This window comes from Aulonocara sp. 'chitande type north' Nkhata Bay, linkage group LG9 (assembly GCF_057382095.1).
Source record: "Aulonocara sp. 'chitande type north' Nkhata Bay isolate Kocher_YH1m ecotype deep benthic linkage group LG9, A_spYH_male_GT1.1, whole genome shotgun sequence".
Lineage (NCBI taxonomy): Eukaryota > Metazoa > Chordata > Actinopteri > Cichliformes > Cichlidae > Aulonocara > Aulonocara sp. 'chitande type north' Nkhata Bay.
Window position 1 is genome coordinate 30,441,497 of NC_141352.1, and position 114,871 is coordinate 30,556,367.

At 40.8% G+C, this 114,871-nt stretch overlaps 5 protein-coding genes and 1 pseudogene across 5 annotated transcripts; 2 read left to right on the forward strand and 4 right to left on the reverse strand.

Annotated features, from left to right (window-relative positions):
* Positions 1-3,534: 3,534 nt before the first annotated feature.
* On the reverse strand, positions 3,535-13,660 carry LOC147322400 (uncharacterized). Its single transcript, XM_086306886.1, has 4 exons — positions 13,422-13,660; positions 11,693-11,798; positions 6,841-7,437; positions 3,535-5,405 (listed from the first exon to the last, which is right to left on the reverse strand). Exons 2-4 carry the CDS (start codon positions 11,708-11,710, stop codon positions 4,827-4,829), a joined length of 1,194 nt encoding a protein of 397 aa, XP_086163012.1. The 5' UTR covers positions 11,711-11,798; positions 13,422-13,660; the 3' UTR covers positions 3,535-4,826.
* Positions 13,661-17,309: 3,649 nt separating this feature from the next.
* On the reverse strand, positions 17,310-30,287 carry LOC147322401 (uncharacterized). The gene is made up of 3 exons (XM_086305048.1): positions 30,278-30,287; positions 26,539-27,191; positions 17,310-19,562 (listed from the first exon to the last, which is right to left on the reverse strand). The coding sequence occupies exons 1-3, from the start codon at positions 30,285-30,287 to the stop codon at positions 18,984-18,986; spliced, it is 1,242 nt and encodes a 413-aa protein (XP_086161174.1). The 3' UTR covers positions 17,310-18,983.
* A 133-nt stretch (positions 30,288-30,420) lies between these two features.
* LOC147322402 (uncharacterized) lies at positions 30,421-31,106 on the forward strand (annotated as a pseudogene).
* Positions 31,107-39,617: 8,511 nt separating this feature from the next.
* On the reverse strand, positions 39,618-69,259 carry LOC147322403 (uncharacterized). The gene is made up of 4 exons (XM_086306887.1): positions 68,969-69,259; positions 63,843-63,948; positions 58,538-59,134; positions 39,618-42,721 (listed from the first exon to the last, which is right to left on the reverse strand). Exons 2-4 carry the CDS (start codon positions 63,858-63,860, stop codon positions 42,143-42,145), a joined length of 1,194 nt encoding a protein of 397 aa, XP_086163013.1. The 5' UTR covers positions 63,861-63,948; positions 68,969-69,259; the 3' UTR covers positions 39,618-42,142.
* Positions 61,426-62,887, forward strand: LOC147322404 (E3 SUMO-protein ligase ZBED1-like; the record flags this gene model as incomplete). The annotated part of the gene is made up of 2 exons (XM_086305241.1): positions 61,426-62,004; positions 62,229-62,887. Coding segments are annotated over 2 exons (1,017 nt in total), but the record flags the coding sequence as incomplete, so codon positions are not given.
* Positions 69,260-76,025: 6,766 nt separating the features above from the next.
* LOC147322405 (uncharacterized) lies at positions 76,026-113,783 on the reverse strand. The gene is made up of 6 exons (XM_086306920.1): positions 112,306-113,783; positions 110,760-110,865; positions 108,491-109,087; positions 93,931-94,527; positions 79,365-79,961; positions 76,026-78,508 (listed from the first exon to the last, which is right to left on the reverse strand). Exons 2-6 carry the CDS (start codon positions 110,775-110,777, stop codon positions 77,930-77,932), a joined length of 2,388 nt encoding a protein of 795 aa, XP_086163046.1. The 5' UTR covers positions 110,778-110,865; positions 112,306-113,783; the 3' UTR covers positions 76,026-77,929.
* Between the last annotated feature and the right edge of the window lie 1,088 nt (positions 113,784-114,871).

The following is a 114,871-nucleotide window of genomic DNA, read 5'->3' on the forward strand; positions in this document are numbered from 1 at the left end:
TGGACAAACTTGAAACCAGTATTAGATAAAAACCTCAACAAGCAGACGACCCCCTATGAGCAAACACTTTGTGAAGGTGGGAAGAAAAAGCAGAGAGAAGAGTCTGTTTCCCAAATCCAAACTGGAAGCTGGTTCAACAGGAGAGAGGTCTGATATCTGAAAGCTCTGCTCTCATTCTAGTTTTCAAAACTAATAACCAAAAGTACGACTGCAGTCTGAGAGCGACGTGCTCTGTTGCGATCATACGGTACTACAGTACAAGGTCTTTAAGAAATGATGGGGCCTGATTATTCAGGACTTTATATTCAATTCTAGATTTAACATGGAGCCAGTGAAGAGAAGCTAACAAGGTAGAAAGATGATTTGTCTGCTGTCAGGACTCTAACTCCAGCATTTTGGATTAACTGGAAGCTTTTTAGAACAACGTGATCATAAAGGAATTACAAAAGTCGAGTCGAGTCAAGTATGTGTGAACAAAACAAGATAAAAATGAACAAAATCTCACTTTAACGTGCACGTTTACTAATTCTGTACTATCTAGTTTTACATGAAACATCAACTTTATATTGACATTTTTACTTTACTCTTGAATTAGTATTTCATCTGTTATTGTTTTTTCCATGTAATTCTCAAAGCAGTAATAATATGTTGGGTTTAATGAGTATGGTTTACTTTAGATTTTTTTCATATATATTTTTGACCTTAAACTAAAAACATTTTCTATGACAGCTTTGAACGCTCACGTTGTTCCTGATAGATGGAAAACCTGCTTTAGATTTGTGTTTTGACGTCATCTGACTAACACAGCCTAATCTGCACTACACAATGCCTTTGAATGGGTGTTTTCATGTATCAGACTCTTGTTCACACTCACAAATTTATGACAAAGTACAGAACAAAACACAGTTAAAGAGATGGAGGAACTTTCTTCTGTTTTACATTGGGATTAAAGTTTCAGCCATTTCAGTTATTTGATATCTAATATGTCAGTTTTATCTGAGGTAGACGTCTCTGGCTGGACACAGACTTTGATGCTCAGCGTTTACGGTACAGAGCAGCTTTTCCTGCACAATATACAAAATACATCTCATGGCTATATTATGTTTGCTGCTTATGTTGATTATGAGGTTAATATCCAGCTGTTGCACTAAATGAAAAACACTTAAAATGAGCAGTGTTACAATTTATGAAACTGATCAAAGATTTTATTACTAAAACATGCAGGAGTGGTTTTTAACTTAAAGGAGCCATAATAAGTCATGATACATTCATACAATATGCATAAGAGGGCAGACCATGTTTCATTCATACATCCTTCTACCAGTAACCTAGTTCATCAGTTTGTAGCTTCACATAACAAAAGTAATTTTTGTTACAGGTTTTTCAATCACGTTTGTTTTTGTGTGAAGACGAACTACACGTACCAGACCTTTCTTATCTGCAAAGGTTGTTATGATTTTTCAAAATACCCAAGACCTTCGAGGTTTTTACATTGGGATCTAACCATGACAACATCTCCAGGCACAAAACAACTTTTTATCCATTTCTGTCATTCTTGTAGCAATGGTAAATATTCTCAAATCCACAGTTTCCTTAGAGGTCTGTAATGTACTGGATTTGTTCCCACCTTCTTTTCTGTCAAATAGTCCTGGAGGGAGAGCTGGTTTTCACTTCATGACAAGCAATAACTTTGTGATGTTGCATTAAACATGAGTCAGTATCTAAAAAGTAATCCCTTCAAGGTGCACGGCTCTGCTTGTCATGCAAGTGAGCACTACTACATACCGTTTTACAATACTACGCTGTACTGTTGGCTGGGTTTTCCTCCATACAGTTTACAGAATAAACATTTTGCTATGACCCTTTGCACAGCTGAAACTCCATTTGTTATCCAAAATCTGGGAAACATGCTCTTTGGCCAGTCCTCTTGAAGATCCTGTTTCATTTTTCTCTCAGTTTCAATGGAAACTTTTGAATCAGAATATTAATGTTAGCTGGCATGTTTAACTCCTCCAAACACTGCAGTTCCTTCGTAGCATTGCAACACTATGTATAGATGTAGACAATATATATCTCCTTGTCATGGTTCTGGGTCATTTGACGCAGCGTTTTGAGTTTGTTGTTTATTTGGTGTCTATCATGTATTAAGCAAGCGGTCCCCACCCTTTTTTGCACCATGGACCAGTTTAATATCAAAACATATTTTCCCAGACCAGCATTTAAGGTGTTGTAGATAAATACAAAAGAATAAAATGATATGACCAAGACAAAAACTGCGATATTTTGTATATATAATAATAAACCTGAATTCACTATGTAATTGTGTAACTTTATTAGCAGCCTCCTCCTTAAATGCGCCAACAACATTGAGAGTAACATCCTCCTCTCTGCCCGTTAATGCTCTCTGGTCGCTATGGTAACATGTAAATATTTAAAAATTATTCATAACACACGGGAGAAGTCGCAGGGAAACCGAGTTAATGATTAAAAACTCTGAAAACCATACATTTCATACTTGAGCCTAAACTCTCGCGACCTGGTACGAAACAAATGACGGACCGCTGGTCTAAGCTCACATCCATCATGGACAACACCTCCCACCTCTGCATGAGACGGTACAAGCACTGAGCAGCTCGTTCAGCAGTACTTTTACACCCACAGTGTAGGAAGGAGCGTTACTGCAGGTCATTCTTACCAGCAGCTGTCAGACTCTAACCAGGGGTGCACATAACTTTTTTAGTGAGCTACTCAGGTGAGTCCCAGGACGGTTTTTAGTACGCATTGAAAACGATCTTTTTCAGATATGCTACAGGTCACTGTTATCACTTGTAGCCAGTTACATTATAATGGCTGGCAGGTGGTCTTCATGCCTCCATGAAGACCATGTGGTATTATGAAACTTACCCAGTTTTACAAAGGGGATCCCATTTTCTTCACACAGCTTCTTCAGTGTAGCATTTTTTTTTTTTACAAATAAAACTGCATCAGCTTGACCACACAGCGATTAAACGTCTCACAGTAAGGATCCTTGTGATCAACTGAATTTAAGAAATCTCCCAGTTTGTGTGCTGTGCAGAGAATGTGCACAAGGGAGTCTCCAACTGTAGCAAGTTGCTGGAGTTTTGGCACAACGCCATTGAAGACACCCACGTTGATAGCAGCCTCGTTTGTGCATGCAGCGACCAACTTTGTTGTCCAGTAATCCAAGCCTGTGTCCTCAAGAAGTCTCACAAGTCCATCCCTGTGCGGTGCGGTCAGCACCCAGTTCAATCAGTCCAAGATAGTCAGAGGTAAACTCTCCTTTGCTGGACACAGACACAATGTAAATGATTTCCTGCTCGACGACCACAGATCCAGACTGCAATTTGGCTCCTAACTCCCCGCTGATGGTGTGATGCTCTGCACGATCTGTGCCCCCTTCACGTGAATGATATGCATGTCTGACATTTACTCTTAGCCGCTACAATAATAATATCCTCAGAATATAAATGTGGACATTTCTTCTCAGCTAGCTTGTGTTATGGTTCAAAAATATTGGAGATGGACACCAGAGGAAAAACCCACAATAACAACACTGGTCCGGTCGGGTTGAGTCAAACGATGATTTAATGATCACACACGTGGGAGATGGACACTGTATGCAGACAGTCTCAGATCTCATCTCAAAAAACACATTTCCATAGTTTTATGAAATCAGGGTATTAGAACGCCCCCTCATGCGTAGTGACAGGTGTAATACAATCAATGTTGACAATTTTATTTAACACAAAGAATAACATTGTCTCCTTCCCGAGGGCAGACGCTAACTGCCCCCCTTCTCCTGGAACCGTCTGTACCCTGCTGAGACACAACATGGCAACTACAAGGACTCTTTCATTTATTAAGACCATCAGTGTGTATTGCTCTAAATCAAGTATATAATATTAAATGAATATTGCTGGATCAGCTACTTCTACTTAAAACATATTAAAACATGACTAAGCACAAAATCACCAAGAATGACATCTTATAAGTGCTGTGTAAGCGCGTGCGGCCTTCCAAGCTCAAAGCCTTTGCCCTCCATAGATCAGCCAGACTCGCGCTGGCTGTAGCTTTTAACCTTTAATTACCTTGAGCACAACTCTAGAATGAGCAACAAACTGCAATGTGTATGGAATGATCATGGTTACATCTGCAATGGAAAATCATGTTATTATTCTGGTACCTGTAAGAAAGATCAAATTAAAGTTATCACCATCACTGTAATGCAAAGAATAATATAAGATCAAAAACTTCAATTTATGCTTACTGCAAAGCTGATTATATACTTCTAAGGAACTAATAATGACATATTAAAATATTAAATGATAATGAGAAAAACATCCCCTCCTTATTCTACACTTGTTTATTAGCAATGTCTTGCACCACATTTCAGTACACTCGTTGTTAGATTCAAGCCACGGCACTTTGAGCCAAATTTTCGAAAGGAGTTTTTTCTTCAGCTCTGGCTCTGGTTGGTGTTTCTTAGGTGGTGGCGAAACACCAAAGAAGCTGTAGGAACACGTGTCAGGCACGCAAAGGCGCTTGGTAACATAAGTGTCACTACACATTTGTAATTTTTGTCGCACATGTGCACCTGAGTAGGAGTTAGGTGTATCCCTGTCTATAACACAGTTTAACATGTTTATCTTACTCATCATCTGTTTAATTTTTCTCAGTACACTAGAAGAACATGTTCATTCACAGCTGCCTCATCACATTTTTACATCTGAACTCTGTGGAGCCTGATCTCAAGGGTTTTAAGTCTGACCCTGAAACCAGAAAAGGATCTTTCTGTCTCTTCAGATTCACTGTGATGGGAGTGATTTCAGCCCTGAGTGATCACGCTGATGTTTGCACAGAGCAGATAATGAGGTGAATGTTTGGGCACATTGGTAACAGTGAAACAGTTTATTAGTAACGTGGGATCGTTTGTGTTCGGAGTATGAACTGAGATTCCTGAAGCTCTTGTCACACTGGTCACAGCTGTAGTTTCCTTCCACGTGTGTACGTTCATGATAATTACGACTACCTGAATGTGAGAAGCTTTTGTCACAGTGTCTGCACTTGTATGGTTTCTCTCCTGTGTGGACTCGTTTGTGTCTTTTAAGATCACCTGCAGAGGTGAAGGATGACCCACACTGATCACAGAGGTGCTTTTTAACCCCACTGTGAATCAGTTCATCTCGTTTTAACTCAGTTGGTGTGGTGAAGCTTCTCCCACATTCTTTGCAGTATTTAATTTTTTCTCCAGAGTGTTTACGTTGATGTCTTTTTAGGGTGTATTGGTGACTATACGTTTTTCCACAGAGGTCACAATGAAAGTCTTTCCCATCATCACGGCGATGACAGAGTTGAGAACTGGATCCATCTGTGTCGCTCTGCTTCTAAACAAAGACACAAACACAGTGTAAGTCAGTCCTTCACTATTTTTATCCTGAACGTCGCCTGAAATAAAGAGCATCTCTGCAGACGTCCAATTACATTTTACTGTTTCAGTTAACACACTCAGTTTACTGGGCTGCAATAACTACAATACTACCATCATAATACTACAGTAATACTTATTTCATGTTACAGTAACATCTGAGTTACACTAAAGTACTACTATGCTAATATTTGCAGGGTACCAACGCAGCGTTAAACTACTAATGTAACACTGCAGTAATACTCATTTAATACTGCATTAATAACACTGTAACTGTGCAGTTATAACACTCAGCTGCCTGGGACACAAGAAAAACACTACTACCCCCATGACACTGCAATTATAATATTAAATGCGTATTTTAACACTAATGTCTAAAATTACTAAAGTTATAAATAAGCAATGATACTACTGGTACTACAATACCATTACGTAATGATACAACTTTGTTAACCCAGGGCTTGCAAAATCGCTAGCCCGACGTCCCAGCAATATCTTTCCCGGAACAAACACCAATTGCAAATAACATACTAAGAATAAACCTGAAAATCAGTTTAAAACAGCGTACTATGTTGAAAAGAGTGAACTACCACTGGCAAAATTTAGCAGTCTTTGCAAACTTCAAAAAGCAAATGGCATCGATCTTGGTTCCACTTGCCTCTTACCCGTGACTTCAGTGGAAATTTCAAATTCAGGATCTGACACAGACTGATTCGTGTTCTACACAGTTCTTACAAGTTCATAGAAATTTCTGTTCAATTAGAACCAAGTATTTGAGTTGATGATTGTAATTTTTATACAATGTTGTAAAATGTGCTTCAACAATCGATTAATGTTTTGTTTCCGTTACAATATTATACTTTAATGTATAATATTGTAACGGAAACAAAACAGGAAACAAAACATCAATCAAAAAATTGCTCTCTTTTTTATTTGGGCTACTTAAATTTATTTTGGGCTACCAAAAACTGAAGAGTCCCTGCCCAAAGGGCTACCAGGGATTTTGAAATTTTGCAAGCCCTGTAACCATGAGAGAAGATTACTGAATGTTTTGGTTTTGAGCTTATTTTCATTTGTGTTTTATTTTATTACATGTACTCCTGACAGAGGAATATGCCTCTGTAAACAAAAGGCCATTTATGGTGAAATAATAACAATATCATGATATACCAGGAAACTGCCTGAACATTAAATAACACCATCATATCAATTTTCAGGACTTTTAGTTTTTAATGATCGTGTAAACAAAAATCATAACTGACATGAAAATCTGAATAATCACTCAGAGCTGCTTTTCCATGCAGTAGAATTGCTAACATGCTAACACAGTTTAATGAGCAGAGTTGTTCCAAACAGTCAGGCTAAAATGACAAGATAACAATATAAATACATACCTCACAGTAACTGCACTTGTAGAGTCTCATTCTGGTGTGGATCTGTTGGTGCTGCCTAAGGTAACGTGGCGCTTTAAAAGTCTTCTCACACAGGTCACATTTATAAGGTCTCTCCTCAGAGTGGCTAAACATGTGTTGTCGTAACTGTGTGCCTGTTATAAACTGTTTATCACACTGATCACAGCAGTACACAACATGTCTGGTGTGAATGCGTAGGTGTTTATTTCGGCTCGCTATGTGGCGAAAAGTTTTTCCACAAATGTCACAGCTGTATGCCTTAATTCCAGAGTGGCTAACTAGATGCCTCTGTAAGCTGCTACTTTGAGTAAAAGCTCTTCCACACTGATCACAGCTGTACGCTTTAACTCCACTGTGGATGACTTGGTGTATTTTTAGGGAACGCTCCCTGGAAAAAGACTTTCCGCACAAGCCACAGCTGAATGGTCTCTCTCCAGTGTGGATGACCTGATGCTGTTTTAGTTCATACTTCCAAGTAAAATCCTTCCCACACTCGTCACAGGTGTGTTTTTTCTCTCTCTTTCTTGGTTGAGGTTTGTCGGCCTCCTGAGAGCGCTGACTTCTCGCTCCATGTTGGTCCTGCAGTGACAGAGATACAAACAGAGGCAGTGAGTGAAATGCAGTCGTGGAACAAACTCAACCTTCAAACTCCCTCCATTAACACTAGTTTTAAACCTGAAGGTGGAGTGTGGCACCAAACACCTTAAAGGTCTCTTATCCCCACCTGCTGGTAGTTCTAACACATTACATCCAACCTGCTGTTAAAAATAATTCATGACTGTTCAAACCAATGACTGCATAAAAGATGGACGACGCGACACCGCCTCCTACCATTGTGCAAAAATGAAGCCAAAATATCCCGCTTGTGGAGGCTGCCATCTTGCAAATTTGGAGCCAGAGTCTGTAGTGACTTGAGGTGGAGCGACTGTGTAACACTCCCGCCCACACACCCGCTGGACGTGACCACAAACACGCCCCTCTACACTTTTTACGTAGCACCTGTGGTTCGAGCTTTTTGCTGGTTTACCGCGACTGATGACTCGTTTAATTAAGGTAAATACAACCATGTCACTGTTATAAAAAAAAGACACACAGCTTATCATCTTATAGTTCTAAAATCGCTCTGTTGTTAATTCGTTTGCTAGATTAGCCGCTAGCATACGCACTGTGTTGGAGGCTTGTTGCTAGCTAGTTAGCGATGCTATTCAATTCAATTCAATTTTATTTATATAGCGCCAAATCACAACAAAAGTCGCCTCAATGCGCTTCATAGATACAGAGAAAAACCCAACAATCATATGACCCCCTATGAGCAAGCACTTTGGCGACAGTGGGAAGGAAAAACTCCCTTTTAACAGGAAGAAACCTCCGGCAGAACCAGGCTCAGGGAGGGGCGGCCATCTGCTGCGACCGGTTGGGGTGAGAGAAGGAAGACAGGATAAAGACATGCTGTGGAAGAGAGACAGAGATTAATAACAGATATGATTCAATGCAGAGAGGTCTATTAATACATAGTGAGTGAGAAAGGTGACTGGAAAGGAAAAACTCAATGCATCATGGGAATCCCCCGGCAGCCTATGTCTATTGCAGCATAACTAAGGGAGGATTCAGGGTCACCTGGTCCAGCCCTAACTATATGCTTTAGCAAAAAGGAAAGTTTGAAGCCTAATCTTAAAAGTAGAGATAGTGTCTGTCTCCCGAATCCAAACTGGAAGCTGGTTCCACAGAAGAGGGGCCTGAAAACTGAAGGCTCTCCCTCCCATTCTACTTTTAAATACTCTAGGAACAACAAGTAGGCCTGCAGACCGCTCTAATAGGGTGATATGGTACTACAAGGTCATTGAGATAAGATGGGGCCTGATTATTTAAGACCTTGTATGTGAGAAGCAGGATTTTGAATTCAATTCTGGATTTAACAGGAAGCCAATAAAGGGAAGCCAAAACAGGAGAAATATGCTCTGTCTTTCTAGTCCCTGTCAGGACTCTTGCTGCAGCATTTTGGATTAGCTGAAGGCTTTTCAGTGAGTTTTTTGGACATCCTGATAATAATGAATTGCAGTCGTCCAGCCTGGAAGTAATAAATGCATGAACTAGTTTTTCAGCGTCACTCTGAGACAGGATATTTCTAATTTTAGAGATGTTGCGCAAATGGAAGAAAGCAGTCTTACATATTTGTTTAATATGTCACGTATGTGAGAATGCTGTTTGTAGATTACAGCTCAGCATTCAATACCATCGTTCCCTCGAAGCTGGACAGGAAACTACAGGATCTAGGACTGAGCAGCTCCCTCTGCAGCTGGATCCTTAGCTTCCTGTCTGACAGACGCCAGGTGGTCAGACTGGGCAGCATCACCTCATCCCCCATCACACTGAACACTGGTGCTCCACAGGGGTGTGTACTGAGCCCTCTCCTGTACTCACTCTACACCTACGACTGCACAGCCACTAACAGCTCCAACATCATTGTGAAGTTTGCGGACGACACTACAGTGGTGGGTCTTATCACCAACGGTGATGAGACGGCTTACAGGGAGGAGGTCAGCGCCCTGACCCACTGGTGTCAAGACAACCATCTCACCCTCAACGTCGCAAAGACAAAGGAGTTGATAGTGGACTTCCGGAGGTGCAGAGAAGTACACACCCCCATCACCATCAACGGCGCTGCTGTGGAGAGAGTGAGCAGCTTCCGGTTCCTTGGCGTACACCTGGCTGAGGATCTTACGTGGTCAGTACACACAAACAAAACAGTGAAGAAGGCGCAGCAGCGCCTCTTCTTTCTCAGGAGACTGAAAAGATTCGGCATGAGCCCCCGCATCCTCAGGACCTTCTATCGCTGTGCCATTGAGAACATCCTCACTGGATGCATCACCACCTGGTATGGCAACAGCACCGCCTACAACTGCAAAGCTCTCCAGCGAGTAGTGCGGTGCTCTGAACGGATAATTGGAGGTGAGCTTCCCTCCCTCCAAGACATCTACAGGAAGCGGTGCCTGAGGAAAGCGGGGAGGATCATCAAGGACTCCAGTCACCCCAGCCATAAACTGTTCAGACTACTTCCATCAGGAAGGAGGTTCTGCAGCATCCGGTCCCGTACCAGCAGACTGAGAGACAGCTTCTTCCATCAGGCCATCAGACTGCTGAACACGTCATAGACACCTCAGCTTCACTACTGGAACTTCAACATTATGCACTCCACACTGTATATAAATGCCACTTGTTTTGCACATATTCAACTCTGTATATTTTATATATTTTATTATTATTATTATTTTATTTTATTTTTTTACTATTTAATTTGTAAAAATGTGTATACACACACACACACACACACACACACACACACACACACACACACACACACACACACACAGGAAAATATTTAGTATACACATCCAGAAATGCATACACTATTATATATTGTACATATATTTATTAGTTTCAGGTTGGCCATTCTTGTATTTTGCTCGTTTGTGTTGTTGTGTTTGCACATCTCTGTTGCTTGTGGGGCTCGCACACAAGAATTTCACTCGCATGTGCTGTGACAGTGTGCCTGCACATGTGATGTGACAATAAAAAGTGATTTGATTTGATTTGAATATGTGCGTTGAAGGACATGTCCTGGTCAGTCTATTAGATAGATATGATACAAACCACTGCAGTGCAGTACCTGTAATACCTACAGCATGTTCTAATCGCTCTAATAGGATATTATGGTCGACAGTATCGAACGCTGCACTAAGGTCTAGCAGGACAAGCACAGAGATGCTACACAGAGATGCTACACACCTGTTACTCTAATAGTCTGTGTTTTTGAAGGATTCAGCACTCCTTGTGTTTTTTTTATCCATTTTTAGACAGCGATGAGATCATCTGCACACCCCACAGAGGCCCAGAGTTACTGTTAATATCAAAAATATAATGTTGTCCTTTGAGATTTTAACATAAGACTGTGAGTGTAATGGATCTAAAACGGTTTAAATCTCTAGTCTACAGCCTGGTAACATGGAAACTTTAAAAACAGCAGCAGAACGTTTCAGTAGTGTAGTCTAATGTGTTCTTTTCATTTAATAATAAAGTCCATATTATGTATAACAGCTACATTCACCCTGGACAGAAACTAGTGAGGGAAACCATTAGGACTAAGCTGGGTTTCCTGGGTCCAGAGGTTTGGAGAAACTTTTTCCCTTTTTTTCATCACAGCTGTCCTGTGCCAGAAGTTCTGTTGACCCACTGAAAGAGGCATCATTTAAGAAACACCAGGAACACTGAAGCTCATCGCACTGATCAAGCAGGACTCATGATCTTCACCAGCAGCTCCCTCACAGGGAAATCTTCAGAGCTCCTCCGTAGGCCCGTCCCAGAAGATGGATAAACCCAGCATTTCATGAACACTGTGATGGAGACCTTTGGTTTGTGTAATGTTATAAATATTCGGATACTCCCCAGAAGCTCCGGACTTTTACATAAAGATATTATATTCAGTCCTGTAGAAAGTTATGACTGGTGCACAGTGACTGTGGTGCTCATGTCAGAGTTAGATAAGACTCAATGTTAATTCAGTTGTACATTGTTGTACATTTGTACACAGTGCATAATAAACTGGAAATGTAAAGCTTACATGTAAGTCCTCATGTGTGGAAATCAGATATTGGGTCTGTACATGTGACATTATGTTTTTTCATAAACTGAAAGATGCTGCAAAATAATATGAGGCAGAATATTTAGTGAAGTGATTGTATATATAATAATATACAACACAGTCATATAACAGGTTGGGAGGATGAGAGTTTTAGACGTGACTGATTATTTGGTGAAACTGTGATATTTTCCTCACCTTCTGTGTTGAGCTCATTGTTTCCTCTGTAGTGACTCAGCTGAGTCCAGATGGCTGAAAATGTTCCTCTGCTGCTCCGTCAGACTCTTCTCCTCCTGCTGATCAGCTGGGACACAAAACAGATCTTTGTTAGGCTCCACACTGCACTGAAGAGTCAAAGTGTCTCATATGTTCATCTGACAACACAAAGTACAAATTTCACTCTGATTGCTTGTAGAAATCTTGTGAGACGTGTTGTGCTGCAAAGTGAGGAAACTCTCTCACTCACTTATACTTCAGGAGGAACTTTGTGACATTGGCTCTAATATTCTAAGCAGCCCTTTACTATGACAGGGCCAGAAAGTCCTATTTGAAGGTTTGGGAGAAGGACCATGTTAAAGGTGGATTGGGGTTTATACACTTTGTTATGATACAGGTAAGGCTGTAAGAGCCTGAGAAGGTGTCCTGAATGAACCTCTAAAACCAGTTTTCAGCTAACGACTCTGCTTCACTCTGGAAAACAGCAACTACAAGTTTAAAGACTCCATCAACAATTCACACCCAGCAACAGCCTGAACAGCTCCTCCTGTGGTTTCCACAAACAGGGACAGACCTGTTACTCCCCCACCCCACACTTTCCACACCTTCAGCCCCCCAGTCCCACCACCTCCACCATTCCCCAAACTTTGATTCTGTTCATCTTGACGTAGCTTTTGCAGTAGGAAAAACGTTTCGGCCCTCATCTACGTGACTTCTTCAGTTTCAGCTGACTGCAGCTTTCCCCAATCTTCAACAGTGCATTTGCATAATGACTGAAACTAGAACCACTGAAGGAACAATGGGCTGGGAGGTCAGTTATTGAGCATTAATATGCAAATCCTCGTGATCATTGATCAACAACGTCTGATCGCTTGCAGCGACTCCCCAACTCTTTGTGAATGGTACTCATGGCCATTGATCAGCAGTCTTTGATTAATGAGCTTTGATCAGTGGTTTCAGTGCTTTCCTTCCTGCTTTGACTGCAGCTGTGTTTGACACAGGAAGACATTTTTACATTCTTCACGATTATACTTTATTCTTTTTGGGGGAAGTGCAGCTTTAAACCTTCACATGATTCAAGTCAACCCAACAAATCAATCTGAACGATCACAGGTGGGACAAACTTCTGTAGATAAAATAAAACCCACATTCAATCCACAACGTGATTAAAAACATGATTTCTCCAAATCACCAAGAGCTGCACATTAACCACCACAATATATTTTATTCTCTGTGCTTTCAAATATGAACACTGTTTACTTTCATCTCTGTTTCATTAGGTTTTGTTAACATCTTCCTGTGCATCACTTTACAGCAGCCACACTCATTAAAATGAGACTTTGTAGGAGTTCACTTCCTCTCATGTGTTCATCCACAGCAGCTGGACAATAAAGTTTATTGTGACCCTGATACTGCAGCAGATCGCTCTCATCCATTTCCTGTTATCACTTCAAATAGAAATGAGGCTGTAGAGGTTTGGTGCAGGCAGAAAAACAGCTGCAGGGACAATGAAAAGACTTTTCTGCTCCAACTTCTCCCAGCATGCTGAGCTAATGATTAGTTGGTGTTTTTCTCCAAACACTCTCTCGCTCTTCCCTCAACGTGTTCACAATAAACTGTGAACAGACACCGAGGAGAGCAGCAGAAGACCTCATTCAGGAGCTAAACTCAACATGAACTGAACTCACAGTAAAGTTAGCTCGGTGCTTACCTTTAGATGAGCCCACAAACCGAGAGAAACTCCGCGATGAAGCTGCAACTCTTTCCAAACACAGGAAACAGATCAGGGAGCAGAGACCCACGTGGTTCACGCTGATCTCAGCTACGATCCAGGAGACAAGGGTGGGCAGATCGATGCAGATATCGATCCAAACGTTGGTACTACTTTATTCTCTTTGAATGGAAAAGCAGCTCTCTGTGCAAACACCTCCTCTTGTGGAGCATTCTTACTTTGTTCCGCCCCTTCTTCTTCTTCTTCTTCTTAGAAATTGTATTTGTGGTTGTCAAACAACAAAATGATGAATTACCGCCACCAGCTGGTGTGGAGTGTGGAGTGTGAACTGGAACGTCGACCAGCAACAATTTACTCTCTTTTAAAAACTGGAATAAGGCCTGATAACTTTCACTTCTTGAGTCCTTTTGCAGTAAATCAATAAGATTCAGTTTCATTTTTATGTTACTGATGTTTTGAATCAGTTACCTTCTCACCGTGTAATATAACATGTTCTACAGTTTTCTCTTTTTTGAATGATTTGAATGGAGGTTATAATCCACCATCACTGAACTAAAATGAAACTCTTAATAGGAGGTAATTTTTTCTTAACGGTTATTGTCATGGTCCTGGGTCCTTAGACCCAGAGTTTTGTGTTTAATATTGGTATCATCTTGTGTTTTGGGTTAATTCTTGTTTTCTTGTTCTTGGGGTTTTTGTGTTTAGTGTTTTCTATACCTACCCATGTCCTCCCCCAGTTTGTGTTTTTGAATTTTTATACATATATACATACATATATATATATATACACATACATACATACATACATACATACATATATATATATATATATATATATATATATATATATATATATATATATATATATATATATATATATATATGTATGTATATATATATATATATGTATGTATATATATATATATATGTATATATATATATATATATATACATACATATATGTATGTATATATATATATATATACATACATATATATATATATATATATATATATACATACATATATATATATATATATATATATATATATATATAAACAGACCTGACCCTGGCTTCCAAAACCCATGACTTTGTGCCTGTGACTTTTGCGACTTTCTGAGTTCTGTATATAGTGTGTACATTAGTTTTCATTGTAAATAGCACTGGAACAGAAGGGGTGAGCTGCCTTATTGTTTTCCCTTGCACTGTTTTCTCCTGTGGTCTCTATGGTCAACTGACTTAGTGAATCAAATGCCTCAAAAGACCCGATTCACTTTGGTGAGTGACTCATTAAAACTCGATTCAGTAAAAAGAATCAAATTTACCATCACTATTGCTCACTTGCTTTGCTCGACTGAGCGGACTTCCTGTTCAATAAAGGCGTTTCGAAAGTGCATTACTTGGAGCAACCACAGAGGATGTTGTAAACACATAACAAATAACAACTGACTGAGAATGATATTTTAGTGATACACTTTACAACTTTTAGTGATAACAGAACATTTTCAATAATTAATTAATTACATGTGTCATAAATATTTATGTAATTAATTATTGCCACATTTAATTAATTATTTAAGGGTGTATTTAATTAATTCGTTATGGCAGTCCTGGCGTTCCATAAGATTCAAGAATTACAGGATTTCTGTAAAATAAATCATGTTTACATGAAATAAACAGAAAGGAGTTGTGACAACAAAATCTCAGCAAACTATCTACTGGAGTGGTTGGTCACTGAAAGTGATCCACTTACATTTTGTTAATTTGGTGGAGGTTTGTTTGTTTTGTTCCTGTGAAGAAACGTGTGGTGGACAAGGCCACTGTTTGCTGATATTTCTTAAGGGGTGTCACCAACTTGTAAACAGGTAACTGAACAATACATATGAAGCCATATGGGAGGAATATTCCTGCTGCGGTCAGTTGTTCAGTGTAGGGGATGTCCTGTTTTCATTTATAGATTGCCAAGCTGCTGCTTTGCCTGGATGGATTTCTGGCTGCAGGGCCGAGGTCCGATACACACGTGTTTATTTTTATTTGTTATAGGCTGGTTTAAGTCAACAGTGAAGAGCTGAAGATTTTTGTGACGGCTGCGGCTGCCAATGTTGTTTTGTTTATATGTTTTATTCCACTGTATAAGGAGGCAGCAACGCATGTATTGATTGTATTTTAGAGTGATTTACTTTTTACATTGTTGCAGACATTCAAGGCGCTGCGCAGAAACAAAAAATTTTCTTGCAGTTTTTGCATTCAACGCAGCGAGTTTTAGTGGAGACGACACTAAAGATTTTCCGTTTTATTTTGTGTTTCCCAGTTGGGGTAAAGTGTGTATTGGAGTCCCCCCCCCAACGTGTAATAAATGTTGATTAGTTTTTAACAGGTTCCCTGTCGCGCCGATCCTGTCTCCCACTTACAATCAGAGATAGGCAGTAACGCGTAATCTGATTACTTTTTTCAAGTAACGAGTACAGTAAGGGATTACTATTGCAAAAATGGTAATTAGATTACTGTTACTTTAACGTAGGAACGCTGCGTTACTGCGTTACTAAAGCCGTGATTTTTTGCGAGAATGTCTCATGACAGTGACGTAAGCAAGTGCGACGTTCGTGACAACAGCGACGTTCGTGACAACAGCTGTGTGGAGATCAACAATGGATCATATATCGAGTGCGGGAGAGAGTATGAGCGTGCAGCGTTTAAAGCGTGGAAGTACTGACCTTACTTTGAGTTTGATTCCATAAAAAGTGACAAAAACATTTGTGTCCGTTGTGCATGGGAAGAAAACTTCTTTTTACAGCGGAAAACCCTCCCCTGAACTTCCAAGCAAGCACCGAGTGTGCTACCACGTTATTGGAAATTCACAGATTCTTTCACTGACCACTGCGGCACACCTGCACCAGGGTAAACCTCCGCCTACCTCACTCCTGCTTTACAGGTGAAAATAGAGCAACAGGACCGCTGAGTCTTTGACTTTATTTATTTTCTGCTTTCGTTTTACTTGCATCTATTTGAAAGAGTGAGTGTAAACACAAAAAATATTTTATTTTATGTGCTGGAATGTGCAGAAAATAGGTTTAAATGTTAAACTAATTTCTTCCAGTCAGAGAATGTTGCATATAATTAAATTTTTGCTTGATGCATAAAGTTAAAAGATTAAAACTAATAAAACAAGTTTAAAAAATAAACGTTTCCATTTCATTACATTTTGTATGATGGATTATGTAGAAAAAGTAGATTTAGGCTGAAAGATCTATCGCTTTATCACCTCTTCAGATTGTAAATTGTGTTTTTTAAAAGTAACTAAATAATTAATAGCTTTTGAATATAAGTAATCAGTAAAGTAACGGGATTACTTTTTGGGGGAAGTAATCAGTAATTAGTTACTGATTACTTTTTTCAAGTAACTTGACCAACACTGCTTACAATCATACAGTTTTAACCGTATTTCACGGCGGGGAGCACCGGTGTGTTTGTTAGAGCAGACCCAAAAGCAGACACTGGACGAAGGAGCTGGTTTGCAAACCAGCAGGAAAACATGAAAAGATGCAGGCATGACACGAACTTGACATTAACCAGGCAGACCAGAAACATGACAGATTAGACACAATCAACAACATGGTGAACTTTAATACAGGGGAAGATGACACAAAGGAGACCTACTAAACAATGACCAGTAACTACAGCTAAGGAACCTAGGATCTAATGCCAAAAGGACAAAAGAAAACAGAGCGCTGTGTCAACGGATCCAGGACTTAATAAAATCAAGTTTTTAAATTGTTTTAGGTGCTACTGTTACGTGTTTGATTCTATTTTGATTTAACATGGAACCCTTGTTAACTGAATGTGCCTACGGCTCCACCCTATTTCAATAGGTACCTCCCACAGGTTGCACTTATTCCGCCAACGATGTGGAGATCGAGCTGTTTTAGATTCAGCAAAATCAAGGCACTCAAAAAGATCCTCTGGAAAAGATTAAAATTCTTGGAACAGAGTTTAATACACAGAATTATATCAACAGGAAGAAAATACAGTTTTTCTTGCCTTCTGGCAGCTGAGGCGAGAAAAAAACAATCCCAGGTTGCAAAAACTTCATTAATATAATTGTAGATAATATTTGACCTAAATATGCGGGTCTTGTGATTTTAAACATGTAGGTTAGATGCTTATCACAGTGATTCCATTATGTAACCACTCCAGTGTATGTATAGTGTATACATGTCAGTATAAGTCAAGTGTATACAGGTATATATGTCATACAGTTGCAGTGGCCTCATTGTTCTGACAAAGAAAACTAACCTATCGACTACACTACACAATGGAAACATGGTAACAAATAGGGATGGGAATCCTTTAAGTTTTATCCGATACCGGTGTCAAACTGGATATTTTGAAACCGTGCCGGTGCTCGAACCGGAGGTTAAAGAATGGAAAACACAAACTTTATACAAAAACCTGTTGTGTTTTTATTTTTAGCAGTCTTTTTCTGCAAAATGATAACCAAGTTAGCCTTTTCTGTTGATACAACATACCTCCTTTGGTTGGAACCGGGGCTACACTGGCAGGGCTAGAGACCAGGACTCCACTCTTCGGGTTCTTGGGGGATATTACTAACTCCGGGTCCGATAACAGGCACCACATCTGCAGTAGATGTGCTCGGTGTGAGGTCTTGTAGCAAGCTATCAAATACGGTGCTTTTTCTAGCTTTTACAAAAACGCTATGCATCACCAGGTGCTTCATCAGATGCTGTGAAGTACAGCCAGACCTTTGAGTGCTTCGCCTTGGGCATTTTTAATCTGTAGCTCTCTGTTCCAGGGTGTTTTGGTACCATTCTTTATTCATGGCTGTGTTTGGGGGCAAAATTATGAGTGAGCCCACTCGCTTTACTGTTGGCATGACGCAGGACTGATGGTAGCGCTCACCTTTTCTTCTCCGCTGAAGCCTTTTTCCCAGATGCCCCAAAACAATCGGAAAGATGCTTCATCTGAGAATATGACTTTGCCCCACTCCTCAGCAGTCCATTCACCGTGTTTACATGTTTTTTGTTAAATTAAATCATGTTAACATGAAATAAACAGAAAAGGAAAATTGTGACAACAAAATCTCTTTCTGACTTCTTTAGAAATATATATTTTTCCAGCTCCAGTCCGTAAAGTTAATCTCCAACAAGTAGGACAAAGGATCACCTGCAGCTAAGACGGGATCTACCCTCAACCTGAGCTCACCTGGTCCACCAGCCCTTCATCCAGCATCACCAACAGCAACACAACAGCCCATCAGATTGACCAGCAGCTTTACAGCATCAGCAGTTCTCTGATACTTCCAAACAGTGACATGGATCTATATTACATCTGTGCAGTCAGCACTGGCAGAAACAGGAAGAGAGCAACCTTCAGAAAAAGAAATATTAAATCCATCCATCCAGCTAGTGGAACATTTTCATCAGATCTTTACAGGAGATTACATCTGAACTCTGTGGAGCCTGATCTCAAGGGTTTTAAGTCTGACACTGAAACCAGTAGAGGATCTTTCTGTCTCTTCAGATTCACTGTGATGGGAGCGATTTCAGCCCTGTGTGATCACGCTGATGTTTGCACAGAGCAGACAATGAGGTGAATGTTTTGGCACATTGGTAACAGTGAAACAGTTTATTAGTAACGTGGGATCGTTTGTGTTTGGAGTATGAACTGAGATTCCTGAAGCTCTTGTCACACTGGTCACAGCTGTAGTTTCCTTCCATGTGTGTATGTTCATGATTGTTACGACTACCTGGATGTGAGAAGCTTTTGTCACAGTGTCTGCACTTGTATGGTTTCTCTCCTGTGTGGACTCGTTTGTGTGTTTTAAGCTCCAATGCAGAGATGAAAGATGACCCACACTGGTCACAGAGGTGCTTTTTAACCCCAATGTGAATCAGTTCATGTCGCTTTAAGTCAGCTATTGTGGGGAAGCTTCTCCCACATTCTTTGCAGTTTTTCAGGTTGTCTCCAGTGTGTTTACGCTGATGTCTTTTTAGGGTGTCTTGTCGACTGAAAGTTTTTCCACAAAGGTCACAACGAAAGTCTTTCCCACCACCACGGTGATGACAGGGTTGAGAACTGGATCCATCTGTGTCGCTCTGCTTCTAAACAAAGGCACAAAGACAGTGTAAGTCAGTCCTTCAACATTTTTATCCTGAACGTCGCCTGAAATAAAGAGCATCTCTGCAGACGTACAATTACATTTGGCTGTTTCAGTTAACACACTCAGTTTACTGGGCTGCAATAACTACAATACTACCAACATAATACTACAGTAATACTAAAATCATAACTGACATGAAAATCTGAATAATCACTCAGAGCTGCTTTTCCATGCAGTAGAATTGCTAACATGCTAACACAGTTTAATGAGCAGTGTAGGAGCCATTCTTGGGTTAATACCTTATGTGGTCACTAGAGGTCACCTTTTTCTGTTTTGATTATGTAATGTAAAGGTATTTAAGGTAGACGCACGTAATCGGCGTCAGGTGTGTCATTGAGAAGGCAAACAGTTTGTGACCGTTGCGCTGTTATGCTATGTCGATACGGAATAAAGACCAAAAAGGACAAGATACATACTGCTGGATTTATTGGACTGTGAACATTCATGCATACCAGTGACATCGCGTCACCCCCGTTAACGACCACCTCAGTGGCTTCAAGCGTAGGCTTAGCCTCTACATTAGAGTCACAAACTCCTTTTCTTTGGGGAAAAGTTTGTGCCAACTTCGCCGCGGTGTTTTGGAGACTCGGCGCAAGCAGGAAAATTAAAGTCTGAGTGATCGATCGCCGCGGAGAGCTGAATGCCGTTTGGAAAGGTTACCGTGGAGATTTCACGAGGAGCGGACAGCTGGACTAGCGGTCTGTCAGCTGACGACGTGGAATGCTTGGCGATTGTTCCGTGGATGTTGGAGAGGACTCAGAATTCTTCATCGGAATCAGTACGGCGCCCAACGCAAGGTATGAGTAGCGCTACTAATAAATGGCCATTTATAAAAGTGTGCACACTTATTTAAGAAGAAGTAATTCCAATGCATTGGTGGTCAACCCAAATAAAACTGATTTATAAACAAACTTTCGCATGTGCGCATAAACCCTCAATACTTGATAAATATTTGAGTTTTGGAACATTTGAACTATGGACACAAATAAAGCTGCTGACAGGCCCCCGGAGCCTGCTGCAGAATCAGCTGTGCAAAGTAGCAACGCCAGCAAGGCTGGGACACATCCAGAAAAGGAAAAACGAGTGGTGAAATTGACTGCTAAGGCACTTGCAGAGAGACTAGACAGACTGCAACGTGATAGAAAAGCTAAATTAAATAAAGCTAATAATTTAAAAGAGAGTATAAGGGTCTCAATGGAAAAAAATGAAACTTCTATGGTTAAAGCATCATTCAGTGATTTTGTTGGTTTGTGTAATGAAGCAAAAACAATTCATGGTTCATTGATGTGTTTGTTACCAGATGATGAAAAAGAAAAGCATGAAACATGGTTTAAAGCAAAAACAATGCATTATGATGAGTTCACTTATGAAGTGAAAGAATGGTTGTCAGGTTGCGAACATTTACATTTAAAGGGTGATCATGGTGTTGATGATGGTGTTAAGCCAGAGGACAGTGTTTCAAATGTTGTTGGTAAATCTTCAGTCACTAAAAGCTCATCTAGTGGTAAAGTGAGCACAACTTCTTCTGCCAAAATCAAAGCAAAAGCAGAAAAAGCAGCATTACTCGCTCGTATGGCAGTCCTAAAAGAGAAGCATGCTTTGGAGGAGCAAGAGCTAAAGCTAAGGAGGAAACGTGAACAGCTTGAGCTTGAAGCGTTGCTTTCTGCCTCTTCTGCAAAGTTAGCTGTTCTCCAAGCTGCTGAAGTTCAAAGTATATCTAACATATCATCCAATGCTATGAATTCATATTATGAAAAGGAAATCAAGAAAACAGCTGCTTCAGCCACAGTCAAGCCTAGTACACCAGTCAATGAAGATAAACCTGCAGTGCAAATAGTACAGACTGAAAGCAAAATATCTGCAATGATCCTGCCAGGAACGGAAATCGAAAGTGAGCCACAAGCTCAAACGGTCATCACAACACAATTTCACAATGTGGATCCTCCATCGCCCAGGTCAATTCCTACAGCGGCAGAAGGACGGTTGGAGGACATTTGTACCATTTTACAAAGACGTGTGTGTGTGTGTGTGTGTACACATTTTTACAAATTAAATAGTAAAAAAAAAAAATATATATATATATATATATATATATATATATATATATAAAATAATAATAATAAAATATACAGAGTTGAATATGTGCAGAACAAGTGGCATTTATATACAGTGTTGAGTGCATAATGTTGAAGTTCCAGTAGTGAAGCTGAGGTGTCTATGACGTGTTCAGCAGTCTGATGGCCTGATGGAAAAAGCTGTCTCTCAGTCTGCTGGTACGGGACCGGATGCTGCAGAACCTCCTTCCTGATGGAAGCAGTCTGAACAGTTTATGGCTGGGGTGACTGGAGTCCTTGATGATCCTCCCCGCTTTCCTCAGGCACCGCTTCCTGTAGATGTCTTGGAGGGAGGGAAGCTCACCTCCAATTATCCGTTCAGAGCACCGCACTACTCGCTGGAGAGCTTTGCAGTTGTAGGCGGTGCTGTTGCCATACCAGGTGGTGATGCATCCAGTGAGGATGCTCTCAATGGCACAGTGATAGAAGGTCCTGAGGATGCAGGGGCTCATGCCGAATCTTTTCAGTCTCCTGAGAAAGAAGAGGCGCTGCTGCGCCTTCTTCACTGTTTTGTTTGTGTGTACTGACCACGTAAGATCCTCAGCCAGATGTACTCCAAGGAACCGGAAGCTGCTCACTCTCTCCACAGCAGCGCCGTTGATGGTGATGGGGGTGTGTACTTCTCTGCACCTCCGGAAGTCCACTATTAACTCCTTTGTCTTTGCGACGTTGAGGGTGAAATGGTTGTCTTGACACCAGTGGGTCAGGGCGCTGACCTCCTCCCTGTAAGCCGTCTCATCACCGTTGGTGATAAGACCCACCACTGTAGTGTCGTCCGCAAACTTCACAATGATGTTGGAGCTGTTAGTGGCTGTGCAGTCGTAGGTGTAGAGTGAGTACAGGAGAGGGCAACTTGGACAGCGAGCACCCACCAACAGTTGTAAATAGGATATCTGTTTGTAAGCTGGAGGAGATGTTGAAAAGTCAATATAACTATGACTTTAATGAAAGGGTTACAGAGGAAAAGGGTTTGTCAAGGGAGGACCTTAAGTTCATGAAGATCATGGAAAAATCTGCAACAATGGAAGACGGACACTACTGTTTGAAGTTACCTTTTAAAAAGGACAACATAAAGAAGCCAAACAATTTCTCCATAGTTAAACAAAGATTGCAAAGTCTACAACGAAAACTTCTCAACAATGAACAGTTGCATAAAGAATATAAAAACTTTATGGACGAGATGATAAGTAATGGATATGCAGAGCAAATACCTTCACAGCATCTGTCTTGCGAAAATGGAAAGAAGTGGTACATCCCTCATCACGCAGTTTACCATCCCAGAAAACGATCTATAAGAATTGTATTTGACTGTGGGGCATCATTCCAGGGGACATCATTAAACAAGCAGCTCTTACAAGGTCCTAATCTCACAAGCACATTGCTTGGGGTTTTGCTTAGATTTCGACAGGATCCAGTCGCATTTATGGGTGACATAAAGGCAATGTTTTATCAAGTTAAAGTTGCCAAAGAGGACAGAGACTTTCTGCGTTTTTTAGGGTGGCCAGATGGAGATCTGAGCAAGGACATAAATGAGTTTCGCATGACTGTTCATCTGTTCGGTGCAGTATCTTCCCCGAGCTGCGCCAGTTTCGCTTTGAGAAAAACAGCTGAGGACAATCAAACTGAATTCCTAGACAAGGTATGTGAAACGCTGAAAGAGAACTTCTATGTGGACGACTGTTTAAAGAGTGTGGCCTCCACCTCAGATGCTGTTGATTTGGTCAAAGATCTTTCAGCACTCTGTCAAAGGGGAGGATTTACACTGACCAAGTGGGTCAGTAACAATCGCACCCTGTTGCAAAGTATCTCTGAGGAGCAAAGGGCTAAAGACTTGAAAGAATTAAATCTTGACAGAGACAAACTTCCGGTAGAAAGAGCTCTGGGCTTGCAGTGGTGTGTGGAAACTGATACATTCAACTTCAAAATGGATATCCCTCAAAAATCCTGTACTAGGCGTGGAATGTTATCAATATCAAGTTCCATTTACGATCCATTGGGATTTCTTGCACCAGTCCTGCTGCCTGCCAAAGGAATGCAGCAGGAGCTTTGCAAAAGGAAACTGGGATGGGATGAACCAATACCCCAAACCATGTTGCAAAGGTGGAAAGGTTGGCTCAGTGATTTGCAAAGGCTTTCCCATTTCAAGGTTAAAAGGTGTATACAACCAAGAGAGTTTGGACCTCTCTCACATGCACAGCTACACCATTTTTCAGATGCTGGTGAATCTGGATATGGAACCGTGTCATATCTGCGCATGCAAGATAATAGGAAATCCATCCACGTCGCATTCTTGATGGGCAAGGCAAGAGTAACACCTCTAAAACCTGTCACTATTCCACGTCTGAAACTAACAGCTGCTGTAGTTGCTGTCCGAGTGGATCTCATGTTAAGGGCTCAGTTGAGAGTGAAACTCGAGCAATCTATATTTTGGACAGATAGTACATCTGTACTCAAATATATAATGAATGAGGATAAACGATTCCTTACCTTTGTGGCAAACAGAGTCTCATTCATTACAACTGCAACTAAACAATCACAATGGAGATATGTAAGCTCAAAGGAAAATCCAGCAGATGATGCTACAAGAGGGCTCAAGGCTGGGAACGTTGTTCATAGCAGCCGCTGGTTCGAAGGACCAAGCTTTCTGCAGAAGCCAGAAAGTGATTGGCCAACCAATTTAATGGAATGCTCCTTAGAACCAGAGGACCCTGAAGTCAAAGGTGAGGCCACAGTAAATGTTACTCAGGTAAAAGACTTGCTTGATGCTACATGTCAATTGATGGTGTACTTCTCAGACTGGAGAAGACTCAAGGTTGCTGTTGCTTGGTTCCTTAGACTAAAGGCAATCCTTCGTTCAATGAGGGATAAGAAAAAAGGACCGCAACCTTACTCAGATAACCCAATTTGTAAAAGTACTACAAAGGAGAAAGTAAAGAAACCGCAGCTGTACAGACTATCTTCAAAGGATCTTCTGAAAGCTGAGCTTGCCATTATTAGATTTTGCCAGCAACAACGATTTGGAGAGGAGATTGCTACGTTGTCAAGTGGGGAAAGTTCTGTGAGCAGGCACAGCTCAATTTATAGATTAGATCCTTATCTTGACGATGAAGGCCTCTTAAGAGTTGGGGGACGACTGACAAAGGGCTCCTTACCAGAAGAAACGAAGCATCCCCTTGTTCTTGCAAAAGATCAACATGTAGCAAATCTCATCCTAAAGCACATTCATCAACAGCTTGGTCATAGCGGTCGTAACCACACCTTATCCACACTAAGGAGAAGATACTGGATCACAAAGGCCAACTCAGCTGTAAGGAAGGTTATCGCAGAATGTAATTTTTGCAGGAAATATCATGGAAAAGCCTTGGAGCAAAAGATGGCAGATTTACCCAAGGAAAGAATTTTGCCAGATAACCCACCATTCACCAATGTCGGAGTTGATTACTTCGGACCTATTGAAGTGAAAAGAGGACGAGGTACAGCTAAACGCTATGGAGTCATTTTCACCTGTTTAGCCAGCCGAGCAGTGCACTTGGAAGTGGCTAGCTCTCTAAACACAGATGCCTGCATTAATGCTTTGTGCCGTTTCGTGAGTCGAAGAGGTCAAGTCGCTCACATCCAATCGGACAATGGAACCAACTTTGTCGGAGCAGACAGAGAGTTAAGGGAGGCTCTTGAATCGCTGAAACATACCCAAATAGCGGATGCTTTGCAACACATTGGAATAAGATGGAGTTTTAATCCGCCTGGAGCATCACATCATGGTGGAATTTGGGAACGGATAATTCGTATGATCAGAAAGATTCTGAGATCCGTTCTTCAGCAACAACAGTTGGACGACGATGGATTAAATACGGTTCTATGTGAAATTGAAGCAATTTTAAATGACAGACCCATCACAAAGCTTTCTGATGATCCAAAAGACCTAGAGCCACTTACACCAAATCACATCCTCCTGATGAAAGGAAAACCATCTTTACCACCCGGACTATTTGACCCTCAGGATATGTATCTGAAGAGAAGATGGAAACAGGCTCAGTACATCTCAGATCTTTTTTGGAAACGATGGATACGCGAATACCTGCCTTTGTTACAGGAGAGACAAAAATGGAACCAAAAGAAGAAGAATCTAAAACCTGGAGATATAGTCATTATAATGGATTCTTCTGCACCACGTGGTTCCTGGCCACTTGGAAGAGTTCTGGAAGCCATTCGTGACAAAAAAGGACTTGTGCGATCTGCACGTTTAAAAACAAAGACTAATATTCTGGAAAGACCTGTAACTAAACTTTGCTTGTTACATGAGACTGTAATCTAAAAGTGTGTTACTTATGTTTATTTATGTGAATGTATAGGTCTAAAGTAGACTGTATTAGTGGCTCCTTATTTTCTTTGTGATTAGAATTGCCATGTCTGATAGCCATTTCAATTAGGGGCCGGGGTGTAGGCGCCATTCTTGGGTTAATACCTTATGTGGTCACTAGAGGTCACCTTTTTCTGTTTTGATTATGTAATGTAAAGGTATTTAAGGTAGACGCACGTAATCGGCGTCAGGTGTGTCATTGAGAAGGCAAACAGTTTGTGACCGTTGCGCTGTTATGCTATGTCGATACGGAATAAAGACCAAAAAGGACAAGATACATACTGCTGGATTTATTGGACTGTGAACATTCATGCATACCAGTGACATCGCGTCACCCCCGTTAACGACCACCTCAGTGGCTTCAAGCGTAGGCTTAGCCTCTACAAGCAGAGTTGTTCCAAACAGTCAGGCTAAAATGACAAGATAAAAATCTAAATACATACCTCACAGTAACTGCACTTGTAGAGTCCCTTTCTGGTGTGGATCTGTTGGTGTTGTCTCAGGTAACGTGGAGCTTTAAAAGTCTTCTCACACAGGTCACATTTATAAGGTCTCTCCACATTGTGGGTAAACATGTGTTGTTGTAACTGCCTGTTGGTTATAAACTGTTTGCCACACTGTTCACAGCTGTACACATAATGTCTGGTGTGAATGCGTAGGTGTGCATTTCGACTCTCTATGTGGCTGAAAGTTTTTCCACACTCGTCACAGCTGTATGCCTTAATTCCAGAGTGGGTAACTAGATGATTCTGTAAGCTCCTACTGTGAGTAAAAGCTCTGCCACACTGATCACAGCTGTACGCTTTAACTCCACTGTGGATGAGTTGGTGTGATTTTAGGGCACTCTTCCAGGTAAAAGACTTTCCACACTGATCACAGCTAAACGCTTTAACTCCAGTGTGGATGACCTGATGACGTTTTAGTGACTCCTTCACAGTAAACTTTTTCCCACACTCGTCACAGGTGTGTGTTTTCTCTCTCTTTCTTCTGTGAGGTTTGTCGGCCTCCTGAGAGCGCTGACTTCTCGCTCCATGTTGGTCCTGCAGTGACAGAGATACAAACAGAGGCAGTGAGTGAAATGCAGTCGTGGAACAAACTCAACCTTCAAACTCCCTCCATTAACACTAGTTTTAAACCTGAAGGTGGAGTGTGGCACCAAACACCTTAAAGGTCTCTTATCCCCACCTGCTGGTAGTTCTAACACATTACATCCAACCTGCTGTTAAAAATAATTCATGACTGTTCAAACTCTAAGATCATGCCCTCCTGCTAGGGCTGAGCCATATTACCGTATTTTCACAACCATAAGGCGCACTTAAAAGTCTTAGATTTACTTCAAAAAGTACGGCGCGCCCTATAGCGCAGTGCGCCCTGTGTGTTGTAATGAGGACGTAGTAGAGAACGCCATGAGAACGCTAAAGGGTGAAGTGCGTGCGTTGACTTTATCGCACATACCTGTATAAAAGAACAGGTATGTGCATTATGTGGAACATCGTTTTTTTTAACAACCCTGAAAATGGCAAAGAGACACGCTTACGAAGCACAGTTTAAACTGAAGGCCATCAGCTATGCGGAGGAACATGGAAATCGAGCAGCGGCGAGAGAATTTAAGATTAACGAATCGATGGTTCGCAAATGGAGGAAGCTAGAAAACAAGCTCTGGCAGGTCAAGAAAACGCAGCTGAGTTTCCGTGGACATAAGGCGAGGTGGCCCGAGTTGGAGGAAAGACTCGAGCGGTGGATCATCGAGCAAAGAACGAGCGGGAGAAGTGTTTCGACGGTCACCATTCGGCTAAAAGCAGTTTCACTAGCTGAAGAGATGAACATTGAACAAGGAGGTCCATCTTGGTGCTTTCGTTTTATGAAACGGTGCCATTTTTCCATCCGGACCAGGACTACGGTAGCGCAGCAACTTCCAGCGGATTATAAGGAAAAGCTGGCCATCTTTCGCTCTTACTGCAGCAAACACATCGGCGACAAAAACATCCAGCCCAGCCACATTACAAACATGGACCAGGTCCCGCTCACTTTTGACATCCTGGTGATTCACACTGTGGAGAAGAAGGGGACCAACACGGTGGCGATACGCACAACGGGGCACGAAAAGTCTTCTTTCACTGTTGTGCTTGGCTGCCATGCTAATGGACAGAAACTGCCGCCTATGGTGATTTTTAAGCAAAAGACTTTGCCTAAAGAGAAGTTTCCAGCAGGAATCATCATTAAGGCAAATGAAAAGGGCTGGATGGATGAGGAAATGATGAAAGAGTGGCTGAGGGAGGTGTATGTAAGGAGACCAGGTGGTTTTTTCCACGCATCACCATCGCTGTTGATCTGTGACTCTGTGTGCCCATCTCACAGCCGATGTGAAAAAACAAGTGAAACAAATGAACTGTGAGCTTGCTGTCATTCCGGGAGGCCTGACAAAGGAACTCCAACCGCTGGACATCGGTGTGAACCGCCCGTTCAAAGTAAGGCTGCGAGCGGCCTGGGAGCGATGGATGACCGGTGGAGACCACAGTTTCACTAAGAGTGGAAGGCAGCTCCGGGCGAGTTACGCCACAATTTGCCAATGGATTGTAGATGCTTGGGCTAACATGTCTGCTGGCACTGTTGTTCGAGCTTTCGCAAAAGCCGGCATCATTTCCGAGGAGCCGCATGGCACGGAAAGTGACTCTGACAGTGAAGAAAGTGAACCTGGCATGTTTGATGGAGATTTAGCGCAGCTGTTCAATTCAGACACAGAGGATGAGGACTTCGATGGGTTTGATTAATGATAAAAATGTGAGTACCAAACTTTGTTTTGCTCCTGCTTTATTTTTAAATACGCACACTTGTATGCTTGTGTGTTGTTGATGATGACGATTACCGGTAATAGAAATCTGAGTAAGGTACCGAACTCAGGTTTGCTCCCGCTTTATTTTTAAATACGCATACGGTACTTGTATGCGCCCTATAATCCAGTGCGCCTTATGTGTGTGTTAAATACAGTAATGGCACACATAACTGAGACTGCGCCTTTTAGTACAGTGCGTCTTATGGTCGTGAAAATACGGTATACCGTTCACGGTAATACCGGTATAATGTTAGGCAACGATAGGAAAATGAAACATCGCAATAGAATGGGAGTAAAACGCGCATGCGCAGTGCCTTTGTTTTCATACGCACATGGCCGATTGTTGAGTGAAACAGATGAACCAGAATTGGTTTGTAAAATGGTGCAACTTCCGTGATGTGGAACTGATTTGGTGTTTGTCCGTCAGATACACAACAAAGCACATTTTTTTGCAGAACATGCAAGCGGCCGTCGTATTTGTCGGACTAAGATGCTCTTAAATCTGGGAGTAATGTGGGTCCTAAACTCCATATGCTTCAAGTCAAACGAACACTGCAGCATCACTGAGAGTTAAAAACTGTCTTAATTCTTTCATCTTTAATAAAACGATCAGCATTGCTGCTTTACCAGGTGTAACTATAAAGTTTAACTTCCAGGTATCGATGAAAACAAAAGTTATTACATTTAACGGAGTTAGAAGTTAGCAGGAAGCTCGCTAGTTTCGCTAGTTACCTAAGCATGATACAGCATGTTCTGAAAAAATTCAAACGTACAGCTCTGCTATCACTTCCAACATAAATGAAGACAGGAAACTAAACAGCAGTGACGTTTGTAGGGTTACTGAAGTTGGGCTAGCTGGTATATAATGATGTGCTACGTGATCGCTAGCGACACAGCTATGTTAGCATAACATAAACAGTGAAGCTGGAGGACGAACACTAACACTTTTCCACTTATAAAAGTTAACGTGAAAGTTCCTCATGGTTAGAGACAAATGCAATCGCATGGCAGGATGCTGTAAACGGACCAAACTTCAGTCAGGAGAACTGAGATAATCCATCCACAATACAAGGTTAGTCATTAATATACTGCAACAACATGGGAATAGAGCAGCTGCCAGAGAATTCAACATTAATGAATCAGTGCTACAGAAGTTTCACGTTTGCTCCGGCAGTGATGGCTAGGTAGCCCACTGCTTTGTCTATGCTCGCTTGCAGATTCTGGATAGAAAGAAACAATGAAGGAAAGAAAGATAGAAGAAATGTAAGATAGGCTTCTACTGCACCACAGCTTCTGTTACCTTCAAGGACTCTGCATCACAGCTAACGAGGCTAGCAGCCAGGCCACACCAGGCTCCATCACCAGCTAACGAGGCTAGCTGCCAGGCCACGCCTGGTACCAACAAACAGCCAGTGAGGTAATTGCCAGGACAAGCCGGGCTTCGGCAACCCTCAAGGCTGCTTCGCAACCAGCGGGCCTTAACGCCGTTAAGATGCCGCCTAAGAGGGGCAATGTTAACGTTAATGAGGAGGAACTGGAGGACATAAAGAAATCCCTAAACTTTATGTCTGAAGAAATAACAACAATATCAAAACAACAAAAACTGATACTCAATTTAATGGATGATATTAAAGAACTAAGAAGGCAGAGCGAGGAAAAGGACAAGAAGATTGCTATGCTGGAAGGACGGGTGTCAGATCTGGAACAATATTCAAGAGTAAATGATGTGATAGTGACAGGACTGGAAACCAAGCATCAGACATATGCACAGGTAGCAGCATCAGAGAGAGGGGAGCCACCCGAGCAAGAGCTACGCTCTTTGGAAGAGCAGGTAATGGCCTTCTTTAAAAGCAAAGGTATCGAAATGGACAGTAAAAATATTGAGGGATGCCATCCTCTTCCGAGGAAAAACAAAAATCAAATACCTGCCATTATCATTCGTTTTGTTAATAGAAAACAGAAAAAAGAACTGCTCAAGCAAGGAAGAAAGCTAAAAAGGTACAAATGTTTATTTAAATGAACACCTAATCAAGAAAAATGCAGACATTGCAAGACAAGCAAGAATATTAAGAAACTTGGACGTCAGACTGTAAAATATTCATTAAGTTAAATGGAACACTAGAGCAGGCTAAGGTTCTAGTCATCAAAGAGATGACGGAACTAGAAAAATATAACTGAAAAATGCTAAGCAGTGCTAAATATGATGGGACCGTCCAAGTGCACAACCAACGCAGATGTCTGACAATTTTCAACTAACAACTCATATAGATATTGAAAATAAGACATTGATGTATGACAGCAACATAGATCCTGATTGTAATTTCTTTAACAATAAGACAAATGAATGCAATTATTATAAAAATGAGCAACTTAAAAAGGAATTCAAGGTAGAACAGGGTATAACAATGGTTCACTTTAATAGTCGAAGCTTATATGCAAACTTTCAATCCATCAAAGACTACATAACACAGTTTGAACAGCCATTCAATGTGATAGCCATATCGGAGACCTGGATAACTCCTGGAAAAGAAGAAGACTTTAAAATAAATGGATATGAATTCCTTCATGTAGACAGGATCAACAAGAAAGTAGGTGGGGTGGCACTTTACATTGATAAAAACCTAAAGTACGAAAGAATGGGAAGAATGACAACTGTTATTGATGGAGTGATGGAATGTTTATCAGTGGAAATAAGTATGGAAAAAAGGAAAAACCTAATTGTCAGTTGTATATATAGAACACCAGGATCTAAGATTGAGATATTTAAGGATAATATGGAGGACTTATTTACAAATATAAATCAGAAAAGAATGTTTATTTGTGGGGACTTTAATATTGACTTATTGAATCCAAATCATAATAAGAGTACAGAAGAATTTATTGATTCCATGTACAGCATGGGTTTATTTCCACTGATAACAAGACCGACCAGAATAACATCTCATTGTGCAACTCTATTAGATAATATATTTACAAATATAATAGAAGGAAATATAAAAAGTGGACTGTTAATCAATGATATAAGTGACCATTTACCAGTCTTTGCATCGTATAATTGCTATTATAAAGTGAACAACGATGGACATAAGATTATTTACAAAAGAATAAGAACAGAGGAGACATTAAATTGTCTTAGAAATGAACTTTTAAAGCAAGATTGTAATATTGTATATGAACAAACAGAAGTTAATAAAGCTTACGAAGGATTCTTAAGAACATTTAACACATTACTTGATAAAAACTGCCCAGTAATTGAAATCAATAGGAAACTCATCTATGCAGGAAGACCATGGATGACTAAAGGACTACAAAATGCCTGCAAAAAAAAAGAATACCCTATATCGAGAATTCATAAAAAAGAGAACAATAGAAACTGAAAGTAAGTATAAAACTTACAAAAATTAATTAACTAATATAATGAGATCCTGTAAAAGAGAGTATTACATTAAAAGGTTAGAACACAATAAAGATAACACAAGAGATATATGGAATGTATTAAACAGTATAATCAAAAATGAATCAAGGAATAATGATTACCCTGGGTACTTTATAGAAGGGACAAGAAGTATTAATAACATGGAGGAGATAGTAAATGGCTTTAATGAATTCTTCGTAAACATAGGGCCAAAACTGGCAGAAGAAATACAGGTTGATGGAATAGAAAGGGACACTGGTGAAAATATTGAAAGGAATAGTAGCTCAATGTTTTTAAGAGCAGTGGAAGAGAAAGAGATTTATGACATGGTTAGAGGACTTAAGAACAAAACCAGTACAGACTGGAATGATATTGATATGGTAACAGTAAAGACAGTTATTGATGGTATTGTAAAACCATTAAAATATATATTCAACTTGTCGTTTCAAAAAGGAGTTTTTCCACAAAAAATGAAAGTTGCTAAAGTTATTCCCATTTACAAAACCGGTGAAAGGCATCATTTTACAAACTATAGACCAGTGTCAATACTCTCCCAGTTCTCTAAGATACTGGAAAAACTCTTCATAAAAAGATTTGACAGTTTTGTGGAAAAATATGAATTAATGACAGATAGTCAGTATGGGTTCAGAAGCAACAGATCAACAGCTTTGGCACTGATAGATTTAATGGAAAAGATAACCGAATGTATGGATAATAAGAGGTATGCGCTCTGCGTTTTCTTAGATCTAAAGAAGGTGTTTGATACCGTACTGTTAATCATGAAATTCTATTTAAAAAACTGGAAAAGTACGGGTTTAGGGGAGTTGTTTTGGAATGGTTAAAAAGCTATGTAGGGAATAGGCAACAATATGTACAAATAAATGAATATAAATCCAATTTGATGGATATAGCTTGTGGAGTACCTCAAGGTTCAGTACTGGGTCCAAAAATGTTTATTATGTACTTAAATGATGTCTGCAGAGTATCGGAGATTTTAAAGTTTATAATATTTGCAGATGACACAAATATACTGTGTTCAGGTGTGGAATTGCCACAGGTTTTGGGGATGATCACACAGGAATTAACGATATTAAAGAAGTGGTTTGATATAAATAAATTATCATTAATCTAGATAAAACAAAATTTATGTTGTTTGGAAACGAAAAGAAAAACATCAAAGTAGAAATATGTGTTGACAATGTATATTTAGAAAGAGTAAATGAAATAAAATTTCTTGGGGTGATCATTGACCACAAGCTCTGTTGGAAGCCACACATTACTTATGTTCGGGGGAAATTGGCACGGGGCATTGCCGTCCTGGGGAAAGCAAAGCATATGTTGGATCAGAAAGCACTGCACATTTTATACTGTGCTTTACTACTGCCATATATGAGCTACTGTGTAGAGGTCTGGGGAAACACATACAAAAGTAACACACAAACAATAACTATAATACAGAAAAGGGCCATTAGATTAATGAATAATGTGGGGTACAGGGACCATACAAATGCACTCTTTGTCAAAATGCAAGCTATTAAATTCCAAGACTTGGTGAAGCTTAAAACAGCGCAAATAATGTATAAAGTAAGAAATAAATTGCTTCCAAAAGAAATCTGTAAATTGTTCATAGAAAGAGAAGGTGGGTATAACTTAAGAGGGAAATGGAATTTAAAAATTCAAAGTGCTAGAACAACTTTAAAAACAATGTCTATCTCAATTGCAGGAGTTAAATTATGGAACAGTCTAACAGAAGAAATAAAAGACAGTCAAAACATAAAACAGTTTAAAGTAAAATATAAAAACCTAATTTTAAATAAGTATAAGAATGAAGAAAACGGGGTTAACCCAGGACGGTAATGTTGCTGGTAATGGTGTTGTGGTTCTTTTTTGGGTTTTTTGGTTTTGGTTTGTTTGTTTTTCCATAACTTGTGTATCGGCAAATATACACATTCTGTATTTATCATATGAAAGAAACTATACTGTGGAGGGGCATGCTAATTTCTTGTTTTTGATTGATGTATGTTTTTTTTTTTTGCTTTATTTTTGTTGCATATGTTGTTTGTTTAATTTAAAACAAAAAAAACAATTAAATGAATGAGAGGTAAAACTTAAGGGGGTAGGGACAAATAAGTAAATAATTCTACCTACTCCTTTTTCAAACAAATAATGGAATAATAGTTTGTAATGATTGTGAAGGCACATGTTTGAAATAAAAATGAACTGAACTGAAGGAAGCAAGAAGAATGAGTTTAATAAAGTTTGATTTATCTGACTGCTTTGTTTCGCTTAATGTGCCTTATAATCCCGTGCACCTTATGGTCCGAAAAATACGTACTGCACACTGCAGTTTAATGTTGCAAAGCACCTCTTTTTAACTTCAGTGGATATTATACATGGTTATGCTCAGGATATGTCAGCCAATTTCTACTGGAAATGACTTTTGGTTAAACTTTCAGCAAGGAATAAGCATTTGCACTGTTACATTTTTATAAAGCTTTAATGTACATAAAAACCAGCTTCTTGTTTAAGTGAAAATAAATGGAAGGTTGTCTTTTTGCGCTAGTAATGTTGTGGAGTTGTATTTTGTCTCGCATCAATTATATCGTCAGTTATATCCTTATCGCAAATTTTCAAATATATATCGTGATAAATATTTTTGGCCATATCGCCCTGCTCTAACTCCTGCTGTACACAGTTATTAATGCTAGCATGCTAACACACTCAGAAAAGTAATAAATGTTTACCAAGTCTATACTTTTTTATGTTTCCTGTTTCCTATTATATATTTCTATCATTTTGTCATTTTTCAATATTAATAATTACAATGTAACATTTAAAAGTTGATTCAGTGAAGGAAAATATTTTACTTTTGCTCCCTACATGAGAAAATGATAAATGGTAAATGGCCTGTATTTATATAGCGCTTTACTAGTCCCTAAGGACCCCAAAGCGCTTTACATATCCAGTCATCCACCCATTCACACACACATTCACACACTGGTGATGGCAAGCTACATTGTAGCCACAGCCACCCTGGGGCGCACTGACAGAGGCGAGGCTGCCGGACACTGGCGCCACCGGGCCCTCTGACCACCACCAGTAGGCAACGGGTGAAGTGTCTTGCCCAAGGACACAACGACCGAGACTGTCCAAGCCGGGGCTCGAACTGGCAACCTTCCAATTACAAGGCGAACTCCCAACTCTTGAGCCACGATTGCCCTAAGAAAATTGTGGCTCAGAACAAGAAAATTGTATTTTGTACTCCTTACATTTGCAAAACAGATGTGTTACTTTTAAGGCATCTGAGGGGTTTATTTCATCACTGCAGGCATCAAACATCAAACCAACTTGAGAAACGGGAAAAGTAAGACATGAAAGACAATCCTGATCGTGTACTAATCACCAGGGTATGAAACATAAAAAGAGATGAAAGAGGCAAAACTGTGAGTCATAGTCAGGAGTTAAAGTGAGACGTTGTTCTTCTTTCTTTTTTGCACAGCACCTGAACAAACAGGTAATTTCAAATGCAGCGTTTCTATCAACAAACATCAGCAAACACACAAACTGTTTGTGTGCAGTTTGTCTCACAGTGTGTTGCTGGCTAAAGGTCCAGCTGCTGTACATCACAGGGAGAGAAAAGAAAGAGAGCTAACTTCACTCAGAGATGGAGAAAGATAAGACACACAGGACAGGAGAGGAAGAAGAGAGGTTAGATTTAAAGGGAAGGACTGCTCAGTGGGATTCGGTCAACTGGAGATTAAAGCTTACATGTAAGTCCTCATGTGTTGAAATCAGATATTGGGTCTGTACATGTGACATTATGTTTTTTCATAAACTGAAAGATGCTGCAAAACAATCTGAGGCAGATTATTTAGTGAAGTGATTGTATATATAATAATATACAACACAGTGATATAACCGGTTGGGAGGATGAGAGTTTTAGACGTGACTGATTATTTGGTGAAACTGTGATATTTTCCTCACCTCCTGTGTTGAGCTCATTGTTTCCTCTGTAGTGACTCAGCTGAGTCCAGATGGCTGAAAATGTTCCTCTGCTGCTCCGTCAGACTCTTCTCCTCCTGCTGATCAGCTGGGACACAAAACAGATCTTTGTTAGGCTCCACACTGCACTGAAGAGTCAAAGTGTCTCATATGTTCATCTGACAACACAAAGTACAAATTTCACTCTGATTGCTTGTAGAAATCTTGTGAGACGTGTTGTGCTGCAAAGTGAGGAAACTCTCTCACTCACTTATACTTCAGGAGGAACTTTGTGACATTGGCTCTAATATTCTAAGCAGCCCTTTACTATGACAGGGCCAGAAAGTCCTATTTGAAGGTTTGGGAGAAGGACCATGTTAAAGGTGGATTGGGGTTTATACACTTTGTTATGATACAGGTAAGGCTGTAAGAGCCTGAGAAGGTGTCCTGAATAAACCTCTAAAACCAGTTTTCAGCTAACGACTCTGCTTCAGTCTGGAAAACAGCAACTACAAGTTTAAAGACTCCATCAACAATTCACACCCAGCAACAGCCTGAACAGCTCCTCCTGTGGTTTCCACAAACAGGGACAGACATGTTACTCCCCCACCCCACAGTTTCCACACCTTCAGCTAGGGCTGCACGATTAATCGTTAGAAAATCGCGATCTCGATTCATACTTATGTGCGATCTAATTTCCAAACGACAAAGATTAAAAAAAAAAAAAAAGAAAGAAAAAAGGACGACGATTGTACCGCATTTTGATCCGGGACGTACTCTGCATGAAAACAAGCGCTCACTCTTCCTGCTCAACAAATGACAAGGGCGGAGCCTTATACCACGTGATACAGAAGCTGTGCCGTGTGATGCTAAAATTAGCAGGGACAAAACAACGGAGAGCACGTCAGGGATGACGAGAAAGTGACAGGAGAAAATCTGTCCCGGTCAACCACCCAAACATCAATAACGGGAACCTTATACAGCGCTTCCCTATACCCGTCAAACTCCCGCAGGCACAAAGAAATTACGGAGGCTATTACTTATCACCTGACCAAAGATATGGCTCCCATCAACACTGTGCAAAACGAGGGATTTAGGAAAATGATCAACACCCTAGACAAACGCTACACGGTGCCGTCCCGCAACCATTTTTCTATTGTTGCACTACCTGCTCTATACACGCAGTGTCGAGCAACGGTGGAGACGGAATTCCATTTGTTGTTTTTATGTTCAGTCTCAACTGTTACGAAGTTGATGTGCAGTTAATAAGCGCAATAAAAATTTATACTGGAAAAGAAAATCGTGAGAGAATCGTGATCTCAATTCTAAGTCAAAAAAAATCGTGATTCTCATTTTATGCAAAATCGTGCAGCCCTACCTTCAGCCCCCCAGTCCCACCACCTCCACCATTCCCCAAACTTTGATTATTTTCATCTAGACGTAGTTTTTTGTGGGAGAAACATTTCGTCACTCATCCAAGTGACTTCTTCAGTTTCAGCTGACTGCAGCTCTCCTCAATTTTCAACAGTGCATTTGCATAATGACTGAAACGAGCACCACTGAAGGAACAATGGGCTGGGAGGTCAGTTATTGAGCATTAATATGCAAATTCTCATGAACATTGATCAACAACCTCTGATCAAATGCTGTGATTGCAGCGACTCCCCAACTCTCTGAATGGTACTCATGGCCATTGATCAGCGGTCTTTGATTAATGAGCTTTGATCAGTGGTTTCAGTGCTTTCCTTCCTGCTTTGACTGCAGCTGTGTTTGACACAGGAAGACATTATTACATTCTTCACACTCTCCTGCACATTAACCACCACAATATATTTTATTCTCTGTGCTTTCAAATATGAACACTGTTTACTTTCATCTCTGTTTCATTAGTTTTTGTTAACATCTTCCTGTGCATCACTTTACAGCAGCCACACTCATTAAAATGAGCCTTTGTAGGAGTTCACTTCCTTTCATCTGTTCATCCACAGCAGCTGGACAATAAAGTTTATTGTGACCCTGATACTGCAGCAGATCGCTCTCATCCATTTCCTGTTATCACTTCAAATAGAAATGAGGCTGTAGAGGTTTGGTGCAGGCAGAAAAACAGCTGCAGGGACAATGAAAAGACTTTTCTGCTCCAACTTCTCCCAGCATGCTGAGCTAATGATTAGTTGGTGTTTTTCTCCAAACACTCTCTCACTCTTCTCTCAACGTGTTCACAATAAACTGTGAACAGACACCGAGGAGAGCAGCAGAAGACCTCATTCAGGAGCTAAACTCAACATGAACTGAACTCACAGTAAAGTTAGCTCGGTGCTTACCTTTAGATGAGCCCACAAACCGAGAGAAACTCCGCGATGAAGCTGCAACTCTTTCCAAACACAGGAAACAGATCAGGGAGCAGAGACCCACGTGGTTCACGCTGATCTCAGCTACGATCCAGGAGACAAGGGTGGGCAGATCGATGCAGATATCGATCCAAACGGTCGTTTAGTTTGTTTTATCATCTAAATTCACTCTTTTACTTGCTTTGGATGAAAAAATAGCTCCGTCTGTCATCCCGGAAGGCGCTTCGTCTTCTTTACATCGTTTATTGGCGGTTGTCAAACAACAAAATTGTGCTTTTCCGCCACCTACTGGTGTGGAGTTTGAACTGGCACGTCGACCCTCAAATGCACACAAACAATTTACTGTGTTATAAAAACTGGAATAAGGCCCGATAACCTTACAATAAGATCCAGTTTCAGTTTAATGTTTATGTTTTGGATCAGTCGCCCTCTCACAGTGTAATATTTCCTCTTCTCTTTGATCGCCCAAAGACGTGGTGCAGAATATGCCATGAAAATCATTTGTTTGAAGCCAGCTCACCTCCTGCAACCAGAATACGTGCTTCTTTTGCAGTTCAGACTACTTCTGACATTTCTGTGGAGGAACACCAAAGTAATTGCTGAACCCTCCGGGGTCCAAGTATAATTTGCCATTTTTGACTGCTTTTGATTTTTCCTCTATATTATTATTATTATTATTATTATTATTATTATTATAATAAAAACAGTTTATCTCGCCTTGTTTGGTATAATCTTTTCAGCACAACCTCAAATATCTGAAATTTGAGTTATTTTTTACATTTCGGCATACTATATTAGCACAAGTTATCTAAGTTCAAGCAAAAATTCAAACTCAGAGTAGAAAAAAGTTACATTTTTTCCTGTGAAACCCATAAAAATGTTTGAAGAATCATTTTCATAACTTGAAATGCAAATACAAAATTGTACATTTCTAAAAATTCTGCACATGTTTTGGAAACAACAGTTATCTGGTACTATTCGCTTAAAAATGCAGCCAATCCCTCAGGTGTTTTTATATAACAATTTAAATGTATTTACAGAACAAATAGGTGTTCTGCATCAAATAAGAAGGCACACAAATTATTTGTGCCAGTCCAAAAAAATAGTTTGTGTTCAGTATAAGACAGAAGAAACACCACAGGCCTAAACCCTGCAGGTCTGACAGCAGGAGGTGGATCAGTCTAGTTTTTCATGTGGGAACAGCGTTTACACTGGAATCTGCCTCTGATGGCTTTGATGGAGCAAAGACGCTTGAAGAGCGTCTCTCAGCATGGGCCCGAAAAAAGTTCTGTCAGCTGAGGAAGGCGACGATATTAAGAAGCTGCTGGAGTTTATGACAGAGGAGATTTCTACTGTCAAACTGCAGCAGAAAGCCATCCTGGACCTGGTCGAGGAAGTTAAGGCTCTCCGCATACAGAACGCAGAGAAGGATCGGTGGCTGGCGTACCCGGAGAACAGAGTGGTGGATTTGGAGCAGTACACCCGGATGAACGATGTCATCATTACGGGGCTTCACATCAAACCCCGGTCAAACGCCCGGGGGGGGGGGGGTCACAGCTGACAATGTAGGAGGGCCAGGAGAGAAAGATGTCAACTCCACGGAGCTTCAAGTGGTTACCTGTCTACGGTCCAAATGTGTGGAAGTGGATTATAACAATAATTGAGGCTTGCCACCCTCTACCCTGAAAAAATGACAGTGACAAACCAGCCATCATTGTGAGATTTGCTAACAGAAAACACAAAACAGCACTGTTAAAACAAGGAAAGAAACTGAAAGGAGCCGATGTCTTCATGAATGAACATCTGATAAAAAGAAATGCGGACATTGCCAGGAAAGCACATTACTTGAAGAAACAGGGAAAAATTCAGAGTACATGGACCAGCAACTGTAAAGTATTCATTAAACTCAATGGAACACCGGAACAAGCCAAAGTGTTGGTCAACAGAAATATGGAGGAGCTGGACAAATACTGAGGTTCAACTTACACTGGAGGTATGAATACACATGTGACGTGACACACAACACAACACATGGCACAGTCTCGGCGTAGTGTTTTATCACAAGCACACCCTTGTGAAGGTTTGTTTGATGTTTGGTAAGCTTCCTGCCCTTTGTATGACTTCACTGTGTTGTGTATGGTGAACCAGTAAAGGAATTGAACCATATATTGGGTGTGGGGGAGATTATGACTAAGGATGTTGTTAGAAACATTTAGACACACACACAGAGACACACACACACACACACACATTCTCACATGCATACAGATGTTTACACATACACACACATAGTGCCTTGTCTTAGAACCATGTGGGAGGTGCTTTGCTGTGATGTGTATTGTGTGAATTGTTTTCCAACAGTCACATATTTTCCCGGACCGGCATTTAAGGTGTTGCAGATAAATACAACAGAATAAAATGATATGACCAAGACAAAAACTGCGGTATTTTGTAAATATAATAATAAACCTGTATTCACTAACTTTATTAGCAGGCTCCTCCTGAAATGCGCCAACAACACTCTCTGCCCCTTAATGCTCTCTGGTCACTATGGTAACATGTAAATAATTAAAATTTATTCATAACACATGGGAGAAGTCCGAGGGAAACAGAGTTAACGATAAAAACCCTGAAAACCATACATTTCATACTCGAGCCTCAACTCTCGCGAATTGGTACGAAACAAAAGACCTCCATGAAGACCACCTGGTATTATGAAGCATACCCAGTTTTACAAAGGGGATCCCATTTTCTTCACACAGCTTCTTCAGTGTAGCATTTTTTTTTTTTGCTCCACTTTTTTTTGCAAATAAAACTGCATCAGCTTGACCACACAGCGATTAAACGTCTCACAGTTGGGAACCTTGCGATCAACTGATTTTAAGCAATTCTCCAGTGTGTGTGCTGTGCACAGAATGTGCACAAGAGAGTCTCCAACTGTAGCAAGTAGCAAGTAGCAGCCGGTCAGCACCCAGTTCAATCAGTCCAAGAAAGTCAGAGGTAAACTCTCCTTTGCTGGACACAGACACAATGTAAATGATTTCCTGCTCGACTTTTGTGATGTCCACAGATCAATGAAAAAGCATCCCCCAAAGTATTTTCTTCGGCTCTGGCTCAGGTTGGTGTTTCTTAGGTGGTGGCGAAACACCAAAGAAGCTGCAGCAACATGTTTAAGGTTAAATGAGATGGTCAAGTACGCAAAGGCGCTTGGTAACATAAGTGTCACTACGCATTCGTAATTTTTGTCACACATACGCACCTGAGTAGCAGCTAGGTGCATCCCTGTCTATAACACAGTTTAACATGTTTATCTTATTCATCACCTGTTTAATTTTTCTCAGTACACTAGAGGAACATGTTCATTCACAGCTGCCTCATCACATTTTTACATCTGAACTCTGTGGAGCCTGATCTCAAGGGTTTTAAGTCTGACCCTGAAACCAGTAGAGGATCTTTCTGTCTCTTCAGATTCACTGTGATGGGAGTGATTTCAGCCCTGAGTGATCACGCTGATGTTTGCACAGAGCAGACAATGAGGTGAATGTTTTGGCACATTGGAAACAGTGAAACAGTTTTTTAGTAACGTGGGATCGTTTGTGTGTGGAGTATGAACTGAGATTCCTGAAGCTCTTGTCACACTGGTCACAGCTGTAGTTTCCTTCCATGTGTGCACGTTCATGATAGATACGACTACTTGAATGTGAGAAGCTTTTGTCACAGTGTCTGCACTTGTATGGTTTCTCTCCTGTGTGGACTCGTTTATGTCTTTTAAGGTTGACTGCAGTGATGAAAGATGACCCACACTGATCACAGAGGTGCTTTTTAACCCCACTGTGAATCAGTTCATGACATTTTAAGTCACCTGATGTGGGGAAGCTTCTCCCACATTCTTTGCAGTATTTCAGTTTGTCTCCAGTGTGTTTACGTTGATGTACTTTTAGGGTGTCTTGCCGACTGAAAGTTTTTCCACAAAGGTCACAACGAAAGTCTTTCCCACCACCACAGTGATGACAGGGTTGAGAACTGGATCCATCTGTGTCGCTCTGCTTCTAAACAAAGACACAAAGACAGTGTAAGTCAGTCCTTCAACATTTTTATCCTGAACGTCGCCTGAAATAAAGAGCATCTCTGCAGACGTCCAATTACATTTTACTGTTTCAGTTAACACACTCAGTTGACTGGGCTGCAATAACTACAATACTACCACCATAATACTACAGTAATACTTATTTCATGTTACAGTAACATCTGAGTTACACTAAAGTACTACTATGCTAATATTTGCAGGGTACCAACACAGTGCTAAACTACTAATGTAACACTGCAGTAATACTAATTTAAATACTGCATTAATAACACTGTAACTGTGCAGTTAAAACACTCAACTGAATGGGACACAAGAAAAACACTACTACCCCCATGACACTGCAATTATAACATTAACTTAGTATTTTAACATTAATGTCTAAAAGTACTAAAGTTAAAAACAAGCAATGATACTACTGCTACAATATTACAATACCATTACGTAACGATACAACTTTGTTAACCATAAGAGAAGATTACAGAATGTTTTGGTTTTGTGCTTATTTTCATTTGTGTTTTATTTTATTACATGTGCTCCTGAAAGCGGAATCAGGCTCTGTAAACAAAAGGCCATTTATGCTGAAATACAGGGAGTGCAGAATTATTAGGCAAATGAGTATTTTGTCCACATCATCCTCTTCATGCATGTTGTCTTACTCCAAGCTGTATAGGCTTGAAAGCCTACTACCAATTAAGCATATTAGGTGATGTGAATCTCTGTAATGAGAAGGGGTGTGGTCTAATGACATCAACACCCTATATCAGGTGTGCATAATTATTAGGCAACTTCCTTTCCTTTGGCAAAATGGGTCAAAAGAAGGACTTGACAGGCTCAGAAAAGTCAAAAATAGTGAGATATCTTGCAGAGGGATGCAGCAGTCTCAAAATTGCAAAGCTTCTGAAGCGTGATCATCGAACAATCAAGCGTTTCATTCAAAATAGTCAACAGGGTCGCAAGAAGTGTGTGGAAAAACCAAGGCGCAAAATAACTGCCCATGAACTGAGAAAAGTCAAGCGTGCAGCTGCCAAGATGCCACTTGCCACCAGTTTGGCCATATTTCAGAGCTGCAACATCACTGGAGTGCCCAAAAGCACAAGGTGTGCAATACTCAGAGACATGGCCAAGGTAAGAAAGGCTGAAAGACGACCACCACTGAACAAGACACACAAGCTGAAACGTCAAGACTGGGCCAAGAAATATCTCAAGACTGGTTTTTCTAAGGTTTTATGGACTGATGAAATGAGAGTGAGTCTTGATGGGCCAGATGGATGGGCCCGTGGCTGGATTGGTAAAGGGCAGAGAGCTCCAGTCCGACTCAGACGCCAGCAAGGTGGAGGTGGAGTACTGGTTTGGGCTGGTATCATCAAAGATGAGCTTGTGGGGCCTTTTCGGGTTGAGGATGGAGTCAAGCTCAACTCCCAGTCCTACTGCCAGTTTCTGGAAGACACCTTCTTCAAGCAGTGGTACAGGAAGAAGTCCTCATCCTTCAAGAAAAACATGATTTTCATGCAGGACAATGCTCCATCACACGCGTCCAAGTACTCCACAGCGTGGCTGGCAAGAAAGGGTATAAAAGAAGAAAAACTAATGACATGGCCTCCTTGTTCACCTGATCTGAACCCCATTGAGAACCTGTGGTCCATCATCAAATGTGAGATTTACAAGGAGGGAAAACAGTACACCTCTCTGAACAGTGTCTGGGAGGCTGTGGTTGCTGCTGCACGCAATGTTGATGGTGAACAGATCAAAACACTGACAGAATCCATGGATGGCAGGCTTTTGAGTGTCCTTGCAAAGAAAGGTGGCTATATTGGTCGCTGATTTGTTTTTGTTTTGTTTTTGAATGTCAGAAATGTATATTTGTGAATGTGGAGATGTTATATTGGTTTCACTGGTAAAAATAAATAATTGAAATGGGTATATACCGTAATTGTCGGGCTATAAGCCGCTACTTTTTGCACAAGCTTTGAACCCTGCGGCTTTTAGTCAGGTGCGGCTTTTCTATGGATTGTCCATGATTTTTGTCATATCGTAAGACTATTTGTTTTGTTTGTTCCGCTGTTGTACGGCACTACGTTGCCTGGCGGAAGGATCGGGGTTCAAGAGTAGTATGTTAGTCACATGTCCGTCCGCCAGGCAACGTAGTGCCGTACGAAGTAGCGCAAAAAACAAACTTCAAAGTAGCGCTACGCGTTCAGCGGGAGGCGTGGATGACGAGCGGCGATAAACTTGCGAAAAGCAAGTTATGCTCAACTCCACCGGTGGATTCTGACAGCGTGGAAAAGTGTGAAAACATCCACGATCACCAACGGATTTTGAAGGGCTGGACTGCTGCATGATGGAGAGGAGGACACCGCCACGGCCCTTCTGAGGGTGTTCGACTCTGACACTGACAACGAGGATTTGTTTGGTTTTGAAAGTGACAATGAAGGAGAGAAGCGGAGAGTGGATGATGAAGCCACCCTGAGCCTGTTCGTTTCCGACACTGGAGGAGAGGACTTTGGTGGTTTTAGTGCGCAGGAAGATGGTGGTGAATGACTGACTTTTCTTCTTGTTAAAGCTGTGTCACTGCACTAGGGCTGAACGATTATGGAAAAGAATCTAATTGCGATTTTTTGCCCCAATATTGCGATTGCGATGCGATATGCGATTATTTTTTAAGGTCTTTGTCTTCTGTATTATTAAACAAAGACAAGCAATACATCATATAGTATGGCCAATACTATATTACATTAATTTTAAACTGTTCTTTCCTGGAAGACAGACCTCTGTTATGATGACATGAGGTGATGCATGAATTGATGACTGACATTTTTATTTAACTTCTTCAATCACAACAGTATATTTGAACATACACAATAGTTTATTTTTAGCTTACAAACATCTGAGCATAAAGTGCTGACAAGGAACCCTGGTGTAAACATTAAAATGAAAGTCAGTACAATGTGCAGATTGCAGAAATATACATAAAAAAAATCAGTGGCTTTACCACACTCAGTTTTTCGACATCTGTGAACTACTAGACAGTCATTCAATTAAAAAATAATATTAAATAAATAAAACTAATAAATAAAAAATACACACATCTTACTGATCTCTGCAGTCAGTAACATTACACATAAAGTGCAAACATAATAGCAATTGTATAAACACACACACAAACACGCCTTTAAAATTTAAAGGCGTGAAATTGGACGGTCTAGCCTTCTGATTAGCGTCACCGCTGTCTCGGTGGAGTTTAATAAACTCGGCCGTCTGCTTCTTGCTATCTAAAATATAACCAGACACTGGTGTAAATTCTCGACTGTCTCATACTTCTGTTTAATAAGTTTTCTGTTTGACGTTTAGTCAGCTGTGTGAAAACCAAGGAGGAACCCACCCGGGGGATTAATAAAGTTTTATTTTATCTAATCTAATAACTTTAATCTCAGCCAAACCGATTTACTCACGAACAAACAAAACACTGAAAAAAGCCCAACAATAACATTTTTAGGTTGTCTAAGTGACTTATATATTACGTTTAACCCGAGCAGCGAAACTCCGCGGTGATCTGAAAATGATGTGCCGGGAGTTGTGCCGTTCTCGGCCGCATCAGTAACCCTCGAGCTCCCGGCTAGCTGTCGAGCTGGTGGGTAGCAGACGCCTCTGAAAACGTCGAAGCACTTTTGCAAATATGGGATATCTTGATAAACCGAGCAGATATTTGATGTTTACACAACTACTTTCTCGCCTGAAAATATGTTAAAAGTTTATTTTGTGACCCAGAAAGATTAGTATGAGTAATTTTAAAACTTAGTAGCGGCCGCCATTGCTGGAAACTGGAGTTTGGCTGGGCCGCGCTATGAATTCTGGGATATGGTAGTAATTTGGACAGCCTTCGGCGCGTCGCTGTGACGTAATCGATCTACAAATGCGGCCTCAGGAGGATGCAGCCCATGAATTTGGACATGTCCAGAGTATAATCGCAGCCTTTGCGGTTAGAAAATTGCACTTGATCATGTCGCGATATTATCGCAAATGCGATATATCGTTCAGCCCTACACTGCACCTGAGCCTAAAAGGTAGTCCGAATCTATTTTTCTGGTGTGCTATAGGTTACTGTTATGTACTACATGTGCAAATATGTACCCATAACCCAGTAATAAAACTGAAGTTTTACTTGTTGGTACACCATCTATCTTAACCAAATCCCACAGCTTTTCCATTAACATTGAAAATTCTCCCACCCTTCCCTCCCCTCAGGTTAAGAGTTTGGGTATCATACTTGATAATACTCTTTCATTCCAGTCTCACATTAATTACATAACACGGTCTGCTTACTTCCATTTACGTAATATTCACCGACTCCGTCCCTTCCTTACTCCCCATGCTGCTGCCATCCTTGTCCATAGTCTTATTACGTCCCGTATTGATTACTGTAATTCCCTCCTATTTGGTCTCCCTAAAAGGTCCCTTCATAAACTCACACTTCTTCAAAATTCTGCAGCTCGGGTCATAACTTGCACTCCGTTAAGTGCTCATATTACCCCAGTTCTTCAGCAGCTTCACTGGTTGCCCATAGAAGCCAGGATAAATTTTAAAATCTTACTTCTTACATACAAGTGTATCCATAAATCTGCTCCTTCATATTTGTGACCTGCTCCATATCACCACTGTTTCCCGCCCTCTCAGATCATCATCTGCTATTCATCTTACTGTTCCGTCCTCACACCTTATCACTATGGGGAACAGAGCTTTCAGTCGCTCTGCTCCTCGGCTCTGGAACTCTCTTCGTCCTGCACTAAGAAATATTGACTCCCTCTCCGTATTTAAGACACAGCTCAAAACACATCTGTTTAAACTGGCTTATTCGCTTTAATGCTGATTTTATCTGTTGTCACGCTCTGTTTTGTAATTTTAACTTATTTTATGTATTTTATGACTATTGTTCCTTTTATTAATTATGTTTTTTGTAAGGTGACCTTGGGTTTCTGAAAGGCGCCCTCAAATAAAATGTATTATTATTATTATTATAACTTGTTTTTCAAAATATTAATAAAAGGGGTATGTCTCCAAACAGCCATCTCTTTCCTGACAATTCCCTTTGTGCATATTCTCTTACATATGATAAGTCAACATTGAAAGGAATACAGAGCCAGGTAAGTGACGGAAGTGACGGACAAGGTAAGCGACCCATGTTGTAGGTGACGTCAGACGCCGGAGATTTTGGCGGAGAAAAAGCAAATGGTAGCATAGAGTTTAACAAAGGTTTTTCAAGCTTCAGTATTACCAAATATACTAATCAACTGTCATATAACTAACAACATCTGTTTTATCATCTCTAACACCCTGGAGGACAACGGGGAGAGTTTAGACGCTCTCCAAGATTACATCGACCGCTGTTTTCAAGATTTAGTAATGAATAAGGCCCAGAGTGCATCTTCCCCGACCAAAATTGAGACGCCGTCATCGAAGAGATGTCGCCCGGCAGACTCCCCCGGTACAACATCGCCTGCCGGCAAAGACATCGCAGACATCCTGGAGTCAATCGACAAGCGATTGTCCAGTTTCGATGCGAGGCTGTCCCTGGTGGAGATTTTACACCGGGAATTTAAATCTCTGAGAGAATCCCTGGAATTCAGCCAGCAGCAGGTGGAAACGCTTGCCGCTGAAAATGCCACGCTACGGGAGTCGGTCAAATCTCTCACCGATAACGTGACCCAGCTAAACATTGAAAATAAAAAAAATAAAAGAGTCCGTTATCGATCTACAAGCCCGTAGCATGAGAGATAATCTTGTGTTTTCTGGAAAACAGAAACTGCCGGAGAGGACGCAGAGGCAACGGTGAAAAGCTTCATTAAAATCCACCTGAAGCTGCCGGAGGACACCGTAAAGAACATCAACTTCGATAGAGTACATCGCTTGGGGGGCGTGCGGTCGCGGACCGGGAGACCACGGCCTATTGTGGCCAAATTCGGTCAATTCAAACAGAAGGAACAGGTGAAGAGTCGCGGCAGAGAGCTGAAAGGAACGGACTTCAGCGTGAACGACCAGTTCCCCAAAGAGATCCTGGAACGACGCAAGGTCCTGTTCCCAGTTCGACGTAGCTTCATCCAGAAAGGCTCCCGTGCTGTCATCGCCGTGGACCGGCTCTACGTGGACGGACAGCTCTACCGCGACCCCGGCACCACACCGTGGTTATATTGACTGCACTCCAGATAAGAACCCGCTACACTCTTTTCTTATTCATTCACACGTTCTCTTTTAACATGGGTTTAACCTAGTAATATCAATATGATGTCATAGCAGATATAACACCGTCACCCTCCGTCATTGCTTTAATTGGAATGTTTCCGTTTCGTTTCTTTTTTGTTGTTGTTGCTCACAGTTCATGTGGTTTCTTTCTTTCTCTTGTCTTTCACTGCTGTGGTCACCTACTTCCCCACTCACCTACAAACAACACCCTCTATTTCTCCATATTTTCACACCACGATCACGCAAACACATCAGCTCAACGGCAGCACATTCACAACAGCCTCACAGCACGCACAGACTTGCAGGACACATAAGCAAGCCACGCTTGTTCATATTAGTGAATATTCACACACATAGTCAGACTTATGGAGCCTCTCACCACACTTCTTTTTCTCTTTCTATTTACAAACAAGGGATGTTTCCACATTCTCTCCACCTGTCTAAACGAAACACCCAGCATACTTCATTAGACATACACACACAATTATGGGCATGCTGAGGTTTGTCACATGGAATGTAAATGGAGCTGGCTCCAGAGGAAAGAGGTTAAAGATATTTAACCAGCTTAAAAAACTACAGGCAGATGTTGTTTTATTACAAGAAACTCACAGACCTGTCACAGGTTTAAACGAACTTAAAACACCTGAGTTTCCTAACGTGTTTGCAGCCTGTTATAATTCTAGACAACGGGGAGTACCAATTTTAATACATAAAAATGTTAATTTTACAGTACTCGATACAGTTATAGATCCAGAGGGTAGATTTCTAATTATTAAACTATCAATATTGAACAAAAAACTATGTATTGTAAGTATATACGGTCCAAATGTTGACGAACCCTCATTCTTCCACGGATTTTTTTAGTGCACTCTCTGAACACCTTGATTGCACACTCATTCTTGGCGGTGACCTCAACCTTGGACTAAATGAAGACATGGATAGGCTCAACACAACAGGAACTCAGCGCAATTGGCAGTCCACAAATATAATCAAACAGTATATGAGCGACTTTGGTCTTTGCGATGCATGGCGCTCTCTTCACCCCACCAGTAAGGAATATACTTTTTTCTCGCATGTTCATCACTCTTACTCTCGTCTGGATTATTTTTTGGTCAGCAGCTCACTGCTGTGTGACATTTCAGACACTGAGATTCATCCTATAGCTGTCAGCGATCATGCTCCTGTATCTTTAACACTAATGCACAAGAATAACACTACGCCAAGAAAAAACTGGAGATTTAATATATCACTACTTAAAGATGAAGACTTTATTAAATATTTTAAAAAGGAATGGACTTCATATTTAGACTTTAATGACACTCCCGGAATATCTGCTTCTGTTCTATGGGAAGCAGGGAAAGCTGTGATGAGAGGTAAAATAATTTCTTTCTCATCACACAAAAAGAAAGAAGAAAACAAAAATATTCAGGAATTAGAAAAAAAACATCAAATCACTAGAAGAAGCCTACGCGTGCGACCAAGATCAGGAAACATTGAACAAAATATGCAAAACAAAACTAGAATTAAATGAAATTATTAATAAAAAAACACAATTCCTTATACAAAGACTTCGCTTGCAGAATTTTGAACACAGTAACAAATCAGGTCGATTTCTAGCTAACCAGCTAAAAATAAATAAAGAAAAAACAACTATATGTGCTGCTAAAGATTTATCGGGGAACATAATATATGATCCTGGAAGAATAAACAACATTTTTAGGGATTTCTATGAAACTTTATACTCACCACAAATAAACCCATCTAAAAATGAAATTGATCAGTTTCTTGACAACGTAACTCTTCCAAAATTACTAGATAGTCAAGCAATGGAACTGGATTCGCCACTGACGCCAAGTGAACTCCAGGAAGCCCTGATAAGTATGCACAATAATAAGGCTCCAGGTCCAGACGGCTTCCCTGCAGAATTCTACAAAGAATTTTGGATAATTTTGGCACCAGTATTCCACAGCATGTTGCAGGAAATCGAGGAAAAGGGCAGACTACCACCAAATATGAATTCTGCCAACATTAGTCTCCTGCTAAAACCAGGCAAAGACCCTTTATTTCCCTCAAGCTATCGTCCAATTTCTCTTTTAAATGTAGACCTTAAAATAATCTGCAAAGCTCTCTCAAAGAGATTAGAGAAAATGACCCCCCTCTTAATTCATCCTGACCAAACTGGTTTCATAAAAGGTCGGCACTCCTCAACAAACACTCGTAGATTACTTAATTTAATAGACTACTCATACGATAAAAACATCGAAACCATAATATTATCTCTAGATGCAGAAAAAGCATTTGACAGAGTTAACTGGAAATTTTTATTCGCAACTTTACACAAATTTGGTTTTGGAAACTCTTTCATAAACTGGATAAGAATATTATACAATTCCCCAACAGCTCGTATCAGAACAAATGACCAGACATCCTCCAGCTTCTATCTCCTGAGGGGCACCAGACAGGGATGCCCACTCTCCCCTTCACTTTTTGCAATTTTTATCGAACCTCTAGCAGCAGCATTTAGATAGGCTACAACAATTAAGGGCATAAAATGTAAGAACATAGAACATAAAATCAGTCTCTATGCGGATGATGTGTTGCTTTTTCTGCAAAACACACAAACCAACCTCTCTGAGGTAATTACTTTAATAAACTGGTTTTCAAGAGTTTCAGATTATTCAATTAACTGGCCAAAATCTACAGTTCTCCCCATTAACTGCTCCTTCCATAATTCTTCCTCTGCCCCACTGCAATCCGGAAATATTAAATATTTAGGTATTAATGTCTCTCCTAAGCTTTCAGACTTAACTAAATTAAACCACATCCCACTTCTAAAGAAAGTAGAAGGCGATCTGACTAGATGGAAATCTTTACCCATATCACTCATGGGAAGGGTCGCCACTATAAAAATGATGATCTTGCCAAAAATAAATTACTTATTTTTGATGATCCCTAACAAACCATCACAAGATTGGTTCAGATCTCTGGATTCATATATTTCCAAATTCCTTTGGAAAGATAAACCCCCGCGTATCAGCTTAAAAACGCTACAAAGAACCAAGGATAGAGGAGGATTAGATCTGCCTAATTTTCACCAATACTTCTTAGCCAACAGGCTTCAGTTCATCTCAGAATGGTTAAAACATACCTTCTTAGTTGAGCCCTGGCTAGATGTTGAACAGGCACTATGCAAGGATCTAGAGATTTCAGACATCAAAAGACATGAATGCTTTAAAAGTATCAACATCAGCTTTTCTCTGACAGCATGGTGGGAGTTTCTAAAAATAACGGAGTCTTCATTAATCCCATGCAAACGTACACCTATCTGGAATAACCCTGACATATTACAAAACAATAATATGATTAATTTCCCAGAATGGAGTTGTAAAGGAATTAAATACTTAGAACATATATTAGAGGGAACAGAATTTATTCCATTTGACAGACTAGTTGCACAATATGGGATCAACAAGACAAGATTTTTAGAATATCAACAAATTAAATCCATAGTAAAAAAGAAATTTAACCTCAGTCAAGTTGAATTACAAACACCACTAAGTGCGGCACATTTTCTTACTCTTAAATCCCCCAAATTATTATCTAAAATATACAGAACACTTTCTAAATTAGATGAATCAATATCCCTTCCTATTGCAAAATGGGAAGCAGATTTATCAGTCAGCTTAGACCAAAACTTCTGGTCTCAGATTTGCTTAAAAACCTTTAAATTAATTAAAAATCCCAGTCTGCAATTAATACAATACAAAATACTACATAGAGTGCACTATACAGGTCATCGGATGTTCAAGATGGGCTTTACATCTTCCAACAACTGCTCACACTGTCAAGGCAATACACCAGACAATTACATCCACGCTCTTTGGTTCTGTCCACCAGTGCAAAAGTTTTGGCGCGAGATATGTGAAGACTTATCAAAGTGTCTGAAATGTAACATTCCAACCTCCCCCTTAGTGTGTTTACTGGGCAGCTTAGATAATGTCACTTCAGAAAAGAATATAGCCCATATGATTTTCACTGCCCTATGCATAGCCAAGAAAACAGTCCTCATGAACTGGAAAAATAAAAATAATCTTAATTCTAACCAATATAGAAATTATCTATTAGATTACATTAGTCTTGATACAGCCTCTGCCACCACATCAGATCAATTGCTCTGGACTCCTTTTATCAGCTCCATCACCTAGTGGGGGTGGGGGGTCATAATTTGGTCCCACCTTCACTGTTGTGATTGGTGTGGGGGTAGGGACAGGCTTAGGGCGTCGGGGGGTTCCCCGGAGGCATCTTCCTTGGGGGGCTCAACCCGGGGTAGCGGTCATGTCCGGTTGGGGGCTCTGTTGGCTCTCAGGTGACTGTTTCCTCGCGGCTGCGTGCAGCGGGGCTAGGGGAGGGTCTGTGCTGACGGACGTGGGTTACTGACCTGGTAGCCTGGCTGGCCCTGGGTGGGTCCGGGATGGGCGTGAGGTTCTGGGGGCGCTCCGTCTCTGGGCTGGGGCCCGGGCCGGGCCTCGGGGGCTTGGATCCTGGTTGGTGTGTTGCCGGGGTTGTGGGCGGGTGGGTGCATGGGGGCCCGGCCCTGGAGCAGGGTGCCGCCGGTGCGTTGAACCGGCTGGGGGGCTCTTCAACTGGTGGGGGAGATTGTCACATCTTGCAGGAGCTTTCCTCTCTTCAGGAACTCTCTCTGCAGGAGGGGGAGATACAGGAGAGGTGGAGGAAGATCTCAGCCTGGGCGTTTACTGTCTTATGTAGTCTGGAAGATGAGCGGATGGTGGGGTGGGTGCAGTTTTCTCTGTGGTGGGGTCGGGTGGACTGTCCCGGGCTCTGTGGGGCCGGGAGGCGCTGCTGCACTGGGCCCCGGTCTGGATGGGCCTGGGCCCCCTTTCCCTGGCGGGTCGCGGAGTGTGGGAGTGCCTACTGGGGTCAGCGGGGGAGCTGGCCCCAGGGAGGGGTTACCTGCCCCTCCCTTCCTTCCCTCCCCATCTCCAGCTGCCTCTCTCTTCCCGCTCCACCACAACCACCCACACATGCAGGGCCTTGGAGTAGGGGTATGTCACCAGGGTGCAGAGGAGGCTAACCCCCCCCCCCCTCTGTCCCCTTCTGGCTGCCTCTGCCTCAATTTTATCCCACAACTTAGACATTCACATTATTCACACTCTCATTACACATACATATAGGATCTTGGGGGTGGGCACAATCACGGAGTCCAAATTACCATCAGGGTGTACACCTCACCCCTGGCGTCGTTGCCCACCTCTCAATTTTAAATACACTTAGACATTGAGGGCTATCAGGAGGGACTATGTGCTTACCTGCTGCTCCTTGGCAGGTAGCTCCATGCCCTCCTGGGTTTTAATTGCACCTTAGAACACACATGCATCAACACTACAATGAGCGGGTGGAGGGAGGTTTGGAGTCTTCTCCCACCCCCATTCTCTGCGGCCTGCTGGAGCGGGAGGGCTAGGTGGAGTTGGCCGTCCGACTGCGGTCTGGAGTGTGGGGCCTCCCTGCTGCTACGGAGTCGGGGTGGTCTGCCTCTCCCCACCGCAGGGAAAAGGGTAACACCACCTGGGTCTGGGTGCAGTTCCCCCCTCCAGGGGCAAGGGTACCTAGACCCGGTTTGTAGAGTACGCTTGGGGAGTGTGATCGTGTGTACAGCGTCTCTTTATGTCTGTCTCCACGTTGGTTGAGTGTGGAGTGAGTGCATATGAGAGCATGAGGGGGGGGAATGGATGTTTGTGTCTGTATGTGCCTGTATGTCTGTGTCTATATGTCAGGTTGGGTATCAGACGCCACCTCTCTGGGGACACCTCAGGCCCTCCAAGGTTTGGAGGCCTATCTCCACCTACCACCACTTCCCCTGCCGGTGGCGGACTCCCTCAGGTGTCGGTGCGTTGGTGGTTCTTTGTGTCTGGGGGTGGGCGTCCAGGTACACACCGGCTCACTCCTTGGCGGCCGCTTATCGGGGCCTGGAGCCTGGGGCTCGCTCGGGCCCCTTCGGGGGTGGGGTGCCCCCGGCCTCTCGGCCTGGGGCTCGGTCACTCAGGCACAGCTGGCGGCCGGCGGAGCTCACGGGCGCGTCACTGCAACTCCCCCTGGCTTCTGCTCCGCGGCTGCTGAGTGAACCCTCATCTGGGACTCTCCTCAGCTCTTACTGGAACAGTGGCGCGGCTGCCCCTCTGTTGGTCTTCCTTGGTTTCTTGTGTTCTGGGGGCCTCTGGATGTCTGGAGTTTTGATCTCCTCCATACCTATATACGTATATATATGTATATATTGTACTATTCTTAGTTAGCGTATTGTCTGTCTTGTCTTAATGTTGGTTTAAAATGGAGCACTGTAACAAAAAATAATTTCCCCCAGGGATCAATAAAGTATTCTGATTCTGATGATTCTGATGACCTGCTTCACACCCTGGAGGACGGGGCTGTGGCCCCCCCACACTCCCTAACAGATCGTTACATGGAGAAACCTTTGGAATACAAGCGCGCTGATCCACACAGGTATGCACACGGGTGTTCACTGCTCGTAGACCCAAATTACACCTTTCTTGGCTGCTACCTCGAAGCACATCTGTCCTGCGTGCTGCACAACAACATTGAATATTTAGTATTTACTGCTGTTTACACTTAGCTAGATTAATGCGATGGTGTTGTGTTTAGTATGTTGCTTTGTTTCTTTTTTTTTTGTCTTTTTTTGCTTGTTTTCTAGTCTTCTCTCAACAGGTGATCCAGGAGATTTTTTTTTTTCTCCCCCCCTTTCTCACTGTCCCTCTCCCCTTCTGTTTTTCCTTTCCTTCCTCTTTCTTTCTCCCTTTCCTATCTCTCACTCATGTCTGTCCCGTCTGTAACATCTGAAAATAAAATATAATAAATAATAAAAACAAAGATCGACCAAATGGACCAATACGGCAAGGCCATGATGATCCGTTTGGCAAAGTAAATCCATTGGGTATCCTTGTTGGTCTTCAGACAACAATTCTGATGGCTAAAGAACCAAATGGGACAGGCGAAAAAACCCCAAAAAAAACCATTGAAACACCTGCGGCTTTTAGTCAGGTGCGGCTAATGTATGTACAAAACAGGATTTTCCCCTGATTTTAGCTTGTGTGGCTAATATTCAGGTGCGCTTTGTAGTCCGGGAAATACGGTATTTGTTTTTTGTTAAGTTGCCTAATAATTATGCACAGTAATAGTCACCTGCACACACAGATATCCCCCTAAAATAGCTAAAACTAAAAACAAACTAAAAACTACTTCCAAAAACATTCAGCTTTGATATTAATGAGTTTTTTGGGTTCATTGAGAACATGGTTGTTGTTCAATAATAAAATTATTCCTCAAAAATACAACTTGCCTAATAATTCTGCACTCCCTGTAATAACAATATCATTATATACCAGGAAACTGCCTGAACATTAAATAACACCGTCATATTAATTTTCAGCCCTTTTAGTTTTTCATGATCGTGTAAACAAAAATCATAACTACTAACAAACAGCTAACGGATCATCTGCAGAGGAATGGTTTATTTGAAGAGTTTCAGTCAGGTTTCAGAGCTCATCACAGCACAGAAACAGTTTTAGTGAAGGTTACAAATGATCTTCTTATGGCCTCTGACAGTGGACTCATCTCTGTGCTTGTCCTGCTAGACCTCAGTGCAGCGTTCGATACTATTGACCATAATATCTGACATTTTTATTTTATTTTATTTTATTTTTTTTATTTTTATTGTTTTTTAACTTTATTGCTATGTCTATTACTATGTGCATATTAGTATTGTACAGCACTTTGGTCTACCAGGTGTGTTTTTAAAGTGCTATATAAATAAATAAATGATGATGATGATGATGATGATGATGATGATGATGATGATGATGATGATGATAATATCCTATTAGAGCGATTAGAACATGCTGTAGGTATTACAGGTACTGCACTGCAGTGGTTTGTATCATATCTATCTAATAGACTCCAATTTGTACATGTAAATGGAGAGTCCTCTTCACACACTGAGGTTAATTATGGAGTTCCACAGGGTTCAGTGCTAGGACCAATTCTGTTTACATTATACATGCTTCCCTTAGGCAGTATCATTAGAAGACATAGCACACATTTTCACTGCTATGCTGATGACACACAGCTCTATCTATCCATGAAGCCAGATAACACACACCACTTAGTTAAACTGCAGGAATGTCTTAAAGACATAAAGACCTGGATGGCCGCTAACTTTCTGCTTCTTAAATCAGATCAAACTGAGGTTATTGTGCTCGGCCCTGAAAAGCCTAGAAATATGGTATCTAACCAGATTTTTACTCTGGATGGCATTACCTTGGCCTACAGTAACGCTGTGAGGAACCTTGGAGTCATTTTTGACCAGGACATGTCCTTCAACGCACATATTAAACAAATATGTAAGACTGCTTCCTTCCATTTGCGCAACATCTCTAAAATTAGAAATATCCTGTCTCAGAGTGACGCTGAAAAACTAGTTCATGCATTTATTACTTCCAGGCTGGACGACTGCAATTCATTATTATCAGGATGTCCAAAAAACTCACTGAAAAGCCTTCAGCTAATCCAAAATGCTGCAGCAAGAGTACTGACAGGGACTAGAAAGAGAGAGCATATTTCTCCTGTTTTGGCTTCCCTTCATTGGCTTCCTGTTAAATCCAGAATTGAATTCAAAATCCTGCTCCTCACATACAAGGTCTTAAATAATCAGGCCCCATTTTATCTTAATGACCTTGTAGTACCATATCACCCTATTAGAGCACTTCGCTCTCGCACTGCAGACCTACTTGTTGTTCCTAGAGTATTTAAAAGTAGAATGTGAGGGAGAGCCTTCAGTTTTCAGGCCCCTCTTCAGTGGAACCAGCTTCCAGTTTGGATTCGGGAGACAGACACTATCTCTACTTTTAAGATTAGGCTTCAAACTTTCCTTTTTGCTAAAGCATATAGTTAGGGCTGGACCAGGTGACCCTGAATCCTCCCTTAGTTATGCTGCAATAGACGTAGGCTGCCGGGGGTTTCCCATGATGCATTGAGTTTTTCCTTTCCAGTAACCTTTCTCACTCACTATGTGTTAATAGACCTCTCTGCATTGAATAATATCTGTTATTAACCTCTGTCTCTCTTCCACAGCATGTCTTTATCCTGTCTTCCTTCTCTCACCCCAACCGGTCGCAGCAGATGGCCGCCCCTCCCTGAGCCTGGTTCTGCCGGAGGTTTCTTCCTGTTAAAAGGGAGTTTTTCCTTCCCACTGTCGCCAAAGTGCTTGCTCATAGGGGGTCATATGATTGTTGGGTTTTTCTCTGTATCTATGAAGCGCCTTGAGGCGACTTTTGTTGTGATTTGGCGCTATATAAATAAAATTGAATTGAATTGAATAACTGAAATGAAAATCTGAATAATCACTCAGAGCTGCTTTTCCATGCAGTAGAATTGCTAACATGCTAACACAGTTTAATGAGCAGAGTTGTTCCAAACAGTCAGGCTAAAATGACAAGATAACAATATAAATACATACCTCACAGTAACTACACTTGTAGAGTCTCTTTCTGGTGTGGATCTGTTGGTGCTGCCTCAGGTGACGTGGAGCTTTAAAAGTCTTCTCACACAGGTCACATTTATAAGGTCGTCCCTCAGTGTGGGTAAACATGTGTTGTTGTAACTGCCTGTTGGTTATAAACTGTCTGCCACACTGTTCACAGCAGTACACATCATGTCTGGTGTGAATGCGTAGGTGTGTATTTCTGCTCCCTATCTGGCTGAAAGTTTTTCCACAAATGTCACAGCTGTATGCCTTAATTCCAGAGTGGATGACTTGATGATTCTGTAAGCTGCTACTGTGAGTAAAAGCTCTGCCACACTGATCACAGCTGTACGCTTTAACTCCACTGTGGATGACTTGGTGTGTTTTTAGACCACTCTTCCAGGAAAAAGACTTTCCACACAAGTCACAGCTGAACGCTTTAACTCCAGTGTGGATGACCTGATGACGTTTTAGTGACTCCTTCACAGTAAAACCCATCCCACACTCGTCACAGGTGTGTGTTTTCTCTCTCTTTCTTCTGTGAGGTTTGTCGGCCTCCTGAGAGCGCTGACTTCTCGCTCCATGTTGGTCCTGCAGTGACAGAGATACAAACAGAGGCAGTGAGTGAAATGCAGTCGTGGAACAAACTCAACCTTCAAACTCCCTCCATTAACACTAGTTTTAAACCTGAAGGTGGAGTGTGGCACCAAACACCTTAAAGGTCTCTTATCCCCACCTGCTGGTAGTTCTAACACATTACATCCAACCTGCTGTTAAAAATAATTCATGACTGTTCAAACTCTAAGATCATGCCCATCCCTCCTGCTGTACACAGTTATTAATGCTAGCATGCTAACACACTCAGAAAAGTATAAATGTTTACCAAGTCTATACTTTTATGTTTCCTGTTTCCTATTACATATTTCTATCATTTTGTCATTTTTCAATATTAATAATTACAATGTAACATTTAAAAGTTGATTCAGTGAAGGAAAATATTTTACTTTTGCTCCCTACATTAGAAAAAGAAAATTGTATTTTGTACTCCTTACATTTGCAAAACAGATGTGTTACTTTTAAGGCATGTGAGGGGTTTATTTCATCACTGCAGGCATCAAACATCAAACCAACTTGAGAAACGGGAAAAGAAACACATGAAAGACAATCCTGATCGTGTACTAATCACCAGGGTATGAAACATAAAAAGAGATGAAAGAGGCAAAACTGTGAGTCATAGTCAGGAGTTAAAGTGAGACGTTGTTCTTCTTTCTTTTTTGCACAGCACCTGAACAAACAGGTAATTTCAAATGCAGCGTTTCTATCAACAAACATCAGCAAACACACAAACTGTTTGTATGCAGTTTTGTCTGACAGTGTGTTGCTGGCTAAAGGTCCAGCTGCTGCACATCACAGGGAGAGAAAAGAAAGAGAGCTAACTTCACTCAGAGACGGAGAAAGATAAGACACACAGGACAGGAGAGGAAGAAGAGAGGTTAGATTTAAAGGGAAGGACTGCTCAGTGGGATTTGATCAACTGGAGATTAAAGCTTACATGTAAGTCCTCACGTGTTGAAATCAGAACACAGAATCATCATAGTGAAAGATGCTGCAAAACAATCTGAGGCAGATTAACTGTGTTATTTAAAGACTGCATGAAGATCCTCTGCAGGTTAATGCAGGATAAACAGGTTTGTTTGCTGAACTGCGATGGATTTAAAGTAAAGAACGGTGTGTGACTGGTGCACAGTAGGGATGTAAGAAAATATCGATACATTTCGCGCAATGATACTGAATTGATATTTAAAATCAGTGTTATCGATTTTTTTAATTGAAAAATGACATGCATTTACTGTTTATTTCTTTTGTATGTTGGAATTCAAACTCCGGCCACTGGTTTGCAGTTTTCACTGCCTTTACTATAACGTAAAAACGAGGTCTCGCGATAACTGTAGAAGCGTCTAGTTTGCCAAAAGAACGAAGTAGAACAGTCAGTGGACGTGTGTGATGCTAGCTAACTGATGACTGAAGAGGAGAGGATACAGCCGTCCCCCGCAGCTTTCAAAGCTGATGTGTGGACTTATTTTGGCTTTAGGACAAAAGAAGGCAGTAAAGACTATGACAAGAGCTATGCAGTCTGTAAAATCTGCACCGCCAGAGTCAAATATTCTGGTAACACAACAAATTTACGAACACACGTGTCTAGACACCATAGCGACGTAGCGTCAAATGCTAATTTTAAAACGAAACGAGGTGATCCCTCTCAACGGACAATTGAAGAAGTTAACTTTTCGAAACTACCAGCAACTTCAACTCGTGCAACAAAAATAACGCAGTCAGTACTTGTTTTTATTTGCAAAGACATGCGCCCTCTGAGTGTTGTGGAGAATAAATGATTTCGTAATATGATTAAAACGCTGGAGCCCCGTTACGCCGTTCCTTCTCGACAACACATCACGGACATCGCTCTGCCAAAGTTGTACCAAGAAGTCAAAGCGACAGTGCTGGACTCTCTCAGCTCGGCTGAGACAGTTGCTCTGACATGCGATGCTTGGACTTCGAGAGCCACTGAATCGTACGTAACTGTTACAGCACATCACATAACGGACCAGTGGAACCTTCAGTCTCATGTACTACAAACCCGAGCCATGCATGACAGTCACACAGGTGAGCACATTGCAGCGTTACTAACTGACGCTGTGGCTGAATGGGGATTGAACGCAAAGGACCTTGTTGTTGTTACCGATAATGCACCAAACATGGCTCTCGCGGCTAGACTTGCAGGCATGACGCACATACAATGTTTTGCACACAGTCTGAATCTCGCCTCACAGAAAGCACTGAAAATACAATCCGTGGTGCGACTTCTCGGGAGGATCTGACGTGTATCAGCCTTTTTCAGGCGCAGCACCACAGCCAGCAACCAGTTGAAGCAGAAACAGTGCCTCCTTCAGCTACCAGCTCACAGATTGATCACGGACATAATTACAAGATGGAACAGCTCCTATGATATGATAGAACGATTTTTAGAACAGCAACCAGCCATCTGTGCAGCTCTGCTTTCTGCAGAAGTTAGTAGGAGTGAAAAAGAAATTTTCACATTAAGTGAATCTGACATCACATGTGCAGAAGAAGTTGTCAGGGCACTCAAGCCTATGAAGGACGCCACCCTGGTGATGTCAGAGGAGAGTATGCCAACCCTGTCCATCATTGCTCCTCTTCATTCCAAGCTTGTGATGGGTGCACAAGAAAGTGTTGATGATACACCGACAGTAAGGAACATTAAGACTGCCAGAGCAGAAGATCTGGGAAAGAGATATGTAAATGAGAGGGAGACACTATGGATGGCATCAACTGTTGATCCTCGGTTTAAGGACCTGCCCTTCCTGTCTGAAGCAGAGACCAGTGAGACCTATTCCAGACTTTTGGACACTGTGGTGACTGTGATAAAGAAGGAAGAAAATGTAAGTAAATAAATTAATTTATTTGGAAAAACTCAACTGAAGTTATAAGCAAGTGAATAAAGTAAAAAGCAAAAAAAAAAAGCATATTGATGACATTTGTCATCAAATATTAGTGAAAAACAGGGTGAATCTTGGATTTGAATTTTGACTTTCTGACATTAATACTATTTGAATTTAATGTTTTTCAGCAGCAAAAGAATGAGGAGACTGACAAACAAGTGGAGGAAGAGAATGCCACAGAGGAGGCTCATCACCCACATATCAAAGACAACTTTGACTCCATCCCTCGGCCACCCCTAAAGAGACAGAGGACCTCATGTGCACTGGTGGACTTGCTCGGAGCTACGTTTGCCTCTACTACTGACAATACTGCACCAAAATCAGAACATGATGTTGCTGCAGCTGAGATCAAGAGGTATAGAGATGAGACCCCTTTGCCTCTCACAGGAAATCCTCTCAGTTGGTGGAAGGACCATGAACAGGAATACCCTCAGCTATCCAAAGTAGCAAGGAGTTTCCTATGCATTCCTGGAACAAGTGTCTCTGCAGAGAGAGTTTTCTCCTCTGCAGGAGACATAGTAAATGCACAGAGAAGTGTCCTGAGAGCTGACCATGTCGATCAGCTTGTATTCCTGCACAAAAATCTGGAAATTGAAAAATAAACACTGAGAAAACACTAGACATGTAAAATCTCTGATATGAGAATGTTTGACATTTTGGTTGAGTCTCATAAGCACTTTTATTTAGATGAGTAAATTCCTTTTTTCAGGTTGTACTAAAAGTGTTCCATTGATGGACACTGCAGAGCTGTACTTTATTTTATTAACACTTAGTTGTAATAGCACTTTACATTTTTTGTTAATGTTTACTTGGATGGATTCTTCAAGCAATTTCATTTTTGATTTATATTTGTTTATGTTATTAAGGTCACATAAAAAGTGCTTTGTTTTGATGCTCCATAGAGCAGTTTTTGGATAAGTATTTTACAATCATAGTACTTAGAAAGACTTCAGTGTTACATGTTTACTTTTTTCATGTTAAAAAATACTTGATATTTCAGTACAGTAGTTTTTGTTTGTTTATTTGACATGACTTCTAATAAGGCAGATGTTAATTTCTCCATTCATTTTGAACTTAGAGTGTTTTTGTTTCAGATGTTTCATGTCAAGCATTAAACAGTTTGGACTGTTTACTGTGAGTTTTCCTAATTAAATTTAGTCCTACTAAACACAAATATCGTCTGGCTTTTAGTATTGCAATATATCGTATCGTCTACCCTGTATTATGATACATATTGTATCGCCAGATTCTTGCCAATACACACCCCTAGTGCACGGTGACTGTGGTGCTCATGTCAGAGTTAGATTACATCAAGTGTAGCAAAGATTCATTTAAACTGAAGCTCATGATGCTGACACAATGTATAATCACGCTTGCACAGTACAATCACTTTATAACCAGTTATAGTAGTTTCTCATAGGTAATACAGCAACAAGCTTCATGAATATTCATGTGTGTAACCAATAAAAACAACCTGCAGGGGGAAAGCAAGTTGAAGTGGGTTGGAGACAACTGCTTCCCCCTCGCGAGTGAAAACTTGAGCTCTGTGTGACCTCGTTCCTGAGTGAGTTTCTGTTTATCCAGCAGTATCAGGGCTAAAACTCTGACAAATGTCCATTTGATTATTAATAATGTTGATGAATAAACCTTCCTTATTTTAACATGTGCTGTGGTCTCTAAAAAACAACATAATATGCAACACAGTGATATAACAGGTTGGGAGGATGAGAGTTTTAGACGTGACTGATTATTTGGTGAAACTGTGATATTTTCCTCACCTCCTGTGTTGAGCTCATTGTTTCCTCTGTAGTGACTCAGCTGAGTCCAGATGGCTGAAAATGTTCCTCTGCTGCTCCGTCAGACTCTTCTCCTCCTGCTGATCAGCTGGGACACAAAACAGATCTTTGTTAGGCTCCACACTGCACTGAAGAGTCAAAGTGTCTCATATGTTCATCTGACAACACAAAGTACAAATTTCACTCTGATTGCTTGTAGAAATCTTGTGAGACGTGTTGTGCTGCAAAGTGAGGAAACTCTCTCACTCACTTATACTTCAGGAGGAACTTTGTGACATTGGCTCTAATATTCTAAGCAGCCCTTTACTATGACAGGGCCAGAAAGTCCTATTTGAAGGTTTGGGAGAAGGACCATGTTAAAGGTGGATTGGGGTTTATACACTTTGTTATGATACAGGTAAGGCTGTAAGAGCCTGAGAAGGTGTCCTGAATGAACCTCTAAAACCAGTTTTCAGCTAACGACTCTGCTTCAGTCTGGAAAACAGCAACTACAAGTTTAAAGACTCCATCAACAATTCACACCCAGCAACAGCCTGAACAGCTCCTCCTGTGGTTTCCACAAACAGGGACAGACCTGTTACTCCCCCACCCCACACTTTCAACTCCTTCAGCCCCCCAGTCCCACCACCTCCACCATTCCCCAAACTTTGATTCTGTTCATCTGGACGTAGCTTTTTGTGGGAGAAACATTTCGTCACTCATCCAAGTGACTTCTTCACTCTCAGCTGACCGCAGCTCTCCTCAATTTTCAACAGTGCATTTGCATAATGACTGAAACGAGCACCACTGAAGGAACAATGGGCTGGGAGGTCAGTTATTGAGCATTAATATGCAAATTCTCATGATCATTGATCAACAACCACTGATCAAAGCTCATTGATCAAATGCTGTGATTGCAGCGACTCCCCAACTCTCTGAATGGTACTCATGGCCATTGATCAGCGGTCTTTGATTATTGAGCTTTGATCAGTGGTTTCAGTGCTTTCCTTCCTGCTTTGACTGCAGCTGTGTTTGACACAGGAAGACATTTTTACATTCTTCACAATTATACTTTATTCTTTTTGGGGGAAGTGCAGCTTTAAACCTTCACATGATTCAAGTCAACCCAACAAATCAATCTGAACGATCACAGGTGGGAAAAACTTCTGTAGATAAAATAAAACCCAACATTCAATCCACAACATGATTAAAAACATGATTCTCCCAAATCACCAAGAGCTGCACATTAACCACCACAATATATTTTTATTCTCTGTGCTTTCAAATATGAACATTGTTTACTTTCATCTCTGTTTCATTAGTTTTTGTTAACATCTTCCTGTTCCAGAGGGTGATGGGAGTCAAAGAGGAGGTACTGGTCCGTAGTACATCGAAGTTTACCGGAAGCGCACACATACGGATCAGTACCTCCTCTTTGACTCCCATCACCCTCTGGAACACAAACTTGGAGTAATTAGGACCCTACACCACCGGGCAGAACAGGTTCCCTCTAAGCCTGAAGGTAGAGCTGGGCGATATAAGATTTTTTCATATCACAATATGTTTTTTTCATTTCAGGCGATAACGATATCTATCACGATATAAGCCAAATAACTATATTTGTAAGATTTAAATGTGCCGTTGCTCACAAGTAAAATGTGAAATAATCAGCAGCTTGTTTTTATTTAAAAATTTATTTCCCATAATAAGTTCAACAGGGTAGATGTACTTAAGGAACATGAGACTTTTTCAGATAAATAAAGGCAAATATTGAAAACTACACAAAAGGCAGCCGCTAAAGCGTTTAAGTTTCAAAATAGAACAAACGAAACAGACGACTAAATGGTCAATTCCACTTAGAAACAAAATATTAATTCTAAAAATAAATCTTAGTTTGTTTTACAGAAGAACAGACAAAACTGACTAACTTTTGTCAATATCAAATAAACTGAGAACTAAAAGGAAATTCTCAATCTCTCCTTGTTGTATAGCTTAGCTTTTCAAACAGTTTTAACAGTTACTTTAGTCTGACAAAAGCCGAATGACGAATTAGCGCTTCCAGTCAGAGACTGAGGCTACGTCCACACGTACACGGGTATTTTTGAAAACGGAGATTTTCCGTTTCCGTTTTAAAAAATAATCCCGTCCACACATAAAGGGAGAAATGAAGGAAAACGCTGCTATGAACATGCCAAAGCAGCAGGTAGCGCTAGATTCCTAACCGTGCAGAAATGTTGGCCAATCAGAAGTCTAGAAGCCTCGGTGGGAAAAAGTAAACAAAGCTGGGGCATAGAAGCAGAACCGAGTCGTATGTGTGGAGGGACAGTAACTGTGTGTATATGTAAGCATTTAAACACTGCAGAGAGTAGAATTAACAGTATTGTAGAAATTCATTTCACCGAAGTGAAAGTGGCCGGAGTTTTTAAAAATCTTCGTTTTCAGTGACCAAAAACGCCGTTTACGTGTGGACGAAAGGTGCAAACGCATGCTGAGCTAATGATTAGTTGGTGTTTTTCTCCAAACACTCTCTCACTCTTCTCTCAACTAGGGCTGGGACAACGCGTCGACGTAATCGATTACGTCGACGCAAAAAATACGTCGATGTAAAAAAATCTGCGTCGATGCGTCGTCACTTTCAAAAAAAGACATGGCGGCAGCGAGTAGCGGAATCATGAACGAGGCAGTTGCAGTCAACTTAAATCACTCCACCCGAACACGCAGTTCTACAGTAGGGGATATTTTAACAGAAAAGGAAGTGATTCAGTCGTTTGCCGGCTTTGTGAGGTGGAAATGGCCTATCATAAAAGCACGACGGCTATGCACCAGCACCTCAAATGACTGCATCAAGGAGCAGCTTCTGCAAAGGACAAACCACCGTAAGTTTTCAACTTTTTTACTAACGCTAGTTTTTACCAATAGGGGCAGCACGGTGGCACGGTGGTTAGCACTGTTGCCTCACAGCAAGAAGGTCCTGAGTTCAATTCCACCATCAGGCCGGGGTCTTTCTGTGTGGAGTTTGCATGTTCTCCCCGTGTTTGCGTGGGTTCTCTCCGGGTACTCCGGCTTCCTCCCACCGTCCAAAGACATGCAGCTTGTGGGGATAGGTTAATTGGATAATCCAAATTGCCACTAGGTGTGAATGTGCGAGTGAATGTGAGTGTAAATGGTTGTCTGTCCCTATGTGTTAGCCCTGCGACAGACTGGCGACCTGTCCAGTGTGTACCCCGCCTTTCGCCCTATGACAGCTGGGATAGGCTCCAGCGCCCCCCGCGACCCTGAAAAAGGATAAGCGGAAGCGAATGAATGGATGGATGGATGGATAGTTTTTACCCGTTACTTCATCCAGACCCCCCCACATAGACGTACACTCACTCATAGACACAGAGATAAACACTCAATCTCCGTAAATGCAAAACTCATTTAAGCTCCTTAGCAGTAACATATAGCAGCTGCTGTATAGCAGCTGCTGTTTAGTTGTTATTGTTTTTTTGTTTGTGGCCCATGCTGGCAAAATGAGTCGGAATGCACGCAGGCTGATTATCAGAATCGGCGAAAGACAAAAATGTGAGACAGCGAATTGGCCGCAGGAGAAATGTTAACAAGGATAATACACCACCTGCTAAACGTAGCCGTCGTGGACACTATTACAACATTGTTAAAGTGCTTGCAAAAGCAAAATGACAATGAACTCTTGATTTGTCAAATTTAATGTGTTTCATCCTATTTGAACGCTGTTTTTATACATAATGCTTCTCCAGCTTGATCTTATAGGTCAAAGTTATGCCATCTAATGACTAGAAAGCAGTGCACCAGTAAAGGTGCCATCAGCTATGGCTGTTTAAACGTTATCTTTTCCAGCCATCATGATTACTGCATATCATATGTTCAACATTGGGGATTATTATTAACCTCTTACTGTTATGCTATGAAAGAACATGGCATAACAGTATGTGTGTGTATATCTATCTATCTATCTATCTATCTCTCTCTCTCTCTCTCTCTCTCTCTCTCTCAACCAGATCCATATCAAATTATTTTGATATTATGCTTTCCATATAATTATTTTGTAATTATTTGAATTCATCTGTGCGCTGTGTGTGATTTATGATTTCAGGAATAAACAGAAAAGTCTGGAGGACTACTGTCAGAGAAGAAGTACACCATGCAACCCCCAGGAGGTGGCTGTACTTACTGAGAGCGTCTTATCTATAATTTTAAAAGACAAGAGACCACTTGCTGTGGGTGAGGGATTCAAAGAAATGCTGACCACTTTCCAACCAGGTTACACTCTGCCGTCTAAGCGTCATTTTACAAGCATGATGGAGAGAAAGTATGAAACTTCAGTGGAGAAACTAAGGAAAGAACTAAAAAAAAGGCACATGCAAAATCTCCCTTACCACTGATGCTTGGACACAGAGTCCTACTTAGGGGTAACTTGTCATTTCATTATTTGTTCAAAGACGCCATTACTGCTGTTTGTATATTATAAATTTTTTGCTATGATTTCCTTTGTTATATTTGTTTTGCAAAACATTTACTTTTTTGTTAAAAACAGAGGATTGTAGTACAATGTTATTGTGGATTTTGTTTTGTGAATGAAGAGCACTTTTTGGCAGAAAGCAAAGTGAATGTTACATTTTGTTTCTTTAAAGACACCAGTGTTGCTATTTATTTGAAATGTTTTGTTAACTTTTCCGTAATTTTATATATGTTTGCACATTTAATTTCTTGTTAAATGCTATCTCTATTGTATTGATTGTACGACCTCTACAACTTTATTTTGCAAATTTTTTTTATTAAAAGGTCTTCAAATGAATTAATTTGTGTTTTTCATTTATATACATAAATTAGTAAATGTGAAATTGCTATACAAGTCAAATAATGGGGGAAAAAATCGTTAATCGAATCGAAATCGAATCGGATTGAAAAACGAATCGTTAGATTAATCGATGCATTGAAAAATTAATCGCTAGATTCATCGATTAGGAAAATAATCGTTTTGCCCAGCCCTACTCTCAACGTGTTCACAATAAACTGTGAACAGACACCGAGGAGAGCAGCAGAAGACCTCATTCAGGAGCTAAACTCAACATGAACTGAACTCACAGTAAAGTTAGCTCGGTGCTTACCTTTAGATGAGCCCACAAACCGAGAGAAACTCCGCGATGAAGCTGCAACTCTTTCCAAACACAGGAAACAGATCAGGGAGCAGAGACCCACGTGGTTCACGCTGATCTCAGCTACGATCCAGGAGACAAGGGTGGGCAGATCAATGTAGATATCGATCCAAACGTTGGTTTAGTTTGTTTTATCATCCAAATTCAACCTTTTACTCGCTTTAGATTAAAAAATAGCTCCGTCATCTCGGCAGGCGCTTCGTCTTCTTTACATTGTTTATTGGCGGTTGTCAAACAACAAAATTGTCCTTTACTGCCACCAACTGGTGTGGAGTGTGAACTGGCACGTCGACCCTCAAACTGGAATAAGGCCCGATAACCTTACAATAAGATCCAGTTTCAGTTTTGTGTTTATGTTTTGGATCAGTCGCCCTCTCACAGTGTAGTTTCCTTTTTTTTTTTTTTTTTTTTGCTGTCCCGTTTGGCTCTTTTGCCATCAGAATTATTGTCTAAAGGCAAAGAAAGATGCCCAACGGATTTACTTTACCAAATTGACCATCCCAGCCTTGCCATAATGGTCCATTTGATTCACCTTTTATTGTTTATTTTATTTTCACTTGCTGAATACGGGACGGACTTGACTGGGGGAAAGAAGGGGAGAAAGAAAGAGAAACAGCTGAGAAGAGGGACAGGGGAGAAGGGCAAAAACAAAAACCAACACAATGGGCAGAAAAAAAAAGAAAAAGAAAATGCATATATCGATCACCTGGATCACCTGTTGAGAAAGAAAAAAGAAAACAAGCAGAAGAGAACAAGAGTAATAGAATAAACAACATCACAATGATATATGGGAATATGACAGTAAATACTAAATATTAAACATTATTGTGCAGCACATAAGATCAACAGAACACAGTGTGCTTTGAGGTAGGAGCCAAAAAGGGTGTAGTTTGTGGGTGTGATCACCCGTGTGTACACCTGTGAGCATGGACGCGCTTGTTTTTTTAAAAGGTTCCTTCATGTAATGATCTGCTAGAGGGTGTGGGGGGGCCACAGCCCCGTCCTCCAGGGTATGAAGCAGGTATGGAGGAGATCAAAACTCCAGACATCCAGAGGCCCCCAGAACACAAGAGACCAAGGAAGACCAACAGAGGGGCAGCCGCGCCACTGTCCCAGAAAGAGCTGAGGAGAGTCCCACATGAGGGCTCACTCAGCAGCCGCGGAGCAGAAGCCAGGGGGAGTTGCAGTGACGCGCCCGTGAGCTCCGCTGGCAGCCAGCTGTGCCTGAGTGACCGAGCCCCAGGTCGAGAGGCCGGGGGCACCCCACCTCCGAGGTGGCCCGAGCGAGCCCCAGGATCCAGGCCCCGATAAGCGGCCGCCAAGGAGTGAGCCGGTGTGTACCTGGAAGCCCATCCCCAGACACAACGAACCACCAACGCACCAATGTCTGAGGGAGTCTGCCACTGGCAGTGTAATATAGTTTCCTCTTCTCTTTGATCGCCCAGAGATGTGGTGCAGAATATGCCATGAAAATTATTTGTTTGAAGCCAGCTCACCTCCTGCAACCAGAATACGTGCTTCTTTTGCAGTTCAGGCTACTTCTGACATTTCTGTGGAGGAACACCAAAGTAACTGCTGAACCCTCCGGGGTCCAAGTATAATTTGCCATTTTTGACTACTTTTGATTTTACCTCTACAATATTATTATTATTATTATTATTATTATTATAAAAACAGTTTATCTCACCTTGTTTGGTATAATCTTTTCAGCACAACCTCAAATATCTGAAATTTGAGTTATTTTTTACATTTCGGCATACTATATTAGCACACGTTATCTAAGTTCAAGCAAAAATTCAAACTCAGAGTAGAAAAAAGTTACATTTTTTCCTGTGAAACCCATAAAAATGTTTGAAGAATCATTTTCATAACTTGAAATGCAAATACAAAATTGTACATTTCTAAAAATTCTGCACGTTTTGCAAACAACAGTTATCTGGTACTATTCGCTTAAAAATGCAGCCAATGCCTCAGGTGTTTTTATATAACAATTTAAATGTATTTACAGAACAAATAGGTGTTCTGCATCAAATAAGAAGGCACACAAATTATTTGTGCCAGTCCAAAAAAATAGTTTGTGTTCAGTATAAGACAGAAGAGAACACCACAGGCCTAAACCCTGCAGGTCTGACAGCAGGAGGTGGATCAGTCCAGTTTTTCATGTGGGAACAGCGTTTACACTGGAATCTGCCTCTGATGGCTTTGATGGAGCAAAGACGCTTGAAGAGCGTCTCTCAGCATGGGCCCGAAAAAAGTTCTGTCAGCTGAGGAAGGCGACGATATTAAGAAGCTGCTGGAGTTTATGACAGAGGAGATTTCTACTGTCAAACTGCAGCAGAAAGCCATCCTGGACCTGGTCGAGGAAGTTAAGGCTCTCCGCGTACAGAACGCAGAGAAGGATCGGCGGCTGGCGTACCCGGAGAACAGAGTGGTGGATTTGGAGCAGTACACCCAGATGAACGATGTCATCATTATGGGGCTTCACATCAAACCCTGGTCAAACGCCTGGGGGGGTCACAGCTGACAATATAGGAGGGCCAGGAGAGAAAGATGTCAACTCCACGGAGCTTCAAGTGGTTACCTGTCTACGGTCCAAATGTGTGGAAGTGAATTATAACAACATTGAGGCTTGCCACCCTCTACCCCGAAAAAATGACGGTGACAAACCAGCCATCATTGTGAGATTTGCTAACACAAAACACAAAACAGCACTGTTAAAACAAGGAAAGAAACTGAAAGGAGCCGATGTCTTCATGAATGAACATCTGATAAAAAGAAATGCGGACATTGCCAGGAAAGCACGTTACTTGAAGAAACAGGGAAAAATTCAGAGTACATGGACCACCAACTGTAGGAGCCATATGAGTGGTTCCCGTCTGAAGTGGGTTGGTTTAAATGGACTCACTATATTGGTGTATGGGTGTTGGGCGTGTCTCATGGGTGTGGTAGCCAATAATTGTGGTTGCACTCACCTGTTCACAGCACCTGATGTGATGAGCAGAAGGTAGGGTGAGCACGAGGCAAAACTTTCTGTTGACCGCAACATAGCGCAACATATCGCAACTTGAGCACAATTTGAATGATTTGATATATTTGACTGTAACTTGATGGTGTTTGTATAGCCATGCACTAATTGCTGCCATAGACCAGTTTGTAATTTTGACATAGTAGCTAGTGCATTTATTCGTAAGTTGCAATTATTTGCTTGTGCAGTCTGTGCGTTTGTTTGATAGTTTTTCCCATGTGCTGATTTGTGGTTTGGACAGTTGCATGTGGAAATAAAGAAGCAAATGATACAGAAGTGTTTTGTGCATTAATTGTTGCGCGTCATCAGGGTCCTCATGTTTAGCCTGCCGCGGCCATTGGTTGGAAGAGCCGCAACACCAACTGTAAAGTATTCAACTCAATGGAACACCGGAACAAGCCAAAGTGTTGGTCAACAGAAATATGGAGGAGCTGGACAAATACTGAGGTTCAACTTACACTGGAGGTATGAATACACATGTGACGTGACACACAACACAACACATGGCACAGTCTAAAAGAGCTTCATCTGCATCTGGCAACAATATCAATATAACTCATTGGAATTCTCTTTATGATAATCTGGAACTGAGAACATTTCGATACACAGACCATAATGTTCTAGACTTAGAAAAGGATATAGACCCGGAAAATAATTTCTTCTATAACATCAGCAATAACTGCTGCTACTTCACTGATGAACCGTTTAAACACACCATCAACATGGAAAATAAATGATCAATAATCCATTTTAATAGCAGATGTCTGTGTGCCAACTTCAACAATATAAAGGAATATCTAAATGAGTTGACAAATCCATTTGGAATTATTGCCATTTCTGAAACATGGACCAATGCTGAGAAAGGACTGGACTTTGAACTGGTGGGATTTGATGTGAATTTTGTAAATAGAAGGAACAAAAGTGGAGGGGGAGTAGCTGTGCATGTGGATAAAAACCTAAATTACAAGGTGATGGAAAGTATGACAACTGCGATTGATAATTTATTAGATGGTATAACAATTGAAATTTATAAGGAAAGAGAGAAAAATCTAGAAAAAACTAGCTGTATATATAGAACACCTTTCTCTATTTAATGACTTCATAGAAGAAATATTCTCTAAAACAAATCAAAAATTTATGTTTATCTGTGGTGATTTTAATATTGACCTGTTGAATAAAAAAACAAACAAACATAAAATGACCAACGAATTTCTAAACACTATGTACAGTTTGAGTTTACATCCTAAAACAACCAGGCCTAGCAGAATTAAACCACATTGTGCCCCCTTACTTGACAATATTTTTTACTAACAATATGGAAAACAACGTTTTGAGCGGATTATTAATTACATCAGTGATCAAAAATCTCACGGTTCGGATTGGATCATGGTTTTAAGTCACGGATGGGATCAATTTTCGGATCAGCAAAAGTAGAAAAAAAAGAAAAATTCAAGTATTTTTGCCTATTAAAAAACATTCAACTGAAGACTCATTCCACGCACTTATATAAAAACAAATTAAGGTGCAATATGGACATTATGGACCATGCTGGGCATCCTCTGTACACGGCCATAAACAACCATAGGAGTCTGTTCAGTGAGAGGTTGGTTCTCCCAAAGTCAAGGACCAGCAGACTTAAAAAGTCCTTTGTCCCACACGCCATCAAACTCCTCGCTGGAGGGAAACGGGGACAGAGGAGGGGGGAACAAGTAAGCTGTAGTGCCTTTTCACTGTGCAATAGTTTTTGTTAATAACCAACGGTGTAATAGACTCACAATATTTGAAATGTGCCGTTCCCTTTTATTCTTATTCCTATTTATTCTATTTATCCATTTTGTATTCTCTGTATTTATATATGTGGTATATTTCTGCTCACATTCTGCAACTTCTGTCGGTGCTGTGTTACAGGAAACTGAATTTCCCGGCGGAACCCACCCGAGGGATAAATAAAGTTTCATCTAATCTAATGTAATCTATAGGGCAGTACAGGCCGTTGCCCTGGAGGTCCACCCATTTGTAGTTGGGAAGTAGCGTGGCTCAAGCATGTTCATCATAGTTTAAATCCCTTGTTTTGCACAACAGAATACGGCCTCCTGTCTTTTGTAATAGCTTTAGCCCGGTTGGATTGGGCAGCAAAGGGCTGCTTAAATGCCGCAACCTCCTCTGCTCCGGCACTTGGACTGCTAGCGCTGACCATAACTATCCGGTTGTTCAGTCTGACGTCACTAGCCGTGTCTGGGTCTAAACTCCGCTGCAGGTCCATATATCAAACGATCACTATGGCATTACTGAGAGTTGAAAAACTGTCTAAAATCTTTCATCTTTAATAAAATGATCAGCGTTCTGCTCTACCAGGTGTAACAATTGAGTTTAACATCCAGGCATCCATGAAAACGGAATTTATGACATTTAACGGAGTTAGAAGTTAGAAGCTAGCGAGCTAACTCCCTGCTATCTAAATACAATATAGCATGTCCTGACTGCGGGGTTTTGGAAACAAATTAAAACGTACAGCTCTGTTATCACTTCCAGCATAAATGAAGACAGAAAACTAACCAGCAGTGACGTTTGTAGGGTTACTGAAGTTGGGCTAGCTGGTATATAATGATGTGCTATGTGACCGCTAGCGACACAGCTATGTTAGCATAATATAAACAAGCTAACTTTTTTTTCCCACTCGATAAAAGTTAACGTGAGTGTTCTCGGTGGTCAGGAACAAATGTAATCGCATGGCAGGATGCTGTAAAAGGACCAAACTTCAGCCAGGAGAACAACTGAGATAATCCATCCACAATGTGAGGTCATTCATATACTGCTGCATGGGCTGGGCTGTAGTTACAGCCTAAGGTTTTAAAAACTGAGCTTAAATAAATGATTAGCGGTAATAAAAGCCGAGGGAGGTCAACAGGGATCACTGACTGTTTTAGGAGCTTTTTGAGATCAAATAGAAGAAAATACATAACATTAAACATGTTAACAACACAAAAGCCATATTAAACGCAGACTACTTTAGGCCCAGAAGTAGGATTCGTCACGTCATCACTGAACAACTGGATTGCTTGACAGACTGACCACGTGCACCATACACATACCTTTTTTCTTTTTCGAATCTTCAGATCACGTGCGTACCGAATCGTGGCGTGGGATTGGATTTCACATCAACCGTGATCCGTTGCACCTCTACTAACCTGTAAATTTACTCTTTTCAAGAAAGCAATTTTTTCTTTTTTACACCATAAAAGCCTTATTTTTGTTGATTTCCTACTGCTAAGCAGAACACACATGAACTTTAAGGCCTGGATAAATTTGAAACGTTGTTGTCTACAATGGGAAATGGCTAAAAAATAAAAACAGGTATTCAGATCCTAATTTTATAAATTCTCTACTCAGCTTTGCTGCCTCCAATATCACTGAAATGCTGCTTGTTTCTTCACATTTTCCCAACATGCTTGCATTTAAATCGGTCCCGTCTTCTCTCTGTGTACCTGGCCTGTACCACCGCACTTGCTGTCTTTGGAGCGTCTGCCCCCCTTCCTCCTTTCTCATAATGACATGATCCCAGTTTGTCTTGTTAAAGTGAATTGTTAAATGTTGTCATTTTTATGCTTGCCATCTCTACATTGTTTCAACTCTGTGATAAAAGGAATTCCTTTGTCCCCCTCCCCAGCCTCTCAAGGGGGGGGCTGTAGTGTTTTATCACAGGCACATCCTTGTGAAGGTTTGTTTGATGTTTGGTAAGCTTCCTGCCCTTTGTATGGCTTCACTGTGTTGTGTATGGTGAACCAGTAAAGGAATTGAACCATATATTGGGTGTGGGGGAGATTATGACTAAGGATGTTGTTAGAAACAGTTGGAAGACACGCACGCGCACACACACACACACATTCTCACACGCATACAGATGTTTACACATTGTTGCAAAATCTCCCAATTCTTTTAATCTTTGGGCTGAAGGAAGGACAGTACTCGGTGTATAAATGCTCAATCAACAATCATTTATTTCCATACAATTCAACACTCATGAGCATTAGAACCATCATGATGGGGAGACATGCATGAAGAGGGTCACAGCAAATCTCAAAATGGTGACGGGTTACACAGCTTCTTATCGCTCCTAGCGGCCCCGACATAGTCGTAAAAGCCTAAACATTCACATTCTTTCTCTCTTACGGCGCCTAAATTATGACCTCGGCTCCCTGTCTTTCTGCTCTCTGTAAGGTGGGGGTATGGAATGTGGTCTGTCTCTTCTGCCCTAGACACAAAGTCTCCTTCTTACAACCTTCTTTTTATGATTCAACAATAAAGCATGTCAAGAAAACAGTGCAAGACAGTCACAGCAGATCAAGGATACAGAGTGATGCACACTTATCTGATGAACTACAAAAATGATTATGTTCTTTTAACCCAAAAGTATAATGAGGACTAAACTACATACACAGCACACCATCTAAACTAAAGGATAATATATGTCCTACAGCTGTTATCATAATTCAACTACTTTGATTACATATATAAGGTAACATATGATAACAGAATAATATCACAACATACACACACATAGTGCCTTGTCTTAGAACCATGTGGGAGGTGCTTTGCTGTGATGTGTATTGTGTGAACTGTTTTCCAACAGTCACATATTTTCCCGGACCGGCATTTAAGGTGTTGAAGATAAATACAACAGAATAAAATGATATGACCAAGACAAAAACTGCGGTATTTTGTAAATGTAATAATAATAAACCTGTATTCACTAACTTTATTAGCAGGCTCCTCCTGAAATGCGCCAACAACACAGAGTAACATCCTCCTCTCTGCCCCTTAATGCTCTCTGGTCACTATGGTAACATGTAAATATTTGAAATTTATTCATAACACACGGGAGAAGTCCCAGGGAAACAGATAAAAACCCTGAAAACCATACATTTCATCTTCGAGCCTCAACTCTCGCGAATTGGTACGAAACAAAAGACCTCCATGAAGACCACCTGGTATTATGAAGCATACCCAGTTTTACAAAGGGGATCCCATTTTCTTCACTTTTCTTCACCATTTTAGCATTTTTTTTTTGCTCCACTTTTTTTTGCAAATAAAACTGCATCAGCTTGACCACACAGCGATTAAACGTCTCACAGTTAGGAACCTTGCGATCAACTGATTTTAAGCAATTCTTCAGTGTGTGTGCTGTGCACAGAATGCGCACAAGAGAGTCTCCAACTGTAGCAAGTTGCCGGTGTTTTGGCACAACGCCATTGAAGATACCCACGTTGACAGCAGCCTCGTTTGTGCACGCAGCGACCAATGTTGTTGTCCAGTCATCCAAGCCTGTGTCCTCAAGAAGTCTCACAAGTCCATCCCTACGCGGTGCGGTCAGCACCCAGTTCAATCAGTCCAAGAAAGTCAGGGTTAGACTCTCCTTTGCTGGACACAGACACAATGTAAATGATTTCCTGCTCGACTTTTGTGATGTCCACAGATCCATCGGAAAGCATCCCCAAAGTCACTTATTCGAAAAAAGTATTTTCTTCGGCTCTGGCTCTGGTTTGTGTCTCTTAGGTGGTGGCGAAACACCAAAGAAGCTGCAGCAACACGTGTCAGGTTGAATGAGATGGTCAAGTACGCAAAGGCGCTTGGTAACATAAATGTCACTACGCATTCGTAATTTTTGACACACATACGCACCTGAGTAGCAGCTAGGTGCATCCTGTCTATAACACAGTTTAACATGTTTATCTACTCATCAGCTGTTTAATTTTTCTCAGTATACAAGACGAACATGTTCATTCACAGCTGCCTCATCAGATTTTTACATCTGAACTCTGTGGAGCCTGATCTCAAGGGTTTTAAGTCTGACCCTGAAACCAGTAGAGGATCTTTCTGTCTCTGCAGATTCACTGTGATGGGAGTGATTTCAGCCCTGAGTGATCACGCTGATGTTTGCACAGAGCCCATAATGAAGTGAATGTTTTGGCACATTGGTAACAGTGAAACAGTTTATTAGTAACGTGGGATCGTTTGTGTGTGGAGTATGAACTGAGATTCCTGAAGCTCTTGTCACACTGGTCACAGCTGTAGTTTCCTTCCATGTGTGTATGTTCATGATTGTTACGACTACTTGAATGTGAGAAGCTTTTGTCACAGTGTCTGCACTTGTATGGTTTCTCTCCTGTGTGGACTCGTTTGTGTGTTTTAAGGTTGACTGCAGTGGTGAAGGATGACCCACACTGATCACAGAGGTGCTTTTTAACCCCACTGTGAATCAGTTCATGACATTTTAAGTGATGTGATGTGGTGAAGCTTCTCCCACATTCTTTGCAGTATTTCAGTTTGTCTCCAGTGTGTTTACGTTGATGTCTTTTTAGGGTGTATTGATCACTGAAAGTTATTCCACAAAGGTCACAGACAAACTCTTTCCCACCACCACAGTAATGACAGGGTTGAGAACTGGATCCATCTGTGTCGCTCTGCTTCTAAACAAAGACACAAACACAGTGTAAGTCAGTCCTTCAACATTTTTATCCTGAACGTCGCCTGAAATAAAGAGCATCTCTGCAGACATCCAATTACATTTTACTGTTTCAACACACTCAGTTTACTGGGCTGCAATAACTACAATACTACCACCATAATACTACAGTAATACTTATTTCATGTTACAGTAACATCTGAGTTACACTAAAGTACTACTTTGCTAATATTTGCAGGGTACCAACACAGTACTAAACTACTAACTGCAGTAATACTCATTTAATACTGCATTAATAACACTGTAACTGTGCAGTTATAACACTCAGCTCAATGGGACACAAGAAAAACACTACTACCCCCATGACACTGCAATTATAACATTAAATTAGTATTTTAACACTAATGTCTAAAAGTACTAAAGTTAAAAACAAGCAATGATACTACTGCTACAATATTACAATACCATTACGTAACGATACAACTTTGTTAACCATAAGAGAAGATTACAGAATGTTTTGGTTTTGTGCTTATTTTCATTTGTGTTTTATTTTATTACATGTGCTCCTGACAGAGGAATCAGGCTCTGTAAACAAAAGGCCTTTTATGCTGAAATAATAACAATATCATTATATACCAGGAAACTGCCTGAACATTAAATAACACCATCATATTAATTTTCAGGACTTTTAGTTTTTCATGATCGTGTAAACAAAAATCATAACTGACATGAAAATCTGAATAATCACTCAGAGCTGCTTTTCCATGCAGTAGAATTGCTAACATGCTAACACAGTTTAATGAGCAGAGTTGTTCCAAACAGTCAGGCTAAAATGACAAGATAACAATATAAATACATACCTCACAGTAACTGCACTTGTAGAGTCTCTTTCTGGTGTGGATCAGTTGGTGTTGCCTCAGGTAACATGGAGCTTTAAAAGTCTTCTCACACAGGTCACATTTATAAGGTCGTCCCTCAGTGTGGGTAAACATGTGTTGTTGTAACTGCCTGTTGGTTATAAACTGTCTGCCACACTGTTCACAGCAGTACACAACATGTCTGGTGTGAATGCGTATGTGTGTATTTCGGGTCTCTATGTGGCTGAAAGTTTTTCCACAAAAGTCACAGCTGTATGCCTTAATTCCAGAGTGGATAACTAGATGCCTCTGTAAGTGGCCACTTTGAGTAAAAGCTGTGCCACACTGATCACAGCTGTACGCTTTAACTCCACTGTGGCTGAGTTGGTGTCTTTTTAGGGAACCCTTCCAGGAAAAAGACTTTCCACACAAGTCACAGCTGAACAGTCTCTCTCCAGTGTGGATGACCTGATGCTGTTTCAGGTGACACTTGGAAATAAAACCTATCCCACACTCGTCACAGGTGTGTGTTTTCTCTCCCTTTCTTGGTTGAGGTTTGTCGGCCTCCTGAGAGCGCCGACTTCTCGCTCCATGTTGGTCCTGCAGTGACAGAGATACAAACAGAGGCAGTGAGTGAAATGCAGTCGTGGAACAAACTCAACCTTCAAACTCCCTCCATTAACACTAGTTTTAAACCTGAAGGTGGAGTGTGGCACCAAACACCTTAAAGGTCTCTTATCCCCACCTACTGGTAGTTCTAACACATTACATCCAACCTGGTGTTAAAAATAATTCATGACTGTTCAAACACTAAAATCATGCCCATCCCTCCTGCTGTACACAGTTATTAATGCTAGCATGCTAACACACTCAGAAAAGTATAAATGTTTACCAAGTCTATACTTTTATGTTTCCTATTATATATTTCTATCATTTTGTCATTTTTCAATATTAATAATTACAATGTAACATTTAAAAGTTGATTCAGTGAAGGAAAATATTTTACTTTTGCTCCCTACATTAGAAAAAGAAAATTGTATTTTGTACTCCTTACATTTACAAAACGTGTTACTTTTAAGGCATCTGAGGGGTTTATTTCATCACTGCAGGCATCAAACATCAAACCAACTTGAGAAACGGGAAAAGTAAGACATGAAAGACAATCCTGATCGTGTACTAATCACCAGGGTATGAAACATAAAAAGAGATGAAAGAGGCAAAACTGTGAGTCATAGTCAGGAGTTAAAGTGAGACGTTGTTCTTCTTTCTTTTTTGCACAGCACCTGAACAAACAGGTAATTTCAAATGCAGCGTTTCTATCAACAAACATCAGCAAACACACAAACTGTTTGTGTGCGGTTTGTCTCACAGTGTGTTGCTGGCTAAAGGTCCAGCTGCTGCACATCACAGGGAGAGAAAAGAAAGAGAGCTAACTTCACTCAGAGATGGAGAAAGTAAGACACACAGGACAGGAGAGGAAGAAGAGAGGTTAGATTTAAAGGGAAGGACTGCTCAGTGGGATTTGATCAACTGGAGATTAAAGTTTACATGTAAGTCCTCACGTGTTGAAATCAGATATTGGGTCTGTACATGTGACATTGTGTTTTTTCAGATAGTGAAAGATGCTGCAAAACAATCTGAGGCAGATTAACTGTGTTATTTAAAGACTGCATGAAGATCCTCTGCAGGTTAGTGCAGGATAAACAGGTTCGTTTGCTGAACTGTGATGGATTTAAAGTAAAGAACAGTGTGTGACTGGTGCACAGTGACTGTGGTGCTCATGTCACAGTTAGATTACATCAAGTGTAGCAGAGATTCATTTAAACTGAAGCTCATGATGCTGACACAATGTATAATCACACTTGCACAGTCCAATCACTTTATAACCAGTTATAGTAGTTTCTCATAGGTAATACAGCAACAAGCTTTATGAATATTCATGTGTGTAACCAATAAAAACAACCTGCAGGGGGAAAGCAAGTTGAAGTGGGTTGGAGACAATTGCTTCCCCCTCGCGAGTGAAAACTTGAGCTCTGTGTGACCTCGTTCCTGAGTGAGTTTCTGTGTATCCAGCAGTATCAGGGCTAAAACTCTGACAAATGTCCATTTGATTATTAATAATGTTGATGAATAAACCTTCCTTATTTTAACATGTGCTGTGGTCTCTAAAAAACATAATATGCAACACAGTGATATAACAGGTTGGGAGGATGAGAGTTTTAGACGTGACTGATTATTTGGTGAAACTGTGATATTTTCCTCACCTCCTGTGTTGAGCTCATTGTTTCCTCTGTAGTGACTCAGCTGAGTCCAGATGGCTGAAAATGTTCCTCTGCTGCTCCGTCAGACTCTTCTCCTCCTGCTGATCAGCTGGGACACAAAACAGATCTTTGTTAGGCTCCACACTGCACTGAAGAGTCAAAGTGTCTCATATGTTCATCTGACAACACAAAGTACAAATTTCACTCTGATTGCTTGTAGAAATCTTGTGAGACGTGTTGTGCTGCAAAGTGAGGAAACTCTCTCACTCACTTACACTTCAGGAGGAACTTTGTGACATTGGCTCTAATATTCTAAGCAGCCCTTTACTATGACAGGGCCAAAAAGTCCTATTTGAAGGTTTGGGAGAAGGACCATGTTAAAGGTGGATTGGGGTTTATACACTTTGTTATGATACAGGTAAGGCTGTAAGAGCCTGAGAAGGTGTCCTGAATAAACCTCTAAAACCAGTTTTCAGCTAACGACTCTGCTTCAGTCTGGAAAACAGCAACTACAAGTTTAAAGACTCCATCAACAATTCACACCCAGCAACAGCCTGAACAGCTCCTCCTGTGGTTTCCACAAACAGGGACAGACCTGTTACTCCCCCACCCCACACTTTCAACTCCTTCAGCCCCCCAGTTCCACCCCCCCCACCCCCACCATTCATAATAACAGAGGCCCACACCTGATCACCACTTCACAAGTCTCTCCAGCCCCCATGGTGCCGCTCTCCAAACTCCACCATTCCCCAAACTTTGATTCTGTTCATCTGGACGTAGCTTTTTGTGGGAGAAACGTTTCATCACTCATCCAAGTGCAGCCGACTGCAGGTTTCCTCAATCTTCAACAGTGCATTTGCATAATGACTGAAACGAGCACCACTGAAGGAACAATGGGCTGGGAGGTCAGTTATTGAGCATTAATATGCAAATTCTCATGATCATTGATCAACAACCACTGATCCCTTGCAGCGGGAATGGTACTCATTGCCATTGATCAGCAGTCTTTGATTAATGAGCTTTGATCAGTGGTTTCAGTGCTTTCCTTCCTGCTTTGACTGCAGCTGTGTTTGACACAGGAAGACATTTTTACATTCTTCACGATTATACTTTATTCTTTTTGGGGGAAGTGCAGCTTTAAACCTTCACATGATTCAAGTCAACCCAACAAATCAATCTGGACGATCACAGGTGGGAAAAACTTCTGTAGATAAAATAAAACCCAACATTCACATGATTAAAAACACGACTTCACCAAATGACCAGGAGCTGCACATTAACCACCACAATATATTTTTATTCTCTGTGCTTTCAAATATGAACACTGTTTACTTTCATCTCTGTTTCATTAGTTTTTGTTAACATCTTCCTGTTCCAGAGGGTGATGGGAGTCAAAGAGGAGGTACTGGTCCGTAGTACATCGAAGTTTACCGGAAGCCCACACATACGGACCAGTACCTCCTCTTTGACTCCCATCACCCTCTGGAACACAAACATGGAGTAATTAGGACCCTACACCACCGGGCAGAACAGGTTCCCTCTAAGCCTGAAGGTAGAGCTGGGCGATATAAGATTTTTTCATATCACGATATGTTTTTTTCATTTCAGGCGATAACGATATCTATCACGATATAAGCCAAATAACTATATTTGTAAGATTTAAATGTGCCGTTGCTCACAAGTAAAATGTGAAATAATCAGCAGCTTGTTTTTATTTAAATATTTATTTCCCATAATAAGTTCAACAGGGTAGATGTACTTAACACTGCCAGGCTTCTACCTTTCAACCTTTAAAAGCCGGAGAGCAGCCAAATGGCTGGTAGGCTTTTAGCTAAGCTTTAGCTTCAGCCAAGTGGAAGCTAAATTGGCTAGTCATTCATATGTATATTAGGTTGTTACCTGGGAATTCTGGAGGGAGGGGAGTGGGGGTGTGTGACTGAGGGGGTGGGGGAGCTGCTAAAAGCTGTGAACTTACTTCCTTTTGTGTTTCATCTTGAAGCATTCTCAATCATCCAGGGAAATAAATCTCCAAAAGTCACCAACTTGGAGTGTTTCAGTTTGCCATCTTAGGGAGAAATCAACACACATGGGTGTATGTCCTTTGTTGCTGAGATTTATTGATGAAAACAGTACAAAAAAACCAACCATTTGCACACATATTTACAAATAATAATAAAAAGTGAGTGAATACATTTCAACATTTTCAGCAATGTCTTCAAGTAACTTAAAGAAGTCCAGACGCTTTTCTTTGCAAGCTCCTTTGACTGTGACCCTGATACTGCAGCAGATCGCTCTCATCCATTTCCTGTTATCACTTCAAATAGAAACGAGGCTGTAGAGGTTTGGTGCAGGCAGAAAAACAGCTGCAGGGACAATGAAAAGACTTTTCTGCTCCAACTTCTCCCAGCATGCTGAGCTAATGATTAGTTGGTGTTTTTCTCCAAACACTCTCTCACTCTTCTCTCAACGTGTTCACAATAAACTGTGAACAGACACCGAGGAGAGCAGCAGAAGACCTCATTCAGGAGCTAAACTCAACATGAACTGAACTCACAGTAAAGTTAGCTCGGTGCTTACCTTTAGATGAGCCCACAAACCGAGAGAAACTCCGCGATGAAGCTGCAACTCTTTCCAAACACAGGAAACAGATCAGGGAGCAGAGACCCACGTGGTTCACGCTGATCTCAGCTACGATCCAGGAGACAAGGGTGGGCAGATCGATGCAGATATCGATCCAAACGTTGGTTTAGTTTGTTTTATCATCCAAATTCAACCTTTTACTCGCTTTAGATTAAAAAATAGCTCCGTCATCCCGGAAGGCGCTTCGTCTTCTTTACATTGTTTATTGGCGGTTGTCAAACAACAAAATTGTCCTTTACTGCCACCAACTGGTGTGGAGTGTGAACTGGCACGTCGACCCTCAAACTGGAATAAGGCCCGATAACCTTACAATAAGATCCAGTTTCAGTTTTGTGTTTATGTTTTGGATCAGTCGCCCTCTCACAGTGTAATATAGTTTCCTTTTTCTTTTCTTTTTTTTCCCTGTCCCGTTTGGCTCTTTTGCCATCAGAATTATTGTCTAAAGGCAAAGAAAGATGCCCAACGGATTTACTTTACCAAATTGACCATCCCAGCCTTGCCATAATGGTCCATTTGATTCACCTTTTATTGTTTATTTTATTTTCACTTACTGAATACGGGACAGACTTGGCTGGGGGAAAGAAGGGGAGAAAGAAAGAGAAACAGCTGAGAAGAGGGACAGGGGAGAAGGGCAAAAAACAAAAACCAACAGAATGAGCAGAGAAAGAAAAAAAATGCATATATCAATCATCTGGATCACCTGTTGAGAAAGAAAAAAGAAAACAAGCAGAAGAGAACAAGAGTAATAGAATAAACAACATCACAATGATATATGGGAATATGACAGTAAATACTAAATGTTAAACATTATTGTGCAGCACATAAGATCAACAGAACACAGTGTGCTTTGAGGTAGAAGCCAAAAAGGGTGTAGTTTGTGGGTGTGATCACCCGTGTGTACACCTGTGAGCACCAACGCACTGATGTCTGAGGGAGTCCGCCACTGGCAGTGTAATGTAGTTTCCTCTTCTCTTTGATCGCCCAGAGATGTGGTGCAAAATATGCCATGAAAATCATTTGTTTGAAGCCAGCTCACCTCCTGCAACCAGAATACGTGCTTCTTTTGCAGTTCAGACTACTTCTGACATTTCTGTGGAGGAACACCAAAGTAACTGCTAAACCCTCCTGGGTCCAAGTATAATTTGCCATTTTTGACTACTTTTGATTTTACCTCTACAATATTATTATTATTATTATTATTATTATTATTATTATTATTATTATTATTATTATTATAAAAACAGTTTATCTCGCCTTGTTTGGTATAATCTTTTCAGCACAACATCAAATATCTGAAATTTGAGTTATTTTTTACATTTCGGCATACTATATTAGCACAAGTTATCTAAGTTCAAGCAAAAATTCAAACTCAGAGTAGAAAAAAGTTTAAAATTTTTTTACTGTGAAACCCATAAAAATGTTTGAAGAATCATTTTCATAACTTGAAATGCAAATACAAAATTGTACATTTCTAAAAATTCTGCACATGTTTTGGAAACAACAGTTATCTGGTACTATTCGCTTAAAAATGCAGCCAATCCCTCAGGTGTTTTTATATAACAATTTAAATGTATTTACAGAACAAATAGGTGTTCTGCATCAAATAAGAAGGCACACAAATTATTTGTGCCAGTCCAAAAAAATAGTTTGTGTTCAGTATAAGACAGAAGAGAACACCACAGGCCTAAACCCTGCAGGTCTGACAGCAGGAGGTGGATCAGTCCAGTTTTTCATGTGGGAACAGCGTTTACACTGGAATCTGCCTCTGATGGCTTTGATGGAGCAAAGACGCTTGAAGAGCGTCTCTCAGCATGGGCCTGAAAAAAGTTCTGTCAGCTGAGGAAGGCGACGATATTAAGAAGCTGCTGGAGTTTATGACAGAGGAGATTTCTACTGTCAAACTGCAGCAGAAAGCCATCCTGGACCTGGTCGAGGAAGTTAAGGCTCTCCGCGTACAGAACGCAGAGAAGGATCGGCGGCTGGCGTACCCGGAGAACAGAGTGGTGGATTTGGAGCAGTACACCCAGATGAACGATGTCATCATTATGGGGCTTCACATCAAACCCTGGTCAAACGCCTGGGGGGGTCACAGCTGACAATATAGGAGGGCCAGGAGAGAAAGATGTCAACTCCACGGAGCTTCAAGTGGTTACCTGTCTACGGTCCAAATGTGTGGAAGTGAATTATAACAACATTGAGGCTTGCCACCCTCTACCCCGAAAAAATGACGGTGACAAACCAGCCATCATTGTGAGATTTGCTAACACAAAACACAAAACAGCACTGTTAAAACAAGGAAAGAAACTGAAAGGAGCCGATGTCTTCATGAATGAACATCTGATAAAAAGAAATGCGGACATTGCCAGGAAAGCACGTTACTTGAAGAAACAGGGAAAAATTCAGAGTACATGGACCACCAACTGTAAAGTATTCATTAAACTCAATGGAACACCGGAACAAGCCAAAGTGTTGGTCAACAGAAATATGGAGGAGCTGGACAAATACTGAGGTTCAACTTACACTGGAGGTATGAATACACATGTGACGTGACACACAACACAACACATGGCACAGTCTAAAAGAGCTTCATCTGCATCTGGCAACAATATCAATATAACTCATTGGAATTCTCTTTATGATAATCTGGAACTGAGAACATTTCGATACACAGACCATAATGTTCTAGACTTAGAAAAGGCTATAGACCCGGAAAATAATTTCTTCTATAACATCAGCAATAACTGCTGCTACTTCACTGATGAACCGTTTAAACACACCATCAACATGGAAAATAAATGATCAATAATCCATTTTAATAGCAGATGTCTGTGTGCCAACTTCAACAATATAAAGGAATATCTAAATGAGTTGACAAATCCATTTGGAATTATTGCCATTTCTGAAACATGGACCAATGCTGAGAAAGGACTGGACTTTGAACTGGTGGGATTTGATGTGAATTTTGTAAATAGAAGGAACAAAAGTGGAGGGGGAGTAGCTGTGCATGTGGATAAAAACCTAAATTACAAGGTGATGGAAAGTATGACAACTGCGATTGATAATTTATTAGATGGTATAACAATTGAAATTTATAAGGAAAGAGAGAAAAATCTAGAAAAAACTAGCTGTATATATAGAACACCTTTCTCTATTTAATGACTTCATAGAAGAAATATTCTCTAAAACAAATCAAAAATTTATGTTTATCTGTGGTGATTTTAATATTGACCTGTTGAATAAAAAAACAAACAAACATAAAATGACCAACGAATTTCTAAACACTATGTACAGTTTGAGTTTACATCCTAAAACAACCAGGCCTAGCAGAATTAAACCACATTGTGCCCCCTTACTTGACAATATTTTTTACTAACAATATGGAAAACAACGTTTTGAGCGGATTATTAATTACATCAGTGATCAAAAATCTCACGGTTCGGATTGGATCATGGTTTTAAGTCACGGATGGGATCAATTTTCGGATCAGCAAAAGTAGAAAAAAAAGAAAAATTCAAGTATTTTTGCCTATTAAAAAACATTCAACTGAAGACTCATTCCACGCACTTATATAAAAACAAATTAAGGTGCAATATGGACATTATGGACCATGCTGGGCATCCTCTGTACACGGCCATAAACAACCATAGGAGTCTGTTCAGTGAGAGGTTGGTTCTCCCAAAGTCAAGGACCAGCAGACTTAAAAAGTCCTTTGTCCCACACGCCATCAAACTGTTTAACTCCTCGCTGGAGGGGAAACGGGGACAGAGGAGGGGGGAACAAGTAAGCTGTAGTGCCTTTTCACTGTGCAATAGTTTTTGTTAATAACCAACGGTGTAATAGACTCACAATATTTGAAATGTGCCGTTCCCTTGGACTGGTTCTTATATAGCGCTTTTCTACTCTTCTGAGCACTCAAAGCGCTTTACACAACTTGTGCATTCACACCCATTTGCACAAGCACATTGTTCTAGGTGCTTTCTAAGTAACATTCACACACATTCATACTCCGATGAATGCATCAGAGAGCAATTTGGGGTTAGTATCTTGCCCAAGGATATTTGGCATGCAGCCAGGGAAGCCAGGAATTGAACCACCAACCTTCCGATCAGTAGATGACCTGCTCTACCACCTGAGCTACAGCCACCCCTTGTTTTCTTATTCCTATTTATTCTATTTATCCATTATGTATTCTCTGTATTTATATATGTGGTATATTTCTGCTCACATTCTGCAACTTCTGTCGGTGCTGTGTTACAGGAAACTGAATTTCCCGGCGGAACCCACCCGAGGGATAAATAAAGTTTCATTTAATCTAATGTAATCTATAGGGCAGTACGGGCCGTTGCCCTGGAGGTCCACCCATTTGTAGTTGGGAATTAGCGTGGCTCAAGCATGTTCATCATAGTTTAAACCCCTTGTTTTGCACAACGGAATACGGCCTCTTGTCTTTTGTAATAGCTTTAGCCCGGTTGGATTGGGCAGCAAAGGGCTGCTTAAATGCCGCAACTTCCTCTGCTCCGGCACTTGGACTGCTAGGGCTGACCATAACTATCCGGTTGTTCAGTCTGACGTCACTAGCCGTGTCTGGGTCTAAACGCCGCTGCAGGTCCATATATCAAACGATCACTATGGCATTACTGAGAGTTGAAAAACTGTCTAAAATCTTTCATCTTTAATAAAATGATCAGCGTTCTGCTCTACCAGGTGTAACAATTGAGTTTAACATCCAGGCATCCATGAAAACGGAATTTATGACATTTAACGGAGTTAGAAGTTAGCGGGGAGTTAGCTCGCTAGCTTCTATCTAAATACAATATAGCATGTCCTAACTGCGGGGTTTTGGAAACAAATTAAAACGTACAGCTCTGTTATCACTTCCAACATAAATGAAGACAGAAAACTAAACAGCAGTGACGTTTTTAGGGTTAATGAAGTTGGGCTAGCTGGTATATAATGATGTGCTACATGACTGCTAGCGACACAGATATGTTAGCATAATATAAACAAGCTAACTTTTTTTCCACTCGATAAAAGTTAACGTGAGTGTTCTCGGTGGTCAGGAACAAATGTAATCGCATGGCAGGATGCTGTAAAAGGACCAAACTTCAGCCAGGAGAACAACTGAGATAATCCATCCACAATATGAGGTTAGTCATTCATATACTGCTGCATGGGCTGGGCTGTAGTTACATCCTAAGGTTTTAAAAACTGAGCTTAAATGAATGATTAGCGGTAATAAAAGCCGAGGGAGGTCAACAGGGATCACTGACTGTTTTAGGAGCTTTTTGAGATCAAATAGAAGAAAATACATAACATTAAACATGTTAACAACACAAAAGCCATATTAAATGCAGACTACTTTAGGCCCAGAAGTAGGATTCGTCGCGTCATCACTGAACAACCGGATTGCTTGACAGACTGACCACGTGCACCATACACATACCTTTTTTTTCTTTTTTGAATCTTCAGATCACGTGCGTACCGAATCGTGGCGTGGGATTGGATTTCACATCAACCGTGATCCGTTGCACCTCTACTAACCTGTAAATTTAGTCTTTTCAAGAAAGCAATTTTTTCTTTTTTACACCATAAAAGCCTTATTTTTGTTGATTTCCTACTGCTAAGCAGAACACACATGAACTTTAAGGCCTGGATAAATTTGAAACGTTGTTGTCTACAATGGAAAATGGCTAAAAAATAAAAACAGGTATTCAGATCCTAATTTTATAAATTCTCTACTCAGCTTTGCTGCCTCCAATATCACTGAAATGCTGCTTGTTTCTTCACATTTTCCCAACATGCTTGCATCTAAATCGGTCCCGTCTTCTCTCTGTGTACCTGGCCTGTACCACCGCACTTGCTGTCTTTGGAGCGTCTGCCCCCCTTCCTCCTTTCTCATAATGACATGATCCCAGTTTGTCTTGTTAAAGTGAATTGTTAAATGTTGTCATTTTTATGCTTGCCATCTCTACATTGTTTCAACTCTGTGATAAAAGGAATTCCTTTGTCCCCCTCCCCAGCCTCTCGAGGTTCCGGAGGGGGGGGTTGTTTGATGTTTGGTAAGCTTCCTGCCCTTTGTATGGCTTCACTGTGTTGTGTATGGTGAACCAGTAAAGGAATTGAACCATATATTGGGTGTGGGGGAGATTATGACTAAGGATGTTGTTAGAAACAGTTGGAAGACACGCACACAGAGACACACACACACACACACACACATTCTCACATGCATACAGATGTTTACACATTGTTGCAAAATCTCCCAATTCTTTTAATCTTTGGGCTGAAGGAAAGACAGTACTCGGTGTATAAATGCTCAATCAACAATCATTTATTTCCATACAATTCAACACTCATGAGCATTAGAACCATCATGATGGGGAGACATGCATGAAGAGGGTCACAGCAAATCTCAAAATGGTGACGGGTTACACAGCCTCTTATAGCTCCTAGCGGCCCCGACATAGTCGTAAAAGCCTAAACATTCACATTCTTTCTCTCTTACGGCGCCTAAATTATGACCTCGGCTCCCTGTCTTTCTGCTCTCTGTAAGGTGGGGGTATGGAATGTGGTCTGTCTCTTCTGCCCTAGACACAAAGTCTCCTGCTTACAACCTTCTTTTTATGATTCAACAATAAAGCATGTCAAGAAAACAGTGCAAGACAGTCACAGCAGATCAAGGATACAGAGTGATGCACACTTATCTGATGAACTACAAAAATGATTATGTTCTTTTAACCCAAAAGTATAATGAGGACTAAACTACATACACAGCACACCATCTAAACTAAAGGATAATATATGTCCTACAGCTGTTATCATAATTCAACTACTTTGATTACATATATAAGGTAACATATGATAACAGAATAATATCACAACATACACACACATAGTGCCTTGTCTTAGAACCATGTGGGAGGTGCTTTGCTGTGATGTGTATTGTGTGAACTGTTTTCCAACAGTCACATATTTTCCCGGACCGGCATTTAAGGTGTTGAAGATAAATACAACAGAATAAAATGATATGACCAAGACAAAAACTGCGGTATTTTGTAAATGTAATAATAATAAACCTGTATTCACTAACTTTATTAGCAGGCTCCTCCTGAAATGCGCCAACAACACAGAGTAACATCCTCCTCTCTGCCCCTTAATGCTCTCTGGTCACTATGGTAACATGTAAATATTTGAAATTTATTCATAACACACGGGAGAAGTCCCAGGGAAACAGAGTTAATGATAAAAACCCTAAAAACCATACATTTCATACTCGAGCCTCAACTCTCGCGAATTGGTACGAAACAAATGACCTCCATGAAGACCACCTGGTATTATGAAGCATACCCAGTTTTACAAAGGGGATCCCATTTTCTTCACTTTTCTTCACCATTTTAGCATTTTTTTTTTTTGCTCCACTTTTTTTTGCAAATAAAACTGCATCAGCTTGACCACACAGCGATTAAACGTCTCACAGTTAGGAACCTTGCGATCAACTGATTTTAAGCAATTCTCCAGTGTGTGTGCTGTGCACAGAATGTGCACAAGAGAGTCTCCAACTGTAGCAAGTTGCCGGTGTTTTGGCACAACGCCATTGAAGATACCCACGTTGATAGCAGCCTCGTTTGTGCACGCAGCGACCAACGTTGTTGTCCAGTCATCCAAGCCTGTGTCCTCAAGAAGTCTCACAAGTCCATCCCTACGCGGTGCGGTCAGCACCCAGTTCAATCAGTCCAAGAAAGTCAGGGTTAAACTCTCCTTTGCTGGACACAGACACAATGTAAATGATTTCCTGCTCGACTTTTGTGATGTCCACAGATCCATCGGAAAGCATCCCCAAAGTCACTTATTCGAAAAAAGTCTTTTCTTCGGCTCTGGCTCTGGTTGGTGTTTCTTAGGTGGTGGCGAAACACCAAAGAAGCTGCAGCAACACGTGTCAGGTTGAATGAGATGGTCAAGTACGCAAAGGCGCTTGGTAACATAAATGTCACTACGCATTCGTAATTTTTGACACACATACGCACCTGAGTAGCAGCTAGGTGCATCCTGTCTATAACACAGTTTAACATGTTTATCTACTCATCAGCTGTTTAATTTTTCTCAGTATACAAGACGAACATGTTCATTCACAGCTGCCTCATCAGATTTTTACATCTGAACTCTGTGGAGCCTGATCTCAAGGGTTTTAAGTCTGACCCTGAAACCAGTAGAGGATCTTTCTGTCTCTGCAGATTCACTGTGATGGGAGTGATTTCAGCCCTGAGTGATCACGCTGATGTTTGCACAGAGCCCATAATGAAGTGAATGTTTTGGCACATTGGTAACAGTGAAACAGTTTATTAGTAACGTGGGATCGTTTGTGTGTGGAGTATGAACTGAGATTCCTGAAGCTCTTGTCACACTGGTCACAGCTGTAGTTTCCTTCCATGTGTGTATGTTCATGATTGTTACGACTACTTGAATGTGAGAAGCTTTTGTCACAGTGTCTGCACTTGTATGGTTTCTCTCCTGTGTGGACTCGTTTGTGTGTTTTAAGGTTGACTGCAGTGGTGAAGGATGACCCACACTGATCACAGAGGTGCTTTTTAACCCCACTGTGAATCAGTTCATGACATTTTAAGTGATGTGATGTGGTGAAGCTTCTCCCACATTCTTTGCAGTATTTCAGTTTGTCTCCAGTGTGTTTACGTTGATGTCTTTTTAGGGTGTATTGATCACTGAAAGTTATTCCACAAAGGTCACAGACAAACTCTTTCCCACCACCACAGTAATGACAGGGTTGAGAACTGGATCCATCTGTGTCGTTCTGCTTCTAAACAAAGACACAAACACAGTGTAAGTCAGTCCTTCATCATTTTTATCCTGAACGTCGCCTGAAATAAAGAGCATCTCTGCAGACGTCCAATTACATTTTACTGTTTCAACACACTCAGTTTACTGGGCTGCAATAACTACAATACTACCATCATAATACTACAGTAATACTTATTTCATGTTACAGTAACATCTGAGTTACACTAAAGTACTACTTTGCTAATATTTGCAGGGTACCAACACAGTACTAAACTACTAACTGCAGTAATACTCATTTAATACTGCATTAATAACACTGTAACTGTGCAGTTATAACACTCAGCTCAATGGGACACAAGAAAAACACTACTACCCCCATGACACTGCAATTATAACATTAAATTAGTATTTTAACACTAATGTCTAAAAGTACTAAAGTTAAAAACAAGCAATGATACTACTGCTACAATATTACAATACCATTACGTAACGATACAACTTTGTTAACCATAAGAGAAGATTACAGAATGTTTTGGTTTTGTGCTTATTTTCATTTGTGTTTTATTTTATTACATGTGCTCCTAACAGAGGAATCAGGCTCTGTAAACAAAAGGCCTTTTATGCTGAAATAATAACAATATCATTATATACCAGGAAACTGCCTGAACATTAAATAACACCATCATATTAATTTTCAGGACTTTTAGTTTTTCATGATCGTGTAAACAAAAATCATAACTGACATGAAAATCTGAATAATCACTCAGAGCTGCTTTTCCATGCAGTAGAATTGCTAACATGCTAACACAGTTTAATGAGCAGAGTTGTTCCAAACAGTCAGGCTAAAATGACAAGATAACAATATAAATACATACCTCACAGTAACTGCACTTGTAGAGTCTCTTTCTGGTGTGGATCAGTTGGTGTTGCCTCAGGTAACATGGAGCTTTAAAAGTCTTCTCACACAGGTCACATTTATAAGGTCGTCCCTCAGTGTGGGTAAACATGTGTTGTTGTAACTGCCTGTTGGTTATAAACTGTCTGCCACACTGTTCACAGCAGTACACAACATGTCTGGTGTGAATGCGTATGTGTGTATTTCGGGTCTCTATGTGGCTGAAAGTTTTTCCACAAAAGTCACAGCTGTATGCCTTAATTCCAGAGTGGGTAACTAGATGCCTCTGTAAGTGGCCACTTTGAGTAAAAGCTGTGCCACACTGATCACAGCTGTACGCTTTAACTCCACTGTGGCTGAGTTGGTGTCTTTTTAGGGAACCCTTCCAGGAAAAAGACTTTCCACATAAGTCACAGCTGAACAGTCTCTCTCCAGTGTGGATGACCTGATGCTGTTTCAGGTGACACTTGGAAATAAAACCCATCCCACACTCGTCACAGGTGTGTGTTTTCTCTCTCTTTCTTCTGTGAGGTTTGTCGGCCTCCTGAGAGCGCTGACTTCTCGCTCCATGTTGGTCCTGCAGTGACAGAGATACAAACAGAGGCAGTGAGTGAAATGCAGTCGTGGAACAAACTCAACCTTCAAACTCCCTCCATTAACACTAGTTTTAAACCTGAAGGTGGAGTGTGGCACCAAACACCTTAAAGGTCTCTTATCCCCACCTGCTGGTAGTTCTAACACATTACATCCAACCTGCTGTTAAAAATAATTCATGACTGTTCAAACACTAAAATCATGCCCATCCCTCCTGCTGTACACAGTTATTAATGCTAGCATGCTAACACACTCAGAAAAGTATAAATGTTTACCAAGTCTATACTTTTATGTTTCCTATTATATATTTCTATCATTTTGTCATTTTTCAATATTAATAATTACAATGTAACATTTAAAAGTTGATTCAGTGAAGGAAAATATTTTACTTTTGCTCCCTACATTAGAAAAAGAAAATTGTATTTTGTACTCCTTACATTTACAAAACAGATGTGTTACTTTTAAGGCATCTGAGGGGTTTATTTCATCACTGCAGGCATCAAACATCAAACCAACTTGAGAAACGGGAAAAGTAAGACATGAAAGACAATCCTGATCGTGTACTAATCACCAGGGTATGAAACATAAAAAGAGATGAAAGAGACAAAACTGTGAGTCATAGTCAGGAGTTAAAGTGAGACGTTGTTCTTCTTTCTTTTTTGCACAGCACCTGAACAAACAGGTAATTTCAAATGCAGCGTTTCTATCAACAAACATCAGCAAACACACAAACTGTTTGTGTGCAGTTTGTCTCACAGTGTGTTGCTGGCTAAAGGTCCAGCTGCTGCACATCACAGGGAGAGAAAAGAAAGAGAGCTAACTTCACTCAGAGATGGAGAAAGATTAGACACACAGGACAGGAGAGGAAGAAGAGAGGTTAGATTTAAAGGGAAGGACTGCTCAGTGGGATTTGATCAACTGGAGATTAAAGCTTACATGTAAGTCCTCATGTGTTGAAATCAGATATTGGGTCTGTACATGTGACATTGTGTTTTTTTGGATAGTGAAAGATGCTGCAAAACAATCTGAGGCAGATTAACTGTGTTATTTAAAGACTGCATGAAGATCGTCTGCAGGTTAGTGCAGGATAAACAGGTTCGTTTGCTGAACTGTGATGGATTTAAAGTAAAGAACAGTGTGTGACTGGTGCACAGTGACTGTGGTGCTCATGTCACAGTTAGATTACATCAAGTGTAGCAGAGATTCATTTAAACTGAAGCTCATGATGCTGACACAATGTATAATCACACTTGCACAGTCCAATCACTTTGTAACCAGTTATAGTAGTTTCTCATAGGTAATACTACAACAAGCTTTATGAATATTCATGTGTGTAACCAATAAAAACAACCTGCAGGGGGAAAGCAAGTTGAAGTGGGTTGGAGACAATTGCTTCCCCCTCGCGAGTGAAAACTTGAGCTCTGTGTGACCTCGTTCCTGAGTGAGTTTCTGTTTATCCAGCAGTATCAGGGGTAAAACTCTGACAAATGTCCATTTGATTATTAATAATGTTGATGAATAAACCTTCCTTATTTTAACATGTGCTGTGGTCTCTAAAAAACAACATAATATGCAACACAGTGATATAACAGGTTGGGAGGATGAGAGTTTTAGACGTGACTGATTATTTGGTGAAACTGTGATATTTTCCTCACCTCCTGTGTTGAGCTCATTGTTTCCTCTGTAGTGACTCAGCTGAGTCCAGATGGCTGAAAATGTTCCTCTGCTGCTCCGTCAGACTCTTCTCCTCCTGCTGATCAGCTGGGACACAAAACAGATCTTTGTTAGGCTCCACACTGCACTGAAGAGTCAAAGTGTCTCATATGTTCATCTGACAACACAAAGTACAAATTTCACTCTGATTGCTTGTAGAAATCTTGTGAGACGTGTTGTGCTGCAAAGTGAGGAAACTCTCTCACTCACTTATACTTCAGGAGGAACTTTGTGACATTGGCTCTAATATTCTAAGCAGCCCTTTACTATGACAGGGCCAGAAAGTCCTATTTGAAGGTTTGGGAGAAGGACCATGTTAAAGGTGGATTGGGGTTTATACACTTTGTTATGATACAGGTAAGGCTGTAAGAGCCTGAGAAGGTGTCCTGAATGAACCTCTAAAACCAGTTTTCAGCTAACGACTCTGCTTCAGTCTGGAAAACAGCAACTACAAGTTTAAAGACTCCATCAACAATTCACACCCAGCAACAGCCTGAACAGCTCCTCCTGTGGTTTCCACAAACAGGGACAGACCTGTTACTCCCCCACCCCACACTTTCAACTCCTTCAGCCCCCCAGTTCCACCCCCCCACCCCCACCATTCATAATAACAGAGGCCCACACCTGATCACCACTTCACAAGTCTCTCCAGCCCCCATGGTGCCGCTCTCCAAACTCCACCATTCCCCAAACTTTGATTCTGTTCATCTGGACGTAGCTTTTTGTGGGAGAAACGTTTCGTCACTCATCCAAGTGCAGCCGACTGCAGGTTTCCTCAATCTTCAACAGTGCATTTGCATAATGACTGAAACGAGCACCACTGAAGGAACAATGGGCTGGGAGGTCAGTTATTGAGCATTAATATGCAAATTCTCATGATCATTGATCAACAACCACTGATCCCTTGCAGCGGGAATGGTACTCATTGCCATTGATCAGCAGTCTTTGATTAATGAGCTTTGATCAGTGGTTTCAGTGCTTTCCTTCCTGCTTTGACTGCAGCTGTGTTTGACACAGGAAGACATTTTTACATTCTTCACAATTATACTTTATTCTTTTTGGGGGAAGTGCAGCTTTAAACCTTCACATGATTCAAGTCAATCCAACAAATCAATCTGGACGATCACAGGTGGGAAAAACTTCTGTAGATAAAATAAAACCCAACATTCACATGATTAAAAACACGACTTCACCAAATGACCAGGAGCTGCACATTAACCACCACAATATATTTTTATTCTCTGTGCTTTCAAATATGAACACTGTTTACTTTCATCTCTGTTTCATTAGTTTTTGTTAACATCTTCCTGTTCCAGAGGGTGATGGGAGTCAAAGAGGAGGTACTGGTCCGTAGTACATCGAAGTTTACCGGAAGCCCACACATACGGACCAGTACCTCCTCTTTGACTCCCATCACCCTCTGGAACACAAACATGGAGTAATTAGGACCCTACACCACCGGGCAGAACAGGTTCCCTCTAAGCCTGAAGGTAGAGCTGGGCGATATAAGATTTTTTCATATCACGATATGTTTTTTTCATTTCAGGCGATAACGATATCTATCACGATATAAGCCAAATAACTATATTTGTAAGATTTAAATGTGCCGTTGCTCACAAGTAAAATGTGAAATAATCAGCAGCTTGTTTTTATTTAAATATTTATTTCCCATAATAAGTTCAACAGGGTAGATGTACTTAACACTGCCAGGCTTCTACCTTTCAACCTTTAAAAGCCGGAGAGCAGCCAAATGGCTGGTAGGCTTTTAGCTAAGCTTTAGCTTCAGCCAAGTGGAAGCTAAATTGGCTAGTCATTCATATGTATATTAGGTTGTTACCTGGGAATTCTGGAGGGAGGGGAGTGGGGGTGTGTGACTGAGGGGGTGGGGGAGCTGCTAAAAGCTGTGAACTTACTTCCTTTTGTGTTTCATCTTGAAGCATTCTCAATCATCCAGGGAAATAAATCTCCAAAAGTCACCAACTTGGAGTGTTTCAGTTTGCCATCTTAGGGAGAAATCAACACACATGGGTGTATGTCCTTTGTTGCTGAGATTTATTGATGAAAACAGTACAAAAAAACCATTTGCACACATATTTACAAATAATAATAAAAAGTGAGTGAATACATTTCAACGTTTTCAGCAATGTCTTCAAGTAACTTAAAGAAGTCCAGACGCTTTTCTTTGCAAGCTCCTTTGACTGTGACCCTGATACTGCAGCAGATCGCTCTCATCCATTTCCTGTTATCACTTCAAATAGAAATGAGGCTGTAGAGGTTTGGTGCAGGCAGAAAAACAGCTGCAGGGACAATGAAAAGACTTTTCTGCTCCAACTTCTCCCAGCATGCTGAGCTAATGATTAGTTGGTGTTTTTCTCCAAACACTCTCTCACTCTTCTCTCAACGTGTTCACAATAAACTGTGAACAGACACCGAGGAGAGCAGCAGAAGACCTCATTCAGGAGCTAAACTCAACATGAACTGAACTCACAGTAAAGTTAGCTCGGTGCTTACCTTTAGATGAGCCCACAAACCGAGAGAAACTCCGCGATGAAGCTGCAACTCTTTCCAAACACAGGAAACAGATCAGGGAGCAGAGACCCACGTGGTTCACGCTGATCTCAGCTACGATCCAGGAGACAAGGGTGGGCAGATCGATGCAGATATCGATCCAAACGTTGGTTTAGTTTGTTTTATCATCCAAATTCAACCTTTTACTCGCTTTAGATTAAAAAATAGCTCCGTCATCCCGGAAGGCGCTTCGTCTTCTTTACATTGTTTATTGGCGGTTGTCAAACAACAAAATTGTCCTTTACTGCCACCAACTGGTGTGGAGTGTGAACTGGCACGTCGACCCTCAAACTGGAATAAGGCCCGATAACCTTACAATAAGATCCAGTTTCAGTTTTGTGTTTATGTTTTGGATCAGTCGCCCTCTCACAGTGTAATATAGTTTCCTTTTTCTTTTCTTTTTTTTCCCTGTCCCGTTTGGCTCTTTTGCCATCAGAATTATTGTCTAAAGGCAAAGAAAGATGCCCAACGGATTTACTTTACCAAATTGACCATCCCAGCCTTGCCATAATGGTCCATTTGATTCACCTTTTATTGTTTATTTTATTTTCACTTACTGAATACGGGACAGACTTGGCTGGGGGAAAGAAGGGGAGAAAGAAAGAGAAACAGCTGAGAAGAGGGACAGGGGAGAAGGGCAAAAAACAAAAACCAACAGAATGAGCAGAGAAAGAAAAAAAAATGCATATATCGATCATCTGGATCACCTGTTGAGAAAGAAAAAAGAAAACAAGCAGAAGAGAACAAGAGTAATAGAATAAACAACATCACAATGATATATGGGAATATGACAGTAAATACTAAATGTTAAACATTATTGTGCAGCACATAAGATCAACAGAACACAGTGTGCTTTGAGGTAGAAGCCAAAAAGGGTGTAGTTTGTGGGTGTGATCACCCGTGTGTACACCTGTGAGCACCAACGCACTGATGTCTGAGGGAGTCCGCCACTGGCAGTGTAATGTAGTTTCCTCTTCTCTTTGATCGCCCAGAGATGTGGTGCAGAATATGCCATGAAAATCATTTGTTTGAAGCCAGCTCACCTCCTGCAACCAGAATACGTGCTTCTTTTGCAGTTCAGACTACTTCTGACATTTCTGTGGAGGAACACCAAAGTAACTGCTAAACCCTCCTGGGTCCAAGTATAATTTGCCATTTTTGACTACTTTTGATTTTACCTCTACAATATTATTATTATTATTATTATTATTATTATTATTATAAAAACAGTTTATCTCGCCTTGTTTGGTATAATCTTTTCAGCACAACATCAAATATCTGAAATTTGAGTTATTTTTTACATTTCGGCATACTATATTAGCACAAGTTATCTAAGTTCAAGCAAAAATTCAAACTCAGAGTAGAAAAAAGTTTAAAATTTTTTTACTGTGAAACCCATAAAAATGTTTGAAGAATCATTTTCATAACTTGAAATGCAAATACAAAATTGTACATTTCTAAAAATTCTGCACATGTTTTGGAAACAACAGTTATCTGGTACTATTCGCTTAAAAATGCAGCCAATCCCTCAGGTGTTTTTATATAACAATTTAAATGTATTTACAGAACAAATAGGTGTTCTGCATCAAATAAGAAGGCACACAAATTATTTGTGCCAGTCCAAAAAAATAGTTTGTGTTCAGTATAAGACAGAAGAGAACACCACAGGCCTAAACCCTGCAGGTCTGACAGCAGGAGGTGGATCAGTCCAGTTTTTCATGTGGGAACAGCGTTTACACTGGAATCTGCCTCTGATGGCTTTGATGGAGCAAAGACGCTTGAAGAGCGTCTCTCAGCATGGGCCTGAAAAAAGTTCTGTCAGCTGAGGAAGGCGACGATATTAAGAAGCTGCTGGAGTTTATGACAGAGGAGATTTCTACTGTCAAACTGCAGCAGAAAGCCATCCTGGACCTGGTCGAGGAAGTTAAGGCTCTCCGCGTACAGAACGCAGAGAAGGATCGGCGGCTGGCGTACCCGGAGAACAGAGTGGTGGATTTGGAGCAGTACACCCAGATGAACGATGTCATCATTATGGGGCTTCACATCAAACCCTGGTCAAACGCCTGGGGGGGTCACAGCTGACAATATAGGAGGGCCAGGAGAGAAAGATGTCAACTCCACGGAGCTTCAAGTGGTTACCTGTCTACGGTCCAAATGTGTGGAAGTGAATTATAACAACATTGAGGCTTGCCACCCTCTACCCCGAAAAAATGACGGTGACAAACCAGCCATCATTGTGAGATTTGCTAACACAAAACACAAAACAGCACTGTTAAAACAAGGAAAGAAACTGAAAGGAGCCGATGTCTTCATGAATGAACATCTGATAAAAAGAAATGCGGACATTGCCAGGAAAGCACGTTACTTGAAGAAACAGGGAAAAATTCAGAGTACATGGACCACCAACTGTAAAGTATTCATTAAACTCAATGGAACACCGGAACAAGCCAAAGTGTTGGTCAACAGAAATATGGAGGAGCTGGACAAATACTGAGGTTCAACTTACACTGGAGGTATGAATACACATGTGACGTGACACACAACACAACACATGGCACAGTCTAAAAGAGCTTCATCTGCATCTGGCAACAATATCAATATAACTCATTGGAATTCTCTTTATGATAATCTGGAACTGAGAACATTTCGATACACAGACCATAATGTTCTAGACTTAGAAAAGGATATAGACCCGGAAAATAATTTCTTCTATAACATCAGCAATAACTGCTGCTACTTCACTGATGAACCGTTTAAACACACCATCAACATGGAAAATAAATGATCAATAATCCATTTTAATAGCAGAAGTCTGTGTGCCAACTTCAACAATATAAAGGAATATCTAAATGAGTTGACAAATCCATTTGGAATTATTGCCATTTCTGAAACATGGACCAATGCTGAGAAAGGACTGGACTTTGAACTGGTGGGATTTGATGTGAATTTTGTAAATAGAAGGAACAAAAGTGGAGGGGGAGTAGCTGTGCATGTGGATAAAAACCTAAATTACAAGGTGATGGAAAGTATGACAACTGCGATTGATAATTTATTAGATGGTATAACAATTGAAATTTATAAGGAAAGAGAGAAAAATCTAGAAAAAACTAGCTGTATATATAGAACACCTTTCTCTATTTAATGACTTCATAGAAGAAATATTCTCTAAAACAAATCAAAAATTTATGTTTATCTGTGGTGATTTTAATATTGACCTGTTGAATAAAAAAACAAACAAACATAAAATGACCAACGAATTTCTAAACACTATGTACAGTTTGAGTTTACATCCTAAAACAACCAGGCCTAGCAGAATTAAACCACATTGTGCCCCCTTACTTGACAATATTTTTTACTAACAATATGGAAAACAACGTTTTGAGCGGATTATTAATTAATTACATCAGTGATCAAAAATCTCACGGTTCGGATTGGATCATGGTTTTAAGTCACGGATGGGATCAATTTTCGGATCAGCAAAAGTAGAAAAAAAAGAAAAATTCAAGTATTTTTGCCTATTAAAAAACATTCAACTGAAGACTCATTCCACGCACTTATATAAAAACAAATTAAGGTGCAATATGGACATTATGGACCATGCTGGGCATCCTCTGTACACGGCCATAAACAACCATAGGAGTCTGTTCAGTGAGAGGTTGGTTCTCCCAAAGTCAAGGACCAGCAGACTTAAAAAGTCCTTTGTCCCACACGTCATCAAACTGTTTAACTCCTCGCTGGAGGGGAAACAGGGACAGAGGAGGGGGGAACAAGTAAGCTGTAGTGCCTTTTCACTGTGCAATAGTTTTTGTTAATAACCAACGGTGTAATAGACTCACAATATTTGAAATGTGCCGTTCCCTTGGACTGGTTCTTATATAGCGCTTTTCTACTCTTCTGAGCACTCAAAGCGCTTTACACAACTTGTGCATTCACACCCATTTGCACAAGCACATTGTTCTAGGTGCTTTCTAAGTAACATTCACACACATTCATACTCCGATGAATGCATCAGAGAGCAATTTGGGGTTAGTATCTTGCCCAAGGATATTTGGCATGCAGCCAGGGAAGCCAGGAATTGAACCACCAACCTTCCGATCAGTAGATGACCTGCTCTACCACCTGAGCTACAGCCACCCCTTGTTTTCTTATTCCTATTTATTCTATTTATCCATTATGTATTCTCTGTATTTATATATGTGGTATATTTCTGCTCACATTCTGCAACTTCTGTCGGTGCTGTGTTACAGGAAACTGAATTTCCCGGCGGAACCCACCCGAGGGATAAATAAAGTTTCATTTAATCTAATGTAATCTATAGGGCAGTACGGGCCGTTGCCCTGGAGGTCCACCCATTTGTAGTTGGGAATTAGCGTGGCTCAAGCATGTTCATCATAGTTTAAACCCCTTGTTTTGCACAACGGAATACGGCCTCTTGTCTTTTGTAATAGCTTTAGCCCGGTTGGATTGGGCAGCAAAGGGCTGCTTAAATGCCGCAACTTCCTCTGCTCCGGCACTTGGACTGCTAGGGCTGACCATAACTATCCGGTTGTTCAGTCTGACGTCACTAGCCGTGTCTGGGTCTAAACTCCGCTGCAGGTCCATATATCAAACGATCACTATGGCATTACTGAGAGTTGAAAAACTGTCTAAAATCTTTCATCTTTAATAAAATGATCAGCGTTCTGCTCTACCAGGTGTAACAATTGAGTTTAACATCCAGGCATCCATGAAAACGGAATTTATGACATTTAACGGAGTTAGAAGTTAGCAGGGAGTTAGCTCGTTAGCTTCTATCTAAATACAATATAGCATGTCCTAACTGCGGGGTTTTGGAAACAAATTAAAACGTACAGCTCTGTTATCACTTCCAACATAAATGAAGACAGAAAACTAAACAGCAGTGACGTTTTTAGGGTTAATGAAGTTGGGCTAGCTGGTATATAATGATGTGCTACATGACTGCTAGCGACACAGATATGTTAGCATAATATAAACAAGCTAACTTTTTTTCCACTCGATAAAAGTTAACGTGAGTGTTCTCGGTGGTCAGGAACAAATGTAATCGCATGGCAGGATGCTGTAAAAGGACCAAACTTCAGCCAGGAGAACAACTGAGATAATCCATCCACAATATGAGGTTAGTCATTCATATACTGCTGCATGGGCTGGGCTGTAGTTACATCCTAAGGTTTTAAAAACTGAGCTTAAATGAATGATTAGCGGTAATAAAAGCCGAGGGAGGTCAACAGGGATCACTGACTGTTTTAGGAGCTTTTTGAGATCAAATAGAAGAAAATACATAACATTAAACATGTTAACAACACAAAAGCCATATTAAATGCAGACTACTTTAGGCCCAGAAGTAGGATTCGTCGCGTCATCACTGAACAACCGGATTGCTTGACAGACTGACCACGTGCACCATACACATACCTTTTTTTTCTTTTTTGAATCTTCAGATCACGTGCGTACCGAATCGTGGCGTGGGATTGGATTTCACATCAACCGTGATCCGTTGCACCTCTACTAACCTGTAAATTTAGTCTTTTCAAGAAAGCAATTTTTTCTTTTTTACACCATAAAAGCCTTATTTTTGTTGATTTCCTACTGCTAAGCAGAACACACATGAACTTTAAGGCCTGGATAAATTTGAAACGTTGTTGTCTACAATGGAAAATGGCTAAAAAATAAAAACAGGTATTCAGATCCTAATTTTATAAATTCTCTACTCAGCTTTGCTGCCTCCAATATCACTGAAATGCTGCTTGTTTCTTCACATTTTCCCAACATGCTTGCATTTAAATCGGTCCCGTCTTCTCTCTGTGTACCTGGCCTGTACCACCGCACTTGCTGTCTTTGGAGCGTCTGCCCCCCTTCCTCCTTTCTCATAATGACATGATCCCAGTTTGTCTTGTTAAAGTGAATTGTTAAATGTTGTCATTTTTATGCTTGCCATCTCTACATTGTTTCAACTCTGTGATAAAAGGAATTCCTTTGTCCCCCTCCCCAGCCTCTCGAGGTTCCGGAGGGGGGGGTTGTTTGATGTTTGGTAAGCTTCCTGCCCTTTGTATGGCTTCACTGTGTTGTGTATGGTGAACCAGTAAAGGAATTGAACCATATATTGGGTGTGGGGGAGATTATGACTAAGGATGTTGTTAGAAACAGTTGGAAGACACGCACACAGAGACACACACACACACACACACACACATTCTCACATGCATACAGATGTTTACACATTGTTGCAAAATCTCCCAATTCTTTTAATCTTTGGGCTGAAGGAAAGACAGTACTCGGTGTATAAATGCTCAATCAACAATCATTTATTTCCATACAATTCAACACTCATGAGCATTAGAACCATCATGATGGGGAGACATGCATGAAGAGGGTCACAGCAAATCTCAAAATGGTGACGGGTTACACAGCCTCTTATAGCTCCTAGCGGCCCCGACATAGTCGTAAAAGCCTAAACATTCACATTCTTTCTCTCTTACGGCGCCTAAATTATGACCTCGGCTCCCTGTCTTTCTGCTCTCTGTAAGGTGGGGGTATGGAATGTGGTCTGTCTTTTCTGCCCTAGACACAAAGTCTCCTTCTTACAACCTTCTTTTTATGATTCAACAATAAAGCATGTCAAGAAAACAGTGCAAGACAGTCACAGCAGATCAAGGATACAGAGTGATGCACACTTATCTGATGAACTACAAAAATGATTATGTTCTTTTAACCCAAAAGTATAATGAGGACTAAACTACATACACAGCACACCATCTAAACTAAAGGATAATATATGTCCTACAGCTGTGATCATAATTCAACTACTTTGATTACATATATAAGGTAACATATGATAACAGAATAATATCACAACATACACACACATAGTGCCTTGTCTTAGAACCATGTGGGAGGTGCTTTGCTGTGATGTGTATTGTGTGAACTGTTTTCCAACAGTCACATATTTTCCTGGACCGGCATTTAAGGTGTTGAAGATAAATACAACAGAATAAAATGATATGACCAAGACAAAAACTGCGGTATTTTGTAAATGTAATAATAATAAACCTGTATTCACTAACTTTATTAGCAGGCTCCTCCTGAAATGCGCCAACAACACTGAGAGTAACATCCTCCTCTCTGCCCCTTAATGCTCTCTGGTCACTATGGTAACATGTAAATATTTGAAATTTATTCATAACACACGGGAGAAGTCCCAGGGAAACAGAGTTAATGATAAAAACCCTAAAAACCATACATTTCATACTCGAGCCTCAACTCTCGCGAATTGGTACGAAACAAAAGACCTCCATGAAGACCACCTGGTATTATGAAACATACCCAGTTTTACAAAGGGGATCCCATTTTCTTCACACAGCTTCTTCAGTGTAGCATTTTTTTTTTTGCTCCACTTTTTTTTGCAAATAAAACTGCATCAGCTTGACCACACAGCGATTAAACGTCTCACAGTTAGGAACCTTGCGATCAACTGATTTTAAGCAATTCTCCAGTGTGTGTGCTGTGCACAGAATGTGCACAAGAGAGTCTCCAACTGTAGCAAGTTGCCGGTGTTTTGGCACAACGCCATTGAAGATACCCACGTTGATAGCAGCCTCGTTTGTGCACGCAGCGACCAACGTTGTTGTCCAGTCATCCAAGCCTGTGTCCTCAAGAAGTCTCACAAGTCCATCTCTACGCGGTGCGGTCAGCACCCAGTTCAATCAGTCCAAGAAAGTCAGGGTTAAACTCTCCTTTGCTGGACACAGACACAATGTAAATGATTTCCTGCTCGACTTTTGTGATGTCCACAGATCCATCGGAAAGCATCCCCAAAGTCACTTATTCGAAAAAAGTCTTTTCTTCGGCTCTGGCTCTGGTTGGTGTTTCTTAGGTGGTGGCGAAACACCAAAGAAGCTGCAGCAACACGTGTCAGGTTGAATGAGATGGTCAAGTACGCAAAGGCGCTTGGTAACATAAATGTCACTACGCATTCGTAATTTTTGACACACATACGCACCTGAGTAGCAGCTAGGTGCATCCTGTCTATAACACAGTTTAACATGTTTATCTACTCATCAGCTGTTTAATTTTTCTCAGTACACAAGACGAACATGTTCATTCACAGCTGCCTCATCACATTTTTACATCTGAACTCTGTGGAGCCTGATCTCAAGGGTTTTAAGTCTGACCCTGAAACCAGTAGAGGATCTTTCTGTCTCTTCAGATTCACTGTGATGGGAGTGATTTCAGCCCTGAGTGATCACACTGATGTTTGCACAGAGCCCATAATGAAGTGAATGTTTTGGCACATTGGTAACAGTGAAACAGTTTATTAGTAACGTGGGATCGTTTGTGTTTGGAGTATGAACTGAGATTCCTGAAGCTCTTGTCACACTGGTCACAGCTGTAGTTTCCTTCCATGTGTGTATGTTCATGATTGTTACGACTACCTGAATGTGAGAAGCTTTTGTCACAGTGTCTGCACTTGTATGGTTTCTCTCCTGTGTGGACTCGTTTGTGTGTTTTAAGGTTGACTGCAGTGGTGAAGGATGACCCACACTGATCACAGAGGTGCTTTTTAACCCCACTGTGAATCAGTTCATGACATTTTAAGTGATGTGATGTGGTGAAGCTTCTCCCACATTCTTTGCAGTATTTCAGTTTGTCTCCAGTGTGTTTACGTTGATGTCTTTTTAGGGTGTATTGATCACTGAAAGTTATTCCACAAAGGTCACAGACAAACTCTTTCCCACCACCACAGTAATGACAGGGTTGAGAACTGGATCCATCTGTGTCGCTCTGCTTCTAAACAAAGACACAAAGACAGTGTAAGTCAGTCCTTCATCATTTTTATCCTGAACGTCGCCTGAAATAAAGAGCATCTCTGCAGACGTCCAATTACATTTGACTGTTTCAGTTAACACACTCAGTTTACTGGGCTGCAATAACTACAATACTACCACCATAATACTACAGTAATACTTATTTCATGTTACAGTAACATCTGAGTTACACTAAAGTACTACTTTGCTAATATTTGCAGGGTACCAACGCAGTGCTAAACTACTAACTGCAGTAATACTCATTTAATACTGCATTAATAACACTGTAACTGTGCAGTTATAACACTCAGCTCAATGGGACACAAGACAAACACTACTACCCCCATGACACTGCAATTATAACATTAAATTAGTATTTTAACACTAATGTCTAAAAGTACTAAAGTTAAAAACAAGCAATGATACTACTGCTACAATATTACAATACCATTACGTAACGATACAACTTTGTTAACCATAAGAGAAGATTACAGAATGTTTTGGTTTTGTGCTTATTTTCATTTGTGTTTTATTTTATTACATGTGCTCCTAACAGAGGAATCAGGCTCTGTAAACAAAAGGCCTTTTATGCTGAAATAATAACAATATCATGATATACCAGGAAACTGCCTGAACATTAAATAACACCATCATATTAATTTTCAGCACTTTTAGTTTTTCATGATCGTGTAAACAAAAATCACAACTGACATGAAAATCTGAATAATCACTCAGAGCTGCTTTTCCATGCAGTAGAATTGCTAACATGCTAACACAGTTTAATGAGCAGAGTTGTTCCAAACAGTCAGGCTAAAATGACAAGATAACAATATAAATACATACCTCACAGTAACTGCACTTGTAGAGTCTCTTTCTGGTGTGGATCTGTTGGTGTTGCCTCAGGTGATGTGGAGCTTTAAAAGTCTTCTCACACAGGTCACATTTATAAGGTCGTCCCTCAGTGTGGGTCAACATGTGTTGTTGTAACTGCCTGTTGGTTATAAACTGTCTGCCACACTGTTCACAGCAGTACACAACATGTCTGGTGTGAATGCGTATGTGTGTATTTCGGGTCTCTATGTGGCTGAAAGTTTTTCCACAAAAGTCACAGCTGTATGCCTTAATTCCAGAGTGGGTAACTAGATGCCTCTGTAAGCTCCTACTGTGAGTAAAACCTCTGCCACACTGATCACAGCTGTACGCTTTAACTCCACTGTGGATGAGTTGGTGTTGTTTTAGGGAACTCTTCCAGGAAAAAGACTTTCCACACAAGTCACAGCTGAACAGTCTCTCTCCAGTGTGGATGACCTGATGACGTTTTAGTGACTCCTTCACAGTAAAACCCATCCCACACTCGTCACAGGTGTGTTTTTTCTCTCCCTTTCTTCTGTGAGGTTTGTCGGCCTCCTGAGAGCGCTGACTTCTCGCTCCATGTTGGTCCTGCAGTGACAGAGATACAAACAGAGGCAGTGAGTGAAATGCAGTCGTGGAACAAACTCAACCTTCAAACTCCCTCCATTAACACTAGTTTTAAACCTGAAGGTGGAGTGTGGCACCAAACACCTTAAAGGTCTCTTATCCCCACCTGCTGGTAGTTCTAACACATTACATCCAACCTGCTGTTAAAAATAATTCATGACTTTTTAAAAACACTAAAATCATGCCCATCCCTCCTGCTGTACACAGTTATTAATGCTAGCATGCTAACACACTCAGAAAAGTATAAATGTTTACCAAGTCTATACTTTTATGTTTCCTATTATATATTTCTATCATTTTGTCATTTTTCAATATTAATAATTACAATGTAACATTTAAAAGTTGATTCAGTGAAGGAAAATATTTTACTTTTGCTCCCTACATTAGAAAAAGAAAATTGTATTTTGTACTCCTTACATTTACAAAACATGTGTTACTTTTAAGGCATCTGAGGGGTTTATTTCATCACTGCAGGCATCAAACATCAAACCAACTTGAGAAACGGGAAAAGTAAGACATGAAAGACAATCCTGATCGTGTACTAATCACCAGGGTTTGAAACATAAAAAGAGATGAAAGAGGCAAAACTGTGAGTCATAGTCAGGAGTTAAAGTGAGACGTTGTTCTTCTTTCTTTTTTGCACAGCACCTGAACAAACAGGTAATTTCAAATGCAGCGTTTCTATCAACAAACATCAGCAAACACACAAACTGTTTGTGTGCAGTTTGTCTCACAGTGTGTTGCTGGCTAAAGGTCCAGCTGCTGTACATCACAGGGAGAGAAAAGAAAGAGAGCTAACTTCACTCAGAGATGGAGAAAGATAAGACACACAGGACAGGAGAGGAAGAAGAGAGGTTAGATTTAAAGGGAAGGACTGCTCAGTGGGATTTGATCAACTGGAGATTAAAGTTTACATGTAAGTCCTCACGTGTTGAAATCAGATATTGGGTCTGTACATGTGACATTGTGTTTTTTCAGATAGTGAAAGATGCTGCAAAACAATCTGAGGCAGATTAACTGTGTTATTTAAAGACTGCATGAAGATTGTCTGCAGGTTAGTGCAGGATAAACAGGTTCGTTTGCTGAACTGTGATGGATTTAAAGTAAAGAACAGTGTGTGACTGGTGCACAGTGACTGTGGTGCTCATGTCACAGTTAGATTACATCAAGTGTAGCAGAGATTCATTTAAACTGAAGCTCATGATGCTGACACAATGTATAATCACACTTGTACAGTCCAATCACTTTATAACCAGTTATAGTAGTTTCTCATAGGTAATACAGCAACAAGCTTTATGAATATTCATGTGTGTAACCAATAAAAACAACCTGCAGGGGGAAAGCAAGTTGAAGTGGGTTGGAGACAATTGCTTCCCCCTCGCGAGTGAAAACTTGAGCTCTGTGTGACCTCGTTCCTGAGTGAGTTTCTGTTTATCCAGCAGTATCAGGGGTAAAACTCTGACAAATGTCCATTTGATTATTAATAATGTTGATGAATAAACCTTCCTTATTTTAACATGTGCTGTGGTCTCTAAAAAACAACATAATATACAACACAGTGATATAACAGGTTGGGAGGATGAGAGTTTTAGACGTGACTGATTATTTGGTGAAACTGTGATATTTTCCTCACCTTCTGTGTTGAGCTCATTGTTTCCTCTGTAGTGACTCAGCTGAGTCCAGATGGCTGAAAATGTTCCTCTGCTGCTCCGTCAGACTCTTCTCCTCCTGCTGATCAGCTGGGACACAAAACAGATCTTTGTTAGGCTCCACACTGCACTGAAGAGTCAAAGTGTCTCATATGTTCATCTGACAACACAAAGTACAAATTTCACTCTGATTGCTTGTAGAAATCTGGTGAGACGTGTTGTGCTGCAAAGTGAGGAAACTCTCTCACTCACTTATACTTCAGGAGGAACTTTGTGACATTGGCTCTAATATTCTAAGCAGCCCTTTACTATGACAGGGCCAGAAAGTCCTATTTGAAGGTTTGGGAGAAGGACCATGTTAAAGGTGGATTGGGGTTTATACACTTTGTTATGATACAGGTAAGGCTGTAAGAGCCTGAGAAGGTGTCCTGAATAAACCTCTAAAACCAGTTTTCAGCTAACGACTCTGCTTCAGTCTGGAAAACAGCAACTACAAGTTTAAAGACTCCATCAACAATTCACACCCAGCAACAGCCTGAACAGCTCCTCCTGTGGTTTCCACAAACAGGGACAGACCTGTTACTCCCCCACCCCACACTTTCCACACCTTCAGCCCCCCAGTCCCACCACCTCCACCATTCCCCAAACTTTGATTCTGTTCATCTTGACGTAGCTTTTGCAGTAGGAAAAACGTTTCGGCCCTCATCTACGTGACTTCTTCAGTTTCAGCTGACTGCAGCTTTCCCCAATCTTCAACAGTGCATTTGCATAATGACTGAAACGAGCACCACTGAAGGAACAATGGGCTGGGAGGTCAGTTATTGAGCATTAATATGCAAATTCTCATGATTATTGATCAACAACCACTGATCAAATGCTGTGATTGCAGCGACTCCCCAACTCTCTGAATGGTACTCATGGCCATTGATCAGCGGTCTTTGATTAATGAGCTTTGATCAGTGGTTTCAGTGCTTTCCTTCCTGCTTTGACTGCAGCCGTGTTTGACACAGGAAGACATTATTACATTCTTCACACTCTCCTGCACATTAACCACCACAATATATTTTTATTCTCTGTGCTTTCAAATATGAACACTGTTTACTTTCATCTCTGTTTCATTAGTTTTTGTTAACATCTTCCTGTGCATCACTTTACAGCAGCCACACTCATTAAAATGAGCCTTTGTAGGAGTTCACTTCCTCTCATGTGTTCATCCACAGCAGCTGGACAATAAAGTTTATTGTGACCCTGATACTGCAGCAGATCGCTCTCATCCATTTCCTGTTATCACTTCAAATAGAAATGAGGCTGTAGAGGTTTGGTGCAGGCAGAAAAACAGCTGCAGGGACAATGAAAAGACTTTTCTGCTCCAACTTCTCCCAGCATGCTGAGCTAATGATTAGTTGGTGTTTTTCTCCAAACACTCTCTCACTCTTCTCTCAAAGACACCGAGGAGAGCAGCAGAAGACCTCATTCAGGAGCTAAACTCAACATGAACTGAACTCACAGTAAAGTTAGCTCGGTGCTTACCTTTAGATGAGCCCACAAACCGAGAGAAACTCCGCGATGAAGCTGCAACTCTTTCCAAACACAGGAAACAGATCAGGGAGCAGAGACCCACGTGGTTCACGCTGATCTCAGCTACGATCCAGGAGACAAGGGTGGGCAGATCGATGCAGATATCGATCCAAACGTTGGTTTAGTTTGTTTTAGCATCCAAATTCACTATTTTCTTCGCTTTGGATGAAAAAATAGCTCCGTCTGTCATCCCGGAAGGCGCTTCGTCTTCTTTACATCGTTTATTGGCGGTTGTCAAACAACAAAATGGTGCTTTACCGCCACCAACTGGTGTGGAGTGTGAACTGGCACGTCAACCCTCAAATGCACACAAACAATTTACTCCCTTTTAAAAACTGGAATAAGGCCTGATAACTTTCACCTCTTGTTGAATATTGAAATATCTTTTGAATTAGTTAAATGTCAGAATAAAAAGAGGGAGCTGTCTATGTTAATCACTTTCATCAAATTTAGGAGTACATATACACTAAGTTTATTGTTAATTAATAAGAAAACTCCAGACGATTCCATTCTGAGCTGAAGAAGCTTCTGATTGGTTAGTAGAGTCCATGTGAGTAAATTGGTGGCACAGCTGTGGATGCATATAAGGCAAAACACAGAGCGTGTTTCTTTGCCATGGGAAAATCAAGAGACGTCAACCAAAACACCAGGAAAAGAACTGTGGAGTTCCATAAGTGTGGCTCAATTTTGAATACAATTTGGTGCCATTTACAATTAAGAAATACAGATTAAATAAAGTTAACAAATGTTTTTTTATATTTATCAATCTAAAAAAATAAACATTTAGTCTGATTTGATGTTACAATTAAAAAAGTGTTTGTGTTTTGATCTGAAGAGTTTGTAAATATCTGATTTCAACTGTATATTTGATGATTGTCAGCACAAAGAGGGAGAGAGAGGAACAGAGAGGGAGATGGAGAATGAGGACAGAACAGAGATGGAACAAGAGCAGGTGAGACACACATGTTAGTCAAATGGTTGTTTACCAAAAGTATCACCGTATCATAGGTACTCATGTATCTCGTACCTAGTGTTTCTTTTTAGGTTTGCTATTTTTAAAATTCTACATTTATTAAGTTATGCAGGCTTTTTTGCACAACAAGGCTAAATAATTATATACATTTTTCTCAATCTGAATATTGTACTTTGGTAGAATTTAAAAAATAAGTGTAGTGCAGGTCTATGATGATTTTTAGTGCTACTATCATCTAGTTCTGATTCTGGTTCTGTCTTGGTTACTGTTGTAGTCCTGTTTTAAATCCGGATCAGTTCTGGGTCTGGTTGAATTGGGGTTTAGTCCTTGTGTCTTGATGCAGCCCCGACTTTGTTTTAAAAAACTAGTTTAAGGTGTCCTGCATATGTGATATATTTTTCCCTATATGAAGTCATTCTTTTTGGAACAAAACTCAAAACAGAGCCTATTAATCTTTCAGTCATTTCTACCCCCCCCAAACAAAACAAAAAAAAATCCCACATGCATACTACCCTTTAGGGCTAAGCCCTGGGTGTTTCAAATGTCTGGCTCCACCTCTGATGGGTAGATAAGGCCTTGTGAAGCGTTTCAGCACATTCCCCAAACTGTATCGATACTGTGTCGACACAGTGTTGCTGTTTTGCTCCATACTGACACCTGCTGGGTCTTAAATATCATTGCAGGCAACTGACTTGAGACTCACAAAAGACGCTGATTCAATGACGTAGTCATACGTGTATACACTGTAGGTATTGTACTTTCCATGCAATCATTTTATATCTTTTAGATTTCACATATTGTAGACATATTTAAAATATAGTGTGAAAGACATTAATTAAATTTTTTTTTAAAGTAGGGTTAGTATTAGTAGTATAAAAGTATTGTGAATGTAATATTACCCATTTTAATGTAATTGACTCAGAGTTTATTCTAAACTTTTATTCAGAAAAATAATTTTATCCAATGTTTTTGCATTCAGTCTATTGCGTTTAGTTGAGACCATTTCCCCAGCTTTGGAAAACACACGCTCACACTCCAATATCAACGAAATGTAACCAGATGCTGTTAATTGTTTCTTCACTTTTTCCCGACATGCTTGCATTTAAATCGGGCTCCTCTTCTCTCCGTGTACTTGGCCTGTAACACTGCACTTGCGTTCTTTGGAGCGTCTGCCCCCCCTTCTTTCTTTCTCATAATGATATGATCCCAGTTTGTCTTTGCCTTTGTATGGCCGTACGGTGTTTCTATCAAAATAAAGTCTATGGGCATGGATTCTCAGCATGGCTGAAGATGCGGCTCCCATTTACCGATGTGCCATTAATAACTGACGTATGAATTTATCTTGCAGGTCGGATGTAATTGCATCGTGGGCCAGATATGGTCTGCGGGCCATAAGTTTGACATCCCTGGTGTAACAACCTGCTCTGTACAATGAGTCTAGTTTTCCTCGATCATCTTGTAGACTTGCTGTTCTTTACTTTGATAACTGAATAAATTATTCCTTCCTGCTCATGTGAATTCCTCCCCATCCATATAAAACAGTAA

What these genes read in the sequence shown, in the direction of transcription:
- LOC147322401 (XM_086305048.1), bottom strand. An exon ending in ACAAGTGCAGTTACTGTGAG is followed by an intron (nt 19,563 to 26,538) that starts GTATGTATTTAG and finishes GCCTTTGTTTAG; the next exon opens with AAGCAGAGCGACACAGATGG.
- LOC147322403 (XM_086306887.1), bottom strand. An exon ending in ACAAGTGTAGTTACTGTGAG is followed by an intron (nt 42,722 to 58,537) that starts GTATGTATTTAT and finishes GTCTTTGTTTAG; the next exon opens with AAGCAGAGCGACACAGATGG.
- LOC147322400 (XM_086306886.1), bottom strand. An exon ending in ACAAGTGCAGTTACTGTGAG is followed by an intron (nt 5,406 to 6,840) that starts GTATGTATTTAT and finishes GTCTTTGTTTAG; the next exon opens with AAGCAGAGCGACACAGATGG.
- LOC147322405 (XM_086306920.1), bottom strand. An exon ending in ACAAGTGCAGTTACTGTGAG is followed by an intron (nt 94,528 to 108,490) that starts GTATGTATTTAT and finishes CTGTCACTGCAG; the next exon opens with GACCAACATGGAGCGAGAAG. An exon ending in ACAAGTGCAGTTACTGTGAG is followed by an intron (nt 79,962 to 93,930) that starts GTATGTATTTAT and finishes CTGTCACTGCAG; the next exon opens with GACCAACATGGAGCGAGAAG.